Source organism: Paralichthys olivaceus, chromosome 17 (assembly GCF_024713975.1).
Source record: "Paralichthys olivaceus isolate ysfri-2021 chromosome 17, ASM2471397v2, whole genome shotgun sequence".
NCBI lineage: Eukaryota > Metazoa > Chordata > Actinopteri > Pleuronectiformes > Paralichthyidae > Paralichthys > Paralichthys olivaceus.
In genome coordinates, this window is record NC_091109.1 from 2,412,060 (window position 1) to 2,533,955 (window position 121,896).

The 121,896-nt window shown below is 41.3% G+C and overlaps 6 protein-coding genes across 16 annotated transcripts; 4 read left to right on the top strand and 2 right to left on the bottom strand.

The window, feature by feature from the left end:
* The first annotated feature begins 13,147 nt into the window (after nt 1-13,147).
* rnf32 (ring finger protein 32) lies at nt 13,148-42,347 on the top strand. Of its 4 annotated transcripts, none has more exons than XM_020087486.2 (8): nt 13,148-13,245; nt 14,357-14,594; nt 14,674-14,816; nt 16,126-16,283; nt 16,365-16,473; nt 19,620-19,787; nt 20,960-21,195; nt 41,661-42,347. In XM_020087486.2, the coding sequence occupies exons 1-7, from the start codon at nt 13,231-13,233 to the stop codon at nt 21,188-21,190; spliced, it is 1,062 nt and encodes a 353-aa protein (XP_019943045.2). In that variant the 5' UTR covers nt 13,148-13,230; the 3' UTR covers nt 21,191-21,195; nt 41,661-42,347. The 4 variants fall into 4 exon arrangements, with proteins under 4 accessions (XP_019943045.2, XP_069368598.1, XP_019943044.2 ...); XM_069512497.1 differs by lacking the exon at nt 41,661-42,347 and adding an exon at nt 21,484-21,955; XM_020087485.2 differs by lacking the exon at nt 41,661-42,347 and adding an exon at nt 21,774-21,955.
* lmbr1 (limb development membrane protein 1) lies at nt 22,193-53,016 on the bottom strand. Of its 2 annotated transcripts, XM_020087484.2 has the most exons (17): nt 52,797-53,016; nt 49,304-49,376; nt 48,351-48,390; nt 47,144-47,283; nt 46,201-46,304; nt 40,080-40,206; nt 39,608-39,676; nt 39,420-39,484; nt 39,104-39,176; nt 35,108-35,197; nt 33,876-33,952; nt 33,299-33,376; nt 30,227-30,300; nt 29,869-29,959; nt 29,195-29,261; nt 26,122-26,283; nt 22,193-25,305 (listed from the first exon to the last, which is right to left on the bottom strand). In XM_020087484.2, exons 1-17 carry the CDS (start codon nt 52,857-52,859, stop codon nt 25,220-25,222), a joined length of 1,479 nt encoding a protein of 492 aa, XP_019943043.1. In that variant the 5' UTR covers nt 52,860-53,016; the 3' UTR covers nt 22,193-25,219. The 2 variants fall into 2 exon arrangements, with proteins under 2 accessions (XP_019943043.1, XP_069368596.1); XM_069512495.1 differs by lacking the exon at nt 47,144-47,283 and having other exon boundaries at nt 52,797-53,004.
* A 54-nt stretch (nt 53,017-53,070) lies between these two features.
* nom1 (nucleolar protein with MIF4G domain 1) lies at nt 53,071-58,935 on the top strand. The gene is made up of 11 exons (XM_020087483.2): nt 53,071-54,233; nt 54,322-54,434; nt 54,631-54,826; nt 55,001-55,324; nt 55,497-55,607; nt 55,880-56,050; nt 56,173-56,294; nt 56,415-56,547; nt 57,422-57,553; nt 57,658-57,767; nt 58,158-58,935. Exons 1-11 carry the CDS (start codon nt 53,271-53,273, stop codon nt 58,333-58,335), a joined length of 2,553 nt encoding a protein of 850 aa, XP_019943042.2. The 5' UTR covers nt 53,071-53,270; the 3' UTR covers nt 58,336-58,935.
* A 900-nt stretch (nt 58,936-59,835) lies between these two features.
* On the bottom strand, nt 59,836-63,760 carry mnx1 (motor neuron and pancreas homeobox 1). Its single transcript, XM_020087487.2, has 3 exons — nt 62,838-63,760; nt 61,976-62,136; nt 59,836-61,342 (listed from the first exon to the last, which is right to left on the bottom strand). Exons 1-3 carry the CDS (start codon nt 63,325-63,327, stop codon nt 61,055-61,057), a joined length of 939 nt encoding a protein of 312 aa, XP_019943046.1. The 5' UTR covers nt 63,328-63,760; the 3' UTR covers nt 59,836-61,054.
* A 4,369-nt stretch (nt 63,761-68,129) lies between these two features.
* ube3c (ubiquitin protein ligase E3C) lies at nt 68,130-93,876 on the top strand. Of its 4 annotated transcripts, none has more exons than XM_020087702.2 (25): nt 68,161-68,275; nt 68,619-68,762; nt 68,866-68,976; nt 69,112-69,165; nt 69,858-69,932; nt 70,914-71,060; nt 71,173-71,288; nt 71,410-71,567; nt 72,307-72,460; nt 73,532-73,752; nt 73,931-74,082; nt 74,553-74,740; nt 77,590-77,676; nt 77,800-77,957; nt 78,740-78,966; nt 81,438-81,542; nt 81,944-82,031; nt 84,037-84,134; nt 84,574-84,706; nt 85,866-86,113; nt 88,758-88,970; nt 90,315-90,503; nt 90,585-90,651; nt 90,916-91,046; nt 92,668-93,876. In XM_020087702.2, the coding sequence occupies exons 3-25, from the start codon at nt 68,911-68,913 to the stop codon at nt 92,836-92,838; spliced, it is 3,246 nt and encodes a 1,081-aa protein (XP_019943261.1). In that variant the 5' UTR covers nt 68,161-68,275; nt 68,619-68,762; nt 68,866-68,910; the 3' UTR covers nt 92,839-93,876. The 4 variants fall into 4 exon arrangements, with proteins under 4 accessions (XP_019943259.1, XP_019943261.1, XP_069368671.1 ...); XM_069512570.1 differs by having other exon boundaries at nt 68,166-68,445; XM_069512571.1 differs by having other exon boundaries at nt 68,188-68,383; nt 68,622-68,762.
* A 3,188-nt stretch (nt 93,877-97,064) lies between these two features.
* dnajb6b (DnaJ heat shock protein family (Hsp40) member B6b) lies at nt 97,065-119,722 on the top strand. Of its 4 annotated transcripts, XM_069512572.1 has the most exons (11): nt 97,080-97,167; nt 97,204-97,253; nt 103,525-103,647; nt 105,031-105,140; nt 106,795-106,860; nt 107,157-107,261; nt 111,453-111,590; nt 111,695-111,860; nt 111,941-112,011; nt 117,414-117,566; nt 118,738-119,722. In XM_069512572.1, exons 3-11 carry the CDS (start codon nt 103,583-103,585, stop codon nt 118,842-118,844), a joined length of 981 nt encoding a protein of 326 aa, XP_069368673.1. In that variant the 5' UTR covers nt 97,080-97,167; nt 97,204-97,253; nt 103,525-103,582; the 3' UTR covers nt 118,845-119,722. The 4 variants fall into 4 exon arrangements, with proteins under 4 accessions (XP_019943374.1, XP_019943375.1, XP_069368673.1 ...); XM_020087815.2 differs by having other exon boundaries at nt 97,065-97,253; XM_069512573.1 differs by lacking the exons at nt 97,080-97,167; nt 97,204-97,253 and adding an exon at nt 102,729-102,752.
* The last annotated feature ends 2,174 nt before the right edge of the window (nt 119,723-121,896 follow it).

Sequence of the window (121,896 nt, forward strand, 5' to 3'; positions counted from 1 at the left end):
AGCGACACACGGAGAGGTTAGAGCAACAGACCTTAAAAAAAAGAAGCATTCATTTACAAAAGCCTCCGCACAAGTGGGTCATATCCAGATGATGCCAAGTTGTGTTTCGGAAGCAGGGTTCATGTGTCTGCAGAGGTTTGACTTTTAACTTCTGGATTTCCAAAATACGAAAACATCCATATGGCCGTTTAATTTCATGTTTGGGTGGAAGTCACGTGTCAGATGCATGGTCAGTTTGTGATGTGTTAGCATCGTCCAGGATGATTCCCTCCCTGACAAGCTGCTGCACAAAGTCCAGTTGTCTCATAGAAACCAGGATAACACTGAACAGATCTAACTGTTAGAAGTAAACATAAATGGACCTTTATGAGTAGTAATGGGATATATATCTATATGATCAGTGTATTATCAGATATTTTCTTGAATTATGACCCTAAAATCCTTGCAAAAACATAGAAATATATTATTGGGACGGGTTCTCTTAACATAAAACAACAAATTATGATTTCCAATATGACACAAAAATTTAGTAATTGAGGAAAAACTATATAAATATAGTATTAATGATGTAATAATATGAAAACAACAGTAATATAAAGAATTTTCTTATTTGGGGCCTTAACAAATGCTCAATTATACCATAGGAATGATAACTGAAATCTTGAGAGTGTGTCAATGAGGCCAAATGATGATTACACAGGAAATCATGAATGAATCTACCTCCTCAGAGTAGATACCAACAGAGTAAAACCTGCTTATACCAGGAAATCGGTTGAAAATAAGAACACGAATATACAAAAGTATAGCTTCAGGCAATCTCAGGTGATAATTTTCCAAATTGCTAGTCTCTTCTTTTCTTCTGTCTCACCGTACAAGTTCAAATCCCTCACTCAGACAGACGACTCTCTCATTAACCGCTCTCTGTACATGTGATGTGCACGAGTAAACAGTAGCAGTGAGATGAACGTGCGTCAAAACTGAGCTGTGCTGTGAGATGATGATAGAAAACAGGTGAAGTCACAGCGTTTGTTTGGGACACACAAGGCAGCAAGACTCTAAATGTACATTTTCAGATTAACCTCATACCTGAAGCACTTAGCCGTACTTTAGATTACATAACGTTCTGTTTATGTTTGTAGCTTTTACACAAACAAGAACATTGGCAGAACACGGTGTTCATGCAAGGGTCCCTGGGAACATGAGCTGCATTTCCTGGTGTATTCTGTATTTTCTCTGCTCGCGGTGGGCAGCGGACCGAGGGACATAAAGGATGATAATCTCCTTGGAATTCCGCTGCATTTGCTTATAGAGAAGAGGGGAGTGCTGGACAGTGGGGTTGAAAGGTCAACGGGACCAGTTTGCTGAGGCCCATCTGTCGGCCCCTGCTCTGTTTACGCACCATCTCGGGAGTGAAAGGCGAGCGTCTCAAGAGCTATCCTGTTCTCATAACACCACCGTGCTTCATATTGGTGGAGGAGACACAGAGGGGAGCTTGTGGTGGTCTGCGCCCGGCTACCGGCAGCGTTCCCCCTCCTATTCATCATCTGCTCGTCTGTGGAGACCTGCAGACAAAAAGGCTTCGACTGAAGAGGGCCTTTACTTCACAGATTTCTTTGATGCTGCAGGTTTCGAGATATTTTTTTAGCAGCTGAAGGCAAGAAATGCATGAACGCCTTGAATTTGTTTCCTGTAAAGGTTATTTTTAGCTAAATCATGTCAAAACAGGTGTATTTATAGATCACACTAAGAAACAGACCTGACACAATTATCTATAGAAACAGAAAGATAAAACAACTCAGTAAATGCCAGGAAAGAGGGTGTGTGCGCACGTGTGTGTTTGTGTCTGTACTTTTTCTATGTGCCGCTTCCAAAAGTGTAATTACAAATATCACCATCGAAATTAAATTAGCACTGGGAAATATAAAACGTGGCTGGTGCAATTAGAGGGCTACGTCTTCCCATTAGCTTCATATCACTTTGTTTATCAGCGCGTTTCTGTTTTCTCCATATCACAGATCATGTTTCAAACTCAGAAGGCAAAGAGTTCATGCTTTTAAAATCAACCATGAACACCCGGGGGCTTGCCTGGGTCTCACATACTCTGAGCGAGTGCTTCATACCTGCCATTTTGACTCGACAGTAGAGTCGTTTCATTCACAAAATCTATGATTATGCGTTTTTAATGACACCGTGCCACTGGATGAGAGAAAGCATGGCGGACAGAATATCAAATGGTGATGTATACAAAATGAGATGGTTACCCCAGCCATTTGAAACTGTGATACTGTATTTAGAGCGCATTTTGCCTTAACTTGTAAAAATTACAGCCCTGGCTATGTATTTAAGAAGAGCTGACTACAGTCGGAAGGCGATATATGAACAGCCCATGACCACATTAAACAACACTTTAATATTTTACTTCAAAGTGGCAGAGTGAGAGCACTGAAAGCAAAAACAATAATTTCATACATCATTATAAATATTAGTTAAAATTCAAATCTTTTTTTGCTCTGTGCACCTCATGAAACGAGAGGTTTGGATGATGAATGTGTCAGATCAGGGTCTATCGAACATTAGAAATAATTATATGTAGAATACATCATTTTGTGTGTATCATGTTATTTAGCTTAGAATAGCATAAAAGCTGTCTTCCAATCCAGGTGCTGCATCTTTTGGAGAACTTTACTCACCTAACAGGCCAAGTTGACCACGACGACTGAACCGAAATGAGACAGTCTGCCGAGGATTTCTTATATTTGTGTCCCACTTGCTTGTACCGCTCTTAACATTGCTTTTTAACCATAAAATGTAAAGTTAGGAGGGTTCAGAGGCCTCGGCCTACTTAACCAAGGCATTCTAACCAAAGGCCCAGGTGAAACAAGACAATCTGGTCCCCCATTTGTGGCCCGCTTTTCCCATTGCATCGTTAGCTACTTAGAGCCACTGTTCTTACCGCAGCTTGGCCGCACACATAACTAGCTGGAGCGTGCTTGTTTGAACAATGAATCTTGAGATAAATTGGCTGGAGAAGAACCAACCTGTTGGATCCTTTGTCTGTCTCTATGCTAAATCACGCTCACGCTCACACGCTCAGTCAAACTTCTCATCCAACTCTGCGCAAGAAGACAAACACGCATATTTCCCAAATGTAACAATTCCTTTGAAGTTGGAAAAATAAACAGTCTTTTTTATTGGTGCGTGATTGTAGGGTGTCATCTGGAGATTTGCTACCGATGTTGTTTTTAAATAGCTGACAGACAAGGCTGTAAAATATACTGCTCCTGTCACACAAAACATTACGTTTTAAAGAATGCATTTCTTTTTTCTCATTCAGTTATTTTTAAATTGAGGTGTACATGAGTACACAATATACAGTATATATTTAGTTTGAATGATCAGCCCTGTGAGCAATGTTCATTACATTAATCACGGAAGATTAAGTCGTCTTAGCGAATAGATTCTGAAGAAACATCAGTCAAACGCTTCAGTGGCATGAAACCTTCCAAAGAGGAAACAATGAGGCTGAATCTTTAGAGATAACCTCACTTTGTGTTTCGAGACGTGTAAACTGGGGAAATTCCTATTGTTGGCAGATGTACCAGCAGGCCTCACAAGTCCTTGAGGCATCTACCGTGCAAGTCTTGGCTACACAAGACACTGCCTGAGGAGCTCAGACAAAATATGAAAAAAAAAAAATTATCACACAGGAGTGGGAACATAAATTGTGTTGTCAAGTCATTACGTTTCCTGCAGGAAAAAAAAGTGTAATTATGTCACCTCAATTTTATGCCATTCAGTTAGTGGGTAATATGAAATGATAATGGTGATCGTGATAAATAGGAACATTAGAGTTCTGAAACATTTAGACTTTAGCTTTGTGTAGACAGACCCGAACATGTCTTGACAAGCCTGCAGGAACATTTAATAAATCTTACATTGAAGGAGGAAACCCCTTAACAGATTGATTAACTGCTGACAGCTTTATGACAAAATTACTATTGTTGCACTCGGAGCACTCATCATTAGTTAAATCAATGGTAAGGCATGATCATTTATACTGTACCGCACTTCTAGTGTCTCTGTCAGCCCTTTCATTTGGGCCAAGTCTATCACCAGTCCTCTGCAGTACAACACAGAGACTACTAATAACCAGCAGTTATGACAGTAGCTGCCAGGTGACATCTACTAGGCTATAGTATGTTAAAAGAACTTTATTAAGGGATTTCAGAGTTTATTTTGACAATGCATTTTTACTTAATTTCTATTTTTTGTGTGTATTTTATTTAACTTTATTTATTTCTGAGTTGTGTTTAGTTACAAATGAAATTTACGAAGGGTAATGTCCAAATAACTGTTAAAAGCTATGTATAAAAATGAAAGACACCAAAGTGTCTCGATCACCTCCTGGTGGCTGGATGCAGAATAGGTCATAAACCTCACCTCCTCCATGTCAGTCGATGGGACACAGGACAAAATAAAAAACAAAAAATTCATGAAAGGCATGAAATAAAATGTTCTCAAAGATTTTTATATCATTTTAGTTATAAGAAGTAAGTTTGTTCAATTGCTCATGTTTGTGTGTACGTTATTATTATTTAAGGTAAAAACAACCTGGGTGGACTCAAACTTTGTTAGTAAGAGGGACTCGGAACATCAAAAGTTTGATGCCATGGGAAAAACTTCATGATTGACAGCTGTGCCTGACTTATTATTGGTCGAGCGTGTGTATTGGCAGGTTCTTAATTATGCGGCTCCACACCACGGTCACTACTGTGCAGATTTGTCCATCTCCATATACAGTCTCTGCTTTCGATGCTCTTTGGTGCTGAGCAGGTAACATACACTGCCTGGTACGACACTGTGATGACAGTGATGAGACTGAACCAAAACAGTAAAGTTGCCGGCCCATAAAACCTAAACAACGACCTCAAAGATGCAAAAATGCTTCTTAAAGCTGTGTGATCATTTTCTGTGGGTTTCATATGATGTGATCAAAATAAATAAATTAACATATTGATGGGTGCATCTGTAAAGATAAGAAAAGTCAGTCAGTGTATCAGAGTGGGTTCAGTTCAGTATACATCAGCAAGGTTTAATGCTAATTATGCAAACTCCTTAGTGGAAAAACACCCATAACAATACCAACTTGTTTGAGTGAAATGATTAGGCTCAATCACATTTGTTTGGCCAAAGCAGCTTAAAGCAAGAATCATGCATCGCCAGCAGCACAGCAGTGACCGGAGAGAGACTGACCAGAACAATAAAGGTCTAATGGCCTTGTTGTGTCTGCGTTCAGTGAACTGTTAAGATCAGTGTGGAGTTCACATTAATCATTGTGCACAAAACAATTTACAACAATTACTTGTCTTCAGATCCAATTTGTACTGAAAAACACTGTAATACTGAAAGCAGTGATGTGGTTTTGATTTGAAAGTTTGAAATGAAATATCCCACAGCTGAGTTTTGCATATAGTCATTGCGATGTGACTTAATGTTTGTTATGAAATATCACCCGCACCATAATTCTATACCCTTCGCTTTTTATCGTTGGCTCTACCTGACGTTTGACGACCTCTTGTAAGTGCTCACTGCGCTCGCTGGAACTCACTCCACACGTACCCCTTTCAAGATGGGGCAATCTAGTATGCCCTCAGCCTCGGGTCAGCCCCTTCCTTCAGCAGCAGCCGCACAGCTCCAGTAGTTTGTAACTTCATCTCATGCACATCATCTTTCACAAAAGGTGTGTATGTTTACAAAACGCTGGCGAACGCAACACTTACCTCGGCGGCGGCTACAAAGCTCCAGTCGAGTGATCTGGGCCTGGCAACGAAAGATGAAAGCTCAGGCCGAGACTGGCGCTCTGAAGCACGTGTCTGGATGATGCTCTCATCAGCCCTCAGATGGACAGGTGGAGGAAAGAGACGGCTCGGAGACGAGGACGGGAAAAATGGGGGGGGGGGTTAAGCTGTGGCCAGGGTTGGACTAACTTCATTCCTGTTTGATACACTTTGATATGTGCACTCCACCTGAGCCCAGACTGTGAGTGTGAGGGGCGATAAGCAGGGACTTGTCAGACGCTTTATGGGATGCACCGTTTGTTTATTAATCACTAGGTTCTGTGATGTGTCTCTCATCACCCCAACAGGTATAATTAAGCTTTAAAGGGCATGGAAGGCTTGATGTGTCTGCAATTCATTTTGTTTTATCTCCATGTTCCTTTTGAAGTCACTGCTGCGTGGGTACAGTGTGCGTGTGCATTGTGTGTGTGTGTGTGAGAGTGTGTGTGTGCATGCATGTGTGCATGTACAGTAGGTGAGTGTGTGTAACTCTCTGTATGGTCCGAGAGCTTCTTACTGAAGAATTTGTCTGTGGTTCCCATGTTGCATGACCTGAAATGTCTGCTCACATGTCAGCTCGTTCAGCCTGACACGTCTTGTTTAGCCTCAGCCGCTCAGACTGACAGTTCAAAGGTTGTCAGTTTGTGATGGCCAGGTATTGTGCTGCTTGTATGACATCTTGGTTTCCCAGCAGGCAGCTGTGCCGGCCTGTTTTTCAGCACAAGTATGTGACAAATGCTGGGGCAAAAATAAACACGGAGCCGTCACGTCATGGCTGACGCAGTGCTGTTGGCCCTATCAAAAGGTCAAGCGATTTGGAATATACATCAGAGAAATGTTTGAATTTCATGAGCGCCTTCCCACTTCATCATTCCTAAAACTGATTTGTAGTGTCAAAAGAAATCCGTCGAGTGGGACATCATGTTGGAATGTAAACAAGGCAGAACTGATCCTTCATATCCCAACAAGATAAACTCCAAGATTTGACTTTAGAGAAAGAAACTAGCAAACAATTTTACGTAATATTCCAAGAAAAATCTGATGTCAGAAATGTGTGTTTTGATAAAGCAAAACAGACAATCAAAACTTTTGCTACCTGTAAGTAGGCCAAGCTATCGTCCGCACTGACTGATGTGCTTCTGCTTGATTCTGTTCCATTTGATTCTCTGTCAGGAGCAGGCAGAGGTGTGAAAAGATGAGAAGTTCACCTGTTTACTTTGGCAGCAACGCCTGAGCAGGCAAACAGCCAGTAGTCTGTCACTTCTCCTCGCGGATCCCCCTGGTTGTGTCCCCTCAAATGTGAGTGAATCGATGCAACTCATGCAGAAATGTTACCTGGCATTGCACTTAACATGACGTGCACGGGTCAGGGGAGATATTCAGAATCGGAGAACTGACGTCAATTAGGGGCAGTATTTCTCTGACATAAATCATGTTCATGTGCAATAACTGATGGTGTCAGTTGGAGAAAACTTGATTTTGGCTTAGAACTTGATTTTAGATATAGATTATATAGCACAATTTCTAGATATATCACAAAGATTTTTAATTATTTTCCTGTATAAATGTTCCTATTCTTTCCCATCCTCCACCAGTTTGCATACTATTGCTTTAAGTCTTTCTGTGCTGTGCAGAATGCACCATGGGAAATGCAATTAAGTGGTAACAATAAAACATCACATAAACTTCAAGTTTACAAATTACAAATTCAAATTCTGTACCACAGGAAAACAACCTCACATTTATTCTTAAGTGTCCTGTTTACTTCTCATTACTGGAAGGAAACCTTGATGATAAGTGAGTAGATGGCTGGTTGTTTTAGGTACGGAGGTTTGTGTTATTAGTATATTGTTTTTTCAGACTTGGTGCCATTAAAGCCGAGATTCATAAGCAAACATTCATCAGATGATCGGGGGAATGGATCTGATGAAACAGATTGTGGAAACAAAAACATCTGCGGCTGCACCCTTGGCACATTGAGTAACATGTAAATAAGTGTTGCTGCTGTACCTTTCATCACGCACTAAAATTACAATGAAAAACCCGGAGACTGAGCTTGTTTGGCAGAATCTCAGCACGCTTTGAAGTACACAAGTGATGGTGAATGACTTGCCCTCTGAATGGTGGTGGAACATGCGTCATTTAGGCAGAGACATGATGTTTTTTTTCTTTCTGATGATTGGCATCGCTTTTGACGGTCAGATCGTTTGGGGTTATCCTACTGGAGAAAATGTTTGACAGTTTAATACTGGATGAGGTTGATGGCGGTGTACGGTACAATAGCATATGTTATTCTCTCTCATACTTTCAGCCACATTATAGCATAATTAGCCAATGGGAAGAAGAGCGCTAAATAAGGATTGATAAAGACAAGTACAACAAGGACACAAACTCAAAAGTATGATGCTATAAAATGATGTGAAACGTCATGATAGACACTCGAGACTAACTCACGATTGAAGTGATCGTTTCTGGGTCCAATATGTCACATAGGCAAAAATAATAATTGTGTGGCCATATAGGCAATATTGTACGGAAAGGTAATATGGAAATAAGGGCCCTCAAAAACGGCCAAAATAGTCAAGAACTACTAATGGTTAATACCCCTCACATTAACTCAGCCTTTTAAAGGTAGAGAATAATCTACAGTAGCCTTGAGGTAATGTACTGTATGTCCTCTCAGTGGAAGTTTTGTCCTTTTGAAGACATGTAAAAACACAGTAGTGCAACGACGATTTTTTCCAAATGTAGATATAAAGACTCATCCAAAACAATTCTCATATTTTCAGGTGATCACTCGTGAAGTGTATGAATGCACAACATACTATGATTCCACTTACTGTAGAATTAGCATAAAGATTGGGACACACCCTTTAATATGATCCTGCTGCATAATGTAAATACAAACAACATGGTCGCTTTAAAGATGTTAGTTTTTCTTTTTTTTTTATTATTGTCTTGAAGCAGTTTTAAATTGTGTGCGATGACATGCTAAATGCCCCCCCTCCCCCTTATTATGGACTCATCCGTTATAGTACATGTAAGGTAGGGGGAGGAGGAGACAGCAGGGTCCTGTGCAGACGCGGAAAGTCCCCAATTATGTGGTAATTCTAGAGAGTGGTTGTGATATTTATTCTTATTGCCCAAAGAACTTGGCATTTATGAGACTCACCACAAACACATTCCCCACAGCAGAGGCAAACTTCAGGCTGTGCACTCGTTCAATCAGATGAAATAGCTGCTGCGGCTGATTTATGGCGGAGTTTGGAAGGAACTCTCCTGCAGCTCTGCTTATTTAATTCAGGTGTCCCTTTTAAAAAAAAGAAATAAGTTAATTGCGTTTACAGTAGCTCGCCTTTGAGGAGGTTGATAGAGTATGTCTGTTAAACACTGCTCTGTATTTCAAGTCCAAGGAGCATCCTTTTTAATGTGTTGATTTTAGAAATCAAATTTTAAAAAATTGTACCTACTGGAGGAATAACTGATGTAGAAATGTCATCACTGCACCTACAAAGGTCAATTGGCTGCATTATGTACTGAAATTATTTGACGCTCTTGGACGTGTATTGTATGTAATCAGCATGGAGTCAACATGTGAGGATGAAAGGTAATGGGGGCGCCAAGATTCTCAGTGCTCGTGGCTTTAAAGGGCACAATTTATGGCCATTATTCTGGTCTATTTCTAGCTATGGAGACAGATTCTGCTCAATTATTGTCCATTAAAGAGAAAGATGGCTGCACAACTAAGCCAGAAATTATTGGTTCCCGCTGCAGTGGCATTACACCCGGGAGCCCAAACTGAAATTCTCGTATTTTGTGATAAATGGATCAATCTTTATCTTTTTTGCTTGTGTTCCCTTGGTATACAGCCATGGCTGGGTGTGGACACGTATCACAGGTTGTTCTGTATGCCATCAGTCAATCTATCAATCAATCAATCAGTCTCTCATTTTATCATTATTTTTATTTTATTTTATTTAGATGATAAACAAAAATGTAAACATCTTAAAAGATTAGGTTTTTGTGCTGGATTTATTATTTGCTGAGTGATGGAGACCCCTCTCATTCATCTCTAGAATTATTCTTTGTGTCCCAATAACCCCAAACTTAAGCAGAGTTCATCTCTGATAATGTATCTGACATTAGCAGTTTGGGCTTCAGAACTCTATAGCCAAACTGCGTTTAGGCCAAGAGCCAAACAGGTTTATGTTAGAATGTTTGTGCAACATATATTTCATTAGTTTGTGCACCACTGTATTACAATACCAATTTCAGTAGATTCAGTTTTAATTGAATCATCAAATTGATTGACATTTTTCCTTTTAATGTTTAGTTTTAGCATCTTTTAGCATGACATCATTTCAAAATGAGCCAGCTGAAAATACTATATCAAACTACTCAACTGCAGACATGTTTTCAGCCAACTCATTCAGCTAATGTTAGCTTTATTAGCTAGCTAAGTACAATAGATAAAATTTGACAGCAACTGTTTCCTCCTTGCCATCAAAATCTGTAAAAAAAATGGGAATCTTACTTTTATCTACCCTCTTAAATCGTGGATCCAATGTTTTAAAATCTAATTGACTTTTTGATGGTAAAACAGTCAACTTTATCGACGTTAATCGCAAAACCTATGCATGTGCCGGCAAATATGGGGTGACTTTGTTTTACTCCTGGCGTTGGAACCAACGCTGCAGTGGCTGTCATCTTGCCAGAGCTCGGGCTGGCAGTCAGCACAAACCGGAGGTAATTGAGAGGGAGAACTCCCAGCCAGTCGCACAGTGGGGCCTCCACAGGTCTATGAATGCCACCGTAGCCCCCAGTGGACATTAATCAAAATTCTCGATCAATAACTTCTCAAGTGCTAATAAGCGCTGGCACATTTCGTGATATGTGAGCCCCTTCATCATTTCAAATACCCAGAGATTTATGGGAAATCCATTGTTAGGTCCAAAGTATGAGGTAATGTAGCACTTAGTAAATGAAGTAAAACCAAAAGCCTGGGGTGATCTGTATTTCATTTACAAAGGACATGTCTAATCATTAGGAGCTCCATCTCTCTGCAGAGCAACCAAACGGCTGTAATGATGGCTGTGTTCTTTTATAGCTTACTTACTCAGCAATGACGCAGGAGATAACAGCAAATAGTAAAGACCCGCTGTCCTCCACTCCCCACTGGTTCACTCCTAGATAGCCATGGGGGACTCCTGTCCACCACAGAGTGATTAGAGTCATGTTAGGGAAGCATTATGGGTCAAGTCATAAAATAATTTGATTTCTGTCCCCCTCCACTGTCTCCTATCAAAGTGATTGGTCTCCTGGTCATCTTGCTGGCTGACATAATTGTTAATTAACCATTATGGGCTGCCCTCTCTCATCTATATCTCACTGCAATTACTCATTTGACAACAAAGCAATATACATCACAGGGTATGATGTAGGGACAAAGACCTGCATTAAGAGTATGAACTGATTCAGTCTCATGAAAGTGTTGCACATTTATTCACTTCTAGATGCTTTATTTACACAAGTATTGATTAGCGTCATGTTTGTGTCACACAATACTATCTGTAGGCTGAGTCATTGCAGGTTATGCATGAGTACAGAAGAACTGTTGAGTTTTATTTAAGAAGCTGTTCCTCTGCACATCTTTTTTTGCACCTTTCATTTAAGTCATCATCTCTTTGCACGTCAAGGTGAGTTGTCTTTTCAGAAATACCTCAGATCAGGTAAAGAGGTCCAGGGGGAAGAAAGTTAAATAAAAAGCTCTTTAAAATGGTATTCATAAAGAAAAAGACAAACAGTGTCCCTGTTGAAAATAGAAGCGCACACTGAAATCCATTCTGATGACAGTTGGAAGAATGCAGGCTTTATGGGGGACTTGAGCCCCATCTTTGCCATATCTTTTAAGCATGATTATTTACTTAAAACAACAAACCAAAGCCCCAAGTCTGGCATTGTGGACGACAGGCCTTTGATTGAGCTCTGAGCTCGAATTCTTAACTAATAAATTGTTCCACGCCTTTGTCTGGGGCATTAACAGCAGTGGTCTGCGTTTTTCTTGCCCTAATCTCAAGAATGCAGCAGCCTCTTGAGAAGCTCAGGGGTTTCCTCCTCTTCCAGAGCCAGGTCTTCACTTTGTTTTCTTAGAGGACTCCCTGGATTGACAGGCCTCACCGTTAGCCCTCTCTTCGGCCATCTGTTTTCACTGATTCTGAGTGAACACATCAAAGTCAATCAAGACTGCAAAGCATTTTAAAAGTCGCACACCCCCGCGCCGTGTGTGAGAAATAAAGCAAACTTTTCATCGCGCTCACAAAAAGAGACGGTTTGGACTGTGTGTGTGTTTGTGTGTATGGTTTTCCATGTAAGGGTGACCTGTGAGGGATCCCTTAGCTCACAGCACAGGTATGAGCAGCTTAGCTTTGTTCAGTGCTGCTCTGACGACAGCTCGATGAGTCACAGAGACACACAGACTAACCTCCTTTGGTCAGGTTCCAACTGTTCACTGACATCCCCCTGACAATAAAATAATCATTAGTAAGATTGAGACATCACACATAGTTTTCAAAGAGCAAATGTACCTGTGCATGGTGATAGAAGAGAAATTTAAAAAACATTGTAAATACAGGGGTGTTGTACATACTATGGAGTAGATAGAATATACAAAAGTATAATAAAGAAAATTTATTACCGGATAATGATATTATATGACATTTTATCACAAGTAAAACTACTCATTGTGGAGCTTGACAAAGCAATTCTATACAATTATGTGTAACTTTATTTGATTATCATTTCTATTAAATATATGTTGAGGCTCTTTACTTTCAAGAGTTTACATGCATTATATTATATTAGTGGATTTATACATAATCAAATATATTAATCTAACCAAGAATTCAAGTGGTGCTGGAATTATTTTAGAAGTATATTCAAGTTAAATAGATTTATTGAAATAAAATATCAGATTTAAAAAAAATATTTTATTGTAAGCAATGATTATATTTTGGTTTATGTATTTGTGAGTTAGTTTTTTAATCGCAAAATTGAAATCCCATCTCAATAAATCTCGAAATAATTAAAGAAGGACTATTTATTTACATTCAACCATTTAAAATCCTGTAAATGAAATAAAGAGTAGAAATAACCCACAAGCTTTAAATTGATTCTTAATTGATACAGTAAATTGAATTAGATTGAATGAAAAGTTTGATTGATATCACGTGAAGAAATCAGACTGAACGCACGTCTTTGATTCATTTGGAAACAACAACCAATCAGCTCACCCAGAGGCGTCAGCTCAGCCAATCAGAGGCAGCGATGAGGCTCCTCGGTGCGAGGGGGCGGGGACAAAGTTACCAGGTAACCAGTCAAACAGTCCGGTGATAGGATGGCGATGCGGAAGGTTTGGACTTAACTTCTTTTCACTTCACTGTGATCATTTACTCTTCAATGAAAACGAATCAGAGACAGAGACAGAGACAGAGACAGCGTTTCTTCTTGTCTCCACTTTAGTTTTTAGACTGTGTCGCAGAAATGACGTCAAAATACTCCGTCGCATTGTTTTGCACCTGCTAGCTTCATGAGCTAGTAGCATAATCAGATGGTTAAACTCCTGCTAGTTTAGTTCACTTCCTGGGGTAAAGTTAAGTCAGGAGCAGTTATAAAAAAGTATTTAACCAGCTTATTACTTCATTAGTGGATCATTTAGTGATTGCTTTCTTCATTTGACCTAATTGGAGTTTATTCCTGCATCTTGAAAGTATTTGATACAGACCAGGGGTTTTTATAAAGTCTGAGACTTTGTTCCTCCCCCTGGAAAAAAGTTCAACTTTCTCCGTTTTCCTGGAGATATCATCAAGATCCTGCTGTTTCATCCCACAGACACTCAACAATTAAGCCAAGATATCATAATATTGCTTTTTGACATTACCTCACACTTCTCCAAATACATAAAGTCTGTCCTGTGAGGTTTTTATTCCAAACAACTTCATTTGTCCCCGGAGGGCAATTCTGAGCACATAGAGCATGTCAAGACAACAATTAAGAGCGAAAACAACGATGACATCAGTGCAATGTCCACAGACAGTTATAAATCAATGCAGTTTTCTATGATTAATTGATAAAAATAATAATAAATAACTATAATTATAGAGTCAGAGTAGTGTATATGACAGAGAACAGGATAAAGGCTGTGAAAACTGATTGTAAGAACGTAGATAAATTAAATACTGAATGATTAAAGTGATATTGAGATAAGTAATACAGACATAAATTATGTACAGTTAATGTGAATGAAGAATCTATCAGATTTGGACAAAATTTAAACGACTGCATCTCTAAACTGTTTCTGTAACCAACTCATACAGATTCAGGCTGTTTATATCGAGCTCCTTTTGTAATTAATGTAAAACAAAAAATTCAGGCGGCATGTTTGATGATATGCATTTGCTGCTTTGTCCAGGTTATGAAGTTAGCAAAGCCTCATGCATCATTTTCTATAACGTCTCTTACAGGACTTGAAGTCTAATGCAAGCAGCAAGTTGGTGATCACCTCTGTTGCCTTTCAAGACCACATCACGCGGAGCCTGCTGCAGTCAGATGTCTCACTGTCTGACCCTTTCCTGAGATGCAAAAGAAAAGCAGCCACAAGCCCACATGCAAGAGGAAGAGTGGAAGGTTTGCACAGGCCGGATGACTGGCGAGACGAGAGGGAATATGTTCTGGATCCTGCTCCTCCTACTTTAACATTAGGTAAACAACAAATAACTTCCAGACTTAGGAATGTTTTTTATGTAAGAAAATCTCAACAGTGTATATGTGTATGTTTTAGCCCAGAAGATGGGATTGGTGGCTCCCCCAGCAGAGAGACTGATGGAGGACGAATGGCTGCAGGTCAAGGCGAGGTCCGTTCAGCAGGGGGAATCCGCTCAGCCCTGTGCGATATGCAGGGAGGAGTTTCGCCTGCAGCCTCAGGTATTCATCCAACACGGTTGCTACTTTTAATACTCTGTGAGAGACCTCTTACTTTTTTGTAGGTTATTTTCAATGTTCTGTGTCTGTCCTTGGGGAAACCTGTGTTTCCACAAAAGCACACAAATACACACACAAAGCCCCCCCTTCCTCCTGCAGTTCCTGTATGTTCTAATCTGTGTAGACAACTGTACAAATTTACCCATACTGCCTTGGAACTCAAGTGTGACGTGATGATGTAGCAATCAGTGTGTAACTGTGAGGGTCTTTCAGTCTTTTACACCTTTCCGATCCCCTTTTAAGATGCCAATCTCCTCAAGAATGCGGGACTAGAATAGGCGGCCTCACAAAGCACAGTTGCCATAGATGCGTGTGTAAATATTAGTTTGACTCAGGGGGAGAAAAAAAAGTTAATTAGAGGCTGCTAACAAGGGAAAGTGACAAGAGGGAATCTTTGTTGATTTGGCATTTTCATGGAAGCCTTCATATTGTGACAATGCCACTGTGCCACAGTCTTTCAAGTCTTTAAAGGACATTGAAAAATGCTTACAACAGCAGTTGCTCTGAACCAGTTGTGTGAACCGAAATCTTTGTTACTCTCCAGCTCTTGTTATTTCAATATCAACCAAATATTCTCTGTAATAAATCACGATGTAAACACTGCTTTCTATTCATTTTTTACTCTGTTTCTTTGTGAAACTTGGGCTGTAGCTTGTTCCATTAAAATGTTGTGAGAAGTGAAATTTCTCTCTGGACTAATGGCTTGTGAAGCTCTTGGAAATTGTACACTGCAGGGGGCCCTTTCACCAGTGATGGAGTGTGTTGGTCAGGCCAAAAAAACAATAGGAAATCAATATGCCTCCCCTCTGCCCTCAAGAGATCTGAGTATACTGGTTTGTGTGCAAAGCCCCACAGCAGCGGCGGTCTCCTTTCAGACGATAAAAGAGCCCCTTTCGCAGGTAGAAGAGTTTAGTCCAGGTCCCAATCGCCCCACTGGGGGTCATGCTGACTCCCTCTATCCCCTTGACAAATAACACTTAACATCAAATACACACATTCAGGTATTGGCATGAATACACACTGATTTAAAGTGGCTTAAAGCTCTCATACACATAGACCGTATACTGTATGAGAGCCTTTCTAAGCACTTAAAGGTAAAACCAATACACATCCTCGGGAGACATTGTAACCTATATAGTCAGTCAACCCGTGAAATCTCAACTCATAAGATCAATTTAGATGCTGCTTCTCGTGTGATATTATTTTGTATACTCATATAAATGGATTCATCTGGATAACCGTCTCTTTGCAGGTGCTGCTGTCTTGCTCTCATGTTTTCCACAGAGCATGTCTACAGGCCTTTGAGAGGTTTTCAGGGATGAAGCGCTGCCCTATGTGCAGGAGGGAGCGGTATGAAACACGCATGATACACGATGCAGCTCGCCTCTTCAGACACCAGAGTGCCACCAGGTAAATGCAACCAAGTAAATGAATGCAAAATGTAGAATCATTGATTCTTTTGTTTTGTGACTGTATTTTGTGCGTGTGCAGAATCCAAGCATGCTGGAGAGGCTACGTCGCTCGAAAGTGGTACAAGCGTATGAGGAAAACAATCTGCCCAAAAGACAAACGGCTGCGACGCAAATTCTTTGAGGCGAAGGTGAGTGTGGACTGTCACACATCAAGATGTGGTAGATTGGCCACACTAGACGTACAATAAGTATGTGTCCTCAAGTCTCATTTTCTTCTACATCAGCCACATAGCTAAGGCTACAGGTAGAGAGGGTCGTCCACTACTCAGACGGTTGGTGGTTTGATCCCCGGCACTTCCAGTCTCCATTCAGAAGTGCCTTTGTGCAAGGTGCTGAACCCCAAATTGCCACTGATGGCTGTGCTGATAGTGTATGAGTGGTTGATAAGACTGGAAAAGTGCTTTATAATGTATAATACTATATCGTGAGATGGATGTCACGCTATATTATATAATATTACAGTCTGTTTACCATTTATTCTGACATTCTTTGACCGTGTAGTCGAATAAAGGTGTTGACGAACATCACATCTTCAGGGTTGAGAAATGGGTCTCAGGGACTCGCTGACCCCACTGCTAACACACACACGTTCACCTGCTGTCACCCTCTCGAGCCTCTTTGATGCTTTGTGAATCATACACTGTTTGTCCACTAATGTGAAGAGAGTTGTGTGTGTTCGTCAAACAGTCTGGACATTCCACGGTCAACACAAAAGCACAATGCTTGGGTCTGGTATTCCTTCATCGATCAGCGTGTGTGTAGCGTGTGTATGACTTGGCTGGACAGGAAAGGGTGAAGACGAGAATTCGGCCGGGGTGCTTGGATACCTGACGCAGTTTCTGGCTTCAGGCTTTGTTCTCTTGTCCCATTTCAAAGCCATAAATCATGCGACCACTGGACACGATGGAGGGAATATTTCAGAGCGGCTGACCGATGGTCTCGAGAGCAGCCAGCGGATGGGGTCATATGACTGTGAGGCTTGTGTTGCCTTCACGGTGGCTCCCAGCAAAAGGGAACATTGCCACCTAGTGAACCTCATCCAGCGTGAAGCCTGAGATGATCAAAGATGTCGCGAATCATTTCTCACAAAGTTGTTTCTCATACAAATTCATTCATTGGCCCTAATCTGAAATGCTTGCATGCTCTGTATGCCCGGTGTGTCTTAAAGAACAGGTATATTTATATGTCTGTGTGTTGTAATCTGGTAGAGTGCTCCTGTGCCTCAAAGAGGTTGATTAAACAAAACTGACATATGTATGAGGACCACACTTATAATGTGTTGCAAGGGTCAGAGTGTCCTACACATCCCCCCCCCCTCGTCACTCTCCATCATCTCGCCTATAAACTCTGCCCCAACATGTCACGTAAACAAAGACACAGCATTTACTGAACCAATTAACTCTGTTCTGACGCATTAGGCCATGTCCGGGTTCACATGCCCAGGACGGAGTCACCGCCGCTGTCAGACACTTTACATTCAGAATGTGTTTCAGTGGTCGTGGGTGGTCATGAGATTGTCTCATATCTTTTGTCACACCGAGGATGATCTTCAAGAGCTGCGAGCTGTGCAACACGGCGCTGACAGGTCTGATTGACTTGATTTTCAAGGGGAAGACGTATTTGCTTAGCTGACTGTAATGCAAACAGGCGTGTTAGCGCTGGGCTGAAACCTGTGTGAGACAGAGGAACCTTTTCTTTCAGTTTTCCTCATGATAGCAGGAGGCCATAAAGCATCTTTGTACCAGGTGTTGCCTGAGGGGAAAAAAGAGAAACTCCACTGTTTCAGTTTCAGAAATGTTATCAGCTGATCCCGATGCCCAGCTTTCAATTTTTACTCACTTCGGAGGTCCGACCCTGAGTCAACACATTAAGGGGGACACTACCGGCATCGAGATGGATTACCGTGAGATAACGCCTCTGCGCTCCACCTCCTCTTCCCCTTCTGTGTCCTCCCCTGTCCCCATCTACTGTGGAGCAATGCAAAGTTCACCAGAGGCTGTACTGTTTGCTTTGACTGTCGAAAAGTCAGCCAGGCTCATAAAACCCTCCATCCGAATAGTTAACAGTTGTTTAATTAGTGATAAAAGCCTAGCTGTAAAGCAATTCTCATGTCACTGTGGCTGGCTATGGGATGGTGTGTATGTATGTGTGTGTGTGTGTCAGTAAATAGTTGATTGACGGAAATTTTCGACAACTGTTTTGATCAACATTTAACTTATTTGCCAGCCTCTACATGATTTTGCTGATAGTGATACAGTTATTAACCTAGTAAACTGAATATCTTTGGATTTTGGCCTCACCTCACGGCCTTCATCATCATCAGCAGTCTAGTTTGTTCAGTTGTCATGGAGATGGTTTAGGTGATGTTATTATCTCCACCAAGGAGGTCATGTTTTCAAAGCTGTCTGTCAGCATCATCACTCAAAAATTACTCAACCGATTTCCGGGAAAGTTTGTGGAAGAGTAAAGCATGACTCAAGGAAGAACGCATTGAATTTTGGAGCGGATCTGGATAAACGAGAGGATCCAGGACTTTTGTTTAACTTTCTTTAACATGGCGAGATAGGGCATTCGCCTCTTCGGAGGACTGTGTTCTCCGAGCAGCCCTGTTATTGTCACTTCTGTTACATGCAGAAATTTATTTTTATGGGTCTACTGCACAGTACCTTTGAATTTTATAAATAGCCCCTTCATTGACTATTGAAATTGATTTTGATATAAACAGTAATATGCCTGTTAAGGCATTAATCGTTGCCTAGCAACAGCTGTTGTAAATGGGAGAAGACAGATGAGTTATGGGAACACAGACACATAGAAGGGTTCTTTAAAATGGTCAAATTGAGAATGGAAGACTTGACTGTAGAGAGACAGAGATCAAGATCCATCAGTGCCACACATTATTTCACAGGAGAGAAATTCAATAACCCTCTATTGATTAGCAATCCATTAGTTTTTCCTACCAAACACTGTGTACGAGGCAGACGAGAGAGCATGCTAATGTGACCATGTATGAAACAGAAAATCCGTCACTGATGTGTGTGTTTGCATGTTTCCCAGCACAGTCTTCCATTTTTTCACTGGTTTCCATTAATTCTCCTTGTTAGTGGGAGACATGACTGTATTGATCTGGCTGTTTAACAACTGCACCCTGTCAGCGTGCCTCAGCCATTACAATACACACACACATAATTAGCCTTTGCCGAAAACACGACTCTATTGTGTCCCTGAATGAAACATGCCTCCTTTGTGCCAATAAAATGGTTTTTCTAATTAGTTGCAGGAGTTGAATGACAGCTTTGTCCGATACTGTCACACCGACACGGAGGCTTTTCTGAGTGATATCGACCGCTCCCTGTCATCAAGCAGACGAGTGTTCCAGCAGTTGGAGAGAAAGAGCGTCTCTGAACCACAGGAGAACGACTGGGACCGAATACAGAGCCAGGTCAGACACACTCTGCAGAACGACCACAAGCCATTTGTGCCTTTGAACGTGGCCTTGTAATAAATAATCCAAGTCTGATTCTTCTTCACCCAACCTTGTCTTTCCTTGACATGTTAACGCTTGCTTGGGGAACACAGCGTCACAGCTGCTTTAGATGAAGTAATCCTGTCTCCTGAGGAGATCATTCACTTTTGCAAATGAATGGCAGCGGGCTAATAATCCGCTGTGTTTACAAAAAACACGAGCTAGTCTGATAATGCACGACAGGCTTTTCATCGCTTGGGCGGCTGCGGAGGAACTGAAAAGACTTTAAGATTTGCTCTTCCATAAGGCTCCATTGTTGGCTTTCATAGCAGCCAGTACCATTTTCCATTGAAGGGGTGAGGTGCGTGAGAAGGTTTGGAAAAAAATAAAAATCTGGTGTGAAAAGTTTGAGGAACAAGGGACGAGTGGCTCAGCCTTGACATCAGGTATCAAACAGTGAATGTGCTCAACACAAACCCTGCATCTTCTCCACAGATGCAAGAGCTTGATATGAAACATTTAACATTGTTGAATCCAGGTAGCTGTGTTTTTAGTTTATCATTGGCGGTGCTGATTGATTTGTTTTTATAAGGATCACTGATAAACATGCCATTGTAAGTAGCAGATTTGTTCAGAAGGATATCCATTCATCGGTTTATGAGCTGATGTTTTGAAGCCTGTAGTTTGGTATTTTGTCCAGCGCCATCTTGGTTGATTGAAACCAAAGTAACCATATTTGGGGGAGCAGGGGGTGGAGCCTGACTGAGAGCTGGAGGACTTTGCACGCCCACCTACAGTACACACACCTGCCGTGTACCATCGTCTTTGTAACTCTAAATGAGGCCGTTCTTTACAAAATGAACATCATGTATTGAAGAAGACTAGTGCCTGAGATTTTAAATGCCTTATGCAAATGTTTACTGACGTAATAAATCAAGTGAGAAATAATCAAACTATTTTAAAACCAGTGCAGTAGTCCCCTGCTGGTAATTGGAGAGAAAACAGGTTTCACGCACTTTCACATTGGGTTCACTTTCCGGATCTGGAGTCTGTGTATATTTTAACAGACAGTAACCCTGCTAGATATTCTGCATCGTCCTTTATTCATTGCATGACTTACAGGTAGATGAACTTGTTTGTTTGAACAGGCTATCCAGAGAGATGTGTGGGACTGTCCCATCTGCCTGACTGCAGTGTGCAGCCTGAACCTCTCAACACAAGCTGCTACATCCAACCGTCATCAACACAGACGAACGGTGCTGCTGTCCTGTTCCCACCTTTTCCACCAGCTTTGTTTAGAGGCCTTTGAGTCGTTTGCAGCCGTCAGCAGACCTTCATGTCCCCTGTGCAGATCTGCCTACCACAAAAGACTCATCTAAAACAGGTACAAATTTATGCAAGGTGGCATTTTAGATTGTCCCGTCTCGTAAGATTTGTTGGATCAAGTCATATGTATTTAAAAAAGCTAAATTATAACAAGATCCAGGGATTGAAGGGGAAATGTACTTATTCTCTTTCACATATGAAAAACACAGCAGGAGATTATTGTTCATGTCGGACGCGTTCACAACAACCGGAAAATGGCCTGAATATTCAGGCGAGGGGCGGGGTCTGGTTAGAGGCGGGACATGGTGCATTCATTCTGCTGCAGAAAGCACATTTTTGTTTGCAGCAGATCAACACCAGTGTCGGCCATTATCAACAGAAGCTCCAGAAAACGTCTCTGGAGCAACTGACTCGGACATTTGTGTTTCTCTCGAAAATAACAGGAGAATGTTTTTGACTTAATTGCATGTCTGAACGCAGCTTATGTTAAAGGCGGCAGTTAGCTTAGCTTAACATAAATATGAAGGGTAGTGGAAACCAACTAGTTTGGTAACTCTGAACTCACTGAACACACAGCATCGCTCTTGTTTAAGCTTCAAATGGAAAGAAATGTACTTAGATTTTTTTTTGGCGCAGTGACTCCCTGTAATCATCTTATCACACTGAGAGAAACCAGGAACCAGCAGAAACTCGTGGAGGTCATTACGCCCAGGCGTTGTTTGCCAAAACATACTGCACGCACCTTCCTGTAAATCCACAAGCTGTCATTTTTACATTGTTGTTTGTGTTTGGATTAAAGAAGTGAGATTTAATTGTTAGTGGGTTTTAAGGCTGCTGATTTATTTAACCTTTGGTCAGAGTTTCTAGTCTTTATGCTAAGCTAATCTAAGCTTATCAGGTCTTGGCTCCAGCACAGAAACACAAGACGTTTTGTTGTTCTTACCAAACTCTCAGCAATTAACTGGCAAATAAGGTGTAAAAATCAAATATATGTATTTTAGTAATTTGTCAACCACCACTAATGCCCTGGATGATACAATGAAAACAACAGATGCTGAAGCATTTTCTACTTTTATTTTCAAACACATAAACATCAAAAAATAACAAACATGAATTTAGCAAACTGAGAAATTTGTAAAAAAATACATTCACAAGACATGTACCAAAAAATTACATGCAGAGACTGACTGACATAGAGACGGAAATAAAAGCTGCGTCACTTACAGTACACACCAACTCTCGACTTTAGAAACCCCCACAGAAAACACAGATTGACGGTAAAGTCAACCAGAAACGCTGTAATCGAAAAAAAGACCTGTCGGCTCTCAGGTCAGAAGCGACTGCAAGTATGATTGTGATGCTTCCCTGCCAGAGTCCAACGTTACCACACTCCGCTGAATAGATGTGATCAAAGCTATGGTGGAAATGTAAAGAAGAAAAAAAAATCACCATAAAGCAATTTTAGTGATTATAATTCATCCGGATCAACTCAGAAAAACTTTTGTACTCATTTAAACTATTTTACTTTAACTTACAGTATCAATCTTTTTGCTTTACCTTATAATTTTGAGCCATCTTGATTTCCCCCGCAATGATCAGCATTGTCCTAGAATGAATAGCTGACTTTATGAGCAAGTATGATGGAGTCTTAGGATGAAGAAAAGAGAATAAGGTTGTAGTTTTACAAGAATTGGTCCTAATTTAATGAGAATCCATGCTCAGTGGAGTTCAACTCCTTATGGATCCGAAACTATGAAACCTCTGTGAATATCATGCAGATGTGCTCAATGATAACCTCGCAGTCGGTCATCTCCTCCTTCATTAAAACAAATTCCATGTGGTTCTTTCTTCAGAATAGACTCAGTTTATTGCACAAACTTACAATAATATGGTGCTGATGTGCAAAAAGATTGACTGTTGTGTTAAATGATTTGTGAAATGACACATAGCTTAAAATTACGACTTTCACATTTTAAGTGAGCCCAATACTCCGTCATAAGCGTGAGACAAACTCCAACATACTACAAAATGTACTGAAGGTTTCTGCCAGGAAAGATTTTGTGTAACCTGGACTCATGAAAGGTAAAAGCTCTTTTTTCTTTAAATCCCACATTAACATTCTCGAGTCCGATTTACTAATTTGGGAAGCCGGCTTCAGTGTTGACAGTGTATCTTTGTAATGTAGCAACAACCATCGGCAGACAGCTTTGATGTAAAACATTCCCTGTCCTGAGAAACCCAAGTTTTAAATGCATATATGAATTACATTTTTTTGCTTCCTTGTGTCATCATCATCATGTCATATTAGTCACCATGAAAACACATGACATCTATAACACCATAAAAACGACACCATTTGATCGCTCAATCATATTCTAGCGAGTGCTCGTGTTTTTCAGGTAACTTAATTGAGCCTCTCACGAGTCGAGAGATTCTCTCACAACATTCATGGCAAAAAAAACAAAACATCGTACATTTCAACAGCTGGCTTTAGACTAGAAACTCGGTTGTGTACAGCGGATCACAGTGGAACTGTCTAGAGACAAAATGTTAATGTACACACACGTACATGTACATCAACAGACTACACAGAACAGGAAACAACCTTAACATTAAGCCTGTGAGATGCTCGTCGTCTAAGGCATTTAAGGTGGTTCTGGAGACAGAGAACATCACAGTTCAGAAGATTATGCAGCAATACAACATGTAGATGGGGCCTGAGTCACCAAGTCTTTCTACCACCTGCAAACTCGTGCACTTTGAATGTGAAGACTGTTACAGGTTTGCATTCGATTTATGTGTTTTTATAAACAAATAAAATATGTCTGAAAAATACAGATTGCTCAGCGAGTCAGACCCTCAGTGGACTCACAGAGAGTCCGGTAATTACATCCAAATAATGTGGAAGAGGTATGAAACACAGTATCATACTTAATGTACATGGAAATACAACATTTAACAAAATGACAAATCTGATCTTTTTGGGATGAGCAAAATTCTTATCATGTGCATATATTTAAGGAAATACAACCAACTGACTCAATCATTCTCACGGGAACTGACGTGGATAAAACTCTCGCAATAGTTTAGTTTTCCATTTGTTGAGTAGCTCAAGTCAAGTCGAGGGCATCTAAAAAAGTTCTTACCATACTCCATACAAACTATAATGACATCATCGATAAAGTTAAAGCGCACTTGAGTAAAGCCAAATTTAAAAAAAAGAAGACCAACGAAAGCAAGAGTGCTAAAATCTAAGGCGTATCAGTAACGACAGCGCCGATGCATATCCCGTGAACTGTATCGATGCTGTGCAGGTTTTTCCCCGGCTGTGATGAGTGTGAATAAATGACTTCTTCTCATGCGTCAACACATATTTTTCACATTTTCAGTTTAAATCAAAAATGACAAATTCACACCGTAATCACTCCTGTATCAGTCCACATAGCAACGAGAGACCAACGATTAGAGACCAGAAACTGCAAGTGCAACCACGGACTTAGTGACATTAGAAAATTGTGGGGTTCTATTTTACTATGCTGAATACAGAGCAGGAGTAGGGTGAAGGTAAAAGAAGTGAGATGTAAGACTTAAAAAAAAAAGACAGAAGGTGCCTTGTTTCACCTGCTGTAGCCTCTTGATTTTGTCTAGTGCAGCTTGAGGAGGTTGTAGAAGAATACCAAGTAGCAATGATGGAGTGGGGGGTGGGGGAGCCTCCTGAAGCAAAGAGAGGGGCGGTTTAAAGTCACAGTCGCAGTTGAGGTCAACATCAAGGTCACTGCAGTGATGCCAGTCTGTTTCGCTCCTCAGTCGCATCCCTGGCTCTGTCCCAGCTTCCATCTGAGACGCAGAGGATGGAATGTCACGAAGCTAAATTGCTCTCAGCCTCCATTTGCAGCATCCGTCAGACACTGCCGGGGTTTATTAAGTTCCCTCCAATCCCTCTCACCTTTCAGCAGTCAGGCAGTACTCTTGAAATCTCCCTTTGGCTATGCTAAGGTGTGTGTGTGTATGTGTGTGTGTGTGTGTGTCAGTATATATATTTGTGTGTGTGTGTGTGTGTGTGTGTTGATCTGTCGTCCCTTTCACAGAGTTTTCTGATGCCCGTTGGCCGAGAGCTTCCCAGATTCAGGGTCTGTGGGGCTGTTTGACAGTTGCAATTTATCCAAACCTGGGCAGGAGGAGATAAGGGAGAGAAATCTCATTAAAAAGCCTCAGACTTTCACTTAGACAGAGGTTATCGATGTGCTTTTCCCCCCTCGGTTCTTCTGTCTGACATTTTCCAACCCTATTCCACCCTGTGTATCAAAAACCCAGGGCCTGTCACCACAAGCCTTGAGACTAGCCCCATCGTCTGTCACACATCAGTCCAGCAGCACAGTGGATCTGCTGCAAATTCTTTCATTTTGTCACTGCAGGTCGTGATGTCTGAGAGAAAGACACACTTATCTCCCTCCAGAGCCACAGTGTTGGTTTGTCAGTTGAGACTGAAGATTTGTGAATTCGGAAATTGAGTAGTCAAGATCTTATTACCTCAGAGTTTATGTTTTTACCTCTTTCATTGGTTTGTTAGTTGCTTGGTTTGTTTGTCAGCAGGATTATGCAAAATCTACTCAACAGATTTTCACTAAACTTGGTGGAAGAATTTGAAATAGGCCAAGAGAGAAGCACAAATTCTGACAATCACTTTCTTTAACTTTGCGAAAGGCCAGTTTTTATATTTTCACCTATTTCCCACAGAATAAATCATCGATTTGCTGATGAAAAATAAATCAGACATATTTATGGGACTGATATTTATTAGTGTCTGCAATTTGGTGTAGCTTGATAGAATTGAAGAGGACTGCAGGGCCTTGGTGGATGAATACACAGGGAATGTTATTGCAGGACAATAAAAGAAAACGTGATGCATTTTAATATATTAAAAGCCACTCATTAAAAACACTGTGGATACATGAATACAAAATAATGAAACAGATAAATTTACCTAAAGCCTTCAGAAGCTCTTCCCGTACTGCTGAGGTGAATTTCCTCACCAGACAAAGTGTTGTCACAACTGCAAACAACAGGTTGTAAGAAAGGACGATGTAAAAGTTTCCCAGCCAGTTAAATCTTCCAAAGTCTCCCAAGAGGTCAAACCTGGTGATACCTATGAAGAGAGAGAGACGCACACATATTTGGGTTAGAAAGGACTTGGAGCCACCTTGAGAAATGTGTAATTTCCTACACAGAGCTGAAAGATTTATAACCATCTCTGTTTGACTTGTAAAGACTGAATTAGACTGAATTATTTCACCCTCAAATTCCAGAAAATAAACAAAACTCCTAGAAAACACAAGAAATTAATTTATCGTGTTCATGAGTAAAATTCTTCTCAGTACATCCTCATTTGAGGTTCTTTTTTCAAAGTCAGTTTCTATGTCAAAAGAATAAAGTAATTTATTGCATCATCATTCTTTATGTAACTGTGTGTAAAGACCAGCCCTGTGTGCTTCAAGTTGAATTTTTCCTCATAAAAAGTTTGTTTGTGGTGCCATTGAGCCAGAATAAGATGGTACACAAAAAGGAAAGCCACTCCCAAGTGGACTTTAATTCTTGTAGAGTCAAAGTCACCTGTGCACACATGCACCTGAGTCAGCAACTGAGTGCATGACACATCACATTCAAACAATGAACACATACCAAGTTTCTATGAAGCTGAGTGTTGCACAATATCTTGCGGATTTTCACCCAGAAATCAAAGTATGTCTCTTAAAAGCAACTGTAACCTGATATCGACAGAACATTTAATGTGTTTATATATATTTTTTAGCCTCAATATATAAATAAGATGAAGAAGAAAAGCCAATGCTTATTCTCATCACTTGACTACGTCTTAGTAGGAGCTACTGTGTTGTAAGGTCTGCTCCCTGTGGAAGGTGACAGAATGGGCGACTAAGTATAGCAGCAAAGTGGGTATGAGCTGCAGGTGGACTTCATCTCTCTGCCACGACCTTGAGACAGAGATGAAGTAGACGTTTCTCCTGCAGAAAAGTTTAATTTCTCAATTAGTTTGGTTGCATTTTAGTTTTTTTACTTTTGATAATTTATGTCTATGGTTAAACTAATGAGATAGACGTATATATCGGGCAATATATCTGTATCGAAAAATGTTTAACGCAACGTTCCTATATCTGTCTCCAAAAATCCATATCAGTCAGGCTCTATTTACGTCTTTTTGAGATGTTAATTGTGCATCCAACACTGACCAACCTCATCAATGCATCAACATGTTAAACTTAGCACCGCAAAGATTTTCTCGTCAGTCATCTAAATGCGAAATGATATTAGGATGTGTCCGACCGAAGAAGCCCTCGTCTCTGGACATTCTTCTTCTCCTGTTACATCTTCACAACCTCCGTCGTCAATTAGATTGGGCAATTGATTCGGTGTCTTGAGAGATGTATTTACAGCCACAGTAAGCAGTTTGCAAGCATCAAGGACCTTTAACAAAATTGCCTGTGAAGAGACGGCCAGCGAGATGATGGAGACCCCAGTCAATACAGCTCGCCACCGTGGTCAAGCTAAATTTATTTCTAATGCCAAAGGTTTTGATCTTGGTTTGGTAATTTGAGAAAATCTAATTGGAGATAAAAAACATTCTTGGCATTTGAAATGTCAGGCATACAGTGGCAGATATGGAGACATTAGCATGCAGCCGGCAAATGCATCCAACATGCACATGTCTGATAAATCAGGATTATGTGGTACAGTGAGATTCTATTTTTTTTTTGTTCCTGTATGTGAATCAAGATTAATATTGTTTTCACAACAGAAGAAAATGATCAAGCCTAAAATTAAATGTCTCTGTCATAAGGGTTTGAAAATGGCCTCTCAAGAATCATTATCATTTTATAAATATACATATCAACGATTTATCGGCATCAGAATTTTACTTTTTTAAGCCTAAAAACTCCACATTGGTTCGGCACTAGTTTAAAAATCACTAGTCTCAAGTCTCTTCACAACCATCACCTGTGTTTGAACCAGTTCTGATATTTGGTTCAACACTATTTGTCCCTACGTTGTTAAAACACCAAGAATTCTGCTGACGGTTGTGTTGTAGTGTACAGTTCCTAATTCCCCTGTACATTTCACACACTGACACACAGAAACCACATCAACACAAAACCTTTTCTTGTCTCTTAACATCTCACTTCGTCACACTCAACTCTCCGTGTCTTCTGTTTTTTCACTGTGAGGCCTTTTTATCTTCAACTCTGTCTCATGCATTTATTCCTTTTCATCTATTCAGTGTCACAAAGCAGAACCTGTTGATATTTTGTAAAGCTTCCAATGAGTCACTGTATGCTCGCTCCGTCCCATTCTCCCTCTCTGTTGGCCTCACACACACAGAGTAGTGCTATTTGAACAGCTGTGCTCTGCACTCTGCATGTTTATTAGTGCCATTGTGACGGCACTATTCCTGTCATTTTTACCCCTTCTCCTTGCACTCGTTTCTAACGTCACTATGGGAAACTATAGGAGAATTCAACTTGCTAACCTCAATGGTCTGGTGATGGCGGTGGTGCTGAAAATGCTGGTGTGGGGGAGGAGCATTAACTCCCTGGCTGTTTGTGGCGAGGTCATTTTAGCTGCTCTCAGACGTGCACTGAAGTCCGTTATTTCATTATTCCGTATTTTCTCCGGATGTGCATGTGTGAAAGCAAATGTCCAGGTGAGAGGCTCAGCAGTTTCTACGGACTGTATCTGCCTGGCCCCCTAATATAAACTCAGCAGAAATCCAGGAGAAGTCAACGTGTGAACACAGCAGGGGAACACCTGCTGGAAAGCTTGCTCATAGGAGGGTTTTGTTACATTGAAACAAAGCTAGGCTAGCTGTTTTCAGTGTTAATGCTAAGATAGTGGACAGATAGTGGACGGATAGTAGTGTTATCAATCTTCTCTTTTAACTCTCTGCAAGTAGGTGAAAATCTCCATTTCTTATTGCCGTTTAATCTCTGCACGCTACGTTTGAATTTGTAAATTAGCATGCTCACACCCGCGACAAACACACTCACCTAGAGTCCTGGACATCACTGGCAGGGCTGAACTCAGGACCAAGATTGACACACAGCAACCAATGATCTAAAGAAATCAGAGCATGTAATTAGACTTCAGAACTTTCACCTACAGTTTTTAAAGGAAGGAAAACTGTGAGAAATGGGAGGAAAAAGCACCAAATGCAACGACAGTCTCAGCGGTGACATGCCCACACATGCACACACCACTTGATGTTAAATTAGTTCCACATATTGTACAATTACCTCTGAAGTTGCTCATTACCAGGTTCTCTCCATTGTCCTCTCAAGTCCTTTCACTGGAGCGTCATGGCTAGTTAACAAGCCTCACCACTCCCAAACTCATTACCAAGTGAATAGTTGCCACTGTGGGCCTAACAGAACCCCCCCCCCCTTCCCATACACACCAAAACTCCACTCTCCCTCTGATGTACAAGAAAGGAGCTTGCACTTTGCCAGTGTTTGCGCATCCCACAAACAAATATTGGACAGATCAACTAAAGCCATTGAGGGGCCCTGAAGAAAACATTAGTGAACAGTAGGAGTCCGGAGTGGAGAGGAAGGCGGGAGAGATGAAACACAGGGGGTCCCAAACACATCAGCAGCTCAGGAGCCATCTCAGCACCCCTTTCCCTTCCTTTACCCCACCCCCTTTCCCATCATCCCATCTTTACCGTTGTCATGGTTGTGTCATCCTTCCTGGGAGTGAGTCCCTCAAAGACCCGCAGGCTATAGAAGCCAACCACAGAAGACACCATCAAGTAGCTGTTCAGCAAATCAATCAAGGACTAGAAACACTTCTCTGCTGGGAGCAAAGCAGCTTCATTCAGTTTTTTTTCAAGTATCCCAAGTCTGCACCTTTTCACCTGGGATAAAAGGTGATGAAACAGCCCAACATGTCTTCCGGAAGGAGTTTGGCTGAAGTATGTCCTGGATAAACAAAGCTGGCTGGACAATGTAGCTCTTGGCCATGGAGCATGCTACTTCGGCCACAGACAAAGAGAAGGGTGGTGGGGGTCACTAAAAGGATACAAGATAAGGATGATTTCCAGCACCGCCTGAGCCACACCGAACGTGGATAGAGAGGTGTTCCCGATGCCTCGGTCCTGGAAGACAGAAATGCAGACAAAAAACTGGGTTATTCAGTGTCATTACACACCAATCTCATATCAACACATCCCAAATACAAAAAGAGGAACACGGAAAACGACAGCACTGCAGGCACAGCACACACACGCAATTATAGAAATCCTGCAATGTGCATGAAGAATTTCCCCACTTGAGAAAGACAGAATCAAATTGGCAAAGTAATGAATGGAACAAGATGAAAGAGGCTCTTTTCAAATCACTGTCGATCATACAATATGTGAACAGGTGTTCAAACAAAAACGGCACATTGCTTACGGTAAGAAGGGTGTACAGGCTGAAAGCGCGCCAAAAACATAAAAACAACAAAACAAATACTTCAGCAAACATACTAGGCCGCCCCCACACCTCCCACCTGCTGCTGCCACTCACGCACCAACACGCACCAACCACACGCACACACACAAACACCCTACACCCCTTTTAAAACTGGAGGAAGAGAACACATACCAAGCATCTGTTTTGTCAATGAAGTATTTGCTTTTGTTGGTCCTCTAAAGGATCAGTGTTGTGTGGGGCACTGACAATACTGTAAATCATGTCCACAAATGAGCTCCACTTATTTACAGCTCAGGGTTTAATGCTGATCACATTCAGTAATTTTTTAAACAACTGTACAGTAATTGTCCAGTTGCTATGGTCCACCATATCATAATATACCCAACAATACTGCTGAATAAAATACAACTGTCAGGTTGACATATGTTTACTGTTCTTGAAATATATAACTACACAGTATATATTCAGAGGACGGTCGTAGTTTTAGTTTGTTATTATGTTGGATTACATTTCATTTCTTCTTACACCTTTAGTGTCCTCTTCTTGATTTGTTTCGCAAAAGAGCCTGAAGAAAAAAGGAAAGTCTGGCAGGTTGTTTCATGCCTTTTTATGCAACTGTCATCCCTGGGAGCTTACTGCAGAGCCATGGCACAGTGCTCTTTCTCTCTTACACAGGGAATTAGCAGACAGCATCTGATGTCATTTATTAATGGAGGGCAGGCGAGCATGTATGCATGTATGTGCGCACTCAGGACAGCGAGCTTTCACAATACGCTTCCTTTCAACTTCCTTCTATTCATTCCCGTAGCAGTGTGTGTCAAAAAGAGACGGGGGGGGGGGGGGGGGGGGGGGGGAATTCGTCTGTGCTGCCTGCCACGGCTCAGTCAGCAGACACACTGCATTTGTTTCTGGTAAGATTAACGCTGTGCAATACCTGCACATCTGCAAGGTTGTCAGCACCTCGCTCGCTCTCACACACAGAACGTCTTACGTTGTGAACATTTGACCTCAGGTGTGTCTTGTAAGTAATGCAACCTTTTAACTTGCTTTACTTTAACATACAACAGATATATTAGCATATGCATTTGAACTAAGAGATATCCTTGTACGTTACAAAAATTCTTCCATAATTAGTGACGTTATCAGTGAGTGAGAACAAAAAGTCATCAGACACGAGTTGAGAAGTCGTAGTTAAGGTGCTTATGTGACTGTGTTTTTATGTGAATTTGTGTGTGTTGAGAGAAGGGCATCTTTAGTGAGGAGAAAATTGCAGTCCAGTTGCAGCTAATTGTCCATTTTACAAAATACAGTGTCAAGCATGGTGGCTGCCAAAGACGAGGGCCTGCAGTAACTATTTTATAGTTCCTCTTAGTGCTTGTTCATCAAGCTGTAAAACACTGTGTCCTTTGACAGAGGCAGCCACAGTTCCCCTACACCTCCTCCTCCATGTTGTTTCTACCGCATCTTTGCATTCTCCTCCTCTACATCCACCTGCTTCTTCTCCATACTCTTCATCTCTCATTGCCCCTCATCCTCCTCCACCTCCATCCTCGGCTCTGCAAAGCTGAGCGGGGAGCTGCTCAGTATGCTAAGAACTACAGAGGGATGCGTATTTGGAGAGGAAGACAAACATTGACAGGGCACTTCCATTGTAACCCCCCCCCCCCACAACAATCAGCACATCAGGGCCTCATTTGACTTTCCCACAGTCTGAGTCTCATCCAGACCTCAAACCAGCCGCTCTCTCTACTTCTTTATATTTCCCTCGCCTGTGCTTATCTCTTTCCAGACAGCGTGCAGGGAACTTGAAGGGCATTTCTGAGCTAGAGGGATGGACTTTGACAGCTGGAAGGCAGAGTTAACAGGTGGATAGATGGATACCATATCAGTATCGATTGTTATGGAAGACGAGGCCCCCCACTCCTCCCTCCCTTCTCCCTGTAGTGCTGTAAGATCAGAGGTGTGGCTTCCATTCGGCTTAACAAACGCATAAACCATTTAGTGGGGCCACACTGTCAGGGAGGACAGCTTCAAGCTGCATGACAAGTGTAATTTGGGGGATTTTCTGCAATGCGTCATGCCAAAGAAAACATCTCTGCTCAATAAAATAATTGGAATGTTGAGGGCAGCTCTGTCAGTTGCCCGCAAGACGTGAAATGAAATGAGGGAGAAATAGGATACATTATGTTGCCCCCTCTCAGACAAGAATGCAACCACAAATGCAAACGCGCATGCAAGCACACGCGCACATGCACCTCTGTCAATGCAGATGAGAAGAGATAGGCAAAGCTTAAAACACATTGCATGTTAGGCAGAGATGTGAATCTCTGGGAGTCAGTGCACACTCAGTTAGTGTGCCTCACAGTGAGAGCCCTTCACCTGGCCCTGTCTGCAAAGCAGCTTATTCACTCACTGTGGACTTGAGACACGTCGCTAGCTCACTGAAACTGCACGCTGCTGTGAAATGACTTTCAATGAGCTTCCAAAACAAAACCAGAGGCACAAGGTTGAAGCCTGATTAACATCTGGTCGGTCCTTTTCTTCCAGCGTGCACCTGAGCATATCCGGAATTTGACTTATGTCTCCACCAGGAACATGGCACATCTGATAGGAGTGTGTGCGTGTGTGTGTGTGTGTGTGTGGTGATAAAAATATAGTTCATTTAGACAGTGGGCTTACTGTGGATCCCTTGGGCATGGCAGTCTCATCCACTAGAAGGTAGAGGATGTTCAGCGCCACCATAATAACTGAGATTGTCTGCAGACAGAGAGGAAGATAAAGATTTGTTTACACATGGTATAATTATAAAAAAGATTGATCAAATCCTAAAAGTATCCAGCATCTTGACATCATTGAATTGCAGGGCATTACTGATCCTTAAGTATGGCCATGCATAATAACCGTCTTGTGATTTTGAACCATTCCAACATTAAGCTTCTCAAAACTTGAACAATGTGGGGGTTGTTTGATGCACGTGCCATGCGTCTCACATGGCCTAACTTATCTAACAATATCTGATGGCGTAAACAGTATTCCCACACTATAATCTATTGAAAATCACAGTTGTTGCAGGTGGCTATTCAGCATTGTCTTAAACAGCTATTAAACAAAAGTGGTTCCCCCACCCAGACACTGTGGGAAAACTGTCAGAGGACGGAGTTTGAGGTGCAGTGTTATACCCAATGGCCACCAGCCAGGCTGTATACGCCATGAGTAAACAGTTCAGGCTTAATGATAGGTCAGTCTCAGCACTCACCGTTCCTGCGAGCAGGATCAGCATCACTATGGGATACAACAAGTTCTTCTCCCAACCTGATGCTTTCTTTCTTCTCTCTGAAAAGAAATGAGAGTGAGTCCAAGTGCAAGGTTGTTTCTCTTCAGAAATACACGAAGAACTGATTCTATGATAGCAAGATGCCGTGATGAGCTAGAATCCTCCATTACAAACCACTTTCCACCACTGGTTGATTAATATGTTCATCAAAGACAAAGACTGAAACCTCAAGCCCTCCGGCTTTACAGGGTTTGTAAAGCTTGGTTTGGTAAAACATATCGTGTGTGTGCATATCAAACCTAATCTCAACTCTCATCACAACCCCCTTCCCCCTCCAGGTAATATATATATTTCATAACCTTCAAAAATGATGCTCTTCCTCTTTAATTAGCCACACTCATCATTGCCTTAATTAGTGGAAACAATAATAAATCCTGGATAAAAAGAAATGCAGCAAAATTAATTTTTTGATTTATATTTTGGTCAGAATGTGTGTGTGTGTGTGTGTGTGTGTGTGTGTGTGTGTTTGTGTAGGTAGGGCAACTAATGCGTCTCATTCTTCCAAGACAGATGAAACATTTCATGTTTAGATCTTCCATCTTCCTCTCATTTCAACAGCTCCTCAATCATGTGTGTAAACACAGATGACAGACTGTACACCACATGCACTGTGTCTTCTGTTATGGACATCAACAGTCCACTTACAATATGCATCTTACATCGGACTGCCCTCTAGTTCTTACCATATTGACTTTCTTTCTCTATTTCCAACCTTGTTAGTACTCCTTATTCTCAAAGTGCACCCACCCTGCCTGCCCGAGAAGTTTGCCAAGTGCACTTTATATGCACCATCCTTCTAAATTAATGACAACACTAAAAGGCTTGCTACAATATAAAGTTTGCATCTTGTCCAATATCCTAAGTGCCTTTGTGCTCCCCCCCCTCCACCCTGCTCCCCAAAAGGCTCAAGCCTCATTTATAATATCCTAAAATGGATGGAAAATTATCAGGCAGTTCTGGTCCAAGTCCAAATTAAGAAATTAAGGCAGATGGAGAGGAAGCGGCCGCCTGTCAGCAATATGTAAAACGCTAACTTCATTGACATCTAAAGAGGGGTGAAAAACTCTGAGACTGGACCCCTCTGTACTCCCATGACAATTCAAGATTTGAAGACAAAAATATAATCAGCTGTATTTTATAACAAAAATACTTACCCAATTTATTCCTTTGATTTCGGACATTTTCCAATTCTTTGTTGAGCTGATGAGTAAAGCTTCCTCGGGTGTAAGTGTATGAGGACGATCCTGCAGAAACAGAAATATTTAATTTAATTACATTTGTTGCATGATTTCTTTTTCCATTATTGATTAATCTGCAAATTAATTTTTAATTAGTCAATTAATAGTCAAGTCTATGACAACAGTCCAGAACCCATCAGTAACAAAATTAGAGTCAGTCATCTACTTGTTTTAGCTCTGATATTGTTTTAACAGTGTAAACCTTGCCAGATTACTAGAGAAGTTCTCAGTTCAGTTTTAAATCCAGCATTTCCACACAAATCTCACACATCAAATCAGAAAAAAAACAGTTGATGACGCACTAATTAACTTCTCACTGTGCTCAATTTACCTCAGCATTTGGTATTTGACTTCTCTTTATTAAGCAGTCCCATCAAAACAAGTAATCCTGCTCAGAACATAACAATGTGATCTCCAACAAGTAAAAATAATCTCTTGTGTCAGGAGCTGTCTAGCACATGCCACAACTGGTTGAGTGGGCTAGAGAAGACAGCAAGGGATTCTCCAGGAAAACCACAAGGCCGGCTCATTTAAGGCTAATTTATCTATTTTACTCTGTTTTCCTTCCAGCTTGACGCACTAGCGTAGAGGCCCCTTAGAGCCAAAGTGGAAGAGTATCCATTTGCATCCCCTGGGGTGACTGGCAGATCAAGACCAATTAGTTCAGTGTTACACTGTTACTAGCGTGCAATAAAAATACCATCTTTCATCTTTGTTACAAGAGTGAAGGACCAATCACTTTGATCAAACCTTTTTCTTCCCTCTGTCATTACGACACGCCCTGTCTGGATGGGTTGAAGTAGGGAAAAGAGGTGCGATAGACGGGGAGAGAGAGTTAACAGTCTTGTCTGTGCCCTCGCTGATACCTGTCCTGGGATCTAAGCAGGGGAAAGTTTGAACCCTCCGAGCAAATGCAGTCACAACACAACAGGAAATGTCACGGATAGTTCAACAGCTCTTTTTCTATAGAGACGAACTGAACACTCAGCCTCGGGGAAGCCAAATCTGCTCAGCCGCGAGCGAACTAATCTATCACCTATGTGCATAACATATCCAAACACGGCCTTACTCGTCACCCAGTACAGATAAATCATTGATCAAATGAAATCTAGATCCTTAACAAAGATTAAAAGTAGTAGATCTGCCTTAAGACAAAGAACAATATCATTACTTGTTCCAAGCAGAAGGTTAAAATGGTGAGAATTTCAACTGCAGTATCGTCAATGACATCATTCCAATCTGAAGTTAAATATATCCTTCTCCTTCTGCTGGCAGCATTGAGTAAAAGACTGAATTACAGCGAGGCAGAGATGCTGAGTGAGGCTTCTGGCAGCCAGGAAGGCCTAGAGTAATTCAACGTATCCTCTCCAACCTTCACCACAGCCGAAAAATTACGTCACCTACAAATATGCTAAACACCATGCTGAGACAACAGAGGCACCGGCAAGGTCATTGTGCCGCATAGCATCTGGACAGGCGCACTGTTGCTCTGATATCAGCAGATCAGGGTCTTGAAAGGGCAGCGTGGAAAAGAATGTGTGCCACACTGCCTGTGCTGCAGTGTATTTGCAGACTTGAGTTATTAGATTGTACTTTCAGAACACATTCTAAGCCAGAATGCCTGTTGTAATCATACCTACAGTCATTTAACTAGGTACAGCTTGCAGGAATTAGGTATGAGCCCCTTTTATCCCCACAGCCTGAATTATTTGAAACACGTACATAGCAAAGTTCTTTCAGTCGGGATAATTCATCTCAAAGATGCTTTACTACGTTAAGATCAAATCCCTGATACCATCTTTAGAGGCTTTGTGTATTATTAATCTTCTTTAAGTATTGAGCAAAGACAAGCAACAGTGAGGTCATAAAGAAATGCATCGGATTAGAAACTAGTACCTCAGTAAGTCTGAAGTCTCAGTGAAGATTCTTCACTTTGTCACACTATCTCAGTGTGTTTGTTGTTTACATCTGAGTCACTGGAACCACAAAATGTTTTTTTTTAAATAAATGATTGAGTTATCAAAACTGTTGCCAGCTCATTTTATGTCAATCATTACAGATTCAATGGCACTCAGTGGAGCGCATATCTCTGCCAAGGCACAACAGTCCCCTTAAATCCAATCAATCTGCACCAAATTGCACCCACTTATAGATATCAGTTAAATATAATCGATTTTATTCATCCAGTTCCATGAATTATTCCCTAGGGAAATCAGTGACAATGTAAAAAAAAGAAAGAAAAAAAGCTCTATCTCGCAATGTTAGAAAGTCAAAAAGTTCCAACATCTGCCAAAAATGTGCACCCCCCAATTTTTAATTTACATTTTAAAGTAGTTAAAAACTGTTGCACAAGTTTATAAGCAAAATGTAAAAAAAAGCAGCTTATCTAGATGTTCGAAGGGGCATGTTTCTGAACATTTCACTTATTAGGTTCATCATGCTCTGCACAAAGAAAACAGACACATGTCCAGTCAGCCAGTTTAAACCACAACCTTCTGATATACACAATTTAAAACTGTGTCATTACAAATGGGCAACCGCACGTAGAGGGTGTACAACAAAGGCTCAGACGTGTAAATAAACAACTGCATCAACTGATGTGGCTCAACCGTCCGCATCTACAAACACAAACTGTGTAAGAGGATAATCTGTTCGAGGAGCTGGATGCAGAGAGAGAACACAGGTGAAGCAAGAAGACGGCATTGCTCACCTCTGGAGTGTGTCCTGTGAACTGTTCCTGAACTGCCTCCTAGTCAGTGTTCTCAGCAGATCAAAAGGAACACCACTCTAGCCTTCAGTTTCACCTATGTGTGAGCATGGACGTTGAGTGTGTGTGCATGTGCGTACAGTGTGTGCATAAAAACATTCATGTCGACATCCTCCTTTGCCTTTAATTCCCACCTCTTTAAACGGGACAAAAAATGAATTGCAGCTTGGCCTCGGTGCACTCATGGACATGTTGACCACTGTTTTTCTTTGCCTCACAGTAACTTGTAAAGATCAAACAGACTTGAGGATGATAAGGAACAGATTACAATTATTCTATCATTTAGTTCAAAGCATTGCAGTGTGGAATGAGCCCTAAGGAACCATACGCTTAGGTGGCAGTCTATAGCAGTGGCCGGCGTAGCATTCGAAAACAAGCGTTATCAGCGAGTGATCTCCCTTACCTCCCTGGTTTGAAAGGACGCTCATCCTCTTCATTTACTCGCATCTGTACACTTGGTTGCGTGCTTGAGTTAATATTAAAGTAAGTTTTGGAACGTGGCCCAAATACTTCCTGCTAGTTCAGTAATTCAACGTCAAACAAGGAATTTGTGGATGTGTGCATGAAAAGGAAATGCAGGCTGAGAAAATAAAATCGTCACCATCCTTAAACTCTTTGAACATTCCCTTTGTTCCCGGTCCAGAGAACAAACAGCACAACGGCTCCTGGTTTCTTTTCAAAAAAGTCACTAAAAAAAGTTGCTGCTCTTTAATGTCCACAGGACTGAGCCAAAACTTCTTGTAAAAGATTTAATTTCCATCCTATTACCCAGGCTACCATTCTAGGCCTGACATTAAATGAGGCAATCATTTCGCCAACAGTGACAGTGGCACCTTAATGTCTTAAATGGATGCTTAAAAACTTCCTTCACATAAAATATGGTCCATGTCATGATGGCTGCTTTGCCCTTAATCAGAAAGTTATGAGAGTAAAACAGTGGTAGACAAAGGCTGGTGTCTAGTGTGTGTGTGTGTGTGTGTGTCTTTGTGAATGTCATTTTGTGTGCATGTGTGCGCGTGCATGCCTGGCTGAATTCTCAATGCTAATTGATTCCAGTGTGGCATGCTCCATCACACCCAATAGGACAGTCAAACCCCCCCCCCCCCTTCCCCTATAATGTGCCAACACGTCTCCCACAGACATACCGTTTAATCTCCTCTGAAGGGCTTCCTCCTGCAAATGGATGCAGTAAATCTGCTCATCCAGGTCCTCCAGGATCTGAAGGGGAGGGAGCAGAGGAGGAAGAGATGAAATGGGTAATAATTAGGCCCAAAGTGGGGCTGGAGAGATGGCAGATGGGAGGATGAGTTGGTGATGTATTTGTAGTCCTCTGTTGCAAATGTAAATGACCGTTAGGCCCAAAGCAGGTCCAAGTCAGAGTCGATGTGTTCAACTGGTCTTTTATTGAGCAAATCATTTACACTATGTATATTTTTATAGGTCATCAGAATGATTACTTACTGTTGGCTTTACTAGTAACTGGCCCATGACTGTGAACATCCTGGACAATCCCACTGGAGTGCACACTAGACACAGGCAGAAAACAGTGAGTTCATTCACAATAAAGGGAACTCACTGATGATAACTAAACACCAGAACAGCTCTGATATTCTCTTTGCTTCAGTGTGTGCGTGAGTTAAATTACTTACTGAGTAAAAGCATTCCTCCCATTAGAGATATGCAGGAGTACAGGTATGGAAGGTAGAATTCCCAAAGATCTGAAGACAAAAATACATTGATTAAATAAAATAACACTATGAGAATGATACGTCAACATTGTGAACTATGTGAGAAATTGTTCCAGCATGCAACTCCAAGTAAAACCATCATTTACATTTTTTTACCCCTCCGTGAAGGGGGTGTTGTTTCCATTTCTATTTGTCTGTTTTCTATTAGCAGGATAATGCAAAAACCACTGAACCAATGTTATTGAAACTTGGTGGAAGGTTGGGTTATGGGCCATTAACTTTTGGATCAGATTTGGTAAAGGGGAATTATTTGTCACTTTCTTTAACATTACAAAACGGGGCGTTTTTTGACGTTTTTGTATTTCTCCAGGGATAATGCAGAGACCTTGACATATACGTGCACACATGAATGAGAGAGCTTTAAAAAACATACCATAGAGTGACTCCATACTGGCTGCATCATTGTCAATGAGTGCCGATGCCACCCACACTATACCCAGGATGAGTAAAGCCAGCAGGAAGAGCATCACAAAGGTCTCAAGAATACGTGCCTTGATGCCCTGACAATAAAAAAGAACCATATTGAGACTGGATTGTACAGTTTAAATCAGTTTCACAACACAGGGTTTCATTGAAAACTAAATCATTAATCACACAAATGGTTCTGAGCTGGAAGGTGGTTTTATATGGTTTGATATTCAATTTATAAACACCAAGCAAGATTCCTTTTACGAGACATCTCCCTCCTCACTCCATCCCTCCTCTCTCATACTAAACAGCATCATTTCCATTCACGGCACACAAACATGACATAAACGCTCCCATGGATTTCTCTGTAAAACAGCTCTTTAATACACATATTGAGGTCTATAAAGTGGGTCTAATAGGGCCTGTGGTCGCAGAGGTGAAATTAAAAAAAGAGGAGGGGGTGCCGTAAGGAGCATAAAGCCTGGCTGGGTCAGCTACTGTCTGCGATCAAGAGCAGGCCTCCCATCTGGGGCTGATTAGGAGCTCCTTTAGCACCATGGTCGTGTCCCAGGCCGTGCAGACGAGAGGGTTTTGGGGTAATTTGGGTTTTCCGGGTCACAAACTGCTGAGTGGTTAATAAAGTCCGTCCTCTACCTGTTCACACAGTTTCCATTTCCCGCCCTGCTGGAGAGCCGAACTGTCTAGCAGAGTAAGATAGATAGGTGTTCTCATACACATGTCAGGTTGGCAACCAGGCACAGCTAACAAGGGCGCGCTGCTTTTGGAGTGCTGCTTAAATTAGGTACATGTGAGCAATTTGTTACCCGCTAACATAATGTCTTTGCGGTTGCTGTTCAGTATTTGCCAACAGGTACATGAAGGGGGGTCTGTTTGAAAGTTGCCCCTGTTAATCACGGCGCCACTTAACAGAATGGAAATGGGTTTAATCCTGCAGATTAAATGCACATTGTTTGTATTACAATGTGGGTCAACGTTGGGCGGCTTACAAACACCTCTCTGACAAATCCTTGGGTAAAAGACACATTTGATAAATTGAGTGTCTCCACAATATCGCCGTCCCTATCAGTCCGTACTTTGTACATTGATATGTTAATTTCAGATTATTCCATATATCGACAGGGGTTAAAAATCCCCTTAGCATCATTATGCTGTCAATGATGATTTGCCATCCCTCTCGGTTATGGAAAAGTCTCAGTGAGTGAGGGTAGAATTTTCTAGCACAACAGAGAAGTGGGCAGGGTCTGGAGTGCCCCAGTGTGGCCAATGTGGACACTGCAGCCACTCGACAGGTAACGTTAGAGCAGGTAAATGAGGCCTATAGAATCAAATATTCAGAATGTAATCAGCTTTAAAATACAACAGTATTTATTACAGTGACGACATATCTTAAGGGACCAACGTAGGAATAAGTGCCAATATTCCAATAACAATGAGGATCAATATGCTAAAAATAAACCCTCAAATGGGACGTGGAGATGAATGTTTCTGAGCGCCTAATGCTCTTTTCTTTGTTCACATTCTTCAGATGGATGCAGCGATCAACCATCTCACATCCCGACTCAACTGGGCAGTGGGGAAAACACTCAACACCCCTGGATTAGAAAAGAGGGATGGAGAGCAATAGAGAGAAATAAAGGAGGAGAGAACAACAGAGAGAGACTGATGGAGGAGAGGAGTCAACGGCTGAGCGCATCTCGTTCCCCTGAGGTAAGAGAGGTGAGAGAGGAATGCTTTCAGGGACTTCAGCCACATCCCACACGCGCTCTCTTAAGGATGCATCGGGATGAGCAGAAGTCATAGGCAGGACGTGCCTCTGCTCATGTGCACTGGTCCACCTTAACAGGCTGCCCATGCCATGCTGAAGGTGTATTCCCTTTAGATAGGTCTCTCAATCATTTATAAGACTCAAATCATTACCCATTCAGATCATTTAGGGCAAAGGCAATGCTTGTCACCTCCCTTACTATCACCCCTGGTTCCTGCCTTGCTGGAGGAACAATCCTCAGTGTCAGACATGATTTGACTGCACGAGAGAAAGAGGACACTGCTCTGAGAGGCCTGATTGGTTTCACTCATCTATCCACATGCATGACATTGCACATTCAAATTCCTGTCTATCCTCATCTATTCTAGCATCATTTGTTCCTCATCACAAAGGTAAAGAAGACCGATTGTAAGCTTTGAAATAAATGATGGTTTAAAAATAAAAAAATCCTAGGGAGCCATCATCATTGATCAAAGATAAAACTGTCAACTGATGAAGAACAAGAGAGAAAAAAAGAAAAGAAAAACGACCTGTGCTTTGGCATTGAGAGCGCCTGCTGAAAGTTTCTATTCTTGCCATTCTAAATGTGTAACTACCTCTAAATATAGCAGCTCTGAAATATTCAGCATCCCCCGATCCTCACACTGACATCGAGTGAGGGCCTGGTTAACTGCAGCTATGTTGTACAAGACTGGAGAGACTTCCAAGAAATGCATGTGGTGGCCAGAGAGGAAAGTAACCGCTTCATATGCACAAGCAAACAAACAAACATGCATGAATTCACACTGCTCCGACACACACGTAGATCGAAAGCTAGACACACGAGCAGCCAAATACATCAACCTCCAAATCCACCCAATTACACAAAGCCACAGAGGGCTTGGAAACAGTTCACAAGCTTTGTGCTGCAGAAAAACAAAAGAACAATCTGGGATACAGAGTCAGGGGTGATACTTTGGGAAGGTTGTGTTGGATGAGAAGGACTCATAAAAAAACAGACAAAGGAAGAGTTAGGTGGTGCGGGAGCTTCCTTGTTGCTGTCATCAATCCTTAGCAGGTCAGCAGGCGGTGGCAGAGATCATCCCGCGGCCCATCCTTCTGCTCACCGTCATGGACGTGTGGAACAAGGGCAGAGAATCTAATAAGCGAGGGAGGGGGGCAGGGACTACCCTCTTTGCTAAAGACATGCCAGATGCCCAGGACCTTATTAGTGTATCCTTCAACCAGTCGGCTGCAGCAGCGCAATGACCGTGTCAAAGACAGAAAGCAGAGGAGAGGGACACTCCCCTGTAAAGCTGCAGAATGAACTTCTAAAGACTCTTAATAAGACTTAATAAGCACCAATGGCACGAGAGCATGGAAAATGATCGGCATCACGTCGTATTGTTCAAACCGTTGGGGTGTGGGGAGGGGGCAGCTTTCAGTAATATTGTGATATGAAGGGAAACTTTGAAAAGGCTGCTCTGTATTTTCAGTTAAGTTTTATCTGCCTTCCTACAATGACCACGAAATGTTCCGACAACAGAAAAGTTAGCGGCCACCTACATAATCCTCTACCCTTCTTAAAGCGTATGTGTGTATGATAGAAGACAAGCAGAGAGCCCCCGTTTTCATAAAATTCAGCAAAGAAGACTAAGAACCTGGTGCAGAATCAGTCCAGCTTCAGAACTCATTCCTTAGTTTAGAAAAACTGAGTCACGAGAGGAGGGTAGAAATCCTGAGCAACTCGCTTGTTCTTTTTTAAATTCCCAGCTCGAACTAATATGTTGCCATGGAAACGAACATTGTAACAGGCAGCTTTAGGGAGACATTGTGACCTTAAAGGAAGGTATGTAAACACCACTTTATATTCTCCGGCTGGCCCTGCCCGAAAGAAGGCCTGGGAAAAATGTCTGCATGTGCAGGAGATTTGAAATAAATATCCAGGCCCCCATTGTGGAGCTCCAACAAAGACGAGTATCTTAGTAACACCACGCGGGTTTGCTTGGCGAGACGTTTTCTCTCCCTCTCTCTCTCCCCTCTCCTCCCCCCCTCCTCTCCCTCCACAATAAACACACTTCTCATCATCGGCGGGTTAGGGCTTAGGATGAGATTGATGAGGAGTTTCTTTAACTACCAGATGAAACCTGTTGGCCCTTCGCTGGGTCAGTCAGGGGGTCAGACTCGTTCCAACTCGTTTCAGGATCAAACACATTTCAATACTGTGGGTAAGACCAAGAGACTATTCACTGAAACGCATACTTTACGTAATTCACATGGTTTCTTCACGCAAAGATCTACGTCTGGGATCAAACTAAAAGGACATTAAAACATGATCAGGATAATTTTACAATAGGTTAGCTAGAGATAATAAATAGTGTGTTTGTAAATAAATTAACTTTTTGTGACTGTCATCTCACTGTTTCTTATAAAATACAGGTTTAAAGATGATACATGTCTTATTTAATTATAAAGATCATTTAAGTGGCTTGCTTTACATTCTCAGTGAAAAAAGCTTCTGCTGATGTCATAGTCTTTGTAAAGAGATGATCAGAACACACTGGTCTTCTCAATAACACAGATGGCACCCATCAATATAATGCCATCTACTGGCGGCCCAGAGACAACAGAACAGATAAGTGACAGAAATGCTATAGTATATATTTTTATCCATTACAATTGACTAAAAACACAACAAGAGGTTCTGCATGTAGAATACTGCTTATATGTAGGATTTAAAGGCAAAAAATACTCCACAGCAAAGAGGATTGTTAAACCTGATCAGAACCTCAAACCCTGAACTACACGGGGACCTTGTGGCCTCAGTGATGCAGCTCTTCTGCAAAGATTTCAGAACACAGCAGTAAAAATGGAGACATTTTACAGCAACAAATAAAGCTAGATCATAACATCTGACATCAAAGCCCTAAGTCACTCCGATTCATCCACAATTTGGACAATTTGGCAAACTATTAATCATTCAGGTGACAGAGCCTCTGAAGAGCTGAACAGTTAACATTCAAAAAAAAAAAACATCCACATTTCCATCTTTATTCTGGTGGCGTCTTTTAGTACATCGTCAAACATAAACACAGCCACATGAAAAGCCTGACTTACAACGTTAGTAGTGAAATTCATCATTCACTTCATTTCCGCAGTCAAAAAGACCTCGTAGCGCTATAACATTAGCCCAGGAGGTTAAAATACCACATTAAAACTTACGGCATTGTGGTCTAATGCTGTTATTGGGGAGAGGGATAATATCACATTATAAAAATCTGTGTTTTACATTCTCCTCGCCATCGCCTGCATGATTGACTCTGCAGGCAGCTCAGGCTTTTTTAGGTGCAACATGGTGCCACCTCCGACCCTTCCTCAGCACACACGTAATATATATCTGGATGTGCAGCTCACATTGAACAGTGATTCTTCTGAGCAAATTTATGGAAGAGCAGAAGCAAGAAACAGTCTCACTAAAATAAAATAATAAAAAAAAAAAGGAACAAAAACGAGAAATGTGAAAGAGGCCCTCATCTTGCTGCCTACACATCAGGGCCTGCCCTCTGTTGAAGAAATCCAACCGAAACAAATTAGTGGAGCTGAGGAAGAAAAGAACTGCCTATACACTACAGTACAGACTAATTTTTATGTGCTTTTGCCAGGAGGGACATAAACCAGAGAGGTTTCAAACTGTGACACAGGATAGAGGTGTATTAAAAGTAAATCTTTCCCCCTCCATTTTGCGAGGCTCTATTGTGCTGTCATGTTGCTGCGACTTTATGGACTTTTGGAACACGAGCCCCCAGCCTCTTTTTTTGGGGGGTAATCAATTAAACGAGGAAGTTCGCTGAGCCTTACAACTCGATTATTAGCCTGTCCTTTTGAAGTTTTATTTTAGGGGGCTGGGGAGGGGGTGACAAGGAATCAGGCTTTAAATCAGTGGGGCCGATGCAGCAGTGTTGAAGCGTTTGCAGTCTACGGCCTTATTGGAAGGGTTTGTCAGGATGTGGTGCTGGGCAAAGACCAGATTCAGACTTTCATGGTTAATGAGCTTTCTGCGGTGGCAGTTACGGTCAGTGGCATGAGTCAGGGAGAGGGCAACAACTAGGCACCTGCTGCTGCTGACAGGGAAACGTTTGCTTGAATAGCAAAGCATACGAATACAGAGGCAGAAAAACTAATACAAATTTTTCAGACCTTACATTTGCTTACAGTTTGCAGTCTCCTATAGTTTCTTGTTGTTGGTAACCGTGCATCACATAAAAGGAAATAAACAAATGTAAGAACGATAGATATAAATATTACAGATAAGACAATTTACCTTTTTCGATCCTGCAAATCCCTCAGACTCCAGGAAGAAATAAGCGAATGGCATCAGGACGAAGAGGCAGAGGTTGGAGAACAGTGACACCAGATTCCACAGACCTGCATAAACCAGACATGTGTGTTTATGCATACAGTCATATCCACACATTATACATCAAAAATCCATATTTATTTTTAATGTGACATGAGTGTTTTCCCCTGAATATTATATTACACAGCAGTTGTGAAGTGAGTCTGGCAAGTGTCTCTTGCAATGTATAAGTCTCTAATGCCCCCTGGTGGCAATTGGAACACCCAACAGTCTTAATAGCACTGGTGGTGATACTTTTAATCTGCATGGGTGATTGTGACACTAAAGAAATAACATGATCTGATAAATTGTGATACTTTAAATGAAACAGATTTATTTGTAACTTGTGGTTTAAATGAGGTTAACAATTAACTGGCTTTGTCCATCTACCAGGCTGGTAGTACCAGCATATATTAAAGATCAAATAATAAGTGTAAAATTCATGGGTTGCCAGACATTTCCTTATTATTTATCCAAAAGCAGTGTTTCAGTTGATTTCCCAAATTACTTTAATGTATTATTATTAATCAGTATTATTACATATACTGAGAAAACGTCAAGCTTTGAACTGCAAATATGCACTTATCCATTATAAGCGTAACTATAATAAGTTGTATCTATTATTATCAGTTTTAATATATAATTAGTATACATTTACATACAACAGCAAAACAGACATTAGGGTTAGGATTTACACGTAACATTTAATTTAAAACAATTTGTACAATCCCAAAAATCTACTGAATTTGATAAAAGTGTATCAAGTTAATTATGACTCCAATGAATGTTACGTTATACATCATGAGTGAAAATAAAGTGAAAGAAAATTAGTGAATTAAACTAAAAAGACGCTGTGTGATCTACTGACCATGGATGAGGGAGCCATTGAGCCACTCAATGTAATAGTTTTTGGGGAAGGAGAGGAGGATCTCGCTACTAATGATTGAGAAAGGCAGTAGGAAGACGGCACCACCCGACACTGCCAGGGTGAATGTGCACAAGTACAATCTGCAAACAGAATCAAACACACACATAAACAGACAGAAACACACACAGTATTAGGGCTAGTTGGGATAAAAACCAACACATGCAGAATAACAACATGGTAATAATGCAGGTTTTTTTCTTTTTCAAATCCGATTATATGTTACAAGCTTGGTTACTTGGTTACTGAGGGATTACTTTTGGATTATGTGTTGTATTAAAAAAGAGTCACTTGATTTACAGTGTGATGGGAATTAATAAGCAGAAGAAAAGGGCAGATTTAACTTATTTGTTGACCACTTAAATTACAGCAGCTCATTGTCAATCTATTCTTTCAATCATCCTTCTGCTCTTCACTTCATACACTCAGTCCATCTTGGCTCTGCAGCTTGGTGATTCGTAGGCTCTAGATTGGGCCCAGGGGAGTGACCATCTGCTCAGTGGGACAGCACAAAGTCACCACTTGAAATGCTTTCCGTTATTTTGCTGCACTCAGAGTGTCACTTTCCTCAACAGGATGCATGTGGCTACAACAGGCAGCAGAGAGTGGGATTAGTAATTCTACACTGAGTTCGCTGATACCTGCCTCCAGTGGTCTGGTTTCAGGAACACAGTGAGGGAGTTAGTGGTTATTTACCAGTGAGTTAGTGCAACACTTTTCCAATTTATTCATTTTTAATAAAAGGGTCTGCAACCAATAATTACTTTGTTATCAGTTAATCTGCTAATTACTATTATTATAATATTGATTAATTGTATGTTCTTCTATACAATGTAAGAAATTTCAGTCCAACAAATCATTACGATTGATTAACTTGAACCAAACAATATTTTCAAACATGACTTCAACAATTACTCTATTATCTATTATAATTACTATACTGTAATGTATACTTTCATTAATTCAGTTTCCTTCTTCAAGCAGCTCACTAACCTTCTTGGCTTATATTTTCTTACATATGTTCACTTTGAGTAAACAAACCTATTTTACTTGTCTCTACGTAGAACAAAAATCATAGCCGCTAGTTCATCTGAAAAGTTATAAAATGTTCAAAATGACATTGTCCAATAAAAAAAGAAGATGCACTCACGATATCCTGTTGACCACAGCATCTTCGTCCTCATGGTCATCTGTGGAGGAAACCAAACAGCTTTAGTCACATCGTAGGACACTCACAAAGGCTAATAAGGTGGATACGGTCTTCATCTTATTTAAGACAGAAATGAGAACATTTGAGTTTTTTGTATGATATTTAGGGACATACTGATGTGTCTGCAAGTATCTGATATTTTTCCATCCATACTATATATTATTATTGAAATAATGGTCAGAGCATCTATAATTGTTACTAATTTGACAGTTTTATTGACCCTTTCATCAAAAAACAAAACCTAGAACCAAACCAGTAGGTGCGAAAACAAGAGCAGCCTAGATTTCTGCTGTACAAAACTCCAGAAGGAGTTTGTGGTACAAAGTGGTCTACTTTCAAAATGAGACGAGGGAAGCCCAGGTGACCTCCACATACTATATTTGTCCTGAGAAAATAGGATACAGTTCATAGTGCCTGCTTCTTATCTTCAAAACCTGCGTGAAAGACATTCCAGAGGAATAGAAATTAAGATCTCACCCAGTGTCTCACTTCCCTTGAGTCTTGCATTTGTGATTTTCATTACACAGGACAGGTTATATCAGTGTGAAGCCTCACCGTCATAATGTAGCCCATTGTATCCATGCAGCCACAGCCCTAAAAGCAACTTTGGGCGGTTACAGTTTACAGTTTTACAGAGGTGACTTGTGGGTGAGGTCTCTCCTACAAACACCTAATGCATTCTTGGTACTGACTTTCTTTCAGGCCATGTACAATGAAGGGCTCTGTCTGTGCACAAACAAGCAGTAACACAGATAACCAGGCTTCTACAATGTTAGCTGTGAAAATAGTTCCACCACAGACACGTTGCATTAAACCGATGCTATAAGACGTGTGACACTTGCAGAATACCTGTTTCCACAGAGCAGGAGATCATATTCTGCCAGAACACTTACCACTTTTCCTCTTGTATCTGGTTATGATGCAGTAGGACACGATGTAAAGGACAGCAAACAGGAGGAAACAAATCTGAAACGACAACATAATAAGAATCTTAGTACGGGGGGGGTTTATTATGACTGATGATAGATCAACAAGCAGATTCCTACATTTCAAATGTACGTTTGTGTCATGTTGTGTGTATCATAGCAGACGTGCAGATTATGTTTCTGTCAGATTATGTATTACAACAATTTGGTTTAGCTCCCAAACACTACAGTTAACTATTATTCATTTATTTGAGTTTAGAGCAAAACATTGCAACATGTCATTGTTTTTCTAACATTCAATGACACTGATTAAACCAATGCTACAAGCAAAGTGATACAGATATTACTGATACAGGGAATTTATTAAGTAACACCTGGCTCAAAACAAGCCGGATGGTCTTACAGAAACATCCCGTTCCACATTCTCTGCTTCTACTGTGACGGTGCCTTGGATGCAACTAATGTTAGAACCTCACACTTAAGCACTTTACAGCCTGTCAACACGAAACTCATCATGGCTGAGGTGGGATCATGAAAATGACTCAGCCAGACACCAGACAGCCTGGTGCATATTACAGACAGATAGACAATACGATAAAAAAACAAAAAAAACAATGCTCCCTAGTCAGTTGCAGTCCCATTCCAAATGAAAGAGATTCATTTCCAAGCCACAATGTCTGTTATGACATTGGCTCAAGCAAAACACATCTGTCCACAAGGGGACAAACCCAGAATAACACACATCAGGTGCACAGAGCTGATAAACTGGCACAGACACATAGACGCAACAGTCTGAAGGAAGATAACAGCAAGTTTCAAGCACATCAGTAAATGCTCAGGCCTCTTACTGAGATATTACTCTGTTTTCCCCAAAAAAATTCTGAGTCGTACACTAAACAATGGAAAAGAGAGCAGGTAATAACAAGTCAGGCTTCTTGTAAGCAGCTTCAACCAACTAGGCAATTAACACTTTTGTGATATATGAACTCAAGCTGGAGGTGAGGACAGCTAATAACATCTAAGTGAGGTCCAGTCAGGTCTAATGAGTTGAATATTTCTTCAAGCATTTACTGATCAGTGTGTTTCACTGATAACTCACTTTCAGCAGTAATTTTATTTTAAAGCAACCTGAATGCTTGATCATGCAAATGTAGCTCAGTTTACTGAAACGTTCTTTGAAGAGTAAGCGTGTGCACAGAAAAGACAGATAGAACAAATACATTGATGTTTGGAAAGTTTGTATTTTAGAAAACCATTGGACTGTCTCTGAATTTGAATGTCAACAGCACAGGGTGGCTGCTCAGGCTGCAGCATAACACTTTATTCAGCACAACATGTGAAAGGCTGATAATGGTGTTAGAGGCTTTTTGGAGATGACATGGGCCTATGTTATTACTGACAGGACCACATGTTTTTACGCTGTGCTAACCTGGTTACTCACAGTAACGCGATTTTCTGTGTTCTGTGTAATCACACACATGGCATTCTTTAATCATTTTTCACAGTGTGGCTCCCTGTGGAAGACACACTTTCCCACATTTAAAAGGTCTGTTAAAAGTGTACCGTCTTCCCACTTCCCAGTCATGTTTACGAACTTTAAACTTCTCCCAGAATAGCATTGACTGCAAAAACGTAAAGAAGCACAACGACAAACATTAATCCGCCAGTGGAAATCAATCCATAAGCCCACTCACCATAAACATTAAGTTTAAATGACACAGAGACATTATGCAAGGCGGACGAATGCTGATATGGGATACTGAGAGGCAGATGAAGAGAGACACTGGGGCCAAGATGTGCAAGCTAAAGCTGAGATGTTATCTTGCCCACTTGTGAGACATTCGATAGTTTCTATATTTCAAAAGTGTCTGCCGGGAATAATCAACAAGACCTACTAAAGACAAAATGCCCCCTCTTTCTAGTAGAGTTTTTATTTCTGAAGTCACTGTAACACACCAAGACACTAAAAACATTATCATTTGTGGCTAAGGGAGTTCAAGGCTTGGTTAGAGTTTGTTAAGTTGTTTACTGTATCACAGTTTTACAAGTAGCCAGCCAACAAGGACCTGCTGTACATGACACCAGAAGTGTAGCTGCAATGAAAACAATTTGCCTTATAAGAACATAACTTTTTTTTTCTCTATTAAACAACAAAGAAAGATCTCTGTGTCCGGCCACAAGCATGATAAAGATATAATCATCCAAATGGACAAAAAGTATGAATATTATTCCAAAGAGTCCAACCATTAAATCTAATAAAGGCTATGACAACCACCGTGAAATTAACTTCAAACTCTCCAAACCCCCATTGCAAACAAATCTCTTCATGTTTTCATGTTAGTGGTGGAAATGTGCACAAACAGACCTTTGACTTCAAAATATAAATTCTGCTTCAGATAAGGCTTCGAAATGATGTAACGTTTGACAAGTTAATGTGTTCTTACATTAGGTCTTTACTAGGCTTGAAGAGAGAACATGTCAATGTACAAATATAAAACAATTTGCGTGGAGCACCATGCAAGATAGTATAAATCCTTAAAGGTCTCCTCTCTCTCTACACTTGTATTACTGAAAACTACGATGTGTTATCCATGCATGATGATATAATACCATATATACACATACAAAATAAAGGCCTCCTCTCTCTCTTCTACACTTGTATTACTGATGATTAGGACACGTTGTCAGTGTATGATCTTATAATAAAATATATACATGCAATACAAAGGTCTCCTCTTTAGTATACTGGTATTACAGAAGATTGGGACATTCAAAATAAAGGTAATCTCCCTAATACTCTGAATATATAAAGGTCTCCTTTTTTCTAGTGCACTTGTATTACTGAAAACTACGACATGTTATCAATGTTTGATGTTATAATACTATATACAAATACAACATAAAGGTCTCCTGAGTGTAGTACTATTGTATAACTGATAACTGAGACATGTAATCAATGCATGATGTGATAATACTTTATACAAATACAACATACATGTCTCCTGAGTGTAGTACTATTGTATTACTGATGATTGAGACATGTAATCAATGCATGATGTGATAATACTAGATACAAATGTGTAGTACACTTGTGTTAGTGAAAACTACGACATGTGATCTTCGCCCTTGTTAAATATCTCCCTCGTGTATTTCTAAACGCCCTGAAACAAAACGTGAGCCGAGTTAAACAACTGTAATCAACCTGTTCGTAGCTAACGTTGACGTCTGCTCACTTTTAATTAGCGCGTTCGCTCGTCGCTTTGCACTTTGCACAAGACTCGTGTCGCAGGTAAATTACACGTTAATACACCGACGTGTTATTTTTTTTTAAGATCACTCAATGTCGCCGAGCCAAACTACCGAGCGATGCTAACGCTAGCTGCCCGTCAACGTGCGGAGGAGAAGGAGGAGGAGGTCGTTAGCCTGCTAGCCTCGACTAGCCGCTCCGTGCGTTACTTACGATGTACTCTCGAACTTGGCTGTGGAAATTCTGCTCTCTGATAGAAACATCGTCTTCTTCCATTCTTCATATTGCAAATACAAAAAAAGGAGGCTACAGACTCGCTACATGCTAACTGGCACCATCAGCGTTGACTCCGGTGTCTCCTCCTCTGGACATCTCAGCTCGAGACAGTTTACATCGGAGAGAAAAAACCGCTTCGTCCTGAAAAAAAGGAAAATACGCCCCAAAATAAAGAACGTCATTATCCGGCGTCAGCGCGCCAACGTGCCCCGGAAGTAAACGGTCGCGTGTCTGCGGGTCATATCAACAATCCTGTCCTCATGGAGACACATGTGCGGGTATCTCTGTGTCTCCTGCTTCCACCCAGCTTTTGTTTTTGTTGCTTCGAAGACCAAAGTTTAGCTTAGCCGTGTGTTTTTAAACGCCCGGTTAAGGTTTTAGTGTATAGTGGGTGTCTGCAGGGTTGCAGAGATGAAGGGGAAATGGAAGCAGAGTAGCAAGAGCAACCAGAAGAAGAAGAAGAAGGGGAATGTAGTGTTGCACAAATACATGGCGGCAGTGGATGAGTTTGTTCAGAGCAAAAGTGGCGCCGAAGAAACCGAGCGTGACTCCGAGGTGAGATGCGTGAAGAGGAAGAGCAGGAAGGAGCTGCGCAAAGAGAAGAGGAAAACGAAAAAGGCCAAAATGAAAAGTTATTATGAAGGGAACAAGGCGCTCAGTTTACCCGCTGGTGATGTTGACAACTCCGGGGAGCAGCCACCTGTGCAGAAGAAGAAGGAGAAGAAGAAGAAGACAGAGGGAGCCGGTAAAGAGGGGTCAAAAACTAATGCAAGCCGGTCTGCTGGAGCTGAGGAGGGGAAGTCAGGTAAATCTGTCAAGCCAGCGTCTTCCAAGAAAGGCAAGAAAGTGAATAAGCTCCAAGAATCGAGAAAAATGGCGCTCATGGAAGCAAATGAGCAAGAGGACAGAGAGATAAAGAAGCTGGAGCGACAACTGGGACTGAACAAGAGGAAAAACAAAAAAACTCTCCCACAGTCCTTTGTCGCTGATGGACTTGATTACATCCTCGGTATGTTAGACTCCAGCTCCTCGGCTGTGGGTGTGTATGATGACGACGAGGACGTGGACATGGCCAAGGTGAAATTTGAAAAGTTGGAAGAGAGTGACTCTGCCTCGTCGGATGAGGACGAGGAACCTGGAGATACGATTGCAAGTGAAGGCAGCGATGAAGACATGGCTTCGTTAGATGATGAGAATGAGGAGGATATTGAGGAGGATGATGATGATGAGGTGGAGGAGGGAGCAGAAGAGGAGGAGGAGGAAGAAATGGAGGATGACGAAGAAGAGATGGATGAGAGTGATGAAAATGAAGGAGACACAGAGGAAGAAGTGGATGCTCCTGACACAAAGACATCAGAACCCATGCCAGAAAATGTGAGTCCACAAACCTGGAATATATGTTTCTTATCTCCTGATATGTTTCATACTATATAACAGATCTTTACACCCTTATTTTTCCTAGGTCTCCTCTACAACTGGGAAGTATGTGCCACCTCACTTACGCAACACTGGAGATGACAAACGCAAAGCTGAGCTCGAAAAACTAAAGAGGAATGTGAAAGGTCTGCTGAACAGGTACGTCTCACCACAACACTACATAAAATAAAATAAAGATCCTTATCCTGTTTCAAATACAGATATTTTTGACGTATGTAAAATATGATCCATTTCGTCCCTTCGATGTGTCCAAATATTCTGCGGTTTCTCTTTATATTAGCAGTGAAGGTAATTTAAAAGTAATGACTCACCCATAATTCTCTGACTCTTTCAGGCTGAGTGAGGCCAACATGGCATCTATCAGTGGTCAGCTGGAGGAGATGTACATGAACTGCAGCAGGAAGGACATGAATGACACCCTGACTGAGGTGCTCCTGGCAGCCTGCGTCACACCGGCCCTGATGCCTGACAGACTGCTGATGGAGCACGTCCTGCTGGTCAGCGTCCTCCATAACGCCGTCGGTTTAGAGGTAAAGGTTTCCTTTAATTTGGGGTTTATACACATTCAGACATTCTGGAGAGGTTTTCCCTGTAGTATGTGACTTGGCTCTGTGTGCACACTTGCTTACAATGAGATCATTAAGATGTTAACATTCATAAATGAAGCTGCACATGAATCTGAAATGTTCATCATCTTTTTCCAGGTCGGGGCCCAATTTCTAGAGACAGTTGTGCGGCAGTTTGATGAATTGTACAAGAACCCCAGTGAAAGCAAAGAGTGTGACAACCTGGTGGCCATCGTCGCTCACCTCTACAACTTCCAGGTGGTGCATTCCGTCCTCATCTTCGACATCCTCAAACGTTTAGTGGGAGCTTTTACAGAGAAAGACATTGAATTGGTTCTGTTCGTGCTGAGAAACGTCGGCTTTGCCCTGAGGAAAGACGACGCTCTGGCTTTGAAGGAACTCATCTCTGAAGCCCAACGCAAGGCCAGCGATTTGGGGTCGAAGTTTCAGGATCAAACCAGGGTAGGGAATAAGAAACTAAACAATATCACCCTTTCACTTCATCTTTCATGAAGCAGATATTCTTAAATATGTAAAATCTATCCTGGAAGACATTATTGTGTGTTGATTCGTTGGCTATGTGTCTGTTTTGGAAACTAAATTTGTATTAATCGATGTGTAAACTTGTCCTCAGGTGCGTTTCATGTTGGAGACCATGCTGGCTTTGAAGAACAACGATATGCGGAAGATCCCAGGCTACGATCCTGAGCCTGTGGAGAGACTGAGGAAGTTGCAGAGGACTCTGGTAGGTGATTTGTACAACATGACCGTATTTGGTTGGAAATAATCTTATTTCCCTACATTAGTGGAAATATTCGATTATTATATAGCAGCTTCCAGCCTTACCACCAGGTGGCACCAGAGTACCATCTATATAGATTCCATGCTAATGCTTCAGCCTGATCACCAGTGGGTCTCCCTTAACTTCAGGACTGCAGGTGTTTTTATTACGAAACTGGTGTTTTGACCTCTTGTGTGCACTCGTGACAGATTTATTTGTGCATGTGTGTAACACAGATCCACCGCAGTGCAGCAGGCAGCGACATGAAGCTGAGGGTCTCTCTGGACAACCTCCTGGCCGCAGAGCAAGTCGGCCGCTGGTGGATCGTCGGCTCCTCGTGGAGTGGAGCGCCCATGATCGGAGAACCAGGGAACACAACCATGAAACAGAGCACTGCTGAAGGACAGGTAGAGATTTAAACATTTCAAATACAGCAAAACAACGTGCACTCGCAATTTCATTATCGAAATGTGTGTTTGGCCTCAGCAACATCTCTCACTTTACTGTTGTCTCTGTTTTATTGTCTCAGTTTAGTGCCAAAGTCTTAGAACTGGCTCGGAAACAGCGGATGAACACAGAAGTCAGAAGAAACATCTTTTGTGTTCTCATGACCAGCGAAGATTACCTGGACGCATTTGAGAAATTGCTGAGGTTTGTCACTGTTGGTCGACAAAAAACTGAACGGAAGATTTGCATTGCAGCGATTTTTACTTCCACGTGACCCAGCTAGAAGATTTGAGTTTCAGTTGATTTTCTCTGTTGTGTGTGAAGGATGGGACTGAAGGACAAGCAGGAGAGAGAGATCGTACATGTTCTGATGGACTGCTGTCTGCAGGAAAAAACCTTCAATGCCTTCTACGCTGTACTGGGAGAAAAATTCTGCTCCCACGATCGCCGCTTCCAGGTACCCCAGCTAAATCTCACCATGAAAGACTCCACACTTCAGTCACATACAAGCTTAACTAAACACAACCTAATGCATTTCTCCCGCACTTAACATTATTAAATACAATCCCTCAGTTCCACAAAGGCTTAATGAACTACCAACACAAACAGATTGGGAAATGGAATTAACAATTTCCCAAGACGGTTATTTTTAATTAAACATATTGAATTGTGACCTTGAAGTCTATATGCATAATATTACATATGTGACATTTTAATTCTTTATAAAACATTTCAATCACAGTTATATTAAAAATACTGAAAAGGAAAATTTCACCTATAAATAATTTCTGAGTTTTTTTCTGTAATTCTCAGAATTATCATTTATGTAAGAAATAATAAAAATACCGAAATTGAAATAACTGTTCCTTTTAAAGGTTTGGTGGCTACGTCACTGTACACGTGTGTGTGTGGGTGTGTGGATGTGTGTCTGTTTGACTGTGTGTGTGTGTGTGTGTGTGTGTCTCTGACCACCCAGTATCTTAATCTGTGTGTGACCTGCCTGTGGCCTTCAGTGTGGGAGTCTCACACCTCTCTCACCTCTTACATTATTTGACGACAAACAATGGGGGAAACACCACACTTCCTACTTTGCTGCCATGTCGTCCCCCGGTGTCTGCATCAGAAACTGATGACCATTGTCCTCATCAAAGAGCTCGTACCCCGGCTGCTGGGAACGTTTGCTTTTCACATGTAAACTGGATCAGGATGAGAGGATCACCTGTGCAGGATAAGAGGGCTCCTTACGCTGATAATTTGAGAACTATCTGAGTGCTGGGTGTCCTTCATTGCTGTCATACTATCCCTCAGATTGATGTCCTGTATTCTCCTAGATGACTTTCCAGTTCAGCCTATGGGACAAGTTCAGGGAGCTGTCCAACCTTCCCTCCAACAGCTTAAACAATCTGGTCCAACTGGTCTTCCTCTTTCTCCAGAGAAAGTGCCTCTCGCTCTCCATACTTAAAGTAAGAGACGTACAGCCTGAAGCTTTAGTACTTTGATATATTTGATGATGTAGAGTGAATTTAATCATATTAATTACAGTAACCTCTGTGATTTTTCTGTGTAGGTAATTGAGTTTGGGGAGCTGGATAAACCCACAGTGCGCTTCTTGCGTCAGGTTCTGACCAAACTACTGAAAGAAACTGAACCGGAGGACCTAGCCATGATATTTGGAAGGTGAGATTCATTGTGCACTCAGTTAACTCTTAGAAATCCAAACATGCAAACTGATGCAAAATAAGACCAATAAATAGAACCATCAACATCCATGAATTATTCCCTGGGAAGTGAAAAATTGTTTCAAAATCCACCCTGAAATTTAATGGATTCTTTCTTGACTCATGTCTCATCCTTCCAACAAGTTTCATGGAAATCAGTTTTGCAGTTTTTGAGTAATCCTGCTGACAAACCTGACATCCACAGAGCCACTGTGTTATAAAGTCCATTTAAACCTTTGAGCCACGTTAACCTCCAGTAACCCACATCTTGTAAAACGTCTCCTCTTTGCTGCTTGGAACTATGTGAACGTCTGAAAATCAATGTCCCTCATTGTTTTCCATCTGCCAGGATCTCAGGAATTCCCAAGCTCGGAATGCTGCGGGAGGGCTTGAAGCTTTTCATCAGCCACTTCTTGCTGAAGAATGCCCAGTCACAGGGACCAGCTGAACAAGCAGCGATGCTGTCGGAGCGCGCCCAGGTCGCCACCAAGGCCATGGAGGCCAAAGAAGCCAAGCTCAAACTGTAAAACACACAACAGACTTACTTTAAACCAGAACTGTGCAACACAAGACGGCTTGTTGGAGTGAAATGCATCTATTCAGAGAACTGAACCCTACACTTTATTTTAAATAAGAAAACAAATATGATTTTACTATCAAATCGACATTCTTGCCTTTTTTTTCTATAGAGGATTTAGATATGGTTGATGGTTTTAGCATATGTTCAATTATCTAATAGCATTGCATTGGATTTTTTTATATTTCAACTCCCAGATACAGCGTTCATGCTGGTGCTTCTACATGGGTGAAATATCCCACGGTATTATATCTTAACAAAATTTATTTGAAATGTTGGCACTGGAAAATATTTATTTAATTAGTTAAACATTAGTCAAAAGCCAAAAGCTTTGATTCATTGTTGAGAGAAGGATTTTTTGAAACCGCTTTCTTTTCCTCAGTTTTTCTTTAATGTTTTTTTCTGTGTCTGTCCTCATGGAGGCAGTGTGCAGCAAGAGTTAATATCACAAGGTTCAGAAAGCTGGAATCATTTTTCTGAGTTTTACTGCGTCTATTTACACTCTAACACAAATAAAATGCATTATAATAGAATCTTATTCAGCCTTGAACACAACTGGTTAGTGAACAGTTCTATCTTTTTATGTTATTGATGATATTTCCACTTGCGAGTGTGACATAAACAAGAGGCGTCAGAACAGAGGGACGGTGGCGTTGTTCATTCAGTGATTTCACGCCCTGATGAAATGACCCCGGGTCTTGAGTCTGGCCTTTTCTGTTTGCTCGCTGACACCAGTATCATCCCGCGTGGTTAGCATAGCAGAGTCGTTCTGTTACATTTGATACTTGCTCCTATTAATTAGCTCCATTGGTGCGGCCTGCATCAGAGCGCGGTTTGAGGTCAGGAATGGGCCACCAAGGTCAACCAGAGGAAATGTCCTCTGCTGCTCTACCAACCACACAGTAAGCCCCAGTCACAGGAAGTAAAAAGGGCTTTCATATACAGGTATGACCCTGATTTTGATGAAGAATAGAGCATCCCTCCATCCACAAACAGGCACATGGACTAGGGGTGTTTTCGGTGAGAAATGGAAGGTCCCCAGTTAAAAAGTGGAGATAGTGGGATCAATGGTCTCACTGTGCCGTCCATACACTGGCCATTGTCTGCAGCCGTGAGCCCGAGAGCTGCCACCGGCTTTACCTGGTGCACTCTTGGTTGGGCTTGACCCTCGGCTGAACTTTGATTTAGTCCGCTGAAGCTAAAGCAAACAGTTGAAGATAACCAGCAGATCCCACAGTAATCCTTCTACAAATGGCACATAATCAGTCAACCCCTGCTATAGTCTAACGCTGATGACAGCGGGAACAAAGATAGCAAGTGAGACCGTTTTGTGCAGTTTTCTAGAAAATAACTATCGCATAGTGAGCACACACAAAGAGTTATGGTGTTAAATTCTCCCAATAGCTCAGTCACAGTGGGAATCATTGCTGAATTTCATAATATATAAAATAAAGAATATCTAAAGATCATATTGGATTAAATATAGCAGGTGATAATGCACCTTAAATGAATAAATGTACTGTGTAGAATGGAAGAGATGCAAACCATGCATTTGCAGGAATATTCTTATTTTCTTGTTTTTAATGGCCAGTTTCTAAATGTTTACAATAACTATGGTCATCATAATTTTACTTTTGAATTTGTAGTTATAATTTAAGTGAAGTCCTATCAGCTAATCTTGAATCCAATCCTACATATATTTTCCAACATTTTTTTTTTTACAAGAATGTAATTGTATAGTGACATTTGAATCACTCTTGCTAAGTAGATGTTAATGTTTAAAATATTTCTGGAGTTGTGAATCATTTCGAGATGATTTCACTCCTGAAGATAGTGCCTGAGCAGCCAAGTTGTCGCTTAACACGCCGTTTAAAAGGCTTTATTAATACGAGCCCCATTGCTAGTGTGGTGTGAAATGTTTCCTCCGTCTGCCGGCCTGCTCGCTGTTTGCTCTCACTGCACGTTTGCACGGATCCGACAGCGCCATTAACAGTAATTCCCATGACCCCACCTGTCAGAGCGAGGAGAACAACACAAGTCTCTGCGCATCAGGGCCCGAAACTCTGCAAAGTGTGCGTCATTAATCAAGCGACTGGGCGAAAGACTTGCGCCAAAATACCAACTGCGTGAATTTTATATAAAAGCATTTTATTTCACAGTTTCCACCGAGAGAGACGCTAAACAATAATTTAGCATGCACTGTTATGACCATTTTATAAATACAGTATAGAAAAATAAACATAACACTTTTTTTAAGCGTGACATGACACACTATACTGAAGTATAACACCACAAAGAACAAAATAAGGCCAAAATAAGAGGAATGGCAGCAGACTATGGGCTGTGTGGGCTATTGAATGAATCACAACAAGTACAGGTTCTGATCCAGTTTTCAGCTTTTTGTATTTGCACAGTTTATCTATATGCTGAGTGATGTGTGTGCGTTATAAAATCTAAATATCCACTTTTTATTGCTTGTTTATTATGACAATTATGGGCATTTATTTTTGACCTAATTTTTATTCTTTTCTTTTTTTTTAATGACAAATGCTCATTTATTCCATGTAGGTGATTAGAGGTTGGATTACATGCAACTGCATTTTATAGCGAGAATCCCCCACAGTCTTTATAAATGGAGGTCATCATCCTCCATCCTTATTTCTCCAGCTTCAAGGCTGTGGACTTATGTCACTGGCGTGATTCCTCTCGTCGTCCGATGAGCAGTCTGACGAGTTGTACATGAAACTCTCGCCCTCGTCGTCGTCACTGTCCCTGAAGTCTTTTATTCTGCCGTTTTTTGAGTCTGTCTTGCTGTGATAATCCGACTGTTCGAGTCCGTCAGATTTCTCCTGGCCGCTCTTGCTGCCCTTTTGCTTCTCGGCCTCCTGGGCGGCCTGTTCTTTGGCCTTCTTACTCCTTTTCCATTTCATTCGTCTGTTCTGGAACCAGATTTTGACCTGAAGGATGAGGAGAAACTATTTTAGTTATTTGATTTAGACATATACGCACTGTAGAAGAAGGGAGGCCGACCGGTGGCCACTGCGTCAGAAGCTTTCCTGTCTCATTTCCATACTCGTTACCTCGCTAGTGTGCACTTCCAGACGAAGACATAAATATGTCTTAAAAATACTACGTAAAAATCCCCAAAAGAAGAATATACATCTTTGCGTAATTATGCGTAAAGATTGCGTAAAGGTCACCATTCCACCTGACATTGACCTCTAGGGTGTTACAATTATCTTACATCGAAAACCTGACTTAAAGGTTATTTAATCTTGAAATCAGTTTTTTTATTTTTTAACAAAAAATTTCTATCAAGTAAAATATGAAATAGATGGCAATGGCTGAACTGACAGTTCCCATTGCAGTTTAGATACAAGTAGAGGGATGGCACTTGGATTTTTTTTTAGAAACAAAACACTTATATTTCACATTCATTTCTCAATTATTTTTTACAACGATATACCTTTCATGTATTGTTTTTATATTAAAACCCATAAAAAAACTCCCTGGCCATTTTTTAAGGCCATAGAAAATGTACGAATAAAAGCAAACCCAATATAAACGCAGTGTGCGCAGACATCGTTTACCTGTGTTTCTGTCAGCATCAGGGACGTGGCCACCTCAAAACGCTTCGGTCTCGACAGATACTTGTTCAGTTTGAACTGATGCTCCAGCTCCAACAGCTGCTGACTCGTGAAGGCAGTTCTGGGTCTTCTGCACTTGCCGAGCAAGTTGGACTGCGCCTGAGCTGCAGGAAGAAAAAAAACCCATCAATTTCAAATTTTCAATCAGTTTTACCGCAGTAATAAGGGTCTAATAACATCTGCAAGTTCCTAACAAGAACATTACACTAAAATCAGGATATAATTGCCAGCTCTGTGTTGTTATGTTGTAATTTCCCACATCCCCGAGATGCCTGTTTAGGCAACAAGGTCGTCCACTTATGAATATGTCCATAGAGAAGCTATTTGCCATTGCGTTTTGAACAAATCTGTTAAAACGAGCGGAAACAAAAAGGCAGTATCTGGTGAGCAAACAGCATGTGGACTGTGGGTTTCACACTCCTCTGCCACTTTCCCACTGTCCATTATCTGACAATTTTAGTTCCTCTCAGAAAACCATCACACTGACAGCCTGTTCATTCAGACCATCTTCATATCCTTAGAGAGAGAGTGCACCAAAAACGACTTTACATTGAAATTAAACGAGGATGCATGCCAATCTGGATTAGCTCAGTATCACACGCTATGTGTTCAAGCAGCATCACCCAAACCTGCGTTATTTGGGCTATTTCTCATTCATATTTATCAGCTAAATGGCCACATGGACCATATTGCTTTGCTTTAGATAATCCCGGGTCTGTTTCTGGCTGAGTTCTATATTTATTTGGACTATAAAAGACGCAGGATATTGTCATTACACTCCACAAAAAGAAACAGCTATACTCACAATTGAAGTCAGACATTTTGGGCAGCATCATCCCGGCTGTGGAGACCCGGAGCCAGTGGTCCAGCTGGAAGGTGCTAGCTGTCAGTTTGATGGGATCACTGGTGTGGTGGTGATGGGAGCCGTGTGGATAGGAGTAGGACAAGGCAGGGTGTTGGCCCGTGAGCGCAGCAGCGGAGTAGGTATACATGGGATGGCCGTAGAGAGCCTGTGCGGGGATGCCTGCGGTGCTCTGCGGATGTAATCCAACCATGCTGTGCGGACTGTTGAGGAAGCCCGGTTTGGGGATCAGCCCGCAGGAGGACATCCTCGGTGGGGACGGTGTCTCGGCGCGCAAAGACTCGACGCTGGTGTTGATCTCCTGGGCCGCCACGCTCCCGGACGACGGGATGGAGGAGGACAGGGAAGTGACCAGCGCCAGCGGGGAGGTCTGCACCTTGGGTGTATCGACTGCTAAAAGCGCGTCGATGCGAAAGTTTTTGGATTTCTCCATCTGGGCCCCTCGGTGCGCTTCCGTGTCGCCTGTGCTTGCTGGTGAACGACGGAGGAGTCAGAGCCGTTTTCCCACCTCTCAAAAGTTATGATGTGGTCCGGAGTGTGAGGGAGCAGCTGCGTGTCACACTTAATCCCCGTCAGATGGAGGCGATTGGTGCAACCGTCTGCAGGGGGCTGGTCCAAGCTGCGTGTGGGACCCAACACCGCCACTCTGCTGTAATCACTGTAAAGCACGGGGCCGGACGCTTCCATAAAGTATTACTGTTATAGGAAAACAACAAACACCAGAAAGATTTGATATAACTAGATGTTATCTTTAACTATACACAGTAATATACGTTTCTTTAGGGTCTATCGAGACAAACTTTCCAAAGTTAATATCCTAATCATATAGGGGAGGAATAAATTAGTTTTCATTGGAGTACATGTGCTGCACATTTCTTGGGATTGATTGACACTTTGCATTTATACATAAAGAGAAATGCTTCAACAATTTAACCAAGGCCAGGAGCAAGTACAGTAGCATAATAGTTTTTATTGACACAGACATACAGATAACAGAATAGAAAACAATATTCATGCATTCTTTCATCTCTTTCATTTTCTTTAAATCCAAAGTAAAATCCAATCATTTTTATTATCATACAATTATTTTATTCCAAAATTTTTTAATGAAATTTTCTTGTGTGCCATAGTCTTGTCTCTGCTTCATGGTTCATCTCAGTATTGGAGATGGTTCGGCGAACATTTTCTCAAATTTTAAATCATAAAACAGAGAAAACACGATCAAAAAAATGTATATGACACCACTGGTATTTGTTTCCATAGTGCTAAATATTTTCAGAGCAAATTAAATTAATATATAAGCTGCTGCAATTGAAAGACCATGCGTAAAAACGGAACATCTTGAGCCGGGGCACCCTGAGAGGCCAACTGGGAAATTTAAGTAAAAGCCTCCTTCTGTCGCTCCCCAAACCTGGAGGTGACAGACGCACACTGACTTCCTCTAATGGAGCCGTATAACCAAATCAATCAGGCTACACCCGTGTGCCTCTAATACGATGTTATCAGCAAAACACAGATTTATGGACTATGCAACAAGAAATATCTAAAATCCTTAATTTTTTTAAATCCCTGTAATAATGAAATATTGTTGGTGTTTTCCGTATTGAATAAAGAACAACGACACATTTTAACCTTAGATAAAAGCGATGGTCAGTCGTCAAAACGAGTCAAATTTTGGCACAATCTGCGGCTAAAATATTTGTAATTGAAACCCTTCAAGTGTGATGAGGCGAGGGACGTAATAGGCCCGTGGCTCCTGGTGACTTGGGTCTAATAAGCCACTTAAAGTTAATGGAAGAGGAGGTCAAAATGAGAATTATTGACACCCCGTTGCCCTTAACCTGTCTACCAATAAAGCTGATTAGTTTTTGTCAATTCATCAGCCAGCCGCGCGCCGCGGGACGTTTATTTGCTCGGGGGAAATCAACAAGTCACCGGGTAGTTTTCAAGTAAAGGATCGCCATTTAATTGTGGCCCTTGATGATCATGACCAATTACAGGATGATAACGGGGAGATTGATGTGGTGCGGGACGTGGGCGCGCATGGAAACGTGGAAAAAATTGGTAGAGAGAGGGAGACAATTCACTGATGTGGACACCAAACATCCAGTCCTATGGTTCTTGAGGGGAAATGGCACAATGACGCATGATGCTAGACTGAGGGGTCTCCAGTGTTTTGGGCACTTTGTCCCCATGTGCCACTTTCTTTTACGCAAATTTGAATCATAAGCATAACTGAAATGCAAGAGAGGGAGACCTACAGACACCCAAACCTGTTTGTGAGGGGAAATGGCACAATGACGCACGATGAGGGGGTCTCAAATCTTTTTGGCATGTTTTTCCCCATGTGCCACTAACTTTTAAGCAAATGTATTTTTGATTATTTTGGTTTAAATCACCAGAAAAATAAAATACATCCACATTAGAGAAAGGCTGAGAGAGTTATGATGTTATTGTGAAGGGCTAAATAACCACCCTCACCTCTGGACATGCAGCAGAACTGAGGGAGTCTTATTTTGTAGTTTCCCCATTGATTAAATGCATTTTATCAGCCAGCTTGCATCATAATAATAACAATAATTATTATAACAGTCAGACTCTTGGTCGCCGTGCGCCCGAGCTGCGCGCCCTGTCCCCACCTCGGGTTTAATTTCATTAAGGGGCCTCGCATGAATATTTCTATTAAAGCAGCGGTGAAATATGGAGCCATTTAGTATTGGCCTTCACCGATCAGCAGATTTATCGCTCCTTTTCATCACATCTAGGGGAGAGAAAATTAATAAGGCGCCCAAGATGGAACCGGACCCTAAAACCTCGGTCTCTCCTGAAAGCTGTTAATTTGCTCCGTAATTACTTTCACAATTAACTAAAATACAAATCAAAGTGACAAATCGGGAAAGCTTATATATTAATTACGTTCGGCAAATGTGTTCATTATGAAAAGGCAATTCCAAGGGACCTGCACTGTCTCTTTTTAATGCAACAAATACCTTTAGGTGAAAGTGGCACAAGTGGTCGAATTCCATGAAATGTGTGAAACTGCTTATGGCTCGTGGTCTGATTTGTCTGCCTCATTACTGTCAGAAGAAAAACCTTTAATGTCAATGTCAATATGAGACAATCACCATTTATCCACAGCCACAATAAAGACTGAAAGTGGCATCAAACGCCTCATGGAATCCAATATCATGGTTAATTTGTCTCAGATGCGTTATCAGTACATTGTGAATATGGAGAGGAAACATGCTCTCTGTTTTATATATATGTAGGCCCAATCACATCTTATTGATGAAGCCATTTGCCTGCATGGGCCTGGTGCTCATGCTTTTAAAGCCTTTATTCGTTCAGCCATAAAAAAGGCTGATGAAATGAAGGCTGCCATAACAATGATGATAGCAACAATAATATTGACAAGAATAAAAAGGAAATGCATCCAGTATAAAACATGCATGCTCCAAATTATGATTTAAAAACTGTGATTATATTATTGCAGCTTATATTCACCTGCTCTGGAGAAAATAACAATTTACTATATTACTAAAAAAATTTAAAAAACAAAGGCAGGAACAAAATAAAAATGGTGCAGATACATGTCTCCAGGTTAAAATATTATCTATAACATGAACATTTAAGCAAAAATATAATTTCTAATAGTGGAAGCCTCATTGTTGACTTCCATCATGTTCACATTTTATCGGCTGTATTCTCCTGCAGTTTATTAAAGTGATCAGACGAGGGAGGTTTTTGCTCTTTGCTCATTACAACAAGCATCACTTCACCTCTGATGCTGTGTCAGGTGTTTGTGTTGGAAAGATGGAGGGTTGCGAGGAGAAGCTTTTCATTTCTTGCTGACTGTCAGAGGTCAGGCAGGTTACTCATCATTTATTATCATCCTTATATCTAAAATATTAACATAATAGTCCTACCTTTCTGATAAAATGTGCATGCTTCAATCTCAAGACAAAATAAATAAAATTAACAAAAGGGCAAAATGCAAAAGTCTGTAAAACATGCAGAATAGTATAACACCATTATGACAAATACCATCCTCAACATAATACCACAACTTATTCAAAGTAATTATGCATTTATAGTCTCTATACGTAATGAGAAACAGTAATACAAATACAGCAATATTATACCAGTAAAAACACAGTTGTGGTTTATCATACAAAAGAAAGCATAGAGAGAATTTTCATGGAACGGTTATTTTTGCTGATTGACCTGTGATCACCTCATGGGGATAAATAACAGAGTCAATATACTCGATTTTGATTGTATTTTGTTTTTCGGATAAAAAGTTCATCAAAGGAACATGTTGAGATTTTTCTGTGTGGCTGTTTACAAGGTCAACCATGAAGTCTCAATCTCTGAGCCGACATGGGGGAAAACCCTTGAAGTGTAATGGAAGATGAAAATTCGTCACAATGAGGGCAATGCAATAAATCCTGTGAAACTCAGAGATACTGTATTTGAACGCTTCACAAACAGGAGACCTGCAGCAGGGGTGCTCTGCACGGAGCCCTGCTGGTCTGGAACATCGTCAAGATGGTCTGGAAATCACTTGAAGACAAACAAGATGGAAGATCTTTAATCCACAGAGGGACTGCTGCAAATTGTCCAAGATAAAAAAACCCTGCCAAAACAAGTGTGTGGAAGAGATCTGGTGCAGTTTCAAAGGCTAAAGGTGACAATTCATGGCTCTTTTTTGAAAGTTCATGATAAAATACTCTATTTACATAATCAGTTTACAATATAACTTTCATCTGTCATATAGAAACTATTAAATGTGAATATATGTGGTTTACACTGAAAAGAGGTCAAAACATATCATAGTATATCTGTGAACAGAATGTTACAAGGTTGGTACAAGAATGGACCTAACTGCTGTATTTATATTAATATATCTACAGATTCAAATCATAATTACCTTTTGTCAGGGGACCAGATTATTATAGTTCGGTCAGATTTGGTCCACGGATCACGATTTGTCCACCACTGATATAGTGTGTGTGTGTGTGTGACTATACTACTAATACTACTTCTAATAATAATATCATATTTCTCACACACACACACACACACACACACACACACACACACACACACACACACACACACACACACACACACACACACACACACACACACAGAAGCTTCTCAATGGATCTAGTTGAGAGGCGGGTTCAATCCGTTTTTACTGACGTCAGTCCTGTCCAATCAGCGGCCGGGCTTTTGCCGGAAGCGGATGCAGTGACTCCGGCTGTTCCCGGTCGTGTGTTGATGTCTGGAGAGGAGGAGGAGGAGAAGAAGACGTGTGGATTAACACCTGAGCTGCTCCTCAGAGTTGTTGTGTGTCTGTCTTAATTGAACAGTCTCAGGTAAACGATTCTCAGGTTGTTGGTTGACGGTTCTCAGATCAGTTTCCTGTAATATGAGCGGAATAGGAAGGAGAAAGAAGGACCCCCCCCCCCGTAAAGTCAGCCTGTGTGAGTGCTTCGCTGCTGTGCTAGCTAGCGGCTAGTGCTAACGTCAACAAAAATCATGATAGGTACACATGTGTGAACCGACGCTGTGCCTCGGCCGTGAATAAATGTTGTGTGATGCGGTGTCTCTCGTGCTGTCTGGAGTCCAGCAGCGTGAACGGAGAAGTTTAACACCTGACAGCTGCTGAGTCATTAGCTAGCTAAGTTGACCGGCTAGCTAACTATTGTGTCCAAACAGAAGCTGCTAGCCGGGGAAGTAGCTCACGTTGACCTCCCGTCTTCTCCACAAACACTCTCCCACACGTGTTTTATATGTTTCAACACGAAGCACCAACAGAAACGTAGCAACGCGCTGTAACTGCTGGAGAAGCTGTTAGCCGAGGTGAAGTTAAAGCTAAGTCACGAGTCGTCAGGACATTTTTGTGTCATGTTGTCACTGGTGTTTGCTCCGCCACCGTCTTCATGCTTTCTCTTTCTGTCTCTAGAAATCAGCTGCGACCTCTGGGTCAGTCAATGGGAAAAATCTAACAATGTTCAGCTTTGACGGAGATTTCAAGACAAGACCCAAGGTGTCACTCAGAGGAGCGAGTAAAAAGGTTGGTTTCAATTCACCTGTCAGAGAGGAGATGGAGGGTAGTGTCTTCTAATACCAGTTTCTCACGTCTCTTAGCATTGATGATAACGTATGTTTATAATGTTATTGATTTAGATATTTTGTTTTTATTTTACAGGAGGAGAAAGCATCTCTGCTGCACCGCACCCAAGAGGAAAGAAGAAAAAGAGAGGTAAACTAAAACCCAGTTCAGACCTGAGTGATCAAGTGGTCTATTCTAAGTTAAGTTCTGAATGCACCCAAATGAATCCTGAGATCAGACCACTCAGACCTCATCCTCAGGTCGTCTGAGATGTTTATGGCCACATTATTTTTGCTATGAGAAGCTAAACCCATCCAGGGCCTCAAATAAAGGACCACCTACTCAGCTGACTTTGTTTGTAGCCAACGATTCCCACTTTTCTTAAATTGGTAAAATATTTCTTCATAGTAGATCTTCATGTAGCTCATTGATTCATTAAGGTCCTCCAGACTTTTCTCCCACTGTCTTTCTCTAATGCTTGCTCGTGCCAACAAACACACACACACTTAAACATTGTTAGACATATCTGTAAACTCAGACTGGGTAAAAGCAACATCATTTTGTCTTTGTAAATACAAATGTCATGCGTGATTTTTTGGGATATAGAGCAGGGAAGTTCAATCCAATCACAAATCACAACTTTGTGTAGGGTTAAGTCTTTTTTTTGATGTATGGGTTTGTTTGTGCGCTCATTTGAAAGATCCATTGTGTCTCTGGGGAGGATTTTCCACAATTATGTTTCACTACTTTGCAAGAGAGAATGCATGTGATCCATAAGAGTAAAATGAGTAAAAGAGTCTGGTAACTTCCTCAGGTTTAAATTCTGTTCTTTAAACTCTTAGGATGAAAGAAGACGTCTGAAGAATGCAATCATCATTCAGTCCTACATACGTGGATACCAGGACTTGAAACGCCAGGTAAGTCTGCAAGACTTTTCATATATCACTTCCCGGTTTTTCTGGAGTCAAACAAGTTTTAAAATTGAGTAAAAGTAGGTGTAGCAGCCATGAATATATTCACTGAGGAATTCATTGTTGTAATATAATAAGGGTTGGTGTGGTGTGGTATCTTTATTGACTATATGACTGTGCTTTATAAAGGTGCGTCAGTAAAACCCTATAACTTGCAGGCGGCTTATGAATAGTGCTAACTGTGTGATGGTTTTGCAGACATAATAAGTCTGTTTGTGTGTTCATGAAGTTTATATAGTCGTGTCTGAGTTAGTTGTGAAATTGTCTGGGATCACACAAGCAGACATGCTTCAGATGGATCAGTGTGTAGCTTTAGAAATCAGTATTGAGCTTCTGTTTTGATGAACATCTGTGATTGTGGAACAGGGTGCTTAAACATCAAATCAGGAAGTCTGATAATAAAACTCTTCCTGTTATTCAACAGAGAGGATTTGCTTCTAGAGTTTTTTAGTTTGTTTACCTAATTGGCCAATGCACCTCCAAGTCAGAGGTCAGCATTTGAATTAAATCATGGGCCGGTGTTTTCATCACCGGTTTTGTTAATGATTATATTATATATATAATTCAACTTCCCCAGTTTCAGTTTGACAGGGGAGCTTTTTTTGGATCTTACCTTCTTTTTCTGTCTGTATTTAAAGGCATGATCTTTTACACTTAATCATCAAACAAAGTCAAGTTTTCTCATTTATTAGATAAGATAAAATAGTTACTGTTTAACATAGACTCATAATTGGCAAAGCTCATCTGTTCCGCTGTTGACTTACAAGTTCAACCAGGGAAGTTCATTGGAATTCTTAATTATGTTTGTTTGAATTTGCAATTGCAATTGTTTATGCACTTTTGATTTCACTGCACATGTGTACTTTTCATAACAAGTCTGCTTCCGCAAAGTTTTGCAATATTTCACCTGTGTTCTTTTTCTACCAGTATGCCACCCAGAGGGCTGGGTTTGATGAGTGTGTCAGTAAGACACATGCAGGTGGTGCTCAGCATGTCTTGGACGGTCCTGGTCTTTGCCTCCTATCAAGACAACTCATATTTTTTTACAGACAGAGGGTGGATGCACATCGATTGGTGAGGATATAAAATGTGTTTGATTCTGAAGTGATTGTTGCACAAATGCATTTATAGCTAGAGGCCAACATGCATACCATACAAATGTGTCTCTGTTTGTCTGTTTCTAAAGATATGGTTATGCCAGAATCTGGTGAAACACAACAGTCAGTTTGTGAAGCTGTTGGTGGGGCCACAGAAGCAGACATGTTTGTTTCAGATCAAGAGGATCTTAGGCTTCTGCTGCAGGTATAGTTCTTAAAAAAACTCACTTTGAATGGATATTTTAAACTGCATAAAGACACAAGAAGCTGTTGAAAACTTTTAAGTAATCCTCACTGTGTTACTCATGCCTCTTTTCGTCTCCCAGACTCCTGCAGAACTGCAAGGACGACAGTTTAAATGTGGCGGTTCCCATGCGGATGCTAGAAATATTTTCTTCAGAGAGAACCTATCTTCCTGCTATTCCAGATCCTAACTATGTAGCTTCATTACTCGAGCAGATTTTGCACTATATGGTACAGAAAGGTATGTTAACAGAGGAATTCACTGGTCTATTATTAAATGTGTATGTATGCCTTGATATTACAGATGTATACTTAATAGTTAAGTTTGCCGTCAATTTTTTGGGAGGATGCAAAATTTTGCAATTTCAGACACTTTATCTTACAGAAATAAACAAACACTTTAAAGCCGACTGTTATTGTCAAACAAGGGCGGGTGTACGGAGATGTTAAATGTTTGGTAGTATCGTTGGATCTGAAGTGTTTGAACACTTTAATCTGTACGTGGGCAGTTCCTGCTCTAACTGGCGCCTTGTCAAGTACATCACATTGTATTTACAATTCAAAAAGCATGACTCATTTTCAACAGTATTGCCTAAGTTTATTCACACTCTTCAACACAAAACATTGAGGTTGATTTGTTAGCTCTGTGTCAGCTGCAAAGAGAGCCTGTCCTTGTGTCTAATTAGCCATGAAAACTAGCTAAACGTTTACTTCTAAAGAAATTTAGGAGAGTAGGTTTTTGATTGTGTCATCCGATTTTGTTGATGCTTGTTTCTCCTTTTCCCACACTGTGTATTTAAGGCCTGCCTTTATTTTACAAGTTGAATTACACTGAGAAAAGTTCAGACAATTGACTTAAAAATCTTCCTTCAATTCTGTAGTTATTATGCTGTAGTATGTATGTGGTAGATGTTTATTGAAGTCATCTGGATGCCTAATATTCTTTTTGAATCTTTTATCTGTTTGTATCTTTTGTTTAGGATACTACAGGTCGCTGTACATTCTCGTGAATCACAGGCTCCCTTCCAGTCTGGAATACAGCGATGCTCCCTCTATCCCCCTGGCAAGCACATTGTTGGAGCACATCCTCAAACCCCTGCACTTTACCTACTCCTCCTGCACAATAGGCGCAAGGTACAGCATCAGCTTGAAATCAGGGCTGTAACAATAAGTAGTGGACTGGATTTGGTGCTTGGCACTGAGTGAGATTTAATTTCAGAGTGGCAGGAACATGAAGAGCAGTAGCTTCAGAGACATGTCGAAATGCCGAAGGACTTAAGTGGAATTATATGGTCATGAAAAAAGGACTTAAGGAGTTAATTTTTCTTGGAGTGGGACCACAAAATTATTGGTCATTGCCCAAATGTAAAAAAAGGATCGATAGTGACGTGTGTCTGATGGTAAAATTACTCACCATGACTCTCAGAAAACCTGAAAAAATTACTTTGATAGTAAGGAACCTTTTGTTGGAGTTCATTGTGCAATGCCGTACTTTGTTCTATGACCTTCTTGAATAAGGTGAATCTCCCATTTTAACAACAAATAAGATTATTAAGTCTTCACACTATATTTCTAAGGATCTGTGGAGGCACTAGTAAAGTTACTGGTTTCTGCAGACCTCCCAAGTAGCTGCTTTTTAGTTGCAGAGAAAAAAAACTTAATGTTTGCAGGAAGGAGAAGTGTTTGCCCCTAGTGAATTCTTTTGGAATCATCCATTAAAATGATCGGACAAACCACAGCAGTTTTTTGTCCCCTCCAGTCAGTGGTGAAGCAGTAATTGCTTCAGAGACCAATTTACAACAAGCCATAAAATGGCCCCAGACTTGCTCGCTCGCCAGAGTGCAGAATATCAGGTTGTTTGCCCTCAGTTTGAGACATTCTTAATAACACACAACACGAGGACTCCTTTTCTTCTTTGGAAGGCGGGAGTGAGAGAAACTTGTGTACACACCGACTCCAACAGCTAATTATCTGACTTGACTCACCAGATGTGTGTGACTGAGCCACACAAAGCCGCTCTGTTTGGAGAGACAACATTGGAGTAATCACAAAGCAGAAAGAGCAGGGTGATGTGAGAACACACCTCTCTCCCCTTCGCTAGTTTCTTTATGAACACACAACATTTTGTTCATATCAGTATTCATCTAATGTGTTTACTGGTTCAATGCCCATCTGTCTAATTTTCGCTTCTCTGTTGCCTTGCAGGCAGTTTGTATTTTCAGCCTTTACTGAGGAGTTCATCTCGGCACCATTTACCGAGCAGATCTTTCACTTCTTTATCCCGGCACTGTCGGACCTCCGTCTCTCATTCCCATTCGAGGCCTTCCTGAGCTCCCTCCAGGCCACCATTGCAGCCTCCTCAGCAGCACAGAGCCAGGCACCTTGGCTATTTTACTTTGTCCTCTCTGCAGGGGAGAATTGCTTAGGTAGGTGACACACATGCCACTGTTTGTACTGTACACTCCTTGTATCTATAATATATTGCAGTCTGTTAATATGAAGTAAATGTGACTCGTTTAAGGCATAAACTCAGTGTGAGACTGATTTATAGAGGTAAAGATAGGATTGTTGTGTACACTACTGAAGATGGGTGTGTGTTGGCAGGTTCTCTATCAGAGGAGGGTCTCCTCCTGTACCTCCGGGCCCTGCAGACGCTGCTGCCGCTGCTGCCTGTGACGGAGAGCGGCACCAGACCTGAGGTTAGCAGCGACTCGGAGGACGAGGATAATGCTGGCATCCATCCATCACCAATGCAGGTATGATGCATTTACTTATTGGATATCAACTAAAGAAGTTATGGATCGTATTTTCAATCACAGCCTCTTGCTCACTTGATTAATCCAAATCAGTTCCATGCAGCAAGGAAGCTTTAGAAAGGTTTGGTGTGAAAAAGGTGTTTTATTTGTACTTGTTATTAGCAGATTCCCTGAGTTTAGATGTCTGAGTCTGTTTCAGATCATTGCATTGCCATGCCACGTAATGCTGCTGGTTCATCCTGTTGCATCAGGATTTGCTCTCAAAAAGTTCTCAGGACAAAAACATACACACAAAAACCAGTGAATTTCTGTTCTCAGAAGCTGAACAAGATGAAATATGACACAAATATGGAATATGCATTGATAAACCACATGATAAACTTAAACTGCTTTGACTTAATTCTTTAAACTTGTTTAATTCCTATCATCATTTCAGTCTTTCTACTCACACCTGTTTCCTTCTCTTTCAGGATGACAGTCGGATATCTGTGCAGTTGATCACTGAAGAGTGCGTCCACAAGCTGGACACCAAGCATCAGACAAACGCTCTGCTGAACCTGGTGTGGAGGGATTCAGCCAGCGAGGAGGTTTTCACAATGATGGCGTCCATCTGTCACACGCTAATGGTGCAGCATCGCCTCATGGTGCCAAAAGTCAGGTACAAAGATCCTGTTGATTCTTTTTAAAACAGCTCAGACATTTTGCTTTCTCATGTAAATGACGAGAAAACCATAACGTATATTCAACAGACCGTGACAAAGCTGCACCAAGCAGTGAATTAAATCATAATGTGAAAATAAATGTAAGCCCTTTTCATTTTTATTTGATATCATAACATTTATACATCTTGATGAGATCAGCTTTGCTTTCAGTGAGCTTGTTTACACACCTACCTGATTGAGTGGAAAACTGTGTCTTTATGTGTTTCTGCGTTGTAAGCAGTAATGTAAATAACGTGAAATGCGGCAGGCAGTTATCTGTGGTCCGCACCCACTGGCATTTACAACCGGCAGAGGAAGCAGGGATGTCAGGGAAGCTGTCACTCTTGGATGAGGGCAATTACCCCTTCTCAGGTTGATTACATTAGGGCCAGGATGTCAGAGGTGGCGTGGGGCGGTGGGCTGGATGGTGCATTGACTGACGGGAGGTGATCCAGCCTGAGCTTCATGCATGGTCAACCTGCTCTAGTTAATTATTAGCGGAGCCAGTTGCTGCCAGTTGATTTGTATGTGTGGGTGGGGATGTTTATATATAAAGATTCATGTCATGTTAGCAACTGTGTCTTACTACATGTCTGTTTAGCTTACCTTAAACATGAATACATGCATAAAGGGACAAGTGATAAAAACAGGACACACACAGCTGGAGTCTGATGGTCAGCGAGTAATTTTGTGCCGCAGACTTTAGAATTTAGACGAACTTCAGCTTATCCCTGCGTACCCCTCCGCCCCATCGTTTCCTTTAATTTTTTACGGCTTCCTCCTTCCTTTCGCTTTTACCATAAATCCTGCCCTTCGTCTTCCATCATTATTGGATATCTGTACAAAATAATTAGCTCACTGAGAAAGATTAATCACTGCAGAAGTGGACGGGATAGCTTTACAAGAGGCTAAGGGGAGCAAATTGCATCCCGGCCTTGATTTACTGCACTTACAGCAAAAAAAGAAAAAGTGGGGCTGGCCAGTTGTCCAGTCGGCCCGGCAGGCTGGCTTTTTAATAAATATGTAAAATCCCTCATGTAACTGCTCTCTGCCTTTTTCCAGAGGACATCTAAAAATCTGTACAATCATTTGGGGCAAAAATGGGGTTTTAATTGATTTTTACAAATTCTTCTCAGTCCAGGTTTGTTCTAGTGGCCGTGCTGTAATTTGACTTTAATTGTTTAGTCTTGGATATTTGGTGTCATTTCACTTTGATGGTTCGGTTTCACCTGGTGTAGCACCCTGTTGCTAACAGAGCACGCTGTGATCTGTGAGCACAGATGAGCTTTGGTCCTTCATTTACTTTTGAAGACTTGCTGTGATTTTTCTGTGTTGGTCATGAGATAATGATCTTGATCTTGTTTATACAAGAAAAACACATTTTTATCTCGGCGGAAAATCAGTTCAGTTGTCATGGTATCAAATCTGACCTAAGCACGCCTGTTTTTTTTCTGCTGAACAGAGATTCTTTCATTACCGCGAAATGAAATGATCCAGGCATGATTCATCAAGCTGCTTTTCTCTCACACACACACACACACACACGCAACCCCTTTTGATGTCTTGACTTTGTTTATTAGTGGTTCATTCCATGATTGAAATGGGGGTTTGGGTTCTCTCAGGCCGTAAATCAGCATGTCAGCTGGCATTTAGTGCTTTGTTTCCCATTTCAATCAAACACCCACATCACTTGTTATGAGCCCACTGCACTACTCCCTGCTTCTCTCCTGAGCCTTGTTGCACTGACAGATGGCGTGTGCTCGACTAAAACCATTTTTCAAGCCGCACCGAGGGCTGTGTGACACTCTGCTCCTGGTGCTCATTTCCATTTTGGATTTTTTGACTGGGTTTTTGTAGATTGAATGCGGGATGAGAATTTGAGCGTTGACATTAAGATGAGAAAGTTCAGGAAATGCAGAATTGCCTTTTCTTGCTCTGCCTTCTCTTCTCTTTTTGTCTCTTCACTCTTTTTCCTCTGTTGACCTCTACTCCTCTCCTCCACTATGAATACATGACACTGCCCTATTAAAGGCTAGCATCCTTATAGGTGTCAGTACTGTCACCTTTCAGACAAGGGCCTATTATATGCAGGGGCTACTTTATTTTGCCTTTTAGCTTACTTACCACATTATTGTCACCTGTACTTACCCTCTGTGTGAAAAGCCATGCAATTTAGGAGTATACACAAACACACATACACTTGAACAAAGAGCAGCTTCACACCTTGGTGCCACAGCCCGTTGAGTGCGGAGCGACTATAGCGAGGTATGTGGGCCCTCCTCAGTGTTATCATGTAATTCACTGTGAGTGTGGAAGCATGCTGCGGGGTCACAGCGAGGACCAGGCTTCCCCTCCTCCTCCGCCATTGTCTTGCTCCCCTGGCCATTAAGTTAAATGGGCCTCCAGCAGGAAGCCAGAGGGCTGTTTATGACCCGAGCTGGGCACCCTCGCCAGCAACTAGTTTACTAATGGAAGGTGCCTCGCCTAAATAAAGCTTAATGGCTCATTTAATCTCTTCTCGGCCCTCACAAGGTATAAAAGGGGAGAGAAAGGCCAAGAAAATTCTATGAGGAAAATGTTGGATAACGGTGTCATTTATTTTTTCCCCTCCTTTTACTTGCGTCCTCTGGTTAACAGGGCAAAGTTAACAATCAGAGCGAAGCAGACATATTGGCGGAAAGTCACTTTACTGTTCTTCACACTGATTGTGTCATCCGATTGAAATAGTTCTTCAACACATTCTGCTCTCTCTCTCAAATACATGTTTGACATTAATGTGTCTCTTCTCCCTGTTTGTTCTCTGCAGACTTCTGTACAGTTTAGCTTTCAACGCACGTTTCCTGAGGCATCTCTGGCACCTGATCACCTCCATGACAACTAAAATGATCACTGGGTGAGCTAATGCTGTTCTGATTATTATTGTTCTGATTATTTAAAACAAAAAATTATTTATCTATCTATCGTAATAGTGTGAAGATATTTATGCATGCATCCTTCCTCTCTGTGTTCCCCTCAGCTCCATGGTGCCGCTGCTACAGCTGATCTCACGAGGTTCTCCTATGTTGTTCGAGGACTCGAACCGCATCATTCCCCTCTTCTATCTCTTCAGCTCCCTCTTCAGCCACTCGCTTATCTCCGTGCATGACAGCGAGTTTTTCGGGCATGAAATGGAAGGTAATAAACACAAAAATTGCCTCAGGTCTCTCATAAGTAACATGTTATATCTACTTTCAGAACTTTTTTGGACAAAGTGATATATTGTCTGGGTATCTTATATGTCCGATGTGGACTAGGGTTAAGCCATGTCCACTAATTTCAGACTCTTAAAAGACTGAAAGCCAAAAGCAATGCATATAATTAAAAGGAGGTCATCTGTAATTAGAAGTATTCTGCAGTATTTACTAGTCATAGAAATGCTCTGCAGACAGATATTTTCTGAGTCATATTTAGAACAAAGTCCTTGAACATCCTTGCATGGTATCCATGAAAGAAGACAGAGTAGCATCCAGTTTTACTTCATCTGTTGTCGATTTAAATTGATCTTGGTTAAATCCTCAGTAGCTTGTGCAGATGTCTGACAAACTTATTTAGTTGTGTTTACAAGCTTTGGCAGGAACCTTTCTCTTTACGCCTCTTTTATCTCCAGAAGGAGAGACTCTTCATTGTCATCAAAATGATATATTAATCGGATATAAAAAAATTACTTTGAGCCATCGCAGCCATAATGCTGATTCGATGGACACATTTATCGGGTTGTGTTCGCACAGGAGTTTTCTGCTGTAAAATTTTCAATGTCTTCACATTGGACAATAATAAGTGATAAACCCCCGTCTATTTAGGACACACATAATCCTGGAAACCCTGTTGCTTTCATCGGTTGAATTTTGTCTTGCCGCCATGGGAATGTGAAAATCAATATCTGTAAAAGACAGTGAATACATTCTCCTTCTCGACAGGTCAGACGCAGTCCTCCATGATGCCCTTCACACTGACAGAGCTGGTCACTTTGTCTCGCTGTCTGAGAGATGCATGTCTGGGAATCATCAAGCTGGCCTACCCTGAGACCAAAACGGAGCACAGAGAGGAGTATATGGCGGCCTTCCGCAGCGTGGGCGTCAAGACGAACACTGAGGTTCAGCAGCGTATCCAGGCCGAACAGAAACGCTGGGTGCAGCTCTTCAAGGTAGGGTGTTGCTCACATGTCACAGCTCTATGTATTTTATTCATATATGTCAAATAACTAATGTTTTCACATCTGGCATCTTTTACTGCATTTATTTTCTTCACTCAAATCCTGATGTGGGCATTGAACATTTTATTTGTCACCATTTAGTTGATAATAAACAAATCTAATATTCCCTGTTTAAACCTGTTGCCTGAACTCTTCGCCTTTGGTCCTCTTGCTCTCTTTGTTGTGTCTCTCACTCTCACTGTTGACTTTAAATACAGCACATGGTGTTGGGAAACTGCTCTGCCACTTTGTGTTTGTCCGTGTTTACACTCTCACACATGTTGTCAGCTAAAACACACACACAGACTCTGTCACACAACAAACACGCTAAGCATCTTGACCTCAGTGATTTAAAAAATCATCTCAAAGTAACTAGCCAGCTCTCATCAAGCTAAAGTCTATCTCTGTGTTGTGTGTTGTCATTTTATGTTAATCTCAGACAGTAAGCAGGACTGACATTAAATTGTATTTTTTTCAACAAAATGACATAGTGAAAAATATGATTCCAGAACTGTGCCAAGAACCGAATGGTGGCTTTAGAACTGCTCTAAATCTATTACACCTGTAGCATAGACCATTGCTCATGTCTTATCATTGCTATTGGCGGCTCATTCATCTTGTCTGTCAGTGATGTGTCACCTCTGAATGGATTTCATCATGGAGGAGAATTTTAAATCAAACCGTGATCTGTGGCACATTAATATGAGGCTTAATTGTTGTCGCCTGTCTACGCGTTCAAGCAGAGTGGCCTAATGCTTCCCTGTGTCAGTGGAAATCGAGCATGTATGCATGAGCAGGCAAAGACGAGGTGGAGCGCTGCCATGGAGGGCATCCATTGGGTATTTACCCAGAGGAAATGAGGCAGAAGACAGCATTAACTTCATTCTCCTCGGCTCTTTTTCTCATTCCACATCCTGTGTTTCCTTTCTCCTTTCTCCTCTCCTCCATTCTCTGTCAAGGAAACGGTAATTAAGCGACTTTGTTCTTGGCTGTTAGTCTTTGACAGAAGGATTTAAAAGTGAACACTGGTGTTCTGTGAAAGGTGGCAAATACGCAAAGAGCATGTCAGTATTTTTCATAAAAGATCTGTTCAAAGGCCTCTTGTCAGCTAAAACGACCCATTAAAGAAGTGAGAAGCAGGGAAATGCATTTTCCAAATTGAACGGTGGGATTTACAGTCCGTTTAACGCTGCTGACCCCTAACACGCTAATGTTTGGTTCGTGTCATCAGCCGTCCCTCCCCATCTTTTATCACCTCCATTGTCGAGCTATCTATTTAATTGAAAGAAGTTAATTGAATGAAAATGATCAACTAAGCTTGTATTAATATTGCTAATGGAAGTTTCTTCTTGGCCATGTTTGGAGAACGATGTCACGCCGGAGTTTGGGAAAGGCCCATTAAGGCTTGCACTTAACCCGATGGGCTAATTAAGGAATGCTTATTCATTCCCAGAGTCAGGGGGTAGGCCTCCTCCAAACCCATCGCCACGCGTCTTTTACAGCATTTTGCACTTGCCGTTATTGCGGACTCCAGTTGCCTCCCAGTGATTGGCCGAGATTGATTGTCACTCTATGAAAATGACGTGCTTTAGAAAAGAAAACTTCGATTGAAATAATCTATTATATGGAAATTGAGTGGCTGTAACTGTTATGGCAGACGTAATGAATTGTTGTGCATTGGCACATATTAGGTTATATGGTGGGTGTCATAGCAACAGCAGACCTGTTCAGTCCAAATAAGACTGAGATCTTTACATTTACAAAGTAGATGTATAACTATAAAGCCTTCAGTCTCAATCCTGACTGAAATCCTAATTGTGAAAAATGTATATTTATCATCAGCTGTAGCCAGCAGACAGTGCTTATAAATAATTTTTTTGTAGAGCACATTTTAAATGATTATATCATGGATCTGAATGTTCACCCGAACAGAAGCTGAGGCAAAATAAAATGGACCTGTTCAGATTCTGTTGGCGGTCACCTGAAATTGCTCTGTGAACGTTATAAAGTGACAACATTACATCAGGGTGAAATATTGTTGTAACCATGAACCTTCTGCAGGCGAGGCGGGAGCCACGCTTTTACATGCAGCACTGTGAACCGCTGCTGCTGTGTCTTTTGAATTCTCTGTCCAGTGGCTGATGTCAGCAGACCTCGCCAGTAATTAACAGGGCTGGACATTGAGGGACGGAGCAGGTCGTTTTTCTTTTATACTCCCCATAAATGGTGCACTAATGGCTGAAGTCTCAAACTGCTTTTTTTTCTCTAAGACAAAGCACCTCTTTGTCAATCTTGTGTTCTCTCCTCTGAAATGTACTTGAAAAGGTACGTTTGTTGTCTAACAATGAGTTTGATTTAGCGCTGGAACAATTGACGGAGTTAGTGTTGCTAATGTGTGTCTTTGTGTTTGATCTACTACGCAGGTCATCACTAACTTGGTGAAGATGGTGAAAGCTCGTGACATTAGACGACCTTTCTGTCCCGCAGGTCATTGGCTGTCGGAGGAGGTCAACATCCGTGCTGATAAGGTACTTTACTGTCGTCACACCTGTTTGGATTTAACCATGCAGATCATTGTTGCATGTTAAATGAACAGCAGTGATGCTCACATGTGTGTAATTATTATCCCTCAGTTTTATTCAAGTAATACTAATACTTGGTGTTGAATATCAAATATATATCATTGAGAAACCAAATTGAAAATATTATGATGGTAGCAGAATGATGCCAAACAAAGTTAACCTGTAAAATAAATAGAATTTACAACTGTGAAGCTACATTGTTTTTTGAAAGAAATCTAACTGCTCATTGAAGTTCCTGTGTGAGTATGTTAAAGGGTGTCAGAGTCCTTGTAGTAACTATAATTAGCTACATAATAAACAGTAGATAAATATATAAACCCTTTCTGATCGGTCTTTTGCACCTCTAGGTCACACAGCTGTACGTCCCCTCTGCAAGACACGTGTGGAGAACGAGACGGATGGGTCGCATCGGGCCACTTCAGTCAACACTCGATGGTAGTGTAATCTGTGTTAATGTTTTTATTGTCACTACACATTAAGAAACACCTTTGAATAGTTCAGTTATTTACACTCAGTCAAATGTTATACTAATGTTTGTCCTGTTTTCATTTCAAAATGAAGCGATACATGAACATGCTAGTCTGTCTCCTTATGCCATGAAAACATTAACCTTACAGCGATCCTGCCCTGTGAAAGAGTCAACTAGACAGCTAGACTCTAAGACTGTTATTCACAATGCTGTACTTAATGCACAGCACTGAGCTACTCCACTGGCAATGGATGGGAATTTAGAGTTGTATAATGCTTGTGTCAGCTTGATCCATTGCCCAGAAAATCATCCTAATTGCTGTCCAAAGTCACCTTCTCTGTTTGCTGCTCTCATTCTATAGAGCTGTGCATTGATGTGCATGAAGAAAAACAAGGAATCATCTCACTAGTTTCTCTCTATACTAGACAGAGGGATGAAGGTGCAGGAGTGAAAATAGATAACAGATTCCCCCCTTGGGGAAGGGATAGTTTACTTTTTCGAGCTTGGAACAAATGCTTCTTAGTGTAAAGATTTCTGTCATTTCACAGGGACAGATTAAAACCTCGGTAAAAGTCATTAACCTTCTGTTTTCAACAAAGATATATCCCCACATTTTCTCTTAATTCATTCAATTAGGCACTCAGAGGAAAGCACAGTGATGCAGACAGGCTCACCCGGGTTTCTGTGAAGTATGGTGTGAAAACAAGCTGATAACAATGTGTGTATGATCTACCTAATGCCACTCAGAGGCAGCATGGGATAAATTCAATTAGTGTGAAAGTACCTGATGAACTCAGCCACATCTGGTCCACGTGTTTGTCTGGCCTTTTCTCATTTCCTTAAATGGACAGGCCCGAGGCTGATGAACGAGCAACGTATTGACCACTCCGCGGCCATATTTCTCCTCAAAGATGGAAACCTGATGGGGAAATGCAGATCAGATTGACTAATTGAGCAGAATAATTGAGCTGCGGTGGACGCAAAGTGAGGAGGGTGAAGAGCGGTTTAGCTATTGTGGCATTTTTTTCGTGGGCTAAACGACCTAAACCCTGAGTTTAATACAAAACAAACATCAGCTTAATGGATTTAGCCCAACATGTGGACATGCAGCTCACAGTTGGGTTAATTAAAAGGGTGTAGGATGGAAATGTCTTTAATGGCAGGGCTGTAAGCAGTTCACTGGGTCTTAACTACTGAACTAAGCACTGTGAATGGTAATGATACTGTCGGATGAGTGTTATACACAGAGGGGCGCTGGATGTTGGGAATTACAAGCCAAACTTGAAACTGTGATTCAGATTCAGTCCTGTAGAAGACAAAATACTAATTCTACAAGGCTAAAAATGTCACAGAATTATCATGAAGGTTCAGCACAGGAAACTCTTTAATTCAACCTGCTCTATATGCTCCTTACAGCTTCTCCTTTTTATCATTAGTTTATCGTTATTTAATTCAAGTTATTTTATTTTATCAACTTTTATATATTTGAGGAACATGTAACTTTTGTCCAATTTGCTGAAAGTTTAACAACCATTGAAGTCTAGCTGACAATTAAAAAAAGGTGATCTGCAATTCAGCCGTGCTGAATTGATGGAGCACAGTGATGGGAACTGGAGATTGACTCATGCTCGGAAATAACATAGACCTAAATGCATGGATAGTCTTTTAAAACTGTTCTAAGTACAAAGTTATAGTGCAGTGGCACTGAAGTAGCTATAAGGCTTTGGATGCCAGCTATAAAAACACACTTTGATTGGATCTCTCAGTTCTGGATAAAACGGTTGAGAACAAATATTTAAAACAAGTTTATGGTTGTCCAGGAATCAGAAAAGTAAACATGTTAATTTTCAAACCACTAAGTAACCTCTTGTCACCCGTTGCTGGGGACTAAGTCGTCCTGTTTCTTCACTCACTTTCAGGGTCTTTAATTTCTCACCCGTCCTTATATTGTGTTTATCTGTCTTTCTACAGTCGGCTTGGAGCCCGCACAGCTGTCTGTGTCCGAAGAGAGACATCTGGCCATCCTCACAGAGCTCCCGTTCGTGGTTCCCTTCGAGGAGCGAGTCAAGGTGCTGCATCATTGTCTGACCGGCAAGCCCGGTCTTGACAGAATTGTGCTTTTGCTTTTTGTTGCTGTAAATTGTACGCTGATGTTCATTATTATATTGTTAAATGATATTCTGTTATATTGAGTGTAGTGTAGTGATGTGGTGCATAGCGTGTATGTTGAGTTGAAACTACACACAGCAGTATTTTAGTGTAATAGGATCAGTTCTCACAGGAATAACCACAGGAGGAATAAATTAATTAGTAGTTGTAGTTACTGAGCTTTGCCTCTGTTTGACTTAAACAATCAGCTTTTTTTTATTGCATTTAATACAATAGCCATCCTTCTTTCTGTGACTTTTCACCCAGAAACAACAAATATAGGATGATTAAGTATAAATTATAGAATACAGTTAAAACCTAACATTGAAACATTCTTACCCGGTTTATCTGTCTTTTCAGATCTTCCAGAGGTTAATCTATGCTGACAAACGGGACGTGCAGGGTGACGGGCCGTTCCCTGATGGTATCAGTGTCACCATCAGACGCAACTACATCTATGAAGACGCCTACGATAAACTCTCTCCAGAAAACGGTAGGGCTTGCATCGCTGCGGTTTGAATTAAAGCACGATTTAACATCTTCATTATTATGTTGTGTTAAACGCATAAGGCCGACGTACTTCATCATCGCGTTGTCTGGAAAAGGTGCCTTAGTGGTTGTATTATGTCCCTCATTCATTTTCAACGTGACAAGTACCAGAGGAGAGGAAGTGCGGTGCTGTAAATGTTTGACGCTGTCACTGAAACTCTTGTTATGGTCTATAAAAGCTTAACATTGAGGGTCGAGGTTCCAGTTTGCATTAAAGATGAAGGTTCGCTCTCTCCTTGTGCTGAATTTCGGTAAAGCGTAATTGTGGTTCTGATTATTATAATGGATCACATAAAAAGCAGAATCAATTATTTTAAGTCACCTCTTTTGTGTTTGAATTTGAAAGGGCACTTCAGTGGGGCCACTCTGATTAAAAAGAGTAGTATGAGACCTGGGCTGAAGACATGATCTATATCATTTATGTGTCTATAAGTTATAGCCACCTTGATTTATCACTGTACATTAATTATTCTGAAAGATGACCTCTTATAGAATTGGATTTGAATATTCTAAGGTCAAAAAATTGTTTTCTTACAAAATATGTTTGTAAGGGCAGCAAACAATGCGATACGGTACATTCAAGGAACATAGGATTTATAAGCTTTTTTCTTTGTTAACAGACCTAATAAGTTCATTCTTGACAAGTTTGTTTATCGATAATCGTAATATTCTATAGTTAAAAGCTAATGGAGCCTATACTTGTTTTTGCAAACATCTGTTTCTTCTTCAGTATTCTTCTGCGTCTTCAATCATTACTGCTTCGAAAATTGAAAGATGAATGTTTGAAGTCATTGAATGGCGTCCAAATCTCTTCTGCTTTGTAAGCGTAGCAGAAACAAAGCCCACAAACTTTGGCCTATAATGAACACTCAACAGTTTTAGTCTATAGTGAGCGGTAAATTGTGATTACGGATATTAATAAATCCTTGTTGATTTATGTAATCACTACCCACCAGTGATTTTCACATCTCATATCTTTCAATAAAAATCATCTTGTGAATGCTATTGGTTACATTTATGAACTGAAAATATGAAAATACTGTAACCATGAACATTATTGTACAACGTCTTCTAAATCCTTCCTCTGCTCTGCGGGCCGTTAGAACCTGACCTGAAGAAAAGGATCAGAGTCCATCTCCTGAATGCTCACGGTCTGGATGAGGCGGGCATCGACGGTGGCGGCATCTTCAGGGAGTTCCTCAACGAACTCCTCAAGTCGGGCTTCAATCCAAACCAAGGCTTCTTCAAGACGACCAACGAGGGCCTGCTGTATCCCAGCCCTACTGCTGAGATGCTGGTGGGAGCCTCCTTCACGCGACATTACTACTTCTTGGGCAGGATCCTCGGAAAGGTGAGAAATTAAAGCAAAATCTAGTAAAAAATAATAGCGATCTCAGATATTTCCCTGCCCTCACATAAAATGCAAAGTAACATAACATAGCCCTTAAAACATGGAGGGATAATGGAAGATATTAAAGCACACATAAAAAGAATTGTAATATGAAATCACAGATGGCCTTAACTTAATGACCAAAACGTCAATTAATAACAGTCATTGTCGTGTCAACGCTTCCCTCGCTCTTAATGTAAATTCAGAGGTTGTTTCTGTGTTTGCTCTGGAAACTGACAACGTTTAAGAGAAATTGCCGTCATTTGTTTCATAAAAAGATTTTAGGGTTGGGGTGAGAACTTGAACCTCGCTCTCCTGCGTGCCTTAGTTTTCTTAATTGGCCTTGTGCGTAATCTGTTGACAGTGTTGTTTTTCCCGTCCCTTCCTTCTCCCGATGGCACTATTTATTAGAGCCTAATGTTTCTAAATCATCCTTAATGCATGTGGTAGTGATTGTTTATCAAGATGCCTTCCTCTTGGCGGGGGGGCTATCATCTCAACCTGGAGAAGAATTACCTCATGACAAGCGGTCGCCTCTCAATTAGGGCTTCCATTAGCCGATGATTCCTACCTCTTGTTTGTGTAGTGATTGCATTTGGCTGGCACTAAATCAGTAGGCCCACGCAGACAGGACATAAATAAGCGTTCAAAGCATGTGGTAATAGCATTTTGATCTGTTTTACAGTCAAGAACATCCTGGTCTCTTCTCTCTTGCTAAGCCTGAGATGATTCAGTTCACTTCTTCTCTGTACTCTATGCAAGTGAGAAATGATCAATCAGCAGCTCCCAGCTCTACGCCCCCGAGCCCCTCAATATTGTGCTCTCCATAGCTAATGGTTCAGGCAATTAGGTGGGGGGAAATTAATTTGAATTTGACTTTCAATTAACCCTATCTTAAGTTCCTCTTTCTCCATAAAAATGGACGTTTGAGTGGCCATTTGAGGGGCGTATTGATATTTGTTTAGTGCCGTTACTGCCTGGGTAAAAGGCACTCGTTTATATAGATTGGGATTGCATCACTGCAATGAGCCGCAACGTGCACAGTGCACGTTGTGGCTCAAAGGACACAGGAGATTAATACTGTTAATTAATGTCCAAGGCGTGCCATTGTTGTGGAGGTGATGTATTACAGGCAGGAGTGGCTTGTCTAGGGTACTCACTGAAATGGGATTGAACATCAGAATAGAGGCCAGTCATCATCCTTCTTCCTCACTCGTCCACCCCGCTGGCCAGCTGAAAGATTTAACTCACAAATGGGGAAACATGAAAACAGGTTCCTTTTGCGCCTCAAACCTTTCAGCCTAGAGATCAAAAAAGTTAATTTAATTGAGATGGGAGTGTTTACTGATGTCGATTTGTCAAACTCACATTTCTCATTATGTAATATGACCCATGGGAGGTCCCTGTTGTGCTTCATTCATCTCTCATTGGTGCAAAACCTCCAACCTCATCAGCAGTGGCCTTACCACTCCGTAAACTCTCAGGGGTGGAGAAAGTTTCATCTTCCTCCCTTCTTCAACACCACACTCTGCAGTCTCTCCTCACTAATCTTCAACAACTGACATTTTAGAGGTGTGTGAGGTTGGCACCTCTGATTGATAGAGATGTGTTTGAAAGGCATTATAATTTTATTGATTCTTAATGCTGTAAATTAAGGAATTTATTTGGCAGCTAACAGAATGCACCTGCAATGTTGCTGGCATTTATTCCACCTGATGGTGCCGCGATCTGTATTAATTGCGTTGCCACTGCACTCACTTATATTAAAAGGCCTGGGCCATAATAATTAATTCTTTCCAGCCCAAGTCATTTTGGCACAATTTCTGGCAATAAACACTCATAAATAAAGTAAGTGGCATTGAAAAAATAAGGCTACAGGTTTTTTCCATATACTTATTGCTGCCTCTTCCCGGCACAAGTGTTATTGATAGGTTTCAAGGGGCCACGCAGCCCATATGGTCTGAAACGAGCTCCGGCCACGAGAGAAATACTAAGTGGATTATTTTGCATAAAAAATAGACAATGTTTGAAGTTGTGCAATTAACCTGTGTTTAGAAAATAGCTGTGATTTATGTGTGTGTGTGTGTTTAAGATGCATGCATTATGGAAATCCCCTAGATTTATAATCCATTTAGCTGATGCGGTCAGGGTTTTTAGTGCGATCATTTATAAAGACCTGTATATTTTAATGCCTCCTACAGGCTCTTTTTCGGACTATTCCAGTACATTAGCTTTGGGTTTTATGAGTCACCTGCCCGGCTGTGGTTCTTAATGGCACTTAAGGTCAAGGTGAGAATTGGCATTTATAAAAGTTTGAGGTGGGTGAAACAGAAGCCTGTGTGTTGTAGATAGATTGTGTTTTGCTCTGTCACTCTGATGTGACCAGATTTACTGTCTTATCACTTCATATGTCTTGATCACTTTTTTGATATAATCATTAATCTTCGTTATCTTATCATCATGTTTTATTCAGTGACACCCAAGTAATAAATAGTTCCTGCGCAGAGCATTTCCTCATTTATACCAATTGACTGAATTTGTCAGGATGCACAATGTCCCTTGTCCTGCTGTTGTCCTCCCGTTGACATCCATATTTTACCCACAGGCGCTGTACGAGAACATGCTGGTGGAGTTGCCCTTTGCCAGTTTCTTCCTCTCTAAACTTCTGGGAACCAGTGCAGATGTGGACATCCACCACCTGGCCTCCCTGGACCCAGAGATGTACCGGAACCTTCTCTTCCTTAAGAGCTACGAGGGTGACGTGGAGGAGCTGGGCCTCAACTTCACCGTGGTCAACAACGATCTGGGAGAGGCTCAGGTGAACAGGGTCGGGTTCAGGGTGGGATGGAGTATGTTCATTCATCCACATGTTCCTTTTTTCCATCTCTCTATCCTGGTCAGTAAGTCTCATTCAGCCATCTTTCCTTCCTCGTGTTTGATTCCTCTTGTGTGGCGTTAATAATTCATTTCCTCCATGATGTACCACTTTTCAGCTCTGGAAGAGATAAAGCACGTTGCCACTGTTTCCCTAAGCTCTGCTGCAGTGCAGAGAACACAGCGGCTCTGTTGACCATTCCACCTGCCTTTCCCCCAGAAATTATCTCAGAACACGCCTGATAGAAGCCGCTAGCTGCTCTTAAGCACGTCCCCTCCAAAGCTCAAGGCTGCGGAGACGAGCCGCCGCCATCACACTGAATCACCTGGGCCCAGACCTGCACTCTGCCCAGAACCCATGTTTGCTCAGGGCCTTAACGCGTCTTATTAGCTCTTCTCAAACAACACCTGAAATGGCCGAGTCACAATGTAGCCTTCCTGGTCGCAAATAGGGCATCGCAAACACGATAGGGAAAACAATTTGTGAAAGATTAGGCACACACCCGGGAGCAGTCTGCCCCGCATTTGCCCTCGTGAGATAGCCAAAGTAAGCAAGATAACGGCAGTAATTCTCTTACATTAGCACATAATCAGAATCCACCGAGGGGGAGAAAAAAAGCAGAAAGTGATCACTAGTCAATGCAGCCTCACGGTTACGCAGCATTTAGGCCATGTTTAGCATCTGTAAGCTGCTTATTTTTGCTTTAAATTCCCCCAAAAATTTAGATTTACTCTTTTTCAAAAATTCAAGATCACATTCACCAAACGCAGGATAACTGCAGTAGAAAAAGATGAACATTAAATTTTGTCCCACCATGGCTGTTATGATGTCATCATACACTCGGCTTTATGAAGAGAGATAAGCACATCCTATCAAGTGCTAACTGCTCTAAAGCTAATGAAAAGAGAACCTGGGGCCAAATTGTATTGGACCAGATGTTCATTGGACGTGCTATATTTAGAAACACTGCCATGCACTTAAACTCACTCACACACACACACGCACACACACACACACCCCTACCTTCACCTTTAATCAGAGTGCTGTTGGAAAATATTTTAATTACCTTTCTGTGATTGAATTAAATCCACCTGGCACAATTAAAGCACTTACATTGTTTGTTGGTCATCTGGCAAGAGAGGCAGGCTCACTGATATGCATAATGAAGTATGCGTATGGCTGCCTGACAGTAATATCACTCAGAAACAGAAGGGATGATACGTCACCTGTAAACAGAAAAGACACATGAAATATTTTAACTATAAACTAAATCTGTTTTTGATCCAGGTGGTTGAACTGAAGCTGGGAGGCAAAGACATTCCTGTGACCACAGCAAACCGGATCGCCTACATCCATTTGGTCGCCGACTACAGACTGAACAAGCAGATCCGGCCTCACTGCCTCGCCTTCAGACAGGGCCTGGCCAATGTGGTCAACCTGGAGTGGCTGCGTATGTTTGACCAGCAGGAGATCCAGGTAATCCTTATAAATGCTTGTAACCACAGAGCACAATCATGGGACAGGAAAGCTTACGTATGTTCTCATGCTTTGTAACAGGTGCTGATATCTGGGGCTCACGTGCCAATTTGTCTTGATGACCTGAAAAAGTTCACAAACTACTCAGGTACAATTTTTACTCTGCAATTATGTGAGGTGCTTTCAAACTTTAGCTGCTTTCAGACTAATATCGGGACATTTCTGAAATCTTCCAGAGGGGATCTATGTGAGAAGGCAAATGTCAGTCAGTTACATTTTCCAGAACTTTTCCTGCCAGTCCCCTTGAACAGTATATATCATCCAAATGACAGGGTAGAAGTAGACAGTAATATAGCAATATTTATGAATGTGGGTTATACAATATAATTTTCTCCATCATCATCTCCTTCAGGCGGGTACTCGCCCACTCACCCTGTCATCCAGATCTTCTGGGAGGTGGTCGACGGCTTCACAGACGAGGAAAAGCGCAAGCTGCTCAAGTTTGTCACCAGCTGCTCCAGACCTCCTCTGCTGGGCTTCAAGGTGAGGCTTTACCAAGCCTAAACTTCCACTCCATCTTACTAAAATCTGCAGACTGTGTACTGCCTGTATTATCGCCAAGTTTACCAAGCCCAACAGAAGGGAGTGTTCCCTCTTAATGGGCTTGTAATGAAAATACCTCGTCTGATAACAGCCCTCAAAATGATCATTTTCCAATTAGGTGGCGATAAGAGCGAGCCAGCGCGGTGAAGCCTTATCTCCACGTCCACTGTTGTTTTATAGGTCATGACCTTCCTCTGTGTGTGGGGGGGGGCTTGGTTAGAGATTTTGACTGAACAAATATTACCGTTCAGAACTCTGTAGCAGGATGAACCTTTGACCCTTTACCCTCTGTGTGACACAGCAGCAATTTCCTGTTAAATGAAAACACAAGCGACCTGCCTGCATGTGCCTCTAAACACTGTCTCAGCCGTGCTGCATCATTCCTGCTGCCCTCCTCTTTCTGAAATGATTTCCTCCCTTATTGGAAACCATTTCACTTTCTTACTGACTTGATTTGTGGGACACTTAAGTAGTTTGAGATAGGTGGAGAAAAAAGCAGAAAGTGTTGCTCAGGACCATTAAAGTGTTTTTATGCGTCTTACTTCATCTTAACCAGAAGCTGTAATTATCATATGATTGGTTTTATGACTGTCATTAGTTAAGAAAATCTAAATGTGTTCCGCAGCAGAGCGAGGGAACAAAACTCTTCCTCAAATCCTTCGCAGTCCCTCCTCTTGAGGTTTAATAGTTGCCTTCCCTCCACATTTAATCAATTTGACTTTGGCCGGCGTGTGGATGCTCCCTCCTCCTACCCATCTCTTCTCCAGGGCCGGAAAGGGGCAGTAATTCGTAGGGGGAGCGGCCCCTGACCCGGCCCTCAGCCTGAGCCAGCTAAGCCTTAATTAGCTGTCGTGAAACGGTCCAGGATTCATTAGAGGAGAAATAGCTCTGTCAGGAGAAGCCATTTAAAAAAGATGATGGAAACTCTCTTTTTTTTCCAGAATGATAGCTGCAGTAATGACACTTTCTCAATAAGCAACGATAGTTTAATACGGTAATTGTCAGAAAAATGGGGTCATTACGGCTAAGCCCCCAAAGAGCCATTTAATCGGGTGAGTATAGCCACTGAGCCGTATTCGCTAACTCTAAATAGCGGGATGAAATCAGGGTGGAGGCTTATTGTCGGCCCGGCTTGTGATGGAAACGCTCAGTGTCACAGTCAGCAGATGAGGTGGCCTCATCATACAGAGGCTTGATTTAAAAAATGCTAGATAGACAACATGAAATGACCATTCCTTCAGCGTCTCATCCAAGGGTCAAACCGTGGTTCGGGTTCCCGCTCAGTGCCTTTCAAGCACTAATCTGATTTCCTAAATTTATCCTTTCACTGTATTAGCTTAGCGCTTAATGTCTCTCTTTTAACATTTATCCCCTTGTGGAATTTGACATTTATTGCTTAATTGGGATTGCTTTGGACATGGTGATCATCGCTGACACGATTTGACTCGTGCCTCATTTTCCCCTCTGTCTTTAAACACCTCATGATGACCAAAGTCTCATGAGTTTTAATCTGCAACTGCTGCCAGTTTCTCATGTGCTAACTAAGTATGTGTGCACACAGGAGCTTTACCCGGCCTTCTGCATCCACCACGGCGGCACAGACCTCGAACGCCTGCCCACGGCCAGCACCTGCATGAACCTGCTCAAGCTGCCGGAGTTCTGCGATGAGCACCTGATGAAGAACAAGCTGCTGTACGCCATCGAGTCATCTGCCGGGTTCGAGCTGAGCTGAGGGGGGTGGGGGCGACGGCTTCTGTGACCCTGCATCTATGGACTCTGTGTCGTAGTAATGGGGAGAAAAGGTTTGGGACAGAGAGAAAGAAACAAGAAGAGGGAAAGAAAATGAAGCACTGACCTGCCTGATTAACTGTGTGTTTGTGCGTGTGTGTGTGTGTGCCAAGTGAAAGGGTGAGAGGATGATCGCCCACAGACTGAAAGGAAAGGGGTGCAAGGATGTAGCGGGGTAGGAAGCCTTTTTTTAAATCCTCGTTGCTTTTAAGAAATTTAAATGTTTAATCGCTCGTAAGAACACTTCAGTGATACAGTCGAGTTTTGCAGGAAATACTATGCGCTGAAATAAAAACAAGAAACGAACGGTAGCAGCTGCTCTCTTGTGTAATCTAACATGAATGGACAGTTATTTTTCACCAAAGATTAAGTGGCATCATATTAAATAAAAAAAGGCAATATAAGAACAGAAGGGCAGACTGGAGGTATCTGAAGCCACCTTGTGATGAGCCAAGGGCTGCGGAGGAGCTTTTGTGTACAGCCATGATTTATTTTCACATGGAGGTCATCAAAGCGTCAGTTTTTGTGATTTCTCATATGATTATTATGACCAGTAGTAACTATCATGTCCGATAACCATGCCATCAGTGGGCACACGCCATCAGAAGTGTGGAAATGACTCGTACTGCTGGACTAACTCGGGGGGGGGGGGGGGGGGGGCGGGCGGGGGGGGGAGTGTTATATGATGACGGATTTGTGAATATGTACATGTTTACAACGATTCTTGTATTATTCAGTTATTCAGTATTTGTACAGGTTTGTTTTTCTTTCCCTTTTGTGTGTGAATGGAGGCTTCATGTTTTCACACATGCTCGCTAAAGGTGAACAATCTCCTCCCTGGTCAGTGCCTGAAAGTTTGCTCTTAGGGAGCCACTACAGCGTCACGTTGATAAGGCTTTCAAATGATCAGTGTACTAACAGGCTGAAAAAAAACAAAAACAAGAGTGTATGAAAATGAATAAACCCACTTTTCTTTTTTGCAGTTTCTTCCCATAAGTCTTTCTCCTTGTTGCTTGTAATTTACAGTAATGAGCGAGACATAAAACAGTGCTTTGTGGGAAAATCTCCTCCTGAGTTTTATGGCCTCTGACATATAATTAAAGAAACATCCAGTTAAGAAACACTGAGCAGAAGTATTCTGGCCTTGCATTATCGGGCTGAGCACAAATTAAGATTGTGTGCGTTTGTCATAAATCTACCTGCCCTCTGATGCAGCACGGCCCAGCAAGATATCCATCGCTCTTTGGATGGAGTCCATCTCCCCATCCCCGTCCTCGCTGCTCACACATGGCCAAGTTGCTGCCCCTTCTCCTCCACTCAGAGCCCGAACTCTGCACAGCCGCCGGGCCGGGGAGCTCCGAGTGGTAATTGGGTCTTAAAAACCAGACTTGTCATTGAAATGAGGGATTCATCTCAATTACTATGAGATTTATTTAAGACTATTACCTCGTGATGGATTATAACTGACAAAGTTAATGCAGGTTGTTATGAATCATCCTCGCTGCGTAATATACTTTAGCTTCCTCACAGGCCTTTTAGGGGCTAATTGAAGCTTTTAGCCTTGTTTATCTTGTGGCAGAGCGAGGAAACATCAAAAATCACTCCAGGGTGATTGTGGATTGGGGCCTACTTTGCACAATATTACTCCAGGAGTGCTGTCAACAAGGAAACCGTGCATTAAAGCATCATGAGTGTGAGGTTTATCTGAGACATCAATCATACCTGCACGACAAATACTGAGACACAACTCACATACCTGCAGGTTTTCCTGCAAAACTTCCCCTCACACATTTATTCATTATTGCTGATTGCCATCTAGTGGTTGCCTACTAGCACTGCATGGAGAGCAGTCAAAGGCCTGATGTTACTGTTACAGCTGCAGAACAATTCATGTAAAATCAAACACCTTCATCTTCCAGCGCCATTTTCTAATGAATGCAACTCAGTGGACTGCAGCTCATCTTGTTAGTGATCCCCCTGGAAACATTTCAAGGCTGCATAATTATTTCACTCACATTACACATTATTACAAGTATCGCTTTGGCAACCTGGCAGGAGAATTAAGAAGAAATGAAGTGTGACTGCTTGAGCTCCACGAATATGCATCTAAAAACAGTGCAGATTTTTGTGCAGATTTATGTGTGAGTGCTGCTTCTTCCTGCCTGTCCCAACATGAACAGGGATAGGCCGGCCTTATTCCTGGGATTTAAAAACATCCATGTGAGCAGTTTACATTGTTTGGCCTCAACTGCCAAGAGTTATTTTTGTCTTTATGAATCCCTCCTGCTTAATAGCTTAACAGTACAACACAGTCTGCAGCAGAAAAGGATCAATGAAACGCAGGACAGTCTATGTGAACACATTTAGAGACAGTATAATATATATAATGACCTGTGTGTGATATCAATTGCTGCGATTCCTCCAGCCTGATGAGTTTAATTAGATACTGACCGCTCATAATGTTCATTATAATTAATAGCGATCTGTCATTTTCATTGGGTTGCTTCCTCGCTGGCAAGAGCTGCAGGCGGTTTTAACTGCGAGAACGTCCTTCATTTTCCCTTTAAAATCAATGCAAGTCTGTCATTTCAGGATCAATTCAGTTCAAAAACTGCAATAACCTGATCTGTTTCATTCTCCTGCTTCAGGTTATGATGAGTTCACACCATTATTTTTTTTCTTTTTGCTATGAAAAGTGGAAAAACGTGTTTGTTAATTGTTTGACCAGTTTGTCTTTATTATCCAATAATTCAAATGTATTCAGAACTGTTATACTCAGAATACTGACTCACTGAAGGAGCGATACAGAACCAAATATTGATCAATTTCAAATGTTTGACTTTTTAATAGAAACTTTAAAGAACAAAAGTTAATTTGGCTCATGCCATTTGCTGACGGTGTTAGGGTCACACACCAAAACATGCCAAGAGTGTTTTCACTTATTGGAAGAGAGATTTTATTCATGTAATTCTGTCTTTTTTTTACTGGTTTTCCATGCTCATAGGTCTCCTGTTCCCACACTGCCCGACAGGTGGCGCAGCAGGCCTTCAGTCTGGTCCTGGCACCTGAACGCAGCACGGCTGTTGCAAAAAAGTGTGGGATGCAGGACAAAGTCAGTCAGTGTGTGTTTGCAGTTCATATCCAGCAGAGACAGACATGTGTCCACTGTGAGCTGTGTCTCTGAGTCCCTCAGTTTCTCTCTGAGTCTCTCTGTGTCTCTCAGTTTCTCTCTGTGTCTCTCTGTGTTCCTCAGTTTCTCTCTGAGTCTCTCTGTGTCTCTCAGTTTCTCTCTGTGTCCCTCAGTTTCTCTCTGAGTCTCTCTGTGTCTCTGAGTCCCTTAGTTTCTCTCTGAGTCTCTCTGAGTCTCTCTGTGTCTCTCAGTTTCTCTCTGTGTCCCTCAGTTTCTCTCTGAGTCTCTCTGTGTCTCTGAGTCCCTTAGTTTCTCTCTGAGTCTCTCTGAGTCTCTCTGTGTCTCTCTGTGTCTCTCTGTGTCTCTGAGTCCCTCAGTGTCTCTCTGTGTCTCTGAGTCCCTCAGTGTCTCTCTGTGTCTCTGAGTCCCTCAGTGTCTCTCTGTGTGTCTCAGTTTCTCTCTGATTCCCTCAGTTTCTCTCTGTGTCTCTGAGTCCCCCAATTTCTCTCTGAATCTCTCTGTGTCCCTCAGTTTCTCTCTGTGTCCCCCAGTTTCTCTCTGAGTCCCTCAGTTTCTCTCTGTGTCCCTCAGTTTCTCACTGTGTCTCTCAGTTTCTCACTTTGTCTCTCAGTTTGTCTCTGTGTCAACAGGTCTGCTGTCCACACTAAGGACCTCTGGTAAAAAATAATACCCAGACTCTGAATCACAGGCGAGTTTATTGCCAAGAAAGTTTCACAAGGAATTCGCTTTGGTGTATTGATTGGTGCATAACAATTAAAATATGAATTAGAAAATAATAATGAATGTATTAAAGAATCACTTCTTATGTCTCTACATACAGTCTATATGGTGGAGACATGTTCACATCTTCAGTAACTCATCCAGGCTGCAGGTCAGGAGGGTCACATGTAAATACTGTGTTCTGGTCTTTTTACGGGACTTTCCCACCTTCCTCCAAATCTGGAACTAACTCACTTCTATCACCATTAGTCAAAACCAATCACACGTGAAAGAGAGTACTCCTGCCAGCTGATGTGGCAGTACTCTGGTGTCCTACAGTCCCTGAAGGCAGCAGCAGCACCACCACCCGCAGTTCACGCTCGGTTTCCGCACTGAGACCAGAGGACTCAGGAGACACAGGAGACACAGGAGACACAGGAGACACAGGAGGGACAGCACGGACAGGAGGGACAGCAGAGACACCCGGAGCACACACTTCTTCCACACAGGTGAGCCAAGCTACGACCTGACTCCTCTCTCCTCTAACGCTTGGATCCATTTAGCTTGACTCGCCTCTGCCGTCGCGTCGCTAAGCTCCGGCACGTGTGGATGCTGTGGTGTCGGTGTCTCTGCTCAGCGAGCGTCTGTGGCTTAAATGGGAAAAAAAAAACCCATCGTTGTGACTGTTTCACCACAGACGCACATTTCGGTAGAGTTCGCGTGATTTAGCCGGCAGCGTTGAGCTAGCTTAAAACGCTCCACACGGCCAACGGAGCTTTTGACTGTAGCGCCAACAGCTAGCATCCGTGCTAGCCTAAAACACTCCACTGAGAGAATGAGAACCGAGCCTCAGGTGGCTGAAATGAATATCACGAATACATGTAGTGGTTCTGCTTTTATTAATTTCATGGCGATGTATCGTCGGTGCATCTCGTACGTGGTTATCAGGCTTTAGGGTTTTCCAGAAGTTTCTGCTCGTCCTGCTGCGTTTCACTAAGTTAACCCTGGTTGTGCAACGCTTCCTCACTCTGTTGCCATTGGATACAGATGTCAGGAAGAGTCCAGAGATAAACACATGAAATACAATATTTACCGGTGTCATCGTGCACCGCCGGCAGAGTAGCAACACATAGCGACGACATTCTGATGTTATGATCATATGTTGTAAATAAAGATGGTCGTCGTGCCTCCACTTCCTGTTGTTCAGAAATGAAGCCAAAGTATCCCAGGTACGAAAGCTGCCATCTTGTGCCGCTGGAGCTACGGTGTGTGTGGTTGGGTTGTGGGATTGAGTCACGATATTGAGGTCCCACCGAAATTTGAGCTCGACCAATCAAAAGTCTGTCTCAGCTTGAGCTGGGCGATTAAAACGATGAAGATAATTATCACGAAATAACTTTTCCTTGACAGAAATCGAAGACATGATCGATAGGGCTCATTCCATCCTCGTTTCGACAGACAACGCAAGCAGCCGAACCAATCATGTGGGTGGAATAGAGTTATAGACGACAGAAAATGTTAACGAAATAGAAACCACAATGGACACAGCTCAAGGCGTCAAAAGACGAGGACATTGTCAAAAAGTAGGGTCAGACGAATTCCGATAGTGTGGAGATGTCTTGGCTGTTTAAAGTCCAACAAGAAGCAGAGTAGCGTGCGCCGCAAATTGTGATGAAAGCCTGTTCCCACAAACACACGTAACACAACTCATCTGTTTTCACCATCTGAAGCAGAAACAACTCTGTGAACATTTTATTTGACTTTTTTGTTTGGTTCATGTCCCACCTGCTAACATGGAGGAGGCAGGGTTTGCGACCCACCAGGGAGTGATGGAGCGATGGCTTTACTTTTGGGGAGCTGTCATGTCGTCCATCTTTATATACAGTCTAAGGTTATCATATGCAATATGAATCGGAACAAGCAAATGTTACTTGCTCATGTTCGTCTCTTCATTCAAGTCATTTATCTCAAATCTATTTACTGCAGGAAATACCAACAGGGCAGTATTTCCTGTCCAACCTGTGTTGTATACCATTCACACATTCATTTAGTCTCTTGACTTTTGTGAATCCTGTTGATCTGGTAATCCTGCCAGTATGAAGTCTGGGACTATATCAAAGCGCTAATAAAATGAGTGTAATGAGAAAAGCACTTATTCTGGTATTGGAAGTGTTAGCTGGTTTTCTGATGTAGTAGTTTGTTGAAAACATTTGGAGAAAACTGCAAAACTACAGCTTTATGGCCTTTGTTATTAGAGAAGTACGAGCTTCATGTTTTTTTAAATCTTATCTGAGCAATGATGGAATCGATTGTGGCTTCATTTTTTATTATTGATATTGGGCCATTAAAAAGCATTAATTCACATATGGATTTTTAGTTTCTGTTTATTTCTGATGAATTCCATTAAAGTGAGTGCTTTTTAAATTAATAAATGCAGTTACTATATACATAATTGTTTCTTTGCTATAATCTGCTCTATATATTCTTTTCCTTTAACTAATTGCATCTCTTTAATATAGCCTTTTCTTGTGCAGACTTCTGAGGCAGTAAAGTTTCATTGAAGTACCAATTTTAAAGTTTAAATACATTATTCTTCCTGGATTATATCTCTCGCACTTATTTGTGAATGGTTTCCTTGTCCAAGTAGAAAAGGCTTACTCTGTTTACAGTAAATGGGATCTTCTTTAGTAGAAGGAGGATGAGCTGCCTCACATGTTCACACTCTGCTGTGTTTAAAGAACAAACACTTGTTGCTATGAATCTTTTGAGGTAATGTGCTGGATTATTATTGTGTTGCATCTAGCTGTCGTCCGTGTCCATGCTCTGTCAGCTGTGATTTGTGTTATGTGTTGGTTTCTTGCTGCTTTAGCTGTTTTGCTCAGTGTTCTTATTAATGTCAGACGTGTGGTGGTGTTTGAATGTTCTTTGACACTGACACACAGCTGTGCACACAGTGTTCAGTTTGTAACAGGATGATACTCCATTTACACGCAGTTAAATCTAAAGGGGAAAATTGAGCCTAAATCAAAGCTAATTTGTAACCTTGGACAGTTGCACATTTGTTTTTGCAGGAGTGCTTTGCTGTCAAAATGAAATACTGAAGTCTAATCAGAGATTGAAATCAACAGATAAAACAGAGAGGCTGCTCCCAGGTAATTAACTTGGGAGGTGTGTGCAGATGGAAATTGTTACAGCTTTATATGGCAGATGCATCTTTATGAGCCGATGAAATGAACATGATACTGTGCCCAGTAAGTACGCAGTTCCAATAGATATCATTGTTCGGGAAATTCCACTCACATTCTGGCCTGGGGTCCTGAACTGGGTCCTGTTACAATGAGTTCCTCCCGAAACTGAGTCTTACCTGACATCCAGGTTTATTATATATCTTTTTTATTTTGTCTTGAGTAATATACTCACATTTACCTACATTAGGGCCACATCAAAATGAGCTATTTGAATATATCATAGCTGTAAAATACATCAAATATTTACTTTAATAAGATAATACAAATTATTATAATATTTATAGTGGCCTGTAGTGTTGTCTGTAAAATCTGTGGTATCGGAATAAACCTTTTTCTTTCCTCAAGTGTAAACTAAATTCTCAGTATATAGATATATTGTCGTTTATACCCTTGCTTTACCCTCGTCTATTTGACTTTAAGTCTCTTGTATCCACTGTTAAACAATATTACATCTTCAAGAGAAATCTCATTTTCCACATCAGTACAGCACAGCTAAAAAAAACATGTTGCAATCTTCCACTGCTCAACTTGTCTGGACGTTTTTTCTCTAAAATCCTGTGTAGATTTGACTCATGATAAAAACCTGAGCTCTGGGATTACTTCTGCTGTTTGTTGACTTCTGTTTACAAGCCATATGTAGACCCCTGAACTCACTATCTTACCAATCACTCATAATCTTTCCCTTCGGCAACCTCCTCCTGAAATCTTTGAGTAATCCCTCCTTTATCTATCTATCGATTTTTTTTGGAGTCATATCTGGCTCCTGGGAATCCTTTGTTTCAAAACCAGCTGGAAGATGTTGCATCTACAAAGAAAATCTGCTGTGAGGTATCCATACAGACATTCATGCTCAGTTCCCCTGTCAGAGGGTTAGGTGCTGGGGCGAGATCCTTTTCTTAAAATCCATGGCCCCTCAGCTGACTCCTGTGAAACAATGGAGGAGTGGCTCATCAATGAGGTCTTCACCTCATCAATGACCAGAGAATAAAACCATCTGACCTGAAGAGAGGTTTCATCTTGGCTGCTCATATGTGCGGCCGGGATTCATTAGTTGGGAGCTTGTGTCTATACGTCAGGGTCAGATTAAAGGTCGACTATAGTGCATTCAGAGAATTGCTCTGTGAATCAGCTGTTGCCTCAACACCACAGTTTGACACACTGCTCACATACTGCTCCTAACTGGTGCTCAGTTTCAAGATATTTTTTAAATCTTTACTCATGAAAAAATATTCTACTCCCTCAACTAACGATTATCAATTATGCGATTATTTCTCAATTGATCTTTGCATTTTTTTATCCAGATAATTTTAGATAGTAGTGAATAAATGCTGAACCAAGGTGACCCTGAGGTGACTTAATAAGTGGTTAAAAAAAGATTGATGACATGTCTTTATTTCTTCCAGTTGTAGAAAAATGCACATGCTCAACCAATTGTGAATCATTCTCAGCTGACAATCATGAGGTTTCACCCCAATTAAAACTGAACTTATGAGAAACATGAACATTTGTCAGTGTGATTAGGACGAACTTAAATGACAGAAACCATCTTTATGAAAAAATGTGTTTGACATGTACTCTCGACTTTTTAGTCTGATAACTGTCCAATCCACTAACATGGAGGAAATGTAGTTAATAACCTATCCTACAGCCAGTCACCAGGGGCTGATCAAGATGATTTGGCTTCACTTTTGGGAAGCCTACAGTCTATGAAGGTGACATTGGGAAATAACTTGTTTTGTCTGTCCAACAACTCTGATTTCCATCATATTGGACAACAAAAAAACAGAAGATACTAATCAGCTAGCTCTTTAATCACAACAAACATGACAGTTACAGATTAGTAATTACTGTAACTTCCTCTTAAACGTACTGAAGTTTGTGGCAACAGATGTTCCCACCGTCAATCTGCTAAAAAATGTAAATATAAGTAATTTAGCTAAAGACTGGTCAGGGAATGCTGTGCAGCACATATGCATTGATCAAAATAATGATGAAAACTGTTTCTCTCTGGCTGTGCTCTAATTAGCAATGTCTTTCAATTGACTTCTAACAGCGGCTAATTTTAGGAAAATGGAAACTATCACAATCGCTTCATTTTGAGAGCTGACAACAAGTAAAGCCGTCACCTCTGGTTCAGTGAGGCATAATGGGATTGACTGACCCACATCTGCTTCTCCCTCTGTAGCCTGGTTCACGCCGAGCAGAGCAGGAATCCATCAGATCGGGGGGTTTAGCTGTGTAACGCTGCCACAAGGCATAAATCTGGATACACATACACACACCGCACAGAACCAGGAGTAACCACATCTCTAGCAGGCTCTAGTGACCATTAAATCCTGAGTGCTGCGGGGAATCAGTAACGGCCGAAGTGAGGGTGATTAAAAAAAGGTACACGATGAGTCAAGATATTGGACTTGGTTTTTGGAAAGTCCCAGAGGACAATGAGAACTTTCTGGGTCATATCTCTCTATATTTAGTTTGTGGTTTATATGAGGATGTACTGTACACACACAGAGAGGGAGAGAGAGAGAGAGACACAGACTCTGTAATGGTTTTTCAAATAAGTGAAATTGAACAGAAAATGAGGGCATGGAAGATGAAGTGTCATAGGGAAGACGGTCACGAGTTTACTGCCTTGTCCCAACCAGGAGTCGCTCCCAACACCCCCAGCCCCCCACATGCTCACAACACAAACACAATCTAACTGCAAAGGCCACAGGTTAAAAATAGCAAACAAACAGGACACAGTGGACTCCCAGTGTAAGTAGTCCTCACTGGTTTGTTTATCATTTTTGTGTAATAGCTAAGGTCTCTCTTAACCCTCGCCTCTAGGTTTTCTTTTCTTTCGTCATTCATTTTTACTGGGCCTGGTGCAGTCTTATGTATTATTTTGCCTGTCGACGATAAAAAAAATAGCCAACCTGTCCAACAATGCTCTTAGTTGTTTGATATTTATTTGTACCTGCCACTAGATTTAGATGCAATATGTTGGGAGCTGTGTTCAGGAGATATTTGAACTTGATATAATGTTGGTACGGGTTATTCTTTGGGTGTTGTAGTATTACAGCTATCTGGGGAGAAAGCACGACAACTTGAATAACTTCTGATACATCGTTTTCATTGGACTTGTTCTGTCTTGTTTTCGAGAGTCTCGGCTTCATAACTGGAGCATTACATCATTTAGAAACATACTTCATGATCTTATATAGTGATATCGGAAATTCAAATTTTCTCTCTTTCAGCCTTAGGGTAAGGGATGATCACCTACTTATTATGTAATTTTACTGGGCTTGTATTAGCTTAGCTGTCCTCCCCCCTGCATCCATCTCTATTTCAGTGCACTTGATTACATTGTTGGGTATTGCCACCCTGTATAATGCCACGGCCCCCTCCCTCCCCTTAACAAATTTAGCCCTCTGCTGTGGAGGGAAGATATCGTGCCCGTCACACATGGCTACGCTCAGTTGAAGATTGTTGGGCTTTATCCCTGCAGGCCAACATGTCTTAACAGAACTCAACTTTCTCTCCACAGAGGCAACTTTGTGAATCTTCACACAAGACAGCACCCACAAACGCACACAGGCGGAGCCATGGTGGAATACTACCAGATGTTGGGGGTCCAGAGAAATGCAACGCAAGATGACATCAAAAAAGCGTAAGTACCCCTGAGTGTTTTCTGCCCCATTTTGTTTCACCGGGTGTTGTTGCACAGGCCCCTCAGAGTGGCGTAATAGGTTAATTATAACCACCTCCGGCTGTATAAACTGACACACACAGAGGGAGGGAGAGAGAGAGAGAGAGAGAGCGCAATACAGAAAGTTTCCACTCTTGTTCCTGTAACCTTGCTGCTTTCAAATACCTTCCCTTTACGCTCACCCGCCACGCACAGTCAAACCACAGGTTTCCCACTGAAAGTCTTATGTTTTGAAAAATAGTGTTTATTCTATGTTCAAGACCGAAAACAAGACTTTTTAAATGTACGTGTGTTCTCCAGAGGACACTAAAGGTTATCTTGGGTCAGGTACCTCAAAAAGCATGTTGGAGTCCTAAATCTGAAATCCATGAAATGTATTTATTATTGCTGCTTAACACGTTAGAGTATCCAGTGTGCAGAGAATCCAGCATATGAAGATAACAAATGTGAAGAGTCTGCTGCAGTTCTTCATCTCTTATTGAATTGTTAGCCATGATAGCACTGTAGCCCTTAAGTTTGTATGTTGTTGCCATGAAATGTGTACAGATATTCATGTTCTCAGTAAATATTCAAAAACATGTTTTTGCTCTCTTAATTCTTCATTTCATCTTCAGATCCAATTTTAAATTTGTCCAATGCTTTGATTGATGACCTGTAAAATACATGCATGTGTTAACGCTATTTGCCTCAATAATCATGTCTCATTTATGGTCATGTTCACACATCCCAACTGTTCCTAAGTACAGGCTAACAGTGCTGCTAGCATGGCTGTAAATGCTGTAAACTCTTGTTTTGCTTATTGATTAAATGCTATAGGTTACAGTTGGGTGAGCAAGCGTTAATAACAAGAACAGTGATGTTTGAGCAGAATGTAGATAATTCAGATTACAGTATGTTGTTGCTTTCACTTGTGAATACAGACTTCAGACAACAAAGACCACAAAAACTGATATGTTACACCATGCAACATGGTTCAGGTGACCATTGAGTGTCTTGTGGAGTCTAGTCCATCTGTGTATCTGCTGCTGCTGCTGCTGCTGGGATCAGAAACAGCTGATGCAGCATAAGCTGCTGAGCAAGGCCCACATTGTACGTCAATAGAGTTCAGACTTTCTTTGTTATTTCTGCTTGGGTGGGAAGAAGAACAGTGTGTGTCTGTGTGGTCATGTTTACCAAAAATACGTGCATCTCGATATGAATTTCTGACTTCTCTACACCTTGCATGTGTCTATCATTTGCACTGAGACTTGTTTGTCATTGGTATATCTATATAGGAAACAAAATATTTTTGGCTCTATGTTTTGTATCTGCTTGTTTTTATGCAGTACCGTATTTCTGCTCCAGTTACAGAAAATTGGCATTGAAGTGGCATCCAGACAAAAACCCAGACAACAAGGAGGAAGCAGAGAAAAAATTCAAAGAGCTGTCAGAGGCGTATGAAGTGCTCTCAGATGGTAAGATCTTTTTGTTTTTACAGCTTGTACTGATGTGAAAGTTCGAACTCTATTTGAAATAATCTTTTTCGAAAAGACACATATTGTCTTTGACATATCAGATATGGAAGTTGATCCCAGAACTGTTTGTTAAACTAATTTAAGACGGGCTGTTCATAGTAAGCCCTTCTTTTAGCACAATCCATTAGCAACGAATTGATATATGCACATTGAGGTTTTTATTGCTATTATTGTTTTCATGTATTGCCCAGCACTAGTACTCTATATGGAGGATCAAAACAATATTTGACGTTCAGTAACTCAGTCCTGCTGATAAGTTGTACATTTATCTTGCATTAGATTTATAAACCAACAGGTACATTTCTGTTTCTGGAGGGGATGAGCATAATGTCTGGTATTTAAATGTAGGTCTGAAAGCAGAAGCTATTTTACTAGTCTCTGTTAAGTACCACACACCCTGTCACAAACTGCAGGTATTATATGTATTCAGGCTGCTCAGTGTCAGGAATGTTTGTGCTGGAATGTGTACGTCTCCTTCATTTTAAACATCTGGTGTTGTGGGTTTAGTTTTACTTTCTGTTTGTCACGTTGTGCTTTAGAAAATTATACTTTTATTCTGTGAGTGTGTTCAAGTGCTGATGGCTACGTCTTTTTGTGGCTGAACAGCAGCATTGTGTAATTTGAAAAGCTCACAGAAGAAAGTCAAGCTGCAATATTAAAAGAAGATGGATCCGATGGACGTAATGTAGAAAATGTCAACATTCACTCACCAGTTTCAGGGTTTGTTTTTTTTTGTTTTCACTTCAATTTTGTACAATTTACAATGTACTATTTTGCACATCGATCCAAACATTGTTTTATGTGTTTTTTTAATAAACATGATCATTCCTTGATGTCTCGGCTCCTTTTTTTAAACTCATTAAATTAACAGATACACCAGAAATTATGAAATAATGTTAAGCTATGGGTTTTAGGTTACAGCCGGGTTAGCAACCGTCCTTTTCTGAGTCACCTTCAGGACTCATTCCTCAGGCATGTAAATCCATTTAACAGAGCTTGCCAGGTTTCAGTATTCAGTGGGAAAGACACATTTTTGTTGGTACTCAAACAGTATTGTAAAAGTTGAATTGTGTGTGGGTGATAATAACATGTTTGCAAAATGTTGTAGTAATTGCAGGTTTGAAAACAGAGCAGAAGCTTGTCACATTTTGTTAGTGGTTGTTAAGTACCACACACTCAGTCACAAGATGCTTGTGACTGAGTGTGTGGCAGTTTCAGCTTTTAAACTACTCAGTGTCACACTCTGCTTGTCACCTGATGCCTGAGACGATTATCAGTTTAGTGTGTAAATGTGTTTTTAGGTGCTGCTGATAAGTTAAATAAACTGTATAATTTAGATTTGCATTATTGAGTATAATATAGAAATGCTATTTCTGATGTGTTAAAGAGGGAAATATTCAAATGTTGTGTGGTTTTACTTTAGCTGAAATTGTTAAATTGCTAAATTCGTTGCATTAAGGGGCTTTTATTTTGATGTTGACACTTTATTTTACGAGTGAGGACAAATAAATAAGGTAGATAAAAAAACAGAAGATGTATTTGTTGTGTATTTGTGTGTCTTTGAATCTCATCAGTCCTTTTCTTCCCTCCATAGAAAGTAAGAGGAATATTTATGACAGATACGGCAAAGAAGGCCTTTCAGGAGGAGGAGGCGGAGGAGGTAAGGAGATGACTTTTAAGTAGATGATAAATATTTCTGTTGGTGGCAGATGATGGATTTCAGTTGTTAATTCTAATAACTTTAAAATGTTTAAAAATAAACTGAATTTTATGAGGTTCCTACATTGTTGTGAAAGTAACTGCTGCACCAATAGAAACATATGATAATTTATTCATTCATATGTAGCACAGCCTGGTTTTGTATTGATATTTTTATGACCTGTGATGATAGCAGTGTCTGTAAACCTGCCTTTAATCCTTACTTTATGAGTTCTGTTGTTGTTTTATGTTTTCCAGGAGGACATTACGATCACTATGGCGGTGGCGGCTTCACATTCCGTAATCCTGAAGACGTTTTCAGGGAATTCTTTGGTGGCAGAGATCCATTTGGAGATTTGTTTGGTAAGTCCATTTCATTTCTGCTGAGGCACTGGTGAGATTTCTTGTTTTTCACAGAGCAGGAAGAGCGAGGGACTGAATAGTGTCCTGAGAGTCTGGAGTATGCAATGACTATTATTAACTTGATAATTTTATCTGGTCAAAGATATACATGGATGGTCTGGGAAGGCTCATGAGAGACAGAGAGAGAAGTACATCCTGTTCACCTCAGTTTTATGTATGTTATACTCTGGTATAGTTATTTTGCCCTCTAACTTGAAGCTTTGTGGAAATTTGAAAGATGGAGCATTGGTACCCAGGAAACATTCTATAAATCCGGCTGCTAATCTCGCACAGTGCTGCAATGTTCATGTCCAATACAGTCAGTACTGCTCCCCTCAGGGGGTTATCTGCCATTAAATGTCACATGCTGGAGTATCTCTGCTGGATGTCAACTAATGTCAGCTTCATTATGTATCATCATCTGATTACCAGGATTTAAACTCTTAATTTACTCCAGCTTTAAAAAAATATAAAAAGCTCTTTATTTATATCACCATTACAATCAGTTCAAAAGCAGCGGCAGCATGAATACAGAATGATTTTTCAGTCATTGAAAGGTGCCATCTGATGACAATAGAAAAATAATAAGGCAAAGATTAAATACATGGCAACAGTTCTGTTAAATTCATTCATGCTGCAGTAAATTACACACATGCATTGATTTCAGCTCCTTTAACATGATTTTCTTCATCAAAATCTCAGTTCCCCCAGGGAAATCATCGAAAGTGTAGAAAAAGCGCCCGATCTCAAAATGTTGAAGAAAGTGATATAGAAAAGTCCTGCTCCCCTAACTTTGTCTGGATTCAAGACAAAATGTATTGGGTTCTTCTTTCGTGGTCTAAGTTTCGTTGAACTATTTTCTGTAGATAATAAAAAAAACCCAGTTATGAATCAATGTAGTACTTTCATTAATATCACAAAGAATTAGTACATCTCAGTTTGTATGTTTAACTTACTTTGTCATTTCTATTTGTCTAAAAGAAAATAATGTTTTTAGTTGTAGTATAACTTTTGATTGGTTTTGTCAGAGAAAACTTGTGTACTGCTTTTCACCAGTGGCATCTCATTAGTTGTAATGTCATCGTCTTGTAGTGCAACAGCTGATTGTGTAAGAAATGTGGATGGTTGAATTAACAATTCAAGAGTAACAGGAGTTTTAGCGCCTGCCGTTGGTTGTCTGGGTTCAACAGAGGGCTGATTGGAAGGCATGTGTATTTCACCCCGCGTAGCTCTAAATATGGAGCTCAGACACAGCCAGTGGATGGATATGAACGTCTACATCACTCAACTGGAATGCCTTCAAAAATAGCTTCCGTATTAAAACAAAAGCAGATGTAATAATGCCAAGTGTGTGTGCGCCGTGTGCTCTGTGTGCATAAAACATGATACGATTTTAGCTCCCAAACAATTTCCGTGCAACACAGACTCTGGATAAACACATATGAGTTATTGGAGCTGCTTACAAACACGAGATTGTAAAAGAGTAAAGAACGCAGTCGTTATCATCTCAGCTGTTATATATCAGTGTTTTTATAAACTGGAGACAATGACATCCACTACTGTTCTTATTTCCACGGATAAGATAAATTGAAAGTGGCAGCTGTTGCTGTTTACTCATCTTGGTAAATAGAGACTGTTTAAAAAAAGCCAAACCATAAAGCTGTCTGCAGTGTCGTGCAGGAGAGTAAAGTTCAAGATCTATTTTGACTGAGCAAAAACCTTGATTAGGTTCAGTTATGACCATGTCAGAACATCCATCTTCACCGATTTTATTTCAAGTCTATTTTTAAGTATTTTTTTCCCCTTTAAAGAACCGTTGAGTTTTTTCGGACGTTCGGTGGGATGGCAGTATTCAGTTCTGTCCGGTCTCCAGTCCTGAGTGTCCTACAGCTCGTCACAGCGAGCAGCAGCAGCTGGTCCTGTGGATCTGTCACTCAGCCACCGAGCGCATCCAGCAGACTGGGGGTGGTGGGGTTTGAGACAAATACAGATTCACACGATGACGAGGACCCAGTTGTCTGCCAAGTGCAGCCCACACACTTCATCTGAAATGAACATTTGAAGAAGTAGATATCGGCAGATCAACTTTTACACATTTGAAGGTATATTATTTAGGCCTTTGTGCCTTTTCACAAGATAGTGAAGAGAAGGTAAGAGAGGGAAATGTAGGGGTGCAGAGGGGGGGCTATGATCCGACCAGCTGAGAGTCCTATTGCTTGGGGCATGAATACCCATTTAGTAAACGCCCAGACCATTCAGCTATCAGGTCGCACACATACTGTCGAAATTATCAAAATATTTCCACCATGTCTCCCGTTCTATATTTACCTATTTGTTTGTCAACAGGAGGACATGAAAACTGCTGAACCTATTTCAACAAAACTGGTTAGAATAGTGGGACGTGAGGAGAGAAAGAACAACACTGTGACTAAATGGCGTTAATAATTCTTGGCTCCAAAAGAAAAAGAGTGTGTGGTTCAGCTTGATATCTTTTAAGGAGACTGTTGAGGGCCATACTATTTAGACTTGTAACTATCTGAGTTGAACAAACTAAATTATTGATATGCTTTGTTTTGTTGTACTATGTTTTCCCTCAGCTTTTGAATATTTACATCCTGAAAACCCCCACTGTCATTTCTCTTTACCCTGTGCTGATACACCCTCTGCGGTGTTGTGTGGGTGTGGCACATTCTTCACTGGCTTAATCTCAGTCTTTGTGCTTGACAGATCTTTAAAAGTTATGTCAGAGTACACAATAGAGGGCTGTGCTCTTATCTTCGAGAACGCCTCGACTCTTCTTCTGAGCCACCTCTTACCGGTGATGGAATGAAAGCAGAATGTAGATGTTTTCATTCCTCTTTCTCTTCCTCTGCTGTCTGCAGTCTTACAGACAGCAGAGTAAGAGCGCCACTGTCTTGTCTAATCCCGTCTTCTAGGTAAATGGACAGTAATGCAGTTACAGCAGTGGTCAGGGGATACTTTTATTTTAAGCTTTCTGTCTGAGAAAGCTCTGTACATTCAAGGTTGAGGGGAGAGTCTTCTTTCAGCGAATGGTGCCAGCGATCCAGTCGTAGCCTGCTGGGCTAACCCAGATTGGCAGCTCGCAATTAGTAGCATGTCCACAGGGCTTTAGGAGAACTGGTGAGGGGCTATTAGATGGTTTAAGGTTAAGATTGTTCAAGAAATTACAAACTGGTGCCCTGACGTCCATTGTCAGAATCATGGTCCAGCAGGTTGAAGAGTAATGCTGAATTGTAGATCATTTAAAAATATGTAAAGGTCATTAAAACTCAGTGTTTATCTCCAATATTCAGGGAGGAAACTTTTAGTACATGAGTTTGGTTTGATACAGCCTTTTTCTGGTTTAGGAAGCCAGGAATTATGGGTAAACCCCTTAATCGTTCGGACCAGCCTGCAGAGGGCGCTGTTGCCCAGTTAAAGACACAGTGTTGCTTTAAAGCTGCTATAATCAATATTATTTCAACAGTGCATTCAAATACTGTTAAATGAGAAAGTGGTCACATGTTGACAGTGAGTCATCCTCCAACGCTTCGCAGGTCTTAAAGTGTTGAGTGTTAAAGTGTCTGTCAGCTCATTGTTTAGGTTTTCTCTGCTGCCTCTTCACTACATCTGTTCACTCTCACAAGCCTTGTTTTGGGCGCAGCAGCTATTTTCAGCAAAAAGCTTTAAAACCTACACACGGTACACTGCCTCCTCTGCACCCCACAGCAGAAGGATGGACTTAACGACGAGCTGGTAAACAGAGAAGAACATTCAGCAGCTAAAAGAGACAGATATTTCCCTGAGGAGCCGGTGGAGTCTAAAAATAGATAACTAGAAGCTACAGAGAGAAAATATTTAAACTTAAATTCATCAGGTCGTCAGAAACATGAGTCCAAATGAAGAATATGAAATATGTTGCTCTGCCTCTGCTCTGTGTTAATATGCAATTTCCACAGGGAGCTAATAAGTTCATCATACTTTACAACTTTAAAGTGATAATACATCAGTGCTGTGTTCAAAGTTTGTGTTGCTGCCAAATCAAATCTCAGGTTTAATAATGTTTTAAAAACTCTTTTTGAATACTTGAGTTTCTCACTCACAAATCACCAACTCATAATCTACGATCCTTTTTTTTTTTTTTTTTTACAGCCGATGACCCTTTTGATGATTTCTTCGGAGGCAGTCGCAGTCGCCAGAGGGGCACAAGTCGGAACAGGATGGGAGGCCCGCTCTATGGTTTTGGGGGCTTCCCAGCTTTCGGGCATGGCTTCTCAGGGTTTGATTCAGGTGCGTCCATTCCGACAAATATCTTTTACTTTTAGTAGATGCCTTTGTCGTTGAGAATTTATGATGCTTTCATATTTTTAGAAAGGTTTTTTGCTCTTATACAGGTTTTAGCTCGTTTGGAGACATGGGTGGAGGAGGCATCACCTCTTTCTCTTCTTCATCTTTTGGTGGCGGCGGAGGTGGAGGCGGTGGAGTAGGGATGATGGGTAATTTCAGATCAGTGTCGACCTCCACCAAGTTCATCAACGGCAGAAAAATTACAACAAAACGGTAACAAACATTTCTAACTCAGTAGAATCTGTATAAGCCTGAAACTTTGCTCTCTAATTGTTTTTTTTTTTTTTGCACAGGATTGTGGAGAACGGCCAAGAGCGAGTGGAGGTGGAGGAAGATGGTCAGTTAAAATCTCTTACAGTTAATGGTAAGGAGCAGCTCCTAAGACTGGATAACAAGTAAATATCACGCCATAAGATTTGATCAACATTCAGTTTTCACACCTGGGAAAAAAACAAAACTGGCCGAGTGAGATGTTTGCTACCGATGGTCGGTCTCTCCTCTCTCTGTCTTCCTGCATCGCATTCCTGCAAGAACAGTTTTCTTATTTTTGCTTTAGCTGCAGGCAGAGGCACGAGAGACGTTCAGTGTTTGTATATTTGTATTTATTACATTATCACCGGGGGACCATCTTTGCTGCGATTTGTTTTTTGTTTACTACAATAATTGAATTGTACTTTTAGTTCTGCCACATGCACAAAGCTGAGTATGTGCTATATATAGATATAATGTTTTTTTTTCCTTTTGAGGTGGATATTGTCTTTCTTGTTGTAGCAGGAGACGCTGCACATTTGGACTTCCACATCATTTCTGCTCTTTATACTTGACCAGTTTAACCAGTAAATGATAAAAGCTTTACCACTCGGCCCTAATTGCTTTGACTTGAACTTCACCTTGCTAACCTGTTAGCTTTTTACCATGACCATGCGTGTGTAACATGAATGACACATATTATTAATAAATTAATTATAATGTGCATTTTCCTTACTTTTACATCTGTTTGCATATTTGAGACATGGTTTGTTTTTTTGCATGATTGCTGATTCCAGGAGGCTGCTTCATAGTTTCACTGTAACTTTGTCAGCAGAACATGCACTATCACTTTAGTACTGTTACCGGACTCACAGGGAACAACTTTTTGCTCTTTGTTGAAAGAAAAGAGAAAAATAATAAAGATTTATTCAGATTTTGGTCAATAAAGTTGAGTTTGATGTTGTGAAAATGCTTCTGCAGTCACCTGGTGTCTGTGTGGTGTTTTCCTTCAGCCTGAGTGACTTTGCATCATCTCACTCTAAATGGAAATATGGTGTTTGTGTGTGTGTATGTGTGTGTCCACATGTGCCTGATCACATTTTAGATCTGCTTCACACAGTCGCAATAAAGGAAACCACAGTGGCTGCTTGTTGTGTACACTCACCCATCATACAACTCACTGTGTGCATCATTCTTAACCTACTAATGTCACTGATAACACAGCACAGTGGTAAAGTTCTAAATAATTTACAGATTAGATCTTATGAAGAAACTCAACTTTTTCTTTTTCTACAGCAATGTTACGTTTCCCTTTTCAAACCCTGGGGTGTTTTTTTCTCCTCTGTGTGGTAGGTATGCTTTACCTTTACAGACCAGGTGAGTGGAGAAAACCCCACCTCCAGGATTCATTCACTCTTCCTCCTTTTTCTTAATTTCTCTCTCTGCCCCTCCTGTCGGGACATTTGCATGTACTTTTATTAATGCAGATACTGCAACTCTCGTGTGCTGAACAGAACCAGAGCTCAGCAGAGATGCCGAAGCAAACCGATGACCATAAAATGATCTTTCCTATTAGCTGCAAAAATCCCAAATTACATAAAAATGTCTTGTTTGGTGATGTGAATAACTAAAACTGGGTTTGTCAGCTCTCACTCCATCAGAAGACAGGATTGGCGCTGACTCAAAGCTGAACTATTGTAGTTGAAGTAATTGCAGTTGGCTCAGAGGTCACTGTGCACTGACAGAAGAAGACTGTATGTGTGTGTGTGTGTGTGTGTTTGTGGAGGAATGTGCTCGGGGCTGGTTTATTTACACAAGACCCAGTGCATATCTTTTGTGAGTCAGGAGAGCGAACTGGGGAGGAAGAGAAAGAGCAGCGTGAGGCCTTCAGGGAACTCAGCCTGAAATGTGAAGTCTCAGCTTGTCATATCTGTAAAATACAAAAATTATGAACATGTTTGGCTCAATCTGTCGTGGAAGCCATGTTTTGAAGTATTATGTGTTTGTCCTTTAAATTTCTTTGCACCAGCTCTGGTTTGAGCGGTGGTTACGCCTAAGGTCCTGTTGCTAGGTGACAACGCAGCCTTGCGCCAGTCACAGTCGACTTACGCATCCTGTGCGCTCTCAGCTCAACGTGTTCGTGCGTAAAAGCGCACAGCGGATAGATAGATGTAGATGTGGATTATTAATTTTAACAGCGATAATCTCAACATCTTTATTTCAAAATCTATAAAATGTTCATGTTATTTATTTTCATTGAACCTTCTGGTTGTAGTAAGAATCAGGAGTCAATCATCAACATAAGACAATGACGGAGAACCAGCAGCTGAATTAGAGCTGTAGAGGCAGGGGTCATATTTGTGGTGCAATAGCGCCCTCTGCAAGACCAAGATATATTATGTGTCAGAACAGGGTTTCTGGATCTGTGACTAGATATTTTAGCAAAATGGCACTAAACGTTTGCCGAATTAACTATGTGCATTTCCTTATTGCAATGACTCCATAAATGTACAGACTTGTGTCACCGAATCACTTTGATACTGAGGAAAACGTAAAAACGTGAAGAATATCAGGCGAGTTCTGGAGCGTCTTTTTTCCCTCTGGTCTATAATCCTGATTTTCGGTGTTTATTCGCGTTGGGCATCATTAAAATGTTCCTGTCGGATTCACAAATGTTAGAATTTTTATTTTAAGAACTTTGACCATTTAAAGTTATAAGTCGTTGAACCAGTAAGTCCAGAAAAATCAACATACTCATGAAGTTATTTATACACTATTGCCATTACCGTTTCTGGCTTTGTGATTTTTAACTTTTATATTTTAACAAATTGCAACCGCCGATTTAGATATTTGCAGTTTCTCTTTATAATGTGTCCATAGATGTGCAGATTAATGTCACTTTATTAGTTTGATACTGTGGACAACTTTAAAACCGGAGAAATCTCAGGCGAGCTCAGGAGCTTCTTTTTTGTTTGATTTATAATCAGTATTTCGCTGTTTATGTTGATGGACATCAGAAATAATTTACCTTAAGATTCATTTCAATTAAAACCGTTTGTTTTAAGAATCTTGATACATTACCACTTCTTCAAAACACACAGCCTAAAAAATATTGTAAAATAAGAAGTTGAAGAAAAGTAAAATCTGAATTAATCTGTATTTTTTAGTCTGATATTTTGATTAAACGTTGTCCCCTTGTGTGGCCACTAGATGACACTGTTTGTATACAAAAGACCCTGTTCCCCAGGAATCACAAAATCAGCAGCACAAGAATAAATGAAGCAACATGTGAGAACTGAATCAATGTTTATATGTCAGCACACTTTTTATTATTTAAGATTTGATAAGACCGGCTGCCTGTTTCCATGGAGGAGTTTCCTCTCAACAAAAACAGCATCCATCAACTCCAACATGACTCATAATACTCTGATTTCCTGTCCCAGAGCCCCACCCCCACGTTGTGAAATATGACTTCCTGTCTGCAGGGAGCAACATCCGGTTTCATTCACTCCCCCCCCTTCCTCCACCTCGTCTGCCTGACATCATGGCGTGAAGCCTCAGCTCGGCCCTCGAGCTGCAGGCCGCTCACTTTATGAACGATGGCACAGATAAGCTGCCGGTTTCTTCTCTCGGCTGAGAGTGTATCTCTCTGTGCTCGGCTTCAAACTCACATCAGCACGACTACAGACGACCTGAGGTTTACTGTAGAAAATAATCTGATCGGTAGTTTCATGAAGCTTCCTCCTGAACACTGATTCATTTTAAACGTCCACTGAAAACCCGTCCTGCCAAGGCCGACTCTGTCCGTCACAAATGTTCGGCCTGTGTGTGTTTATAGTGTCGACCCGTGTGTTTGTCCCTGTGCACACGTTCTTGTGTTTCAGTCTAGACAGTGCGGAGCAAACAGCCTGCACAGACGCGCACAGCATTGTTTAGCCCCGAGACAAATGACAGGCACTCTGGAGACAATAGCTGCAAATGAAAGCGTCCAGGAGCTCGACTGTGTTCACTCTGCTTTTCAAATTAAGTCCTTGATCCAGAAAATAAAAGGCTGCCGTTATGAGCATTAAAAGATCTCATTATCATCGCTGCTCTTTGATATTGTTTTTGTTGGAATTAATTAACTGATGATGGATTATTGCGACTTGATGGGATTCTTATCGCCCAGGTAACCGGGGCCCATAACAGACGCAAATGATTGGTCCTCTGGAGTAAAGGGAAATAAAGTGTGCAACCTTGAAGTCGTCTTTTGGCTTAATCCAGCCGTCTGACTTCACCTGAGATCACCAGACACATGCACGAGTAGCTGCAGCCACGAGAGTAAAACCACCAATTGTCCTGTTTCTGCTGATCCACTCGGAGTCTGTCTCTCTCTCTCTCTGCAGGGTCACCTCTGTGTTTTTAAAGCTGCGTTCGATTTAAAAAGATAATTTGAAATATAAGAAATTCAACTCTGGGGCTAAAATACACACAATCACATTTAAATTGAGTGTTTTCAGCGAAAAGATACGCCGCAAAAAAGTACTCGAGACAATTTTGACCTTAAGAGACTCGAGAGACAAAGAAATTGGACTCGGGTCAAAATGGACGACCTGCAGTAATAAGATGCCCGTTCAAAGAGAATTGGAATCTGGGGGGAGTCTTTGTCTTGCATCAAAACCCCCTGAGCTCGTCCTGACGTTCTAAAACAAACGTCACACAGAGATTCAGTTTACGTTAGTGATGAAAATGACTGTCTGTTTATGTTTCGATGGCACACGCAGCAGCCACAGGTACAGGTCAAACAAAGCTGCCGCGTCTCTAATGACCCCCGCTGCGTCTGAGGCTATTACGCGCTGTTCCCCGGGATTTTGAAAACGCTGCCGCAGACCCTCCTCTAAATGGGAGCAGGTTCGGCACAGTGAGCATCTGGCCTCTTTTCTTCTCCTCCTCTCTGCCTTAATTACACAACACAATGGCCATGAGATCTGCCTGTAATCTCGCAGCATAATAAGCCCCCCCCACCCTCTACGCCCCTGCCTGCCACTAATTCAATATAAATGTAAATTACCCAGAGAAAAGAATAACCAAATCTCATTTTATTTACATGACTAATCACAATAAAGTCAGGCAGATGAAATATGAATGAAATATATGTTTGGCGTTAGAGAGGAAGGTTCTGCGGCGCCTCTGGACTCTCTGAACTTCTTGTTTTATAACATCTTTGTTGTTTCCTGTTGGTTTCATCAATATACCTTTTTACACTTGTGCTCGACTTGATGTACCAGATGTGTGTATCTGCTCTTTCTCCCTGTCTGATTGTATTCACACTGCCAAGGGCACCACAAGGTAATATGTTTTCCTTTCAGCTTTTCCTGCACATCTCACGTCAGACGGCTGGAATTCATAGGAGCTACATGGGGGAGGACAAAAAAATAGAAAATAAAGATTTAATGTTGGTTTGAACACCTCAGGCGATGCATCCAGGGTTTAGTAGTGATTCATTCCCTCTCTGCTCTGCTGTGCTCACACCCACAGATATCGCCGCCGAAGAGCCCTTGGAGGAAGAGTGTCGTCGCCGCAGACAGAACACACTTCCTGGCCTCAGCTTGCACCCACGCTACCTGAGGAATTCAACCCAAACTCCTGCAGAAGAAGAGGAGGACCACGGCCTGCAGTGCCTAACGAGAGGTCCGCCCACTGTCCCACCGTGCCAGGCTGATTAATCACCAGCACACTGAGCTCCCCTTTAAAGACCCGAGTCTTAATAAGCACAGCTAATTGTCTGCTTTTGTGTCTGACGGCCACACAAAGCACGACGAGGACGAGCGGCGCGCTTGACTGGCAGGTGTAAACACGGAGGACAGAGGTGTTCATTAGGCGCCTCTGTTCTACATCGTCGTAACGACCAGAGGTCAGAGGTCACCCTCTGTTTTCCCTCACGGGGTCAGGAAGTCACGTACAAAAGCCGAGCCATTACATGCAACACGCAGCCGCTGAATGTTTTATAACAGCAGCTTCATTAGTTAAGGAGGAAACCTTTAACTTCGCTGTGCTCGGCTCCTGCTGCGACGCAAACAAAGGCCCTAACTCTGTTTCTGAGATGATGACACAAACTGATCGAATATCCAGAGAGAGAGAGAGAGAGAGAGAGAGAGAGAGAGAGAGAGAGTTTCTGAACTGCAGCTATATGCATTTTAAATGTGACAAGAATTAGATCCACTTTCTGACAAGTCACTCCTGCTACTGTTCTCTCAAGCTGTGACTCATACGTTTATTAATAGTTAATGGATGATTTACTGATGTTTTACAGATTAACTGTGTTTAACTTCTCAGCTGCTAAGCTCATTAAGAAGTTTCCTCTAGTGAACTGTTTGACCTCTGACCCTCTGGCTGCAGCTCATCAGGATCAGAGAGTTTCAACAACTTATTAGAACGAGAATCATTTCGAATAATCAGATCTGATTGCAAGTGAATGAAGAAATGTTTCATGTGAATAACTGTGTTCAAGATTTAGTAACATTTAGACAAAACTATTTTTATGGATGACTTTCTATTTCACACAATGTCAGCATAAAAACACACACGGGTTAAAACAAGCTCTTGACAAAATCAACTGCAGCTGATAATAAAAAAATACTAAGACCTTACTAAACAATGTCTCAACAATATTTTCTATCTTACTAAACAATAAACATATAATACCTGCTGCTGTGGCTCTATGAAGCATATGATTGATTAACATTAGTAAAGTCATCAGTTACAGCTTATAAACCCTTAACAAAACTTTGACTTGTTAGAAAGTGGTAATAAACAATTTGAGTTTAATGTTAAGATTTGTTTGTTCTTTTTTATTTTGTAGGACACATGGACTCCAAGAGGAAGAAACTGTGGCTAAAGGAGGAGTCCAAAAAGAAAAGAGCTCCTCGACTCTTCCCACGGTTCGGTGGACTCGGTGCCTTTTTTTAAACACACACACACACACACACACACACACACTTGTTGACAGAAGCATCATCTATCACACGCAGCATTATTTCATCTATGCTACGTATCAGAGGCCCAACATCCCCACTGTGCCGTATCTTCTCTTGTCCATCAGCTGCAGTGCAGATTATAACCACTGTCTACTTTCATCAGCTGAGCGCCAGCCTGCAGAGACCTCACGTCAGTGTTTTGTTTTGTCCAAGGTGCTTTTTTCTTTTCTTTTTTTTTTAGTAGTTAAGCTTTTGCAATTTGCTGTATTTATTGTGGGGGGCGGGGCGGGGTGGGGTGGGGGGCTGTGGATGTACAGTGAGCGTTCAGAACCCTAATTAATCGGCATGTTTTTGAAAGCGCGTGTTTGCATTTGAACGGGTTCTGGTGGAAGGAGAATTACAGTAGCGGCCTTGTTTGTGATTAGCGTGAGAATTACTGCACTAATACTGTAAAGCATGTGAGAATAAATGAAGGTCAGTGAATCCTTTTTCCAATAGAGAGGAGGAGGGAGAGGGGATAGAACACAATGAAAGCACTTAAGAGTTGAATTTTTTTTTATAGAAAGAGATGAACATATTCAGCACTCTCCTCCATCATATATGAAAACTGAACGTCAACACTCTGGCAGTAATATTATCCATGATTTACCACGACTCCAACAGGGTGGGAAACAGCTTTTAACTCCTCTGAAAAATATTGTTTCCTGGAATCAGTAACGTGTTTCATAAAAGTTTCCATAAACAAACATGATAGTTTCCCTCGTCTGCCTTGTCCTTGACAGTCGTCATGATCAGTGAGTGGAAATGTGGAAATGTCAAAGAAATGTTCATTTTTTTATGGACTCCTACAAATAAACGCGTAAACATGTGGTTGCAGGTGTCTTATTGTGTCGTGACCTTTAACATCCACAAAAAAACCTGTAATAGACAAAATTGAAAAAGCGTCATGAGTCTCATTGAATTTAAAAATGTTGATTAGAGCAGCTTTTTATCAAACTGCTGCCTAACCTTAACATCCTTTAAACACAAGCGAGGCCTTTGAACAAATGCAAAAACATCCAAACGTCACCGCCAAGTCTTAATCAACAGAATTTCTTCTTTGTGACGTTGCCAAGTCACCTGAGCTGCAGCGCCTCCCTCCCACTGTATGTGTCTCTCACCAGCTGCTCTCCTGCAACCGCGGTAATTGAACAGAGGCAGCAACAAAATACCCTGGATTTTCCCGTCACAAGGGCCGAGCTCTGGAAGGAGTAGTATTCTTAGATTATTCTGAATCAGCCTGCAGTGTTTTGTATTATTCATGTGGCAGAACGCGTGCACATGACCCAGCAGCTCATTTGGCCCTTGTTCCCATGCAGCCGATAGTCTCTAAGGGTTTAATTAAACAGTGTCAAGGCAGTGGCCCATCTCCCTCCATTGCCTTACTTTTTTTAATGCCTCCTCCTTCCAAAGTCATTACACAACAGTTTCTGACTGGGTTTAAAAAAAGAAAACGGTGAAGTCCTGCGATTGACTTAAACTCTGAGGACGTCTACCTCTTTAGGAGCCGAGTGCAGAGCGACAGACGTCAGCCACCATCTGTCACCTTTAAAAGAAAAAACAACCACTTCCTCCTGAACCATGTGTCGCATGTATCAATGATGTTCAGAGTAATTATCTTCAAGTGAGTGGAAAGAAACCCACGGTGTGACAGGATGGATGGATGGAGAAACAGATAGAGATAGATAGAGAGAGCGAGATAGAAGGAAAAGAATGATGGTAAGATAAAAAAAATGGAATGGAAAGATAGATAGATAGAAGGGAGGAAAGAAATTATGGAAGATTGATGTAAGATAAATACATAGAAGGAAAGAAAGATGGAAAAGAATGATGATGGTCAGATAAATAGACGAATGGAAAGAGATAAATAGATTAATGATATATATATAGATATATATATATATCTATATATATATACAGAGAAATACATGCTTTGCATGTTGTGTATTTTTTAAAACATGTTGTAATAATAGTGTTATATAACTTTTGATAATATCGTGCAAAAAGCCTGTAAGTGGGTATTGTTCAGCTAAATCAGCACAGACGCCATTTGATTGTTACTGTAACAAAAAACGACAGCGGCTGCTCAAACAGGAGGTCACGACCGCGACGAATGTATAGTGCTGTTGAAATTAATAAACCTAATTGCGTTCATAGCAACCCCTGATTGGATTAAATCAACATGAAACAGAACAAGACCTGAAACACAGATGCTTTTTTTCCCCCCCTCTAAACCAGAAGCGGCACCTAATTGGTTTGTTGCAGAAATTGCTCATAAATCCCTCGTATGTCAAACAAGCTTTGAACACTCGTCACCACCGAGGCAATTTGTTTCTCATCCGCTCATCAGAGGGCTTTTGTTGTGCTCAAGGACTTTAAAACACGCCGGGGTCAAAGAAGCTTGATGCAAGAAGATTTGCAGAATGGTTTGGCGACCAGACTGAAAGGAGCTGGATACAGGACGTAGAAAGTGAAATAAAAAGCCACCTGGGTGTGCTTTATTTTGGAACAGCTGTCAGACAGGGATAGAGGTGGAGTTCAATTGGAGTGAGATTTTCTTTTTTCCCGGGCGGTGCTTCCAGAAGATTAGGGAGGAGGAAGCATTGTGGCAATTGTCCTTTAAGTAGAGCAGAGATTCACACCTCTGCCTACAGAACAACCATCCACACAATAATATAACATGATGGTTCCTCAAAATGTCAGATTAAAAAACGGTGAAGCATTATTTAACGTAATGGTGTAAACACGTGGGCGGTTTCTTTTTCTTTGGCGAGAAGCTTTGTTCTTGACTCTCGTCCAAGTGAAACATAATAAATCTCCAAATTCTGCAGTGATTGATTCTTCGTGCCTCGTGTGTGTGTTTGCATGCGCTGCTTATTATTGCATTAGAGGCATTAATGCTGCTTTGTCTTGGGAAAAGAGGAAGAGGATTTACGAGTCTGAACAAAAGCCAGAAGTTTTGTGTTTCAGTTGGAGTTGGATCATGCAGCACAGTTACTGCAAAT

Excerpts from the sequence above, each read along its gene's own strand:
- nom1 (XM_020087483.2), top strand. The coding sequence starts at position 53,271 with ATGAAGGGGAAATGGAAGCAGAGTAGCAAGAGCAACCAGAAGAAGAAG. Across the intron at positions 55,325-55,496 it reads AGTTTCAGGATCAAACCAGG|GTGCGTTTCATGTTGGAGAC; the intron begins GTAGGGAATAAG and ends ACTTGTCCTCAG. Across the intron at positions 56,295-56,414 it reads GCATTTGAGAAATTGCTGAG|GATGGGACTGAAGGACAAGC; the intron begins GTTTGTCACTGT and ends TTGTGTGTGAAG.
- rnf32 (XM_020087486.2), top strand. Across the intron at positions 14,817-16,125 it reads AGTTTCGCCTGCAGCCTCAG|GTGCTGCTGTCTTGCTCTCA; the intron begins GTATTCATCCAA and ends GTCTCTTTGCAG. Across the intron at positions 16,284-16,364 it reads AGACACCAGAGTGCCACCAG|AATCCAAGCATGCTGGAGAG; the intron begins GTAAATGCAACC and ends GTGCGTGTGCAG.
- lmbr1 (XM_020087484.2), bottom strand. The coding sequence starts at position 52,859 with ATGGAAGAAGACGATGTTTCTATCAGAGAGCAGAATTTCCACAGCCAA. Across the intron at positions 46,305-47,143 it reads CAATGGCTCCCTCATCCATG|GTCTGTGGAATCTGGTGTCA; the intron begins GTCAGTAGATCA and ends TGGTTTATGCAG. Across the intron at positions 39,177-39,419 it reads AGTTACTAGTAAAGCCAACA|ATCCTGGAGGACCTGGATGA; the intron begins GTAAGTAATCAT and ends CCTCCCCTTCAG.
- mnx1 (XM_020087487.2), bottom strand. The coding sequence starts at position 63,327 with ATGGAGAAATCCAAAAACTTTCGCATCGACGCGCTTTTAGCAGTCGAT. Across the intron at positions 62,137-62,837 it reads CAAAATGTCTGACTTCAATT|CTCAGGCGCAGTCCAACTTG; the intron begins GTGAGTATAGCT and ends TTCTTCCTGCAG. Across the intron at positions 61,343-61,975 it reads TGATGCTGACAGAAACACAG|GTCAAAATCTGGTTCCAGAA; the intron begins GTAAACGATGTC and ends CTCATCCTTCAG.
- ube3c (XM_020087700.2), top strand. The coding sequence starts at position 68,911 with ATGTTCAGCTTTGACGGAGATTTCAAGACAAGACCCAAGGTGTCACTC. Across the intron at positions 88,971-90,314 it reads ACGATCTGGGAGAGGCTCAG|GTGGTTGAACTGAAGCTGGG; the intron begins GTGAACAGGGTC and ends TTTTTGATCCAG. Across the intron at positions 91,047-92,667 it reads CTCCTCTGCTGGGCTTCAAG|GAGCTTTACCCGGCCTTCTG; the intron begins GTGAGGCTTTAC and ends GTGTGCACACAG.
- dnajb6b (XM_020087815.2), top strand. The coding sequence starts at position 103,583 with ATGGTGGAATACTACCAGATGTTGGGGGTCCAGAGAAATGCAACGCAA. Across the intron at positions 112,012-117,413 it reads AAAATCTCTTACAGTTAATG|ATATCGCCGCCGAAGAGCCC; the intron begins GTAAGGAGCAGC and ends TCACACCCACAG. Across the intron at positions 117,567-118,737 it reads CCTGCAGTGCCTAACGAGAG|GACACATGGACTCCAAGAGG; the intron begins GTCCGCCCACTG and ends TTTATTTTGTAG.